Raw genomic sequence first — 118,071 nt, forward strand, 5'->3', positions numbered from 1 at the left:
TCCTTCCTTCTGGCTGAAGCATGAGCTTAATCAAATGGGTGTCCAAAGCAGGGTTAACTTGTATTTGTTGGCCATGAATTCCATAATCTCCCTTACTTCAACTGGAAACCTTTGGGCTGGAGTGTTTCCATGACTGTAAAAGGCAGTTGGGTGCAGAAGCTGCTCCAAGTGCTTGGGATGAGGTGATATACATGCCCCAACATGCTCAGGGAAGAAGAAAAAGCCCACCATCCTTAGTGGTCCTTTTTTAGGCTCCACAATGAATCCTGGGCATTCTCCTGGGCTCCCAGGAAAGAACTGCTACAGGTCTTGTACAATCAGTTCAGCAAAAGCCAGTGAGCCCTTGGTGCTCTGCTCCTTGCCCAGCTTGCACATCTCCTGCACATCACTTTGCAGTGACATGACAACAGCAAACACCAGCCCAGATGTTAAAAATTATTGCCAAAGACACTCAGGGTGGATCCACTTCAGTCAAAGTGATTCAACTGAGTCATACTGAAGAATTAGCAAGCAGCAAATCCTGTTTTGACATCACTGATTTTAATCTGAGTTTATATTTATTTCTGAGAGAGGATGAGTCTCAGACTCACCAGTTTATCTGCATCTGAACACAGCTCATTGCTATGGTTTCTCTCAGATAACAAGGAGAAAAGTGATGTGTGTTTAAGTAGTTCTACAGCTGATACCAATCAGAACTCTGAATTCATCCAGAATGTTTTCTGCTTAGGCTGTTTTAACTTCATCTTGCTAGTTTATGCCCCCTTGAACATCCATACAAATGCAATTAAAAGAAAATAGAAACAAAATTATGTTTTTAAGTGCTAAATTAAATTATTAAACATGAAGTTGAAAAGGTCTTTAGAATGCAGAAAAGCACCCAAGACAAAAAACCACAACAACATAGAACTGTTCTTGTTCAGGTACAGAATTGAGTCAATTGTTGAAATGAATAAGCAGCTGGGAACCAAAAACCTTCTCTGGGGACAAAGTCAAAACTTCTGAGATGTTGCAAGCTCAGAGAAGTCTTTCTTACTGACTTACTTCAGTTTGTCATTTGATTCTGAGGAGCCAGAGAGGCAAAGGGGAGAAAAATCTACTACATATTGGGCAAGATTAATTACTTTTCACAAAAAGCCTGAAGAACCACCCCTACATAAGCAATGCTGGTTGCTTATATTTTACAATACTCAAATATTTGCCATGCTTTCCATCCCTTCAGACTTTCAACAGATGCTCACAGCTCTGATATTTTTGTTGTAGAGCAAAGAAAGGGCTTAAATTGGACTTGATGATCTTCAGGGTCTTTTCCAACTGAAATGATTCTATGAAATATTTACTGACCTACAGGAATAAACTATACAGGAAAACTGGCACTTAAAGGTCCTTTTAACATTCTAGAAATTCCACCAGGGCAAGATGCACATGAACTGGCAATGAGTGCAGTGTCCCATGGGTGATTTAGGGGAGAAAGCAGCAATACCCTAGTCAGATTAAATCTGAAGTCTCTAAGCAGCAAGGAGGAGGTTAATAAGCAAAACTGCAATTAGGGGAAGTGTTTTCAAATAATTAAATAGAAACACACAAAACTACAGTTCTGGGGGAAAGAGGGGTCTCATTCCAGTGACCAGTTACCAGCTGAAGTGTGGAGTTACTCCAGTAACTGGAAGTGAAGTGCTGGTGGTTGAAGAGGGGGAGTCAATGCCATTCAGCATCACCGTGTGTGGCAAAGACAGTGAGAAATAACACACAGTCAGATCCCACATTTAAGAACTGCTGCACTGCAGAGGAGCAAGCAATGAGAGACACACTCCCAGGTAACTTTCCATTGCCACCAAGACACTGTAAGCAGCTCAGAGGATCTTCTCTGTGAGGAGGACAGGCAGCCACTGAGCTGTCTTGGATGCTTCCTGCCAAACATCTGCTGTTTAAGCACAACGGTGCTCCTTTAGTAGAAGCTTCCAAGACAGATGTGCCCCTTTAGTAGAAGCCTCCAAGTAAGACATGAGTAATTTAATCAACATTCTTGATATAAAGGAAGCGGATGCTGCTAAATCATCTTCACACAGACCTGCACAGGGTCTGTGTCTTACCAACTCACAAAGCATATTTTCACTTGAGGTTTGATTTCTCATTTTCTGGAAACTACAGAATAGTTTCTCTGGATAGGAGCCAAAGCAGCATAAAATTTCTTGCTGGCACTAACATGCACACAGCAATTTGTTAGGAGAAATATAATCTTTGTGACTTCAGTGCTAGAAGCAGCCATGAGCTCATCAGGCTCGCACTGCAGTGGCCTAGAGCAATTTACATAAATCACAACTGAACTGTGCAGAAGCTCATGGGGTAGAGCTGCTAATGGTGGCTTTGGCCCAGACAGCAAAGGTCAAGGAAGTGTTCATCACTAACAGAAATTTGATGCTGGCACTAAATCTCTCAACACAAAGAGGCCTAAAAGAGCAGGTAACTTTGCATCTTCTTGCAACTGTTCACTCAACCAGGTAACTTTTAGAAACATTTCTGGACAAATCTACTTGAAGATGTTCCTGCTTTTACAGGGCAGTTGAACTAGATGACCTTTAAAGAGCCCCTCCAACTCAAACTATTATATGAAATAAGAGTCTTTCATCAACATGAATTGTTAGTTTTCCCCTCCACAAGGTGTCTTGGGAGTTCATGGGAGCATTAAGTTGGATATCAGAAAAAAATTCTTTGCAGAGAGAGTGCTCAGGGATTGGAATGGGCTGCCCAGAGAGGGGGTGGATTCCCCATCCCTGGAGGTTTTTAAACTGAGCTTTGCCATGGCACTGAGTGCCATGATCTGGTAAAGGGACTGGAGTTGGACCAAGGGTTGGACTTGATGATCTTGGAGGTCTTTTCCAACCCAATTGATTCTATGATTCTATGGCAATTCTTTCCTGTGAACTACATGCATCTGAGTAATTGGTTCTATTGTTTTAGTTTTATTTAGTGTTTATTTTAGTTTAATGGCTTAAAAGCACATATTGATAAGGAAAAAATGCTGTCAGCCAGGGGAATATCAGCTGTCAAGCCCCCTCTAACCTCCCCTCCCCTCTAAAACCTCTTTGTCTGTAAGATCTTGGATGCTGAACTCAGACCCAGGGATCAGCACTACAATGGCTTTACTTCACTGTGGTTCTTCACACACAGCTGGAACCAGGAGTTTCCTTTCCAAGGAGTCTCCAAATGGCTCACACATTTTGGAGCTGTCCTCACAAAGCAGCACTTCAGGCAGTAAAAGTTCAGAAAGTGCCACGGAATCTTCACAGAGGAAAGCTGAAATGCAGAGAGGTCAGAGGCAGCTCAGATGACTGAGTTAGGTGATCATTTTGAATTGCAGAGACCTTTCTAAACATGTGACCACACTGTGGTTTTAGTAGAATTACAGCTGAGTACTCCTGTTCCTAATTTGGACATGGGTGAGACAGTAGGTGTTTGGCCAATCTGCACAGACAATAGGCAGGAAGTCAAAGCAAGATTATTTTCTCCAGTACTATCTTTCTACTTATTTTCCTGGGTGGATAATTCAGAGGGGATTCAACCACATTTAGCAGCTCCAGTTTAAAAGTAGGTTGTGGAGGAAAAGAAGGATTTTTGAGTTGAGAAAAGGGGTTTTTGGAACTGCAGGTAGATTCTAGGGCCTACTGGCAGGTACTAAATTAGTTCTGTAAGAAAGGCCAACAAGCCAGCCAAAACAAAGGAACATGAGAAGGTTTTAGATCAGCCTGCCCATGAGAAGGAATGTTAGGAGATAAGTTTTCTCACAGCAAAAGTGAACATCTGTCCAAAAGTGCCATCCAATTAAAAGCTGTAATGAGATTTATAGACACTGTGATTCTGGACTATGGGTGGGATTTAAGAGTATAATTGTGTCATTTGAAGTTGGAGCTTAGCTTTTATCTTTTACCTATTTTTTCCTTTCTTTATGGAGTGATTTCATAAACTATCTCTGTGTGTGACACCTGCGAGCTGTGCCCTCATTAATTATCAGTCACCACCATCTCCTGTGTACTCTCACATTAGGTAGGCAACAGAGGCACAATGTCATGCTATCAGTTCCAGCAGAGCATTTTTTCTGTTTCAAGCAGCATTTATACTAATTTTCATCAGTATTCTATGGTTCCAGACAGGAATTATCCCTGAAGTACTCAGTAAGTGCCAGCTCCACCCCCAGATAAAGTGTGTGCCAGCAATTCCCTTATGGCTCAATTAAACAGGGCTCTACCCACTCACCTGCATCCAAATTCCAGGGCAGCCACAAGAGACAAGCAGGAAAGCAAAAATCTCTCCAGGAATTACATTAGCCACATCCATTTCTGCCTCAGCACAGCACAGAGGCCTGTAGGAACCCAGGATTCAGCTTCATCCTTTTCAACTGTCTTCCACCACTGCCAGAAACCTGACTTGGAAGAACACTAGTTTAGTTCAGGGATTAGTCACTGTGGGAAGCAAAGGGCTGCTGAGCCAGCAGGTGCATCAGCTGCCCTCTGAGCTTTTACAGCTGCAAGCCTCACACTCTTGCTTACTCCACTTTGCCAGCAGGATTGGGAGATAAGGGCTCTTTTCTTTGCTCAACACTCAAGACAGTCTTAATTGCCACAACAGCAGCAGAAAGCAAGCCCTATGCAGCCAATATTGCAGGATTTGTAGTGATACAGTCTGAAAGCAGCAAGGAGACTGATGTAGCTTTAACAGTCTGCTGCAGTCCCCATAAAGTAAAGATCTCCTGAACAGCCATCATTGAAGCAAGTGGATTTCCACAGTACCACCTCAGCCTGATCTACCTTGGTGTTATTAGCACTATGCTCTAACCACCTGAGCTAATATCTTGTAAGGTATGGATTCCTCTCTGAATTTCCCCTGGCCTTCCTACAATGAGCACAGTTTAAGGCCTGGAGCAGGATGTTACTGCCAAAACTAAGCAATCACCTTCTTAGTAGCTGTGATGCACCCAAATAGAGCAGAATAAATAAGCCCTAAATCTGTGCCTTACACCAAAGGGAGGAGCGATTTAGATTCAAAGTGATCTCTGCTTCTTCTCCTTTCCTTTGCTAAATTCTGGTAAGATACTGATGCACTTCAAAACCTTCACCAAAAAGAAAGGTGAGGGGGGAGAACATCCCCATTTTAAACTGTCACTGCAGCTTACAAGTGCAGACAGAGACTGTTTAGGCATGACCTTGAGTAGCACCTGGTATACAGAAGCTCAGGGGCCACATCCAGACACAAACTACAAACCACAGCAAAGAGTAAAACCACTGGTGAGCTCAATCTTTGCTTCTCTCTGTACAACTGTATTCTGTCCTAGGGCTGGAAAGCTCTACTTTGCCCTGGGCAACACCATATACCTTGGAAACATGACAAAATCAAAAGGATCTTCCTGTCAGGAAGATAACCTGCCTTTTGTTCTTATAGTGTTACTGCTGAACTGCATAATGCAGTAATAGTGCTCTTCCACATCACTGCTCTCCAGAAAAACAATCCAGAAAACTGCTCCAGTCTCTCAGTATCTGAATGGTGCCAGAATTAGCTCCTCTCCAAACAAGCACCACAGTTCTGTTCTGTTCTGTTGCACATTTTACAGCAGGGTTTGGCCCCACCTACCCTGCTAAGTAAACTCTACCTTCAAGAAGAGCACTTAACACCCAGCTCTCAGGCTAACCACTGCTCCACAGCTCTGTTTATGCTAGGGAAGTACTACCACTTCTCTGGGCTCTCCAGGCTCAAGGTGCCTAAGCTACTTCTACAAATAATCACAGAATTATGGAATAGTTCAGGTTGGAAGGGACCTTAAAGGTCATCTCCTTCCAACCCCCCCCCCCCCCCCCCCCCCCCCCCCCCCCCCCCCGTCAGAGACTGAAACGGTTAATGATTTATGCATTCTAAGAGACTTTGCAGGCTTTTGACTTTTGCATTATACCCCTGATGGGCAGTTGGGCCCATCCCTCAAGCCCTGAAGAGGCAAGAAGAGCCGTTGCCCTGCCCTCCACAGGAACCCAGCGAATATTGGGGGTTCACAGCCCGGCTGGCGACACTACTTCATGGAAAACAACCCCCTGCCTCGGGGGAGGTGCAAAAGGCATGCTGAGAGTATAAAAATGGACTGGTGACTTTGGGAATTTGGGTTCTGTTCCTCTCCCCCACTGCCTGCAGGACCGCTGAGATGCAACGCTGGATCCCGGGGCAGTGACTGTGTAACATTCTCATCTTTTCTCATCTCTTCTTTTTCTTTGCTGTCCCGGACTCTTCTCCTGTCTTTCTTCGCCCTATGCATCTTTCTCCCCCTCCACTAAGGTTATTTTCTATGTCACATTATACGGAATTGTTAAATAAACACCGATTATATAGTGTTGTTTCACTTTAATCCACCCCAAAGGCAATGATTAATAACAACCCGGGTTACCCCTGTCCCCTTCCCAGGAGCGGGTCGTAACACCCCCCATCATGTCACACAGTGACTCCAAAGTTAAGATGCCAGACCTGACATCACCCAGCGACTCACTCACTTGGCAGATGTACCCTCTCTGTGCACAGTCAATGTTACCCTCCATGACACACTCCTCTCTCTGCTCTCTCTTCTCTCACCGTGCCTGAATTGCTAATATGGTACCCAGGGCAGTCAAGGCAGTTAATGCCTCCCTGACACCCGATCCCGTCAGATCTCGGAAGCTCAGCAGGGTCAGCCCCGGATTAGTACTTGGACGAGAGACCTCCTGGGAAATGCCGGGTGCTGTAGGTTCTAGTCCTGAGGACTTCACTGGCACTGTCCAAGCTCTCTCGGCCGTGGCAGATGAACCTCAGCACTCAAACGGTGGGGCCAGTTCTGCGCACGCTGAGCCTCACCTAAAATCCACTTGGCAGGCTGGAAGGGCTCACCCACGTGGGGACAGCCCTGCCCAAATCTGCGTTCTCGAAGCTGAGCCACACACACCCACACCCACACCCACACGGCAGTCAGAAGAACCTGAACCAGACGTGGCCTTGCCCATGCAGCAGGAAATGAGAGTCCCGGGGCAGATCCAGCACCCGCCCTGCACCTCAGCCAGCTGCTCCCTCCTTTGGAAGCGAGATCCCTGCTTTAAGGCTGAGTGAGCAGCTTTGCGTTCCTGGTTTTGAGCACCTCTTCATGCAGCAGCACGAAGGGCTGCAGGATCCACGCAGGGCAGGGAGGAGCAGCGAGGGGGTTGGCAGGACTGGCGCTGCCGTGTGCCCACAAGGAGCTGGGGCTGCAAGGCGCTGTTGCCACCTGCTGGCACCAACACGGAGCAAACCACTGCGGTGATGCCGAAGGGGGTTTTGATTTTTGATTTTTTTTTCATTTTATAGATTTTAGGAACACAGTAACTGTAGCAAATGTAGAGTTTTAATATGCTAGTATTCTGGCAGCCTAAGTTCATTGTTTATATATCCTAACCCCTCCCACAGAGTAGTAGATCAAATTCTTTTAGCTGTTCAGGCTCTCTTCAAGGCAGAAAAGCTGAAGACTGTCAGAAAGGCCTGCAGAACAAGAACAAACATAAACCAACAACCTCGAGTCTAAGAACACTGGAAGAACTCCAGAAGCCCGAGGAAGAGGAGAATGATGAAGACAGAGGGTCTCAATGACCCCAGCCCCAAATCCTGGGGGTGGAACAGGGGTGGGACTGGGGCTGGACCGAGAAATGTGTAAAGTGATGATTGGAGGGATCATATTATAAAAACCATGGAAATCAGTGTTCAGGAAAAAGATGTCATCATGTATTCCTAAAAGCCCTAAGCTTGGACATTAAAGAATGTATCTTTTTATCTCAACTTGGCTCGGAGTCCTGTTTTTGGGTTTCCTGACGGCATCAGCAGCATCTGAAAACTTACCTGCCCCAGAGCCACCAGTGCTCCCTCTCAGCGTGGTCAGCATGGCAAGGGTGCTGGAAGGGCTCTCCAGACCTCCTGCACGGGAAAACAGCAGGGGAAAGCCCTGAGCTGCTGCAGGCTGAGCAGCCTCAGGACCCATACAACAGTGCCAGGCTCATGTCCTCATCTCAAACACTGTCCAGCAGCCTCAAAACCCAAGGGACTGGGTGACATCTCACACTGCTCTGCCCAGCTCTCCCAGGGATGCCTGTACAGCCTCTCTGTCAGCAGTGTCATGACGAGTTTCTCAAGAGGGACAGAACAACATAAGAAGAGGAGAAGAGGCTCAGAGGTGACCTCAGCACTGTCTGGAACTCCCTGAAGGGAAGTTCTGGCCAGGTGGGGGTTGGTCTCTTCTCCCAGGCACTCAGCAATAGGACAAGGGGGCACGATGGGCTCAAGCTCTGCTGGGGGAAATTGAAGTTGGAGATGAGAAAAAAATTCTTTGCAGAGAGAGTGCTCAGGCATTGGAATGGGCTGCCCAGAGAAGGGGTGGATTCCCCATCCCTGGAGATTTTTCAGCTGAGCTTGGCCGTGGCACTGAGTGCCATGATCTGGTAAAGGGACTGGTGTTGGACCAAGGGTTGGACTCGATGATCTCGGAGGTCTTTTCCAACCCAATCCATTCTGTGATTCTATGATAAATCCGGGTGTTTTGAGCAACTCATACAGAAAAATCTATCAGTGCTTGAACCAACAACAAACATGCTTCCTTGGGAGATTTCACAATCCAGAGCAGGTAGTATGTAAAGCAGTTGCTCTTGAGATCCTTTCCTCTCAGTTTGTCTTGGCCAACGGAGGGTGGGAAACTGGGGCGTTTTTTCCTTTCAAAACGCGAATCAGTCACTGACACTGAAGCACGTGGAGGAAAACCCAACCTCGCAGATGCAGCGCTGGGAGAGGGGCCATGAGGGAGCCCCCGTGCTCTGCTCTCTCCTCTGCTGCTCCCGCACGGCCCGGGGCTGTGCCGGCTCCCTCGGGGGCCTGGCCTGGCCCCGCGCAGGGGTGTGGGGGAAACGGCATCCCCGGGGAAAACGCGGCCCTCGTCCTGGCGGGGAGTAGCGGGCAGGAGAGGAGCCGAGGGCGGGCCAGCCCAGTGTCACCCGCCGGGCTCCCGGAACAGCCCCGGGAAGGCCAAAAGGACCCGTCAGGCGGGGCCGGGAGGACAAAAGCGGCTCCTCCCCACAGGGTGCCGGGCCCGCCCCTCCGCGAGGGCCGCTGGGCCGGGCAGCGCCCGCCCCGCCGAGCGCGCTGCATGCTGGGTGCTGTAGTCCAAAGAGGCGCGTTTACCACTGAGCGACGCGGCGTGAAGACTACACCTCCCGGCATGCAGCGCGCGCGCGGGGCCTCCCCTCCACCACCGCGCCGTGTTGCCGAGCCCGGCCCGGCGCTGCCGCCCCGCCTCGCCTAGCGCGCTGCATGCTGGGTGTTGTAGTCCGAAGAGGCGCTCTCACCATTGAGTGGCGCTGGGCGTAGACTACACCTCCCGGCATGCAGCGCGTACGCGGCCTCCCTCCCCAACCCCTCCCGCCGCCGCGCCGTGTTGTCGCGCCCGGCCCGGCGCTGCCGCCCCGCCCCGCCCGCCGCGCTCGGTGTCCCGGGGCAGCCCCGGGCCGCGGCTCCCCAGCCAGGGCCCGGCATGGCGCTCCCCGCGGCCGCACGACCCTGCACGTAGGTGCGGCGGCGCTCGGGGCCGTGAGGGCCGGACGGGGTGGGGAGGGGATGCGCCACAGAGGGACTCTGAGGGGGCTCGGGGGCCGCGCTGAGCACCCCGTGATGGCGCGGAGGGCGCGGGAGGAGGGGAGCTCTGAGGTGTGGGGTGCGGCGGGATGTCCCTGAGGAGAGTGGGGGTGAGGGGCAGCCGTGGGGCCGCGTCGTGCCTGGGGTCGGGGGTTCTGGGAGGGCATGGGCCGGGGGTGCCCCGAGGGGTCGGGCCAGCTCGGCTGGTGCCGGGGTGCAGGGCAGGGTCGCTGGGACAGAACTGGGGGTACTGGGAGGGCTGGGCCGGGGGTGCCCTGAGGCGACTGGGCTGGTCCCGGGGTGCAGGGCAGGGTCGCTGAGACAGAACTAGGGACACTGGGAGGGCTAGGCCGGGGGTGCCCTGAGGTGGCTGGGCTGGTCCCGGGGTGCAGGGCAGGGCCACTGGGACAGAACTGGGGGCACTGGGAGGGCTGGGCCGGGGGTGCCCTGAGGCGGCTGGGCTGGTCCCGGGGTGCAGGGCAGGGTCGCTGGGACAGAACTGGGGGTGCTGGTGAGGGAGCAGGGATATGGTGTAGGGTTGGGGTTCCCTGAGGAGGAGGAGGAGGAGGTGTGCGGGGGACCTGAGCTTTGGTAGCGGGTGTGCTGGGCAGAATGGGAGCAGAGGGGGTGCCCTCAGCAAAAGGATTGCAGGGGAGCAGCAGAAGGAAAGGAGTGTCTGAAGACGATGCTGTGGGTTGTGCTGGGGAAGGGGCTGGAGATGATGTTGGGAGTGGTGCTGAGGGGTTGAAGCCATAAGACTAATTAACATGCTGAGGTAATGGTGGGGAAAATGGTGCCTGAGCCTTGGTCAGTGAATATCATGTATTTCATTAAGTGTAGTTCCTTGACACATCTGGAAGGCGTTTCTGTAAAGAATTGAGAAGTGGTGTTTGCAAGAAGGGGCTGGCATACTCAGGGGCTGGCAGGTTCCAGGAGAACTGCAAATCTAGGAGAGGAAAAAGATGCAGGTAACTCATCAGGGGAATGAGGCAGGCTCTGAGAACCTCACATGAGAGCTGTGGTGTTCTTGCTTGTCACAGCTAACCAGTGGATGAGAAATCATCACTTCCCTGCTGTGGTGTGACATCCCAACCCTCCCTGATTTTGCAGAAGTGAATGTCTGACTATCCTGTAGACATGGCTCACCTGAGAGAATTTGCCAGCCAGGTAAGTGGTGATTAAAAATTTGTTTTAAACTCATTTCAAGGGCAAACATAACAGTATTTGCTCTTGTTACGAGGGCCTCAAACAAATCATCAGAAAATCACTTTTTGCCTCTTTATCTCTTGCACATGTCTCAGCTTACTCCTGTTAGCTGATTGACTTGTGTCTCACTCTGTACTGGTGTTGACTGATAGTGTTGCATTTCCAGACATATAGAAAGGGAGTTCTTCACCCAGTCTGGGGCCTTTGTCTGAGGTTAACTTTGCTTTTCTTAGGGAGGCAGGAGCCGCTGGGAGACGGTGTGAGTATTTTTGGGAGGGGAAATGGCAGTAGGAAAACTGTGTGCCTGCTCTGCCAGATGTACCTTCCTGAACTGTTCATGGCTTTAGTCTCATGAGGCAGTGATATTTGATACTGAGCAGTAACTCTTCTGAGAGATCTCAGCCTCCATGGATGTGGTTAAAGGCTGCGTTGTGATGACATTTTCATAAGAGCAATGTGGAGGAATGGTGTCATGACTTTGGACTGAAAGCTAAACCACATTAATAGTATTGATTTGCATCTTCTTCCCTCTGAATTGGGTTGTGGGGTGTGTTTGATTATTGGCAGATGTTAATACCAAATGTAGGTCTTCTTAAATCATGTTTTGTGAGAATTGTGGGCATGTTTCTGTTCTTCTCACAGATGCAGAATTACTAAAAGCTGTAGTGGTTTAAGGTGATGCTTTCTCTGAACCTTTTCTGATTTAAAATTGATTTGCAATGCATCTTCTCTTGTGTGCTGTCTTTCCCATCCACTGTTTCCCCAAAGCGTGTATGGAATTAAATGCAAATGTAGTGCCTGAGTGAGTCACTGTACAGGGAGAGAAAAGGAGGGATACAGTCTGGTTAGGCCTGAGAACTGAGCTCTGTAGCTGCAGAGGAGGTTGTTATGAAGTTTCTTTGTACATAACATTCTCTCAAAGCTTATCAGAGTTTCAATGGTCTCTGCTCTGAATTTATTATGGAAATGTTAGGCATTCTCAGATCCTGTCATCCCATGACTCTCTGTCTGGTCTTAGAGTAGGAAACCAGCGTGTGTTGTCCATTCCTCCAGTCTTTTCAGGATTCCTTTGTGGGACCTTGAAATCTGTCTAACTGAGGCTTGCTGGGAGGGCAGTAGGAACTGGCCTGAAGTTCTGTTCACCAGGATTTAGGTAGTAGTGGGGGGCACTCTGAAAACTGAGAGACTAAGACTTGGATTGAGATGTCAGAGGCTTGACTTTGATTCCCAGTTCTGGTGCTGATGGGCAGGGTTTCCTTAGGCTGATCCCTAGGTGGTTCTCCATCTGTGCCTCCATTTCCCTGGCTCAGGAGGCTGTTTCTCTCTTTCCTTGGGTCACCTTTGCGAGTACATACAGCACTGTAGGTCTGTCTGCTGGGTGATGTATTTGCATTACCCTATTTGAAGCTCTTATCTGAGCTGTTTCTACTTTTGTTCTTCCTTGTGTGACCTTGAAGAAGCCATTCAGGTTCTTTAGCTAAGTAATGCTTTACTCCCTGAAGCATAAGAATACTGTCTGTGAATCAGGCTGGGAGTCTCAGACATATTAGTGTGTCTCACAGCCTTGGGCACAAACTTCCTTCTTGTCTATAGTCCAAAAATTCAAAACTCTCTCAGGTTTTGACAGTTGCAAAGAGCTGTGTGCAGATTTCATACAGAAGGGGGGCTTTCAGATAGTTCTAGATACAAGTCTGGTTCAAGTGGTGTTTGCTTCTGTTCCCAGTGAGGCAGATACTGTAGGCTTTCTCTAGTCTCCTCTCAGAGACTATGGATACCATGTCTGCAGCTGGAGGTGGCAAAGATGCCAAACCCATTCTTTCCCCATGAAGCAGCTGGTGTTACTGCCAGGCTTGTCTCATAGCACTGCAGTTCCTAATTCCTGATGGCTGCAGTGAGTTGCTCCGTTTTAAAACATGGCAGCATCAGTCAGGATGGCAAACACCCCCACACCTGTCAGGACAGAGCATCCTTCTTTCCTGTGCTGTGCAATCAGATCCCAGAGAGCAGAAGTGGAGCACGTTATTAGGAGATTGTCATCATCCCTCTCGTAATTAATCCTTTCCTGCACTTACAGCAGAGATAGTGCATTGTGTGCTCTCCCTCCAAAGTCTGCCCAGGCCTGCCTGAGCCATCTCTAGTGCCTGACTGCTCTCAGTGGGGAGGAACAGCATGAGGCTTCTTGCTCCAGAACTGCTGTGTAATAAACATTCAGTCAAGGAAAAAAGTACGACGCCGTTATCAACCCTTAGTGGTTTCACATTAGTAAGAGAATGAGGAGCAGCGGCTGCTGGTCTGGAGCTGCATGTGGCAGTCCTGGTGGGTTCTGTGAATGTGAAAGAAAATGGAAAGAACCCTCCTGGTGAGCAGTTGCAAAGGTAACAGGTGCTAATAAGCTTCTTTGTGTTACCTGGATTCATTTAAGCAGGTGTAAAGCATTTCCTCTGGATTCTGTTTCTTCCTACTAATGAAGTTTCCCAGGTGTGTTTTTAGCAGTGCAGTTTCAGACCACGGATTTTTAGCCAGGATAAGACAGTTGCCACTGAGATAATTCATATTGAGGAGAAGGACCTTACAAGCTTGTTACAGCCCTCACTGTGATGCTGTGCAGGTGCAGATGTATTGGGGTAGGGGAGAGTCAGGCTCATGGTGTGCATTTCTCTCCTCCCCTGTCCCCCCAGGTGTGACTGTGCTTCTCTTCTGACGGAACAGTGCAGTTCCTTGGCTCTCCATTCCTGGCAGAACTGCATTTGTGCTGTTTTCTGATGACTGCTGAGACTTTTATGCCTATGGATCTGAGCATTTCTTTGTCAGCAGCGAGTTAGTTACCATGTGGCAGCTTAAACCAGATGGTTTTTAATGGACAAGGGCTTTTGAGCAGATGTCCTGCAGGCTAGCATCATTTTATCTATCTTGGTTTGTCATGGGAATTTGGGATTGCTGAAAATGCCAGCTGGTAATGTCTTCTGTGGTTTCCACAGTGCTGGTTCACAAGGTGTTCCCCTGGGCAGACACTGACCTGCTTAAATCAGGGATGGGCCTGTTTCCTCCTCTCTGTTTACAGAAAGTGAAGAAATTTGGCAGCAGCATCCAGAGACCGTAATCGTGGCTGGAATGACTCTCTACCTCTTGGCCCTATCCTGTTTCCCTGGGTTCTGGCTGTTGCTGGCTCTGACTTGTGTGGGTTTGGCCACTGTGTCAGGGGATACATGCCCTCTGTAGAGTCAGACTGCTGCCCTGTCACCTGTGAGATCTGAAGCATTTCCAGGTCAGTTCTGAAGTGGCAGGTACTGGGAAGGTAAATCCAGTACCTAAAAATGAAATTTACTGTTCCACCCTAATGTGGGCTCATCTGCTCATCAGAGTTGTGTTGTTTTCCCTAGTCCCTTGAACAAAATTTCTGTCTGCTTGTCAAAAAGCTTTGTCTCCTTCACCACCCCTACCTCAACTGCTTTGTCCCACCGAAAACAGGGTAAACCAACATCCAAGTCTGGAAGTTTGTTTACGAAGCTCTCTGTGATTACAGAGCCTGCCACATAAAGTGGTGGCTGTCCCAAAAGCCACCAGCCATAGCCGGTGCTCTTATGTTTGATGTCCTGTTCTTGAGGAATCAGTCCTGATTCCCTGATGTGCCATGCTAAGCTGAGGAGAGGAGCAATCACTTCCACCTTGCTGTTTCTTACCTCATGGAAAAGTTAGTTACATGAGAGGGGAGGAAGGTTTTTTTGCAGGGTTGCTTCCCTACAAGATATAGGTAGTGTTTCCTTTATGAGCTGAGCAGGTGCTTGTAGGAAATGATCATCTTTCTCTCCCTTCTCCTTGATATGTGGGAGTGGCATTTTCAGGGTGCTGTAGGTGACTGTGCAAAGTAACATCTGGGACACTTAGTTGCCCCTTCCTCCAAGTTAGTCAAGAGATGGAAGTTGCTCCTGGTCTGTGGTGAGCCTGGACTAGCCAGACTGTTTTCTCTGCCTGCAGTCATCAATCTCATATTGTCTCCTGGCATTTCTCAAGCTGAAATCCTCTTCCTTTACACCACCTCTCTCTCTCCAGTCCCTGTTATGTATCTCCAGTTCTTTTCATGTCTGCACATCCCCTCCCAGTCTGTTTCCAGTGGATTAGTTCAGTACAGTGTGTTTGGGTGTTGCTATGGATGCAAAAGGATATTGGTTATCCCTCTGTGCCTTGGACTGGAGTTTGTCTGGCAATCCTGTTGGGTGAGCTGACTGTAAACCTCACCTAGGTCTGGCTTACAGCAATGCACTGGGCACAGAAGGCAAACAGCCTGTGATGATGGGCTGACTTACTTATTAAGCAGCACTTTGGGCTGCTCTGTGATGGTCTGTTGCTGGAACCTGGTATGAGATGGAAAAATGCAGCTTCCCTCTTCTCTTATAAAATCTGCCAGCTCAAGGTCCTTGCAAGGGACTGGTCTCGTGTTGGAGGTGAGACTGAGAAGTTCTGGGTGTGGAAAACTCCCTGCAATGGCTTGGCTGCCTCCTGTAGGTCAGACCAGCTTATTTTTGTTTTAACTATTAAAAAAAAGGCAGAAAAATAATCACAAAAAGCATTTTAGTAGCATGAAGCAGGGCAGGGCCTCCTGGTGTGCAGCTGGACTGAATGAAATAGTGTTAGAAAGTGATTGTGGTTTGTCCACTTTGTCATCCATACTCATCTTAATAAAGAGTTAATTGTGCAGCTGCTGTTAGATCTGTTAGTAACTTCCCAGTTGATGTGCTTATCTAATGAAGGAAATGCTATTTGCCTTTGCATCTGGGTGTGCCAACAATGAGAGGCTATTCCAGAAAAGCAGGTCAGGCAGATGGAGTGTCCATTCCACTCTCCTGCCTCCTCCTTGCTGCTGACCTTCCAAATGATGTGAGGATCTTCTCTCTATTTTATCTACATTAATGTTATTCTTTCTTCCATTTTAGGCATCAGTTCCCTCTGCAAACATCTGAGGAGAGCTGGGCTGGGTGCTGCCTGGAAATCAGACAGCTGATGTGAATGGATATCAGTACAACTATTGATTTCACCCTCCAGACAAGTAGAGAAGGGTGCACATCTTTCAGAACATTTTAGTCTTTGAGTGCAGGAAGGCTGACTAGGAAACCATTCATATAGCCCCTTGCTTGTGCCCATGTTCATTGCTGAAAGAAGGCTGATTCTGGTACACCTTCCTGGTCTCCACTGAAGTGTGGGCAGGGCTTGCTTATGGAGCTGCTTTGGCACCAGTTGGTGCCTGCAGTTGAGCAGTTGTGTCCCAGAGGGGTCGACACTTTCCATAAAGATGCTTGCTGACATTCTCTTGCTGGAATTCCCTCTGCCTGCTCTCCCACTATGGTCTGCAGGAGCAGAAAGCCAATGGAAAAGGTCACTTCAGTTCTAATCTTGGATATATTCTATGTTAAGTTTCTCAGACTCTTTAGGATGTGTGAGTTTCGGAAGACTTTACCAACGCAGTAGGTGCACAGATATGGAGACGAGCCGTATGGGTATGTGTGGTGCTCTGCAGCCCTGGGGCTTAATGGAATTTGCCATCTCTGCTTTCTGGTTTAGCACTCCAGAGTGGATCCTGAGGAGCTGTTCACCAAGCTGGAGCGGATTGGCAAGGGGTCATTTGGTGAAGTGTATAAAGGGATCGACAACCGCAGCAAGGAGGTGGTTGCCATCAAGATCATTGACCTGGAGGAGGCTGAAGATGAGATTGAGGACATTCAGCAGGAGATCACAGTGCTCAGCCAGTGTGACAGTCCCTACATCACCCGGTACTATGGCTCATACTTGAAGGTAGGAAAAACCACGGCAGTTCCTTGCCAGGCATTTGGGGATGGTGTGGGCTCCTCTGTGGGTACTGCAGTGGATGGTGCCACACAGCACTGGGAAGTGCCCAGTGTGTGAGTGTCTGTGGCAACAGGAACAGCACTTGGTCTGCTCACTGCATTGGTGTGCTCTTAATAGCAGACTAGACTTTAGGATGCTTGCTAAGCACATGGAAAGGAGGTGCCTGGTACAGTGTGGTACCAAGAGCACGACACTTCACTGGAGAGAAAATTGTTTATTCAGGACTGACCTCTCCCTGGTCTGACCATTCCTGAAAGGAAGTTTGTGGAATACTTTTCAGAATAGTGCAGTCTTAAGGTAGTACCACCAAGGTGTTTATGCCTCTGGAAAGAAGAGGAGCTTGAAACTGTACTTTATGAGCAGCCTTTCATCAGAAATGGTGAAAAGAATATGAACTGTGAGTCTATGGAGGAGTGCTGATACTGCTTCCACTGAGAACAGGTTTAGGAATCCCCAATGAAAGCTACTAGTAGTGAGGATCAGACGTGGCCTCTGCATGCTGTCTGCTGGAGGTGAATGTAACTGGGACTGCAGCAAGCAGTTCCTGAGCTCCTGGGATCCTCAATATTCCTTACATATTTTTCAAAGGCCAGAATACATTGTCTCAGCCTTCTGCTGTAGTTTCATGGACTTGCAGCTTATTTCCTACCAGGATCTTGTGAAATTCTGTGTGGAAATATTTTCTCTGAGGAGTAAGAGTCTTGCTAATTGTACCTTTCAAGACGGCAGCCCTGTTAATGAGACCAAAGGCTGCAAAGCACCTCTGCCATGGCCAAGAAGGAGTTATGCTGGATGTGCTGTTGAAGAGATGCTAAATGACTTCAACCTGAGAATAAGCTTCTCTCTGTGGGATGGGCAGTCTGGTACCTGTAGGGGCACTTGCTCAGGTAGAGCAGACTGCGAGTTAGAATTGTAAGGGAGCCAGACCCACCTATATAATACTGTGTCAGCAGAAAAGAGGGAGCTGGGAGCTCCTTCCTTAAGGCTCTGAGAGCTGTGGTCTGCAGCATCTCTTGGATTGTGTACAGGACTACTCCTGTGTCTTGCTGCCTCCCAGGTGTTTCACTTTTCTACCTGCTTCTATTACTGTCTTTGCTCTTGATTTGTGCTCTTGCTTGCAGGGCACTAAGCTGTGGATAATCATGGAGTACCTGGGAGGAGGTTCAGCCCTGGATTTGGTAAGTACATGGCAAGCCCTGGACTATGAAAAACATTGTCTGGAGCCTTGGTTTGTGAAATGTCCACAAAGCCAGGCACTTACTTGCCACATACTGTCTTTTTGGCAGCCCTGAGGGGTGCACAGTGCAGGACAGACATGCTTGTTATGTTTATTCTAGGACAGAGGAAATGTTTGCATGGGGCTCAGCTGTCCTAGCACTGTCCTCCAGCATGCTGTGTTGCTGTATGATGGGAAGAGCCATTGAACTGAAAAGTGACAGGAGGCTGTTGGTTTTGAGCAGTGTGGATCTGTATTTCCTCTAGACAGAATTAGGGTATTGTTCAGTGCTTGCATGGCGCAGCAGGGACATGGTTTGTGGTCAAGTTACCCCAAATTTTAAGAGAATACAAATGCAGGATGTGGCCATAGGCAAAGTTCTGCTGTGCTGTGTTCTGTCACAGGATTTTTCTCTTCTCTTTAATGCCCATTTTTCCAGAGCAGCAACTAGTCATGTAGGGAGGAACGCTGAGCCTGCAGTGACTTGGAGGAGGGTGCAGGGCTGTCATCAGCAGAAGTCATATGGGTGTCAGAACCTTGGTTATTGCACTGCGAAGGCAGGACTTGGGCAGAGAACTGATAGAAAGGAGAGCTTTCATACAATGCTCCAAAACCTGAAGGTTGATGTTGTCTCTGTGCTGTTGCAGAGGCTGAAATTCACTTCTTACATGCAAGCAGAGAGACCTAAACAAGAGAAACTGTTAAAATGTTCTGTTCACCCATATATTTCCAGACCAAAACAAGAGATGAGCATCCTGCTGTTTGCTTGGGAAGCTTTTAATAGATTGATAGACTAGTAGAAAATCCCCTGAAGTTTTTCCACTTAATGCTGCCAGGTGCAAAGTGCAGCATTCTGCTTACAGAATGTGCACCAGGCATGCAAGTAGGTACTTCCTGCTGAGTATGACCTTCTTGGCCAAGGTTTCCAAGTAACAAACCAAGAGCCTGAAAAATCCAAGGCATCAGTCACCCTGTTTTAAGTAATTTTTCTGCCCTTTATCAGCTGAAGCCAGGACCACTGGAGGAGACTTACATAGCTACTATCCTGAGAGAAATCCTGAAGGGTTTGGATTATTTACACTCAGAGAGGAAGATCCACAGGGACATCAAAGGTAAGATTGGAGAGCTCAGCCCCCTTTCTTGTCAGGGATGTGAATAACATAAAATTCAGAAGTATTATACAGCAATAGTCTGCAAGGTTTCAAAGACTTTCTCATTTCTGCTTTTCCTCTTGGGTTTGTGTTTTCTGAATCTGATGCTTCTCACTGTATCACAACTCATGCTTTTCATGTCTTTAGGTGTTTAGAGTAACATTAAGGATCTGTAGCTTCCTCTGGCACTTGGAGTTTGGACAGGCAGGGAGCTACAGCCAAGGAGTCAATGAAAGGCATGCTCAGATATTAGCTGACTCATGTCTGGACATTTGCTTTGCTGCTGGACACCAAGGGGGTATTTGCTCGTTATCATGGTTATGGCTAACTGTGTAGGTGAGCTGTCCTCATGCAGGGTTCACAGCCCTAGAAAAGGAGGGCAGCTGGCATCAGCTTATCCTGCCACTGGCTTTTCTAGTCACTGGCTGCATGCAGTGTAGAGAGAGCTGGCATCTGCCTCCTGAAGAGCAGCGTCACAGCCAGCCCAGAGCAGCAAAAGACAGTGGGAGGATGGAGGGACAGTGCTGTGGAGCCACGGCCAAGGCTGGATCCTCACTCCTCTGACCCACTGCAGGAGGGGATGTGAGCAGGCAGAGCACAGAAACCTCATGCAGGGAGATAAGGAGAAAAGATTCTGCTGTGTATGTGAGACTGCATATTTCTAGTGCTGCAAGATGTGCAGGGCTGTTGGCTGCCAGCAGTGGGAAAATGTGCAAAGTGTGTAGGTAGGGTCTCTCTCATGATGGAAAGTCCTACAGAAAACCCCCATTCTCAAACCTGCACAATGTTACTGTCTTATGAGTGAGTGGGAAGAAGTACAAGAGGGGGACTTGAGCTCTTCAGAAGGATCTGCAATTTAACCTGTGCTGAATGCTACCCCCCCCCCAAAAAAAAGTTAAGACCATTAGAGCCCATGTTACCCTCCCTTCTTCATGTGACCAGGAATCACATCTAGTTGATTGTGTGGCCCTTCACATCTACTCCTTGCTCCTACCCTAGCAATATTCCACTTTTCATCCAGCCAAGTGCATGAACTTGTTCCATGTTACCCAGTGGAGTTCAGAGCATGATAATGGGTCTGAGGCTGGAAATCCAAGCTGAGGGTTATCACTGGGGTGAAGGAGGATGGCACAGGAGGGCCCTTGTCAGTGTTGAGTTGTGTGTGGGCTGGAGATTCAGAAGCTAATGGACTTAATGGTTTGTGTGTGAAAGCTGCCAACGTGCTGCTCTCGGAACAAGGAGATGTGAAACTGGCTGACTTCGGGGTGGCTGGACAGTTGACGGACACCCAAATCAAGAGAAATACCTTTGTGGGGACTCCATTCTGGATGGCACCAGAGGTCATCAAACAGTCTGCTTATGACTTCAAGGTGAGCTTGGAAGCAGGAGGGTTGCTACTTGGAGCTACTATACATGAGGTGGTGCTAGGGCTGGGACAGGGGTTTGGAAGTGCTGCTTACTACAGGAATGAGCCTTCTGTTATGATTCAGGGTCTGCTGGAGAAGTCTGTGTATTAGACATGAAATGTTCCATCTGATTTTATGTGATTAGCCTTTTGACTGTCCTAAAACTGTGTGCTTTCATGTTGTAGAATTGCTCCTTGCTCTTCTGCTCTTGTTCTTCTACTTTCAGGCAGACATCTGGTCTCTTGGGATTACAGCCATTGAACTAGCAAAGGGTGAGCCTCCAAATTCTGACTTGCATCCTATGAGGGTTCTCTTCTTGATCCCCAAAAACAATCCTCCAACACTTGAGGGTCACCACAGCAAGCCCTTCAAGGAGTTTGTGGAAGCCTGTCTCAATAAGGATCCTAGATTTGTAAGTATTGCTGCCCACCTATGGACTCGATGACCCTTGTGGGTCGCTTCTAGCTCAGGATATTCTGTGATTCCAGTTGCATGTTCAGTGTGCAGAGATGGTTTGATGTGACAGGCTTTCCTTATCTGCTCCAGAGGCCCACAGCTAAGGAATTGCTAAAGCACAAGTTCATCACACGCTACACCAAGAAAACCTCATTCCTGATGGAGCTGATTGATCGGTTCAAGCGCTGGAAGTCCGAGGGCCACGGGGAAGATTCCAGTTCTGGTGATTCCGATATGTACGTACATGTTCTGCACAGAGGAGTGCCTGCTGCAAACAGCTCAGGGCCTTTTCCCACCAGGGCTGGAGAACTTAGGGTAGCTCAGGGAGACCTGTGAGCATCTGTCTGTGGGAGCAGGGCACTGCTGCCTGAAGAACCAGGCTGTTACCTCCTGTTCAGTGGCACCTGGTTCTCTGCTCTGGTTTTAACCTGGAGGGCCTTTATGCTGAGTGTAAGGAGTTTGAGTACTGGCAAAAACACTTAGACTGTGTGTAAATAGTAAAACAAGCCTGTTGTTGCCTGCATTTTATGCCCATTCTGTTAAGTACAAGAGCCACAGGCTTTAGTAACCTTGGCAAGGGCTGTGTTTGTGTGCTCATGGGTAGAGCTTTGCTGCTGCTGTGCAGGACAGTCAAGTTATGGGCCTTGGGTGGTGAAAGGACACTTTATTGCCAGAATGGTGTCACAGAGCTGCTCTTTAACTGTCGTGGCAGTGACTCAAGTTTCTAAGGACTCTGAGAAATTGGCTTATAACATCTAAACCTGGTCCCCTCAAATTCTGAACTTGAATTGTCTTGAAAATCTCCTAAATTTAATTAGTACTAGAAACTTCTTCAAGCTGCCTAGAGCAGAGAGGTGATTGTGGTGATTTGGAAACAGGATGTAGAACATAGCTCAGATCTCTCTGGTGCTGTAGAGACTGAAGTGGTTTCCCTTTAAGATTTTTTCTGGGATTGGGAAGTGCCTGATGCCCTGCAATCAGGTGGGGCAGAGCTTGTGACCCTGGGAATGCATGGGCAAACCTCTGGTGAGGAGCTGAGGCTTTGTCTTGACCTTCCCCTTTTCATTTGCAGTGATGGTGATGCAGAGGATGGAGACCAGGGTCCAATCTGGACATTCCCACCAACCATTCGCCCCAATTCCTTGAGCAAGCTGCACAAAGGAATGGCTCTTCATGGTTCCCAGAAGGTCTGTGGGCTGTCTGGTCTTTCTGAAGTGGACTGAACTAACACAAGCTTTTGAGTGCCTTAGGGAAGCCACCAGGCACTTGTGTTCTGTCTAAAATTTACTTCAGTCTGGCTCCAAGGGCTGGTGTTCCAGAATTGCCTCTTCCACATCAACAGAGTACTGTGATGTGTGACTTTCCTAAGAGCTGGTGAGGGGCCTGCCATGGAAGTGCTGAGAATTCACCAAAGGCTTAGTACTTCACATGCCCTGGGAGCTTTTGCCTGTTCTTGTAACTTCTTTTCCAATTGCTTTCCAGCCTACTGAGCCCATCAAGAGGCAACCACGGTCACAGTGTCTCTCCACACTTGTTCACCCAGTTTTTGGGGAGGTGAGTAGAATCTTCTTGGTGTCTGTGCTGGTTGGAGGTGAAGAGATACCTGACATGGATAAGTAAATGGAAAGGATTTGGAGAAGAGAGGTGCAGTGAGGTGTCTAGTAGGGTTAGGGGATTCTGAAGAATTTGTGGCTCTGTTGAGAGGGCTGGACTGTATGTGGGAAAAGTGACTGTGTCCCTGGTGAGTCCCTCCCCAAAACACTTGTGTTTGGAAACAAAGCATTACCCTGTTGTCCTCCAGTGAGGATTGGATAGAGGAGTCTGATTCTCACCTGTCTCTTACCTATGTCTTAGGCTTGCTGCTGCCTAGGCAGCTCTGAACTGGTGTCTGTGGCTAAAGTGCAGCTTCTGTTAGGGCAGAAGGGTACTTGGACTGGCCTGTCACTGTGCATGTCCCCTGCACTCCTGATGTGCTGCTGTCCACAGCAGAGTCACAGAGGGAAGGGTGGGTGGGTTAGAGCAAGAGTTGGCTTTGCTGGTTACTAGGGCATTTCTTGATCTGTACAGCCCTTTGTTGGTAGCATGCCAAGGCCAAGGTGTTCCCTGCCATGTGTCCTCTGAAAGGCAGGCAGAGAAAATGTGTTTGGAAAACCCACCCTGTATCCTGCCTTGTGTTCTGTGGAGTCGAAGTAAAAGCTGCTGTTAGTGATAGGATGGTGTCTGTGTCAATAGAGAGGTGATTTGTCTTTCCAGCTGGGTGATATTCTCAGGGAAAAGAAGAGGAGGATAATCATAAGGAGGGGCTGGCTGTGGGCTGCAGCTGCTGTTTCCAGCAGGAATGTAGGAAAGGAGGTTCTGCTTCAGAAGTCACTTAGACACTGCATGTCAGGGTTCTCTTCTTCGGGTGTTGCTCACAGTTGACCCTGTCTTTGGTCCTGAGGACTTACTCTTTTCTGGATCCGATGGGGTGGCCCAGCAGAGAGCTGTGCTTTTTCAAGTATAGTCTGGACTTAACTCCCTTTTCTCAGGTCTAGTGCTATGTGGAAAGAGGGTTTGCTGCATGACAGGAACCAGAGGTCATTCTGAAAAGCCGAGTCTTGAGAGAGCTCCACTTTGGAAATTGGGAGTTTATGTATCTGAGCTCTTCTGTACCCCACTGGGCTTAACTTCCAGAGGTCAGAGCATGAAGCCAGTGGTCTGGGTCTTGTAGGCCTAGACCTGTGAGATGAAACCAAATTAAAAATGTGTTGGTTCCTGATGCAGGCAGTTTGTGCAGCACAATCACAGACATCTGGGTCTCTGCCTGGTTTAGGAGCCTCCTGGCACAGAGTCCTCAGGGCTGTGAGCATGAGTGCCTTTTTGTGCTTCTCCTTACCAGCCTTGTTGTATCAGTTCCAGGTGGGAAGTGGCTTCTTGGATATTTCATTTCTGCTAGTTTGACTCCCTTTCCTGTTTGTTGATCCTCCTTTCCTTTGTTTAGACTTCCCTGCCAGCTCTGTGTATCCCCCTGAGCAAAGTTACATGCAGGGAAGGTTCTGGGCAGTCTCTGAAATAAGCTTTTGTGTGCAGTAGAGGGGGCTTGGAAGAAAACTACTTCTCCAAGTCAGAAGTCTGCTTCACTGCTGGTTACACGTGGTGTTCTTTTCAGTTCTAATTTCCTACCAACAGCTGAATTCCTCCTCTTTGCTGTTGTGTGATTGCATCTTAGAGCAGCTACGTTTGATCCCTTCTATCCAAAACAGGGCTGGAATGGAAATCTGACTGAGATGCTGTTTGTAATCTTTTATATACCTTCCCTGCATGTGTATTATTGGGTGCTAATATTGATGATGGCCCATGGGGAGTCATTAACAGATGTGGGCAATTGCAAATCTGGCAACTTTTTGGGGCAGAGAGACAAAATGATGTTTGGGCTTGAAGGACCAAGCAGTGAGTTAGAGGCATCCTGTAAGGGCAAGCCCAGCTCTAATTCCCTGCTGCCCTCCAGAGAGCTCTTCTGCAGTAGGAGAAGACAGGCCAGCACAGATTGCTCCCATCACAGGCAGCTGGGCAAGCTGAAGTTCAGGGGTGTGGCATCAAAGGCTGATAGTAAACTGTCACCTTACCTGCAGGACAGGCCCTGTGTTTGCTCTGAGGCAGGCAGCCTTTGGTAGGGAGACATCAAATCCTTGGCTTTAGCATCACAGCTAGTTTTGGCCTGAGAAATCTGTATCCTTGATGTGTGACTGAGTTGCCCTCCATGCCCCTGCCACTTCTAACTGAGCAGAGGTGCGTGTGGGTTCCTGCCACAGCTCTGTGTTAGGCAGCAGGTGCCCCAGTGAGGAGGCAGCAGCCCTTTTTGACTGGGAACTGTTTGTTCACAGTGGGGGACTCGGAGCACAGGCACGGCTGCAGCCGCGGATTAGCGTTCACATTTGTCCTGCTTTCCGCAGCATGGAGAAAAGGTGAGCTCCAGCAGCAGGAAAGGCTGAGCCTAGAATTGCAGGCAGAGAACTGTGAGGCTTATGTAAAGCCCTTTAATCAGCATGGCCTAGTGGGAGCTTAATTGAACTGGACAGTGGTAGGGCTGGCAGACGTTGCTGGTTCAGCAGGAGGTGTGACTATTGTTCAGCTCCTTGTGTGATGGTGCACTGGGGAAGGGGATGTCATATCAGTGGCTTTTGGGAAGGAGGTGGGGAACTGCTGCAGGGGGTGGGAATGTGGGGTTTCCAACAACAGAGTCCTTCAGGGTCAGCACCAGTGTCCTGTCAGGAGTTCCTTCTCAACAGAGGTATAGCTATTGCAAATTAACAGCTGAAAACATGTGCAAGTAGAGGCCTCATTGGAGTGTGCTGACGATGAGAGATGTGAACTGAGGCAGGTGCTGCATGTGGAGGTCTTGGTGCATGAGCTTCCTTCCCCTACTCCCTGGGTAAAGCTCTCTTGGAGAGGGGTATTGGAGGCCAAGGGGCTCAGGCTCCCTGGTGTGGCCTCTCAGTCACCAGAATCAACTGAGACTTTTGGGGGGTTATTAGAAGTGGTGGTGACCAACTCCTGGTGTTGGATATTTTCTGCCCTACCTGCCTGTGAACCTGTGTGTGTGTCTGGGCACTGGGCTGTCATTAGCAGCAGAGGTGACTGAAGTGCTTCAGATACATCTGGAGTTCTTTGTGCTGTTACTACTCTACGAGTTTTCAGGGCTGTTGATCCATTTTTTATATCATTTAATTTGTTTAAGAATACATCCTGGTTTGGTAAGGACTTCAATTGCCATTAGTACCTAGAGGAATATCTGAACTCCAGACACTGAATTTCCACCTTCCTGATCTATAAAAAGAGCCCTTTTTGGTTTGTTTAAGTAGAATGTGAGTGCCCTTCTGCACCCTGATGGAGTCACACTAAAAGGGAAAGGGCCTTAATGTCAGTGCTGGACTGCCTGATCAGCACTTTCTGCAACAAAATAAGGACCAAATGCACTGTTTCTGGGTTGCAGCTCAAAGATAAGCACAAGCAGACTGGAGGCAATGTGGGAGCCATGGAGGAGCTGGAGAATGCATTCAGCTTGGCTGAGGAGTCCTGCCCAGGCATTTCTGACAAACTGATAGCACACATGGTGGAGCGGGTACAAAGGTGAGTGTCCTGGGTGTGAGCTGGCAGTTGTTTCCATAGGGAAGGGTTGGTGCCAAGCAGGCAGGACAGACAGAAGTGAATACTGCTGACAGCTTCCTGAATAGTCTGTACATCACTTCTTTTAACTGCTTTCATTTAAGGGAGCAGTTCTTCATGCCCCAGAGGTCCTTCCCTCACAGTACACAGATTTCTGTAGTGTAGATGTTGCAGAGCACAGAAAGATGCTGCTGTTCACTTTGATTTAGCACATATACCCATATACACATCACATCCTGCTGCTCCTGTCACCCAGGTAACAAGGGCTATGTGAAATCTCATCGGAATCACTTCTAGAATAGTAAGTTTCTGTTAATATGTCTCTCTTTCATTGCAGGGAATGTGCTTTACAGCACTTTGTGCAGCCAGTCACTGCTTGCCCAGCTTCAGGTATACAGGAAATATACAGGAAAGTGTATTTTTCCTGAAGGGAATTACTTATTAAACCAGTGAAGAAGTGTAGTCTGGTAGAATTTAGTTCTTTGCTGCATCAAACTTGCCTCCACTGCTGGCACCAACTTCAGTCACATTCATGTGTTGCAGGCAGTAATGTCAGACCTTGATCACAGGTTTATCAGGCTTTATTTAACATTAATTTGGCTTTTCTCCCTTCCAGAGAAGGCTCTCCTAAATCTCATCCCTGTCTTACCAACAGAGAAACTTCCTGCTTGGCCCTCCCTGGTTAGCAGGCTGGAAGTGTTTTGCTATACATGTGACCAAAGGAGCCATCCCAAGCTGTGTCTGCCCCTGTAGACCCAAACTTTGCAGTCCTTACATCCTTGAACTTGGTCTTCCTGAGCATTTATTTCTGATGGGTTTAAGTTTGTGCCTCCTAGCTTGAGTACCCAAATAGAACAGAATCATTAAGGTTGGAAAAGACCTTCAAGGTTGAGTTCAACCTTGGACCAATCACCACCTTGTCAACTACACCAGTACACTGAGTGCCATGTCCAGTTGTTCCTTGGATATCTCCAGGGATGGGGACTCCACCACCTCCCTGGACAGCCTGTTCCAATGCCTGAAAACTGTTTCTTGTGAAGAATTTCTTCCTGATGTGCAACCTGAACCTCCCATAGTGCAGCTTGAGGCTGTTTCCTCTTGTCCTGTCACTTGTTGCTTGAGAGCAGAGTCTGGCCCCCACCTTGCTACAACCTCCTGCCAGGAACTTGTAGAATGCAAGAAAGTCCCCCCTGAGCTTCCTTTTCTCCAGACTCAGCCCCACCAGCTCCCTCAGCCACTCCTCATCTGACTTCTGCCCCAGAACCTTCCCCAGCTCTGTTGCTCTTCTCTGGATGTGCTCCAGCAATGTCCTTCTTGTGGGGAAGGGCCCAGAACTGGACACAAGACTCGAGGTGGGGCCTCAGCAGTGCCCAGCACAGGGGGATGGTCAGTGCCCTGGTCCTGCTAGCCACACTATTGCTGACACAAGCCAGGATGCCACTGGCCTTCTTGGCCACCTGGGCACATGCCAGCTCATCTTCAGCCACTGTTGGCCAGCACCCCTAAGTCCTCTCCCACTGAACAGCTTTCCTGCCACTCTGCCCCAGACCTGTAGCACTGCAGGGGGTTGTTGTCACCCACATACAGGACTTGGCACTTTGCCTTGTTGAATTTCCCACCACTGGCCTCAGCCCATTGATCCAGCCTGTCCTGATCCTTCTGCAGAGCCTTCCTGTTCTCCAGCAGATTGACACTCCCACCCAACTTGGTGTCACCCGTGAGCATACTGAGGGTACACTCAATCCCCTCATCCAGATCACTGATAAAGATGTTAAACAGGACCAGCCCCAGCACTGAGCCCTGGGAAACCCCACTGACCCCAGCTGGGTGTAACTCCATTCCCCATCACTCCCTGGACCCAGCCACTCCAGCAGGTGTTTAAACCAGTGAAGAGTGCACCTGTCTGAGCCATGGGCTGCAGCTGTTGCAGAATGCTGTAGGAGACAGCAGACTACATTCACAGCCTTTTCCTCATCCTCTAGGTGGGTCACCTGGTCAGAGGAGATCAGGTTGGTCAGGCAGGACTCACCTTTCCTGAACATGCACTGGCTGGGCCTGACCCCCTGATTGTTCTGTACATGCTGCTGCCAAGCAAAGAGCTGTAGATACTAAAGACCAAATGTACTGCCCATCCTGGAAAGCTTCTGTTTCTATGTCATTCAAGCTTTCAAGCAACTATGCCATGGGTCTGTGTAGATCCCTCACCTAATAATCACTTGATGCTGTGAAGAGAACACTCATTGGTCTGGCTCACCCACAGAGGTCAGAGAAGGTGCCCTGGTGATACCTGGAAAACCTGAGTGTCTGGCTGAGGAAGAGGTGCTCACAAATGTGCATGGATGACTGCATGGCAGATGTTTCAGCATCAGTGACTTCTGTCAGGCTAGGATTGACACTGCTGACAGGGCAGAAGCACAAGAGACTTTCTGTTGTGGGCTTGCAAAACCTTAGAGACCCTGTTGCTTTCTTACTGTAAAACACTAGTGCTGAAAATTTCTTACTAGGTTAAAACCATCTTGACAGCCTGAAAGAAGTTCCACCTTGGCTTTTTGTTGAATTGCTGGGGTTTGCTTTCAAGCTTTTTTATCCAGGAAAAGCTGCAGTGGCAATTGGAGTGGGGACAGACCTACCCGGAGTGACCCCTTCCCCTGCAGACCTGCTGGGACCTCTCCCAGGTGAGACCCTCAAACAGCCAGAAGGGACCAGTTTCCCCATTCTCCATTATTCTTCCTTGCAGGTTTTCACACAGTCGGAACCACCTGACCTCTGCCCGCTGACAGCCACATTCCCTGCTGCTGCTGTGAGGGGGGAAGGATTTTTTCCAGCTTCATAAGAACTACATCTTTAATCCAGACCACCATCTGCCGTTGGATGTGACATTGTGTGACGGACTCCAGGACATTTCAGAGCCTTCATGTTATCTGTATTTTCATGATAACCCAGGGTGGGGTTTGCGATGCAAGTACAATTTAGACCTTTTGCAGAACCCAGGATGGGTGGTCTAATTGTTTTTACAGTGTAATCAATGCAGTTTTTAATTGTTTCCCTATGGATGTGTCCATTTTGGCTTGGTTTGATTCACACCTTGTTTCTGGTAAATGCCTGGCTGCTGGAAAAAAGGGAGATTCTCTTCCACTGAGATGTGTTTCACAGGCGAGTCTGATGGGTTTAGCCTCCTGTCCTTCCTAAAGAAGTGTTTGTGAGCAGTCATGTGTGAGTGCAGGGATGCTGGGAAGCTCTCCAGGCACTGGGGCCTCTGGGAGAGCCAGAGCAGCTCTCCAGTTGTTCTGAAGGATCATCAACCCCTTCACACACAAACAAAACGCTTCCCAGAGCAGCAGCAGCTGAGCTGACACACTGCTGCTCTTTCCCAGCCTGTTGATTCACAGGAGGGTGGGTTTGCTGACTGTACATTTTTTGGCTCTGGGACATCATTTTGTATTAGGCCTTGGTTCATTTACTTCAGGCAATAGCAGAACTTGCCATCAGCCTCTGGGAACCGTAAGGCAAAGTGGGTACATTTGCTGTGGTAGCTGGTAGGGCTCCTGTCCTTGGTGCTTGCAGCAGCAGAGGCAACCAGACAGGCTGGGCAGTGCTGGGCTCTGAGTTGAGCAGACATGCACTGTGCAGGCCCAGCTGGGGCAGAGGGGTTAAAAGGGGGCAGTGGGAACACAGCAGCCAAAGGCACTGGCAGAGCTTTGGTCCACAAGGCAGAGGGACACTGCATAGCATTTCTTGAGGCAAGAACCTGTCCTCTACAGGAGGGCATAAACTGGATGGCTCACAGCAGTGTGGTGGGGCTGGAGGTTCCCCAAAGCTATCTAGGAATCCTTCCCCTTCTCAGCCTTTCTTTCTGGCTCCTCCTTCACCTGGGATCTAAACTTGCTGCAGCCAGGGCTCTGCTTCAGCTGACACGTTGGGGTGCTGTTTGTCAGCAGAGCAATTAAAGCACCTCCTGCTGTGTTGGTTGTTTAAGGTATTCCAGCAGAGCCACCCCCAAGGAGCTTTGCTTTCTGTATCATAGAAGTTTATAAAGCAAATCTTTAATTCAGGTAAGCACACAGACCTTAAATTACACTTTAAAGGTCTAGAAAAACAAACTTGGGAAAATAACCCCTGATAGCTGGTTGCCTAGAGAGCTGCCCTCTAATTGTAAAGAGATTCCCATGAAGTCAGCAAGACCTCAGTTATCCAGATCTTTCTGTCTGGGTGTGTGGATGATGTGGCTCACCCCGGAGCTGCTGAGAACAGAGGCTGGAGCTGTTCAGTTTTGGGTTTTTTTAAAGACAGGCCACTTGGTTACAAACAGGGCTTGATTTTTTTGGTACTTGGATTCAGACGTGCAGATTTTAAGTGCTCAGGATGCCACGTTCCCTCATCCTGGTGTGCAGTGTTCACTTTAGCTTATGACTATCCTTTATTCTTCCTGATGAATAAATCCAGGCTCAGCAACACTATGAACTTGTCCCTTAGAGAAGAGGTGCTGCTGTTGGGTTTTGCTGGATCTCTGCTGCAGAGTGTTGCTCTGCTGTGGTGAGAGCCAGCTCGGAGCCTGCAGTTAGGAAGAGTAGAACAAACCCATTTTTCCCTCAGGAGAAGTTAATGTATAGACAGGAAACTTGGAGAGGGGGAAGGCAGAGGCTGCAGGCCAGCAGATGGGCTCCTGCTGCTTTTAAAGTTGCTGTTCATGACGGTAGCAGTCTGTGTTGATAAGGTACCTGTATCGTTACTCACACTCTCTGCAGTGTAATGAGTAAACTTTTTAAAGGAAACAATCCCCACAACCTTTGTCCAGTATTCAAAGCAACAATGGGTTTAGTTTTTAAAAACGTTGAAAGGGATCTGCCACTTTCAATAAAGTAACAAAACAAATGAGACTGGTGTAACTTTGTGTTATTAGGGGAAAAGGATTGGGTCCAGCTGCTTTTCTCTGCATCCTTCTTGCTCTTCCCCTGCATCTCCCTGCCTCATGTGCATCTAACTGGTTCAGGAGACAGACCTGAGTATTTTGTGTGTGAGGAGGGACTACAGCTGAAGGCACATCCCACTTTTCTCCTGGTGCTCCAGGAAGCACACACTGCTTTGCAAAGGTGAGTCTTTGTGGTGGAGAACATGGGGCACAGTTTTTGCTTGAGTCTGTTCATTATCTGCACTATTTAGGCTCGGGCACAACTGCAAAAGTTGACAACAGGGTATCTCTGCCTTCCTCTGTCTCCCTCTGCAGCTGGGAGGGGTCGAAGTGCTGGCACAGGATCACCCAGGGAGATGGTGGAGTCTTTGTCTTTGGTGATAATCTGCTGCCCAGACACAACTCTGCTTGAGCAGGGGTTGGACCAGATGCCCCAAGAGAGTGACCTCAGGGACAGGATGAACACTTTGGAGACGCCACTTTTAAGTGTGTTTAAACCCTTGTGTGTGACCATCCTTCTCTGAGCAGGAACAGAGGAGAAGGGCACAGCTAGGGCTGTGACCAAGCAAACAGTGCTACCTCACCTTTCCCCCCTGCGGCCAAGAAGAGGGACAAATGTGCTTCTGACTGTGCTTTTTTTGAGGAATTTTGCTAAATGCCACATGCCTGTGCTCAGGCTGAGCTGGGACAGTGATGATGGTGCAGCTGAGCAGGGAAGGGCAGGTTCAGTGCCCCAGGAGAGGACGCAGAGCTGTGCAGGTGGGTGCAGCTTGTATTTTGGGTGGTGAGTGATGGTCTGCCTTATAAAATGAAAGTCTGACAATTAATGCTCCTCCAACAGTCGGGCACTAACCCTGCCCAGCAGAGTACTTGACTCCTGGCATGCCAGCCTTGCTTCAGTGGCACCTCAGGGGTGTGAGTGCTGCTGGGCATGAAACACCTGTGCCAATATGTAGCCAATATGAAAGAGGGAGGTGACTTCTCTGGTGTAAGAGAGTCACTCCTGGGTCTGGGGTGGAGAAGGGAACAGTCACCAGAGCAGATCCAGTCTGTTACATTAAACATGTGGTAGGAGCTACTGCACAAACTCAGTTCTGGTTTCTGAAGCAATGCAACAAGACTGGATCAAGGACCAGCGTGAGGCAAATTGGTAGTGTTGGGGTTGTTCAGCCTGGAGAGAGAATGCTCCAGGGTGACAAGGAGGGAATGGCTTCATAGAGACAGAGGGCAGGGTTAGATTGGATATTAGGAAGAAATTCTCTATGAGGGTGGCACAGGTTGGCAGAGAAGCTGTGGCTGCCCCATCCCTGGAAGTGTCCAAGGTTGGACTGGATGGGTCTTGTAGCAACTTGGGACAGTGGAAGGTGTCCCTGCCCATGGCAGAGGGTGTGGGTGGTGATGGGGAGTGGAACTGGATTGTCTTTGAAATAGTGAGACCATGGATTCTAAGCCATGCAGTCCCAAGTGCATCTCCCCCTTTCCATACACCCTGTCAGCAAGAAACTAATGAGTGAGGACCCATTGTAATCTGTTCTTGCCTAATGGTCCTGTTAAGGAAATGGCTCACGCTTGTAGCAAAGTCAAAAAATACTCCTGCAGAGTTCTGGAGAAGTAAAATATTTCACAGAGCTGATAGGCCACTGAAATCCTCACCATTCTGAAAGCTCATCAAGGTGAAGGGTCTGCAGTTTTGCCAGGAATAGCAAAGTTTCTGGCTTTTCTAGCCTGAACTCCTCTGCTTAAATGCAGAGATGTTTGAGCTCAGTATTCCTTGTCTGAGAAGGGACTTCTGCTGTCTGCTGTCCTTCCAGAGGCTTCTGTTTGGGGGAGCCCCACCTCAGCACATGCATCTTCAAGACAGAACCAACTAAAGGATCATCCACTGACAGGCCACAGATCTTGAGGACTTGCTCACTGCATCTCTGCTGCAACAGGAATGGGGACAGTACTGTCTGCTGCAAAGAGGTGACAGGAAGATAGAGCATAAGTGTTCCAACAGCCTGTGGATTAGCCATCTGAGTCCCTACCAGTAGTGTTCCAACACCTTCAGGGTGTGTCCTTCCCGTGTCCTTTGATCATTTCTCTACATGTCAGAAAGTGTTTCCTGGAGTTACAGCCTAAGGCCGTGTTCCCTACATTATGAGCTGGAAAGATAAGTGGGAAGGGGTGGGAAAGGGGAAGAAACTCCACTGGATTCTCCACAAGAGCATCCAAAAGCCCAGTCTACCCCCTGCACAGCTTCCACAGCTCCTTCTGTCTCCTGTAACACCCAGTGTGTGTGAGTTAGGATCTGTGCTGCCTCCTGCTAGAGACTGACAGCTGATTTCTGGCAGTAATTTAACCAAAGTCTGGCTGACACTGAGAGCAAACAAGCTCTGTCAGCTGGTTAAAAACAACGCAGTCCAGTGGCACTCACAGGCAGCTCACAAAGATGACTCTTCCACCTCCTCCACTCCATCCTGGTTGTGGATGGAGCAGCACTTGGTGCAGGCTGAGTCAAGAACCAGTCTTGGAAAACTTGAAGTAACTTGGCCAGGGGATGGTGGGCTCAGGAATAAGAGGCTGAGAGAGTTTTATATCAAGATGCTATTTACTTTGAACAGTCATATTCAGCCACAGTATAACATGTCTAATCGATCCACATGAAAACACCTAAAACAGGTAATTAAAAAAACAATAAATGAAGATGCTAATAAATTAAGTACATTTAACTTAGATGGGACAATGGTCTTTGTGACAGCGGTGGCAAAGGCTGGATCTGCAGTCACTCCAGAATGCAAATGCCAAGTGAGAAAAATCCCTGTGGATTCCCCCTCCCTGCAGTGCTCATCCCACACAGGTTTGAGACCATACCTGAATGCCTGTGCTGGCCTCTGTCGCTCCTGGTGTCACAGGGACCTCCACCTTCCTCATCCTCACAACATGCAACACTTTCCTTTGGCTTTCACTGCACCACTGCCTCGTTCCTTCTGCTAATACACAAGCACTTTTCTATCTAATAATACAAAGCAGAGTCCCCAGAGTCCATCAAAGCCACATCCAACAGCATCTCGTGGCACTTGGCATGTATCAGTCCTTGCATGGAGGCACCCAAAGGTGACAGCTTTGCAAAAACAGAACAAGCTGCGAACATTTCAGATTTAATAGATTTAATAAGAGTCCACAGACACTAAAGCTCCACCTGGAATCCAGTGACTTTTACACCTTCATGAGAAACAGAAGATGGATCCCACCCCAAAGTGAAAGGTAAGAAGTCTTTGCATGACAAAAGCACAAGCAACGGTGACTTTCAGAGAGACTTGTTCTGTAGTGCTTAAATGCCTTGAAAACATCACCTACACCAGAGTGGAGTGTTTGCCATCCTGTGCCTTACATAATTCCTACTACAGGATAAAGAAATGGGAGCTGTGATACGAGAGTAGCAATTGAGTTCAGAGGAAAAACCACGCACCGACCCACAATATACCAACACCTCAGAGGTTTGGTTCTCCTGCTTTCCTGGACAACTGCTGCTGTTCCATGAGAGCTGCAGTCACTGTTTAGAAAGAACTGTGAGCAAAGTTAACACACCTGTGGGTGCCCACTGGTCTGAGACGGCTGTGCCAGCAGGGTGACACTGACGGCAGCAGGACAGGGGCTGTGCAGCCAGAGACACCAAGCACGTGGGGCAGGTGATGTCTGGGGGCCAGGGAGCCCTGGCACCCACTGCTGTGAGCCAACTGCACCATTGGCAGCTGCTGGTTTTCTCCCATGTATGCTGATCATCCAGTCCAAACGTGAAAATAAGGTGGCACCTGCCTTCAGGGCAGGTGAAGGTGTTACTGTACAGGTACAACAGAACAAGAACCCTCCCATGATGTGTGCACACCAGAGCACTGCTGTTGTTGGGTTCTCTCTAAGTAGGTTCAACTGGAACAGATTTGACCCTCTTCCATGGGGAAGGGATGTGATCCCCCTCTGCAGCCCCCTCACTCCCACCTTCCACACCGGGGCAAACGAGCCTCCTTGAGTCTTTGCTCCATCAGCTCCAGAGACTCCTGTTCCCACCTGCCCCTTTGGCTGGTGTTGCCAGCAGAGATCCAGCTCTGCCCCTGCATCAGTCTGTGTGACTGTCCTTCTCCTCCTTGGAAAGCAGCAGGCTCGACCTGGCTGGAGAGCTGGTGGCTCTCTTGATCACTTCCATCCACCTGCCAAGAAAGGATGTGAGAAATGCTCAGCCCCTCACTCACAGGTAATCTCATCCTTTGGTTATGAGCTGTACCCCTTTACCCAAAACTCCCAAAAGACATTTTCTTTCTTTCACAAATCTTCTAGGAAATTAACTCTTCAAATGGACAGCTTGGGATGTGGTAAATACCCTGCAGAATAAGGTTGCCATAGTCCAAGTAACAGCTCTACAGTGCCCGGAGCTCCAGAGAACTCCCACAGAAGCTCACCATGTTCTCTCCTCAGTGTTTTTCAAGGACAACAAGCTGATAATAATTGTTGCTTTTCTTACAATAAATTAGGAATTAGGTAACAGCCCTACTCATGTGGAAGAAAGCACAGCAACAGTGAAAAAAGCAAGACAAGCCCATTGTGAATTAGGCATATTTCCCCTGAAATCACTACATGAGCTCAGTGGATTTAAGAACTCAGTTAGGTGATACCTAAGGTACTCACAAGGGTGTGACTGTCCCAAGGAAGGGGGACATCTGTGACACCTCAGTGAAACCACATTCCAGAAGAACCAATAGGACCCTGCATGGCAGGACTCAGTGCAAGGGTTTTCAACAGCAAGTTTTTTGTCATACATTTGACACACAGTTTGGGCCCTGCATGGAAGACCCTAAGAGCAATTAATTGCAATTACAGAGAATAATAATAAAATGTAATTACAGAGAAAGCAGCCAAGTGAAAGGCAGCCCTGCACTTGTTACTCTCAGCCTTGTGTTACAAGTCCTGCTTTCAGAGATTGAAGAGTTAAAAAAATCTATCTTTGCAGAAACTGGAAATCTGAGTCCCAGAGAGATGGTGTGGCTGAGCATCCCACAGCCCTTCCTCCCTTGTACCTCCCTGGCTCCAAGGAAGCCCCAGACCCCTGGCACAAAGCACAGCTCACAGCCCTAAGTGCACACCCAGCTCTCCCACACACAGAGTTGGGCCCTGGCAGAGGACAGACCTCCAAATATCATTGGTGGGAAGAGGAAGGGAATGTTATTCCTGAGAATGTGCTGGAAGGTCTCTACTAGGAGGAAAGAGAGTTCTTGGGATGGCCAGCCACTGAGTTAACAGCAAGTTATACACCAGGACAGAGAAAACAAAAAATTACCTCTCAAAGGTGTATTTGCTCTCAGCCCTGAAGAAATACACGTGGGACTTGAACTGAAGCTTGAAGACATAATCCTTCTGAATCCCATCTGCCTCCACGGGGGAGCTGACCATGTAGCCAAGCAGGGGGAGGCTGGCCAGGGGATAATCATCCTGGAAGAGTCCAAAAGGCCACCCTCAGTGGCTGCCACACCGCTCAGCCCAATGCACAGGCACTTCTGTTAGGAGAGGATGGGAGGAGGAGCAGCCTGCCTCCTGTGCAAGGCCACCAACAGCTTGTCATGGAACCTTCCCCCAAATCCTTTCTCTGTTTGTAACACCTTCTGTTCCCCTGCCCGTTGCTACTCCCTGGGCTTCCTCTTCCCTCTCTGCACCTTTTCTGTGGAACTCCAAGCAGAGATCTGACAGAAAAGGTAAAATAACCCTCCCAAATGAAATGTGCCCTCAAGGCAAGAAGCCAGACTAACCCAGTTGTTGGGCTAATAACATGAAAAGGTTGAGCTGCAACACGGTTTGTTATGAAGCAGGTGCTGAATGCACCATGGGCAGGAATCCCTGGAAGTCTGTTGAGCTGAGCTGAAGCCCAGAAGGGAGAGAAATGGGCCAATACTGCCCAAATGCTGCCAAGTTCATCACCTCCCTCAGCCACTGCATTAGGAGACCCACAGAAGGTCAGTACCATCAAAACTGGAAATGCTGATTAAATTCCACAGGAAGGGCCCACAGCCTTTCAGAGATCAGCTTTGTTATGAATTACCTCCTCTTCCACTTGTCCTTCAAACAGCAGTGAGCTGCCCCTGGAGCTGAAAGCCAAGGACCTCCAAGTGATGCTAAACACCATCCCCTTACCTACACCTGCTCACCTGGTGTGTTTTGTAGAAGAACAGACAGAAGTTGGTGAAGACAACCCACAGTTTCTGCCAGCCATTGCTGTTCTTGAACTTCCTCAGCAAATATCCAGAGAGCTGGTTCTAGCACAGAAGGAAAAAAGAACTCCTGTGAGACAGACCACAGGCTGCCCTCCTGCTGCAGGTAAACAACCCAGGGCTGCCTGCACCAATCACTCCTGTGCTTGCTCTGCAGTGTAAAAGGCCCCTCAGGTTGGTGACAGTCACCAAGGTCCAGCCCCTCAGCCACCCTTTCTTACTGCACAGAACCCACTGCGTGAAAAGGGAAAGAAAGCAGGAGAGGAAACAGAGGGTGGCAGGGCTGGGGATAAGCAACATGTGGCAGCTACATAAAGCCAAGCTGGTGTGGAAATGGGCTGCAGGGAGGGGAACACCACTGCCTTGGCTCCAGTCAGGAGGAAAAGGAAACCTATGGCATGGAAAGACAGTGCAGATTCTGTATTTTGAAAAAACAGACTGGATACGTGGCAGATTTAAACAGAGAACCATTCTGTGAGAAATAAACAGAAGGTAATCCTGTCTCAACAAGGCAATAGTACAACTCTGCCACTGAGGATGAGCATCTGCACACCAGCAGTTAGGAGGCAGGACATTTTTCTGGGCATCCCATGGCTCCTCCCCACCAGCACAGAACGTGAGAGGCATCTTTACCTGGATCATGCACAGGTAATCAGACAGGGATAGGCTCTGGTTCCGGTACCAACAAACATGGGTGATTGTGTTGGGTCGTTGGGCCTGGCCCAGCAAATAGCGAGGAGGAAGCTCTGGAGAAACAGCAAGAGAGCAGAAAACTGAGCAGAGAAAGGGGGAGAGAAAGAGAAAAACAGAATGTTAGGGTGAGAGAAGTGATGCAAGAAAGGTGGCTGTTAAAGAAAAAAGGACTGCGAAAAAAAGGACGTTGTTAGAACACGGAACAGATCAGAGCAAGAGAAGTGCAGCAACTCACAGGTTCAATCCCAAAACCTGCAGCAGGGTGGGCTCCTTACCCAGGCCAGAACTGCCAGATGGTGCCTTTCCCAAGGGCATCAGCAGGGAAAGACAAGCCTTTCCTCTCCTACAGAAACCAGCTCAAGTGCCCAACTGCTGGACCCCAAGCCCAGGTCACATCTACAGCATTTCCCTTACCCAGCAGACCCACGTGCTCTTTGTATCAGGAAAATCCAGGACCTCCAGTGGCCAAACTTTTATCTCCTCCTATTGAACAAGTTTCTCAAGAGCAGGGCAGACAGGCAGGGCAGACAGCAGCACCACAGCCTGCTGCCCCATTGCTTCTGTCCACTTAGTGACCTCCTTTTTCTCTCCACAATATTTATGGTCCTTCTCACTACTGGAAGCCTTCCAAACATGCCAGCCTCTGGGAAGGTGTCCTACCCTGCCAAACTGCTGCCTAAAGTGAAACCACAGAGGCAGAGCAAGCAGTGTGTGCAGTGCTGAACTGACCTGGCTGGAAAACTGCAGGATTCAGTGCCCAAATGTCCCACCAGTGCCACACTGGGCCATGGCAAGAGCCAAAGAATCAGAGAATCACAGAATGGTAGGGGTTGGAAGGAACTTTAAAGCTTATCTTGTTCTACCCCCCTGCCATGGGCAGGACCACATTCCACTAGCCCAGGTTGCTCAGAGCTCCATCCAGCCTGGCCTTGGACACCTCAGCAGAGACATAATAAACAACTCTGCTCAGCCTAACATGATGATGCCATGAAAAGGCACTTGGCTGTTCAGCCCTGACAGCAAAGGAAGGACAGCAAAGGTTTATTCCTTCTGAACTGAACACCCTCTTCTTAATTCTGGGTGCAGCACAGCAGCCAACCAGAGCTCAGCACAGCAGAGCCAATCTCCAAAGGAAAATATCATGGATAGGTAACTTACAGAATCATAGAACCCCTAAGGTTGGAAAATACCTTCAAGATCAAGTCCAACCTTTGACCAAATCCCACTAAACCATATAATGAAGTGCCACATCCACACATTTTTTGAACACTTCAAGGGATGGTGACCTCAACACTGCCTGAGCACACTGCTCCCATGCTTAACCACTCTTTCAGTGAAGAAATTTCCCCTGATATCCAATCTAAACCTGCCCTGGCACAGCTTGAGGTCATTTCTTCTTGTCCTGTTACTTGTTCCCTGGGAGCAGAGTCCAACCCCCACCTGGCTCCATCTTCCTGTAAGGGAGTTGGAGAGGCTGAGAAGGTCTCTCCTGGGCCTCCTTCTCTCCAGGCTGAGCCTGAATTGCTCCTCATCAGACCTGTGCTCCAGACCCTTCCCCAGCTCCATTGCCCTTCTCTGGACATGCTCCAGCCCCTCAATGTCTTTCTTGTCATAAGGGGCCCAAAACTTAGCCCAGGATTAGAGATGTCTCACCAGGGCTCAGTGTAGGGAGATGGTCAGTCCTCCAGCAAGGAGGACACAACCCAAAGGAACAGCTCAGTCCCAGGATAATCCTGGGTGTTGGGGAATGGTCAGTCCTCCAGCAAGGAGGACACAACCCAAAGGAACGGCTCAGTCCCAGGATAATCCTGGGTGTCAGGGGATGGTCAGTCCTCCAGCAAGGAGGACACAATCCAAAGGAACAGCTCAGTCCCAGGATAATCCTCAGTGTCAGAGGATGGTCAGTCCTCCAGCAAGGAGGACACAATCCAAAGCAACAGCTCAGTCCCAGGATAATCCTGGGTGTTGGGAAATGGTCAGTCCTTCAGCAAGGAGGACACAACCCAAAGGAACAGGTCAGTCCCAGGATAATCCTGGGTGTGTCAGGGGACGGTCAGTCCTCCAGCAAGGAGGAGAAAACCCAAAAGAAGAGCTCAGACCCAGGATAATCCTGGGTGTCCTTTAACCTTTCCCTGCTTTGGTGCCCCTGCCGACACAAAGCCCTGCGGCACAGAGAGCGCAGTGTGAGCACAGACACACAGACATGCAGAGAGGGGACGAGCATGCAGTGAGTGGTGCTGGATGATCTGTGCTCCCCCTGCACACAGAGACGCTGCCCAGGAGGGGTGGGGGGCGGAGGAGGCCCCGGCAGGATGGGCAGAGCGGGGCGGGCGCTGCCCTGCGGTACCTCGACGGCCACACTGTGGTCGGCCATGGAGACGCTGGTGTTGCGGTACCAGCACACGTGCATGGTGGTGTTGGCACGGTGGTGGCTCTGCCTGTCCAGGGAGCTACGAGAGGAGTGTATGTCATCTTCGGACTCCTGTTCTAGAGAGACCTCATCAGAGGATCCTGGGGGAGGAGAACGGGGCAGTGGTTTAAGAAAACTGTGCAATACAAAGAGCAAGAGAAGCTGTGAGTCCTGAGAGAGGCTGTTCTCTCTTGCCATGGTCCAGATTTAAATATGCCAAGTTGAACGGGTTACACAGCTCCTACAACCACTCTGAGCAGATCAATCTGACTTTGTCACTCAACTCTGCCTGGGGCAGCTGATTCATAGGATCATAGGATGGTTTGGGTTGGAAGGGACTTAGCTCTTACCTCATTCCAAACCCCTTATCTCATTCCAACACCTTCCACTAGAATAAAATCACAGAATGGTTTGACTCAGTGCTGTGTCAAACCAAAAAAATGACCACACTTCATCTTGAGTTGGAGGAACAGCAGAGTGCTCCAAGAAGAAGGGATACTCCATGTTTCAGCACAGCCATAACACCACCAGACAGGCACAGGAATACTGGGCTGTAAGAGCTGACCTCCAAAGGCATCACAGTTTGGACAGAAAAAATCACTACATGGTTAAATTGAGAATAAGAGATAAATAAGGACCTTATAAAATTAACAGTTCTGCAATGGGAGGATCTCTGCTGCATTTAAAGCTACCTCAAACATCAGTCTAGGAAGACAAGCATATTTCTCTTGATTAAAACCAAAGCCCCATTAACTCTCCATTACAGTATGAATTATAAAAATACTTCATTTATGTCACCAAATTCCCAGCAGGAAAGGTGAAGAGGACAGGACAACTGCTGCTTTCCAAGGAGGCAGGAAACACCACTTACTGTTGGAGCGGTTGCACACAGAGTTTTCCAGAAGCATCTCGGATTTCTCAGTAGATTTCTTGGCCATTTCAATTGCCACATTCAGGTCTTCCATCCACTTGCCCATCTCCAGGCGTGTGCTGCAAGAGAATCAGTGGGAATGGGGATGCACCAGCCTGGAGCTGTGACTGGGTGCCCCTGTGCTGAAGGGAGGCACAGCTCACTGCCCACAACAAGGGGCAGGCCCTTTCCATTAGACAAAAAACCCCCAAATTAGAGTTCCTCCAAAGCAGGAGCTTTCCACAGAGGAAACTGAACTCATACAGCCTTCACCTCTATACTCAACCTTCAAAATAAGACTAAAATAACCATTAAAAACTTGGATTTACAGCAAAGAGAATGAGCAGACAGCTAGAGGGGCACAGAATATCCCTTCTGGAGCTTTTGGTCTCAAGGAGAGGAATCAAACATTTAAGGGATGAAGGGGTATGAGCAATGATTTTTTTTTGAAGGATAAAAGGTAACCTGAAAGACAACCCATCTTCTAGAGGGGATCTCACATCTCACAGGAGTAAAACCCACAGTGCAGGAAGAAGAGGCTTCCTTCACCCCTCACAGGTTCCATGACAGGATGAGAGATCCACAGCTCCTCAGTGTCTCTGTATCCACAGGTATGCAACAGTGGGAGGTGCCTTTAGACAGGGCCACATTTCTTTTTTAGGTTTTTTTTTTGGTAACCATCTCTTTTTTCTGAAAGTTTTTAATTTAGATTGAAAATTCCACACATGGTCAGTCTAAGCCCAGCAGCAATTTCTATTTTTGACAGGTAACCTTTGAGCTATTTCAAAGCTATGACAAGGTAAAAGCTGTATTTGTTTTTCCAAATTTAAGAATCTTTCAAGCACCTTTTGATGTGCATCTGCTGAGAAAAGGTTGATCTTAAAAAAAAAGGATATTTTCAGTTGTTATGCTGGAATTAAAAAAAACACATCTGCATATCAAAAGTATTGGTTCCTGTGCCACTTCACACCTGATCTGTAAATATTCTGTGTGGGTTATTTTTCAAGAACAGGTCATAAAGAAGTAAAAAACCCTACATAAAGGCTGAGATTTAGTGTTCCCACCCTGCATCCTCAGCATTCCCAACTCCATCTGCCTTTCCAGCAGACCTGCAGAAGGACAAAACCTCCTAAAGCTGATCCTGAGACCAGCTACAGGAGACACCCTAAGTACAATTCAGATAGAAAGCAACAAAAAGGCACCAAACTCACTGCCCAAGGGTTTGACTGAAAAGGGATTGTTTTAATCTCCAAGTCAGCTTTTAATTTTTTCTCTCCCTTTCCAGCTTCCTCCATCAGATCCTGCAGGACTAATTTGCATGTTCTGGAGTTTAATTCTTTTGGGTCTCTAAAATATTTGTATGTTTAGATTTCATTTTGTGCTCTGCAGTGGTTTGAAGGACAGCACTGGCAACTCCCAAGTAAACCAACACAATGGCAATGTTATGGCTGCTGTTATTTGGTAGTTATTATTGTTATTTTGGTAGTTTGGGGTGAGATAGAATCCCAGAACAGTCTGGGTTGGAAGGGACCTCAAAGCTCATCCCATGCCACCCCCTGCCATGGGCAGGGACACCTCCCACTGTCCCAGGTTGCTCCAAGCCCCGTCCAACCTGGCCTTGGACACTCCCAGGGATGGGGCAGCCACAGCTTCTCTGCCCAACCTGTGCTGGGGCATCACCACCTTCAGAGCCAAGAATTCCTTCCTAATATCCACCTTAAATCTAAAAGAAAACCTCTGTGTTCTGTTGCTCCTTCCCCCATCACCTCAGCCAGCTCAGGGACCTGCCCCGCTGTTACAGGAAATGCCACCTTAGATCAGACACCAGTTCAAGGTGCACATTATTCACCTCAGAGGTTCCTCCAGAAAAGTGAAGTTGCTTTATGAGATGAAGGAGGGAAGGGACTTCAAGTGGAGAAGAATGGAAGAAGTTCATAGAATCAAATCCCAGGATGGTTTGGCTTGGAAAGGACCTTGAAGTCCACCCAGTGCCACCCCTGCCGTGGGCAGGGACACCTCCCACCAGCCCAGGGTGCTCCAAGCCTTGTCCAACCTGGCCTGCAACACTTCCAGGGATAGAGCAGCCACAGCTTCTCTGCCCAACCTGTGCCAGGGCCTGCCCACCCTTATACCCTTTCTAATCCTGCCTTTTGTCAGCTTGAAGCAACTCCCCCTTGTCCTGTCACTCCAGGGCCTTGTAAATAGTCTCTCTCCATCTTCCCTGCAGGATCCCTTCAGGTACATGAAGGCCACAATTAGGTTGCCCCAAAGTCTTTCCTTCTCCAGGCTGAACAATCCCAATTCTCTCACCTTTCCTCATAACAGAGGTCCCATCCCTCTGATCATCTTGGTGGCCTACTCTGGACTCACTCCAACAAGTCTGTGTCCTTCCTGTGCTGGGGACCCCAGAGCTGGAGCTGCAGGTGGAGTCTCACCTGAGTGGGGGCAGAGGCCCCTCCTCACCTGCTGTCCATGCTGTGGGGATCTGTCCAGGAAAAACTATTCTTTCCCAAAACTCAACACTAAAAAAGGAGTTGTGAAGAGTCCTGGGCTTATTTTGAAGCCTAGAGGATGCAGGAAACACCCCCCTGGCACTGCACCAGTCAAGCAGTAACTTTCTGGAGAAGGAAACCATCAAAGCCATAGGCAACTGAGGAGAACCTGGTTATTGAGGTTACCTGGCTGCCACCACTATGGTCTTCTGTGCAGAATAGATGGTGAAGCAGTGTGGGACAGCCCATTCATTCTCACTCTCCTCCACCTGCAGAAAAAGAAAAGATTTTTCTCATCACTGCTCAGTAAACACCAATAAACACTGAAACTGTCCTCCTTTGCTGGCTGGGAATGCAGTAAAACAGATTCCAACCCGGCTGGGGAAGTGCAGAACAGCTACTGTTTGATGAAAACCACCTATTTCCATGTTTATTTTGGCTCTACATGAAAATCTACTGTGTGGTTCTACTGCAGGGACACAACAGCACATCCAGCAGGGCAGGGAAAGTGGTCAGAGTAGATGTGACTCGTTACTCACCGGAGGGTCGAGCACTATCAGCTGCAAACCAAAGACAGAAAGAACAATCCTGTCAGAACAGGGATGGGGAGGCAGGAGGGCTGGTTATATGCCTAGGTGTGTGCAGGGGGGCAAAACACCAGGGCAAATACATTCCTATTTCCAGATCAGTCTCCCACAGCAGTGTGAAAATGAATGGACAAGAAGGTGTGGTGTTTTGCTAATGTGGAAGAACAGGCTCATCACCTGCAGAACAGGCTCTGTTTGACACACATGAAGGTCCAGCTGCTGCTGAGACTGGCCTTGGGAGCTGTTTGTGGCTTTGGTCCTTTTGCCCTGAAGGAATTCCTCAACATACCTTAGGCAAAGCCATTTCCTTAACCCTGTGGTGCAACTTGGAACCACTTACCAACATGCCATGCAGGGAGAGGTGTCCGTGGATTTTGAACTGGTTTGTCCCTGTGACCCCTTTGCTTGTGTACAACAACATATCTGAGAACTGCAAAGGCAGGAAGAGGACAATCAGTGTTCTGAAAGCAGCAGGCAGGACCAAGGATTTTTTCTGACATCTCCTTAACAATCTGTTTCAAGGCCAGAGTAGATGCATGAAAAATGCCATTTCTCAGTCAGGTTGGCCAACTTTCCTTAAAACCACTTGATTATTTACAAGGAAATTTTAAAATTGTGTTAAAACTCTGTGCCATTAAGGAACCAAGCTGACTAGACAGTAGTTCCACAGTCACTTTCCCAACAAATTAAAGTTGAAGACTTTGAGTTTATGAAAGCCAAAAGCAACACCCACCAGGAAGAACATCCTCTGCTGCAAACCCTTCTTAGTGAGCTTGTACAAACAACCTTCCCGGATAAACTCCTGCAGTGGAAAGAGAAAGTCACACAAAGCTTGATCCTTCCCAGCTCAAAAGATTTTTATTTTCATCCCAGAACACACAGATGTTGATTGGTGCCCAGCAATGATCACTAATAGATTTGTTAAAGGCCAGATGACACTTTTCCTCCTGTTTTGTGACATGAATCAACTCCTTGCTGCAGCCAGCATTTAAATCAGTGAAGGAAGAGAAGGGAAAGAAGCAGAATTTCTGTTGGACAGCAGCATTCCACCTATCACACTTACATCCCACTGCAGTGACTGCCATAGCATCCCCAAAGCACGTGTGATGCTCCTGTACTTATGCCCAATACATCTATCAAAAACAAAGAAACAAAAAACCAGGCAGGAACTACACAAATCCCTGTAAAACAGAGACACCAGTACAGCCCAGTGCTGTGGCTCTTGCCATCCCTATGTTCTCCCAGGCTGCACCAGGCTGACACAAGCAGGTCTGGGAGTGGATTTGCTATCCAGTGGGACACACCAGCACACAGAGCACCACACCCCAGTGTACCCAGTATCTGTACTGGAAACACAGAACTGCAGGTAGAGTCTGAGCAGAAGCATTTTTGATCTATTCCTCAGGACATCACTAAGGTGATGGTCACATCATCCATGGGATTTACTATGAGGCAGCTACACGAGGACTCCACAGTCATCCCATAAACCAGAGGGCCAGTGATGGCAAATCCATGGTCCAAAGGCATTTCCTTGACAATAAAACCAACAAAGGCTCTCAGAATTAAGCAGAGGCACTTACCCTGCCAGGTGCTGTGAGATTGTCTATCCCAATCAGGTCGTGCTGCAGCTCTGTCAGCTTCTGGAAGTTTTCCAGGCGGACGAGGCTGTGCTGCAGCTGAGATGTCATTTCTGTGACCTCCTTCAGTGCATCTGCACAGAACCAGCAAAGACAGGATCAGAGCAGAGCACAGAAACCCAGGCCACCCACTTCACCCCTGGAAAATTCAATCTGAAATTGAGATGTGAAATTTATAACCAGCTTTGGAACAGAACAGTGCAGTGGGAAGGGACCTACAATCACCACCCAGTCCAACTGCCAAGTTGTTAAAGTGTATTTCAGAGCTAGCCAGTGGGTAAACAGAGATTAGCAAGCAACTTCATAGCACTTCCTGTGCTTCTGGAGATCATTGTGTATCTCAGATATTGTTCATATAAAAAAGTATTTACCATGTAGCCAGAAGCAAATTAAAAAATCAAAGCCAATTATTTCTGCCAAAGATTACTTGGTCATGAGTGGAATTTACCATGTATGTTTTTGATACTACAAAACAAGAATTTTTTGCCTTATTTTTACTTCTAAATGACAAAGAGTTCATAACAAACTACTTTTTTCCCTGCTGAAAAAGGAGATAAGAACAGGACCAATTTGAACCACTGGGATCCATTACCATGAAAAAATCACTTCCTGGAATGCCAGAAAAAAACCCATTTACATTGAATTTGTGGACATAATTGAACATAAGTGTTCAAGGCCAGGCTGGATAGGACTCTGAGCATTCTGGTCTAGTGGAAGGTGTCCCCACCCACAGCAGAAGAGTGCAAGAAGATGAGCTTTAATGCCCCTTCCAACCCCAACCATTCCATGATTCTGTGATTAATTCTTGTCTCCCCAGGGCACAGACAAACAGTTGGATGTGCCTGGAAGGCAGAGCTGGGCTCACTCACTCCGGCAGTCGGCAAAGTCCCGGTGCTCCGCCGTGTAGTGCTTGCACAGCCTGCCCAGGATCAGCTTGTAGTGCATCAGTCTCTGGATGGGTTTGAGCAGAAAGGTGTTGAGGGGCAGGTAGCAAACCTTCTGCAGCTCAAACTCCTTATAAACCATCTCCAGCTTCTTGAGGCGCTTGGTTGCTTTTTCCAGTTCTGTCAGGACCTCATCGTGTTTCTGCAGGTAACTGGTGAACTCCTGTGGAATCAGACAACAAATTGCTTGGATCAAGGAAAAGAGTCTTTCATAATTAAAGGAATTGGCAGGCAGCTCCCATCCCAGGTGGCACTGTGCCTGTGCCTGCTGGGAATACCAAATGCTGGCAGTTGAAACAGCAGCCCCACAGTCCTGCACTCCCATCCAAGCCACTCCTCTACTTCAGCACAAGTGTAGTTGTTCCACAGAGGCACTCTCTCAAAGTAAAGGTGATTTCCTTTCAGAAGAAACTAATCTGCTTTTAAAAAAATGTGTATTTTTGAATTAAATAACCTTATGAATCAGGGTCTCAACAGGGGAGCTGAAGAAATCATTTTCCTTTCTTTTCTGCTGAATAAGCAACAAACACCTTTTGTCAAGGTAAATGTAGGTGGCTAAATAAGCAACAGAGATACAAAGCCTTCATGCAATTATTGTATTATGTTTTCTTTCTAAATTGTTTATCAACAATAATTGTTTGCAAGTTACTTCAAGATTGACTGAAATAGAGTAGGTTTAGATGGGATATTAAGAAGAAATTCTTCTCTGTGAGGGTGGGCAGGCCCTGGCACAGGTTGGGCAGAGAAGCTGTGGCTGCCCCATCCCTGGGAGTGTCCAAGGCCAGGCTGGACAGGGCTTGGAGCACCCTGGGCTGGTGGAAAGTGTCCCTGCCTGTTGGGATGGATTCACAATATATGGCATGGAGAAAGAAGAGAATATATGGCATGGTGAAGAGAATCAACAGTCACTGATAATGCTTTAACAACTGATGTTTTTAATGTTGTTTAAATGCACAGAAGGTCAAGTGAAATGTCTTTTTTGCTAAGTCATTGTTTCTTCTTCCCAGAATACCCCTGTAAGCTCAGGGGGTTGGGGGAAGATTGTGACATTATGTTACCTGAAACCCTCTCCTACTGAATGTAAATCCCCTTACCCCTATTGGCCCAAAGCCAGACTCCCCTCTTGTCCCTTATTGGTGAGTTTGAATCCCTCCAAAGTCCATATAAACCCTTGAACACGAATAAACTTCCTCTTTGTTCCTCTCCCTCTCCAGTGGTCTCTGTGTGTCCTTTCTCTGGAGCTCCCAGTGACCTCGTGGTAGGGGAAAGCAGGGAGCACATTTTCTCCCAGGTTATGGACTAACAGCTCCAGGACCAGGAGAATTACCATATCATTGCAGAAATCATAAAACACACAGCACCAACGAGGCACAAAGAAATCCTACTGGATCACCTGCCCACAGCAAGGGTGGAATGGGTGAGCTTAAGGTCCCTTCCAACCCAAACCATCCTGTGATTCTGTGACTAGTGGGAATACTAACCCTTGAACTCTCATCCTTGACAAAACGAAGACTCAACAACCCCAAAATTTCCTTTCTTCAGTCCTGTATTTACCTTGAGAAGGCGCATGTTCCTGAGCATGACGTCTCCAATGCGCTGGTAATCTCCTTTCACATGGGCATTCGTTCTGCCTTCCCTGGAACACACACAGGGGAAAATAAGAAGGCAACCTACATGGGGGATCAAGAAATTTCTATTTCCTCCCTCCACCTTCCTCTGTAATTCAAGACACATCTTTAGCCATTTGAGATTCCCATTTCACTGCTCAGATTGGAAACTTGGTACATTAAAGTGGAAGCTGTATAAAATAACAAACACAAAGCCATGCTTAGAATACTGAGAGAGGACTAGAAATTAATTTGTGTGAAAGTCTATTGGGGAGTTTAACCACTCAAAACGTCTGAATAAATGTAATAACACGATCCCACATGAATTTTTGAATTTATTTTTGTTCACACTCCTTTTGAATGGTAATTATATTGTAATATAATACATTAAGTCAGGAGAAAGTAATGCCAAGGTTAAGAGACTAAAAACATGCTCTGTGAAATAAACAGTCCTGCAAGAACTGAACTCTCATCTTAATTACAAAAACTGTTTTCTGTATTTTCACCTGGAGATTCATTAATTGGAAGGTGTGGGAAAACCACAAAGATTTTTTGACCTTGTGTCCTTCTCTTTTCTAAAGCCTGAGAGACACTGCCAGGTTATATTAACAATTGGACTTGACAATCTCAAGGGTCTCTTCCAACCTAAATGGTTCTGTGAGTACAAAACCCTTGCTCTGATGCACAATTCATACGACTACAGGATATGATACACAAGGCAGAGCTTGGAAAATGGGCTTTGCACAATGTGTTTAATATTTTTTTTATAACATATAGTAAAAGACTTTTCCTTGATTTTATTGATACAGAAATACCAGATCAAAGAGCGATTAAGTCTGGGTTTGACATGAGGATGTAGAAAAAGGCCCTTACCAGAGTGACAGCCTTTGTTCAATCTCCTTCAGAAAGCCTCGATGGAACTCATAGATGGGGTCTATGTTGGAGAAGAGCAGTGTCATCAGGCCCTCTGGCATGGCATTCTCCTTGATAACTGCACTGCGGAACCACTGCGGGAAAACCAGGAATTCTCGTCAATGTCTCTGTTTCACAACTTCATCGTTAGCATAAAAATTCCTGCTCCTGCAGCAATGGGAGAGGAGAAAGTATGCACAGGGAAACAGCAGAAAGGAAGGAGAAACATTTAGGGAAGATGTAATTTGTGAAAAATGGAAAGATGGGATTTGTTTCCTTGCGAAACTTTAGGAAGATGAGACACATGTCTGGCTCTGGGCATGAGTGTGTTTCTGAAGGCAATGATGGGATGGTTGGTGACAGCTGAGTGACAGTCAGTTACCCAGTGGCTGCCCCATGCAGATACAACTGCTCTCATACACCTTGGAGCCCTGTGCAAGTTACTCAGCAGCTGCAGACATCTCGTTGCAGGTCACACTCTGCCCTTTATCGCTTTCGGTTCCCCACTCTCTGGCAGGGACAGGACACTACAAAAATCCTCTGAGGTGCCAGGTGTTCCCCCATCTTTTAGGAGAAGTGCTGGGAAGCCTGTAGGAGGAATTGGAGTGAGATGGTGCTTGCTGAAGTTGCAGAGAACACCTCAACTGAAGATGAATAGCATTAAGGGACTTTCAGAAACAAATCTGGAAACTCACACTGTCCCCCAAACCAGGACTCACTTGTCTGCTCTGGGTAAAAGGAAGAGGAAAAAAATGAAACTGTAAAACAAGACAAAATTTCCCAAACCCCCATGGGTCCTTGATGCTCTTTGCAACTGCCATCTGCTCTCACATCCAAAGGAACAAGGATAAAAGTTTCCCAAGGAAAACCACTGAGATGATGGCCAGGTCATAAGCAGAGCTGGCAGCTATCACTGAAAGTGAATGCAAAACACTTCTTGTCTCTGTTCACTGTTTTCAGAGCAGAACTTTGTCTAAGTCATCAGGATGGCACAGGGTGGAGCTGCTGAAGCAATGATAGTAGTCCAGAGAAGGTACCTGTTCTCCCACAGGAGGAGCTCTGGAACAAGGGACAGCTACTTGGCTAATGGATTATGCTACATATTAGGAAGAAATTCCAAGTTTTTCCAAACTAACAGCTACAAATCTGTCAAGAAAAGCAAAAAAAAAGGAATGAAAGTCAAACATCCTTACCACTGTGATAACTTCCAGGTCTTTTAAGTAGGTCCTTTCCGTGGCAAGAATCTCCTTGGCTATGAAGTAGGCCTTGTCCGTGGGGTAACGCTGGAAGGACACACAGCCATCAACAAGCAGCAAAATACAAATGCTCTATTTATTACTGAGCATCAGCTCAAGCCTTACCCCCATTTCCTCTTGCTGTGTGCAAAGGGAGCAGCCCATGTCAAACAGGGCATCTCTGTATTCAGTATCACACTCCCAACAATGACTTTACTATAAAATACTTATATCATGATTATTACAAAGTAATGTCAGTTATATGGCACTTATCATAGAATCACAAAATGGTTTGGGTTGCAAGGGCCTTAAAGCCCATGTTGTTCCACCCTCTGCCATGGGCAGGGACACCTTCCACTGTCCCAGGTTGCTCCAAGGCCCATCCAACCTGCCCTTGGACATTTCCATTACATGAACTTCCATTTCAAATCAAGACAGCACTTTACAAAGCTATGGGAACAGTTATTCCAGGGTTCCCAGGTTTTAAACACTTCTCTGACCAAACACAGCACAGCAGATCTGCAACACAGTCCTTTTCCAAAACTGTTATATTCCACCTGCAACTTTTACTCAAGTCCTTTGCAGATTGTATTAATTAGCTAAGAAAACACCAAAATCAAACTGCAGCAGTTGTTGACTATGGGTGCTCCAGGGCTGCTATTTAAAGGGAAGGCAGAATGGACATGGAAGCACAAAGGAATGAAGTGATGCTAAGGGATGTTCTGCAGCTGCAATGACCCAAAATCAGAGTTAACCTGAAAATAGATATTACTGAAAAACACATAATATTAAGGACCTAATCCCATTGCAAGCTAAGATACTGTTCTGTCTCCTTAGCTCACTATGCTGTGGCACAGTTTTGTGCCAAATCCATGCCTGGTCAAAATCTGTGTAATGAAGAAATCTACCAGTGAAACAAAAGAAAACCACAGTGACTTTAAAAGCCAGAAAAAACTCATCTTTCTCAAGGTTTCAGTACAGCACCAGCAGCATCGTGGCAGCACAGAGCAGAGAGCACACATTGCAAGGGCTGGAGAGTTTGCAGAACATGCTCTGATTATCCAAGTGGAATTACAGCAGCATCAGCTGTGGAAAAACTCCTGTGGAATCTAACCTGGTTGAATTTAAATGATTTGTTTCATCCTGGGTCTGTTTCACTTAAAATAACATCTCTGAATGGACATGGAAGCCTTGAAAAGCTCAGGAGTTGATCAAGCTGGAGATCAATACAATATAAAAAAGTTCCCTTCTGGGATCTCACTTTTATAAATTAGTTTCAGCCTGAATGAGAACACAAGCTGGCAAAACACCAAATTTTGCAAAATGAGGCAGAAAGGGTTGGGTTCAGCCCTTAATGCAGCTAATGAGTTCACTGCTCATTTTCAGGGTAAAGGATAAATGAGATTGGAAGTATTTTTAAATTAACTATGGAAACTAGTTGGAGTGATCTGCCAAAGCTGCAAACTCTACCTTAAAAAGTCTAAAAGAGACAGAGAAGCTGCCAGCTGGGTGAGTTGTCTCCAGTTCAGCTCCCACTTACTGGGTAAACCTTCCTCTTCCTGGGAAACACTTGCTCACACCACACCCACACCATGGGTGTTTCTCAAAGCATCCTGCAATCTGCCCCTGTTATCTGGGGTCTCCAGGAGAGGAGTGTCTGGAGATGCCCAAGGACATGGCACAGACACCCAAGAGTAAGGGCCCATGACCTTGCCTGAGGATCCTGATCCTGCCAGAGCTAAGACAACCAGGACACTGGATGGGGCACACAGAAGAGCAGGAGTTAACAGCACACGAGGTGGATTCTTCTTTGAAGCTGCATGGAAAACTGAAGATCCCAGTGTGGCCACTGGCTCCATATGGAACTGAGTCTGGACAGTGGAGCTTTCCCTGCACTGTAATGGAAGGTCAGGATCCTTCTCAAGTACAGAAGAATTAACAAACCTCCCTGCCTGCCAGCAAGGCAAGGCAAGCAAAGAGCCTTCCAGAAAAAGCCATGGAACTCTACTGTTAGGCAGACTTTTCTATCCTACTGGAAGAAAAGCAGCAAACCCGGAGTTGTACATGGGGGTGAGGAAAACCCCACACCATGTGGGGGACTGCCCAGTTAAAGCAGCCAGTGCTGCTGGTGGGCAGAAAGGGAAGCAGCCCAGGTACAGAGCACACCCTGAAGACTCAAAGCTGTTCCTGCTTTGAGACTCACCACACCTGCAAAAGCCAGGGCAATTTTTGCCTCCTTCCCAGAGAGCAAGCCTCAAACATCAGCAAGGCCAGAGCACTGTCCACCTCTCTCCAGACAGAAGGGTCAGTCATGGAGAGGAAGCTTCAACAACACAGCCAGTCCTGCTGACCAAGCCCATGAGGGACTGGCTGTGAGAGAGTTCACTGTGATGCCTGCTTGTTGTGAAAGCTGAAGCAGAGCTCAGGCCCTCTACAGCTTGATAGGACACCTCAGGATGCCTCTAAAGATCCTGTTATGATCAGAAAGTATGGCCTGGAGGACCAACATAGGGTGAGATCAACCCATGAGACTGCATGGGAAGGAAGGAACTTAGGAGGATCACTGTGTCCAACTCCCTGCTTCTTGAAGGTCCAGCTGAAAATAAACCATATGACTAAGAGCATCATTCAGATGCTCCCTGATTTCAGGCAGGCTTGGTGCTCTGACCACTTCCCTGGGGAACCTGTTCCAGCAACCAACCACCCTCTGAGTGAAGAACCTTTCCCTAATGTCCAATCTGAACTCATTTCCATTCTGGGGTACAAAAGGTAGATTTTCAGCACAGATCTCTGCCACACTGTTCCAGCCAAAATAGGGAGAGGGGGTCCCAGTGGTGATGCCAAGAAGACACAAGAAGATGCCAGGAGGGCAGTGGGGACTCCTGACACAGCTGTGAGACACACTCAACTAAACCTTCAGTTTTTAACACAGTCACCAAACCAATCTGCTCAATCACAAAATAAAACACAATGAGCATTCAGCAGCAAGCACAGCTCCTCACCTGACCTCAGCAGTGCCAGCACAGCTCCTCACCTGACACCATCATTCCCAGCTGCACCGTGGTCTTACCTTCCGCTTCAGTTCATCATCATCTTCTATCCGGGCCCCGCCAGCGTCGCTGAGGACAGGACTCAGCAGAGGGGATGAGCCCTGGGCAGCTGTGCTCAAGTTCACCTGAAAGGCCGGGGTCAAGCCCAGAGGACTCTTCAGCACAAGGGAGGAGAGCTGGGAATGGTCCACGGGGAGGCCTGGGTGGGAAGAGAACAAGAAAATGGAGTGGAAAAGGAGAGAAAGTTATTTCAAAGACAGCACAACTAAGGTGATTAATCACTGTTATGGCAAACCAGAACTGCAATCTCATAGTATTTTAAAAAAGGCAAAAGAAAAAGAGCAAAAAGGCATATAGATCCCAAGATATCAGTGTATACCACAAAGCAAAGGAGGTGTTTCCTGCATCCCATGGGTTATGTGGCAGCACAGTAAGGACAGACACTGCTACAACTGGAGTTAAGGGAAGGATAAATTGCTTCATGTCAAGGAAAAAGTGCTGCTGAACAGCAGCACAGCTCACAACATGGGGTTATACTGCAGGACAAGAACACAGCTTTCATTTTTCCTTCTCAATATGGGAGTTACTTTTCAACCCAGGGAAAAGCAAGGACAACTCCTTCCACAACTCACCCCTCCAGAGGACAAAGTATGTTAAAAATACATTCAGAAATGAGGGAATCTCCAAAATTGGTCCAATGGGAGATAAAAACCTCTTGCTCTACATAGAGGGAGCATGCAAGAGAGTTCTCTGGTTCTTCTAATATACAAATAGAATAATCTCAAGAAAACTAATTTTGCAGCACTGGGTATTAACCGGATGAACACAATCCACAGCTAAACCTGTTACAAGCAGGAGCAACATGTACTGCTTTGCTTTAGATTGTTGTCTTTTTTTAAAATATTGTTTCATTTGTGGATCCTCTAGAGATTTCTGCCACATAAGGCACCACCCCAGTGAATTCAAGCCTCCCCTTTTCAGCAGTGCAGACCCCAGCTCGGGGGTTCACCCTTCCAGATTGGCTTTTTGGGATCAAACAAAGCTGACAGACATTGCAATGACTCTACACACAGAGAATTCCTCCTAACCTCACGTATCATTTTTTCTGATCCTCCCTGTGATAAACAGATGAGTGTCCTCAGATGAGGCAACTAAACAGGCACCAGCAGTTCAGTATCTCCAGCCCCAAAACTCGGCTCCCCAGCAGGATCTGTCAAGTCACAAGTGCTAAAACCACCTGCCCGAAGGCAAACAGGGAAATCAGGAGCCAAGCCCAAACTGCCAACTCATCATTCCCAGACTACTTAGAAATCATCACGAAAGGCTTTAAAACCCCCAGTCCCCACGGATACACAGCATTTCCTGACACAGCCCCGAGGTGCGGGTGCCGGGGAAGGAGTCGCGAGGTTTCGATTCGCAGCTGCTCAGGCTCAGGAAGCACACCCAGGGCGAGGCAGCCCCAGCCTGGAATTCCACATGGACAAACGCAGGAAGCTAAACAGTGCTGCACTCGGTCACCTGGAAGAGATTCAGATCATCCAGGCTGTGCAGTTAACTATTCATACACTAGGCCAGCACCAGCTCTGGAGCAGAGTTTTGTTTCTGCCTGAGCATTTTCTCCATTCCCACCGCTTTTAACAACATCCCAGGAAAGCAACACTTCCTGGCATTTGTTTTACCTATCCAAACATTTCCAAGTTTATTGGAAGTTTGCTTTTACATGCCAGGAATGCTGAAACAGCAGCTTTCAAACCAGTGAGCTTGCAGGGGAGAGGAGCTTCTTTTAATTCTTGGAATTCAACATGAAGTAGCAGCAAATTCCAGAATCTGTAACTTGAATTGCTCCCAGACAGCCCAAAAGCTCAGATACAGGGAGAGCAAATGGGATGTGCCTTGCTCTAAACTCCACTGCTTGCCTATTTCAGGTTGTTCTTTTATCTCTTCCAAGAGAAGCTGGCTGGTAAATTCATTTCAAATACTGCATCCAAAAGCAAGAACCCCACTGCCCAAAGCCAGAGTGAGTGATGGAAATGAGAAGCATGTTCACAGAATTCCAGAATGGATTGGGCTGGAAGGGACCTTAAAGACCATCCTGTTCCACCCCCTGCCATGGGCAGGAACACCTTCTGCTGTCCCAGGGTGCTCCAAGCCCTGTCCAACCTGGCCTTGGACATTCCCAGGGCTGGGACAGCCACAGCTGCTCTGCCCAACCTGTGCCAGGGCCTGCCCACCCTCACAGGGCAGAATTTACTCCTAATATCCCATCTAAAACCACACTCCTTCAGCTTAAGGCTATTCCCTCGTCCTGCCACTTCCCAAACTTGTCTTTCCTAGAAAAGACTGTAAAATGTCACAAAGCAGCTTGGGTTAGCTTTTTGGCTAACATTTGTTTAATTAAATGTTTGATGTAAGCCCAGTATGATGGTGTGTCTTGGCAGCTGACATTACAAGACTGAAATTTTAATTCTTGTAATCCAAGTCTTCTTCACCAGAGCAGCACAGGGGGACTTCAGGCAAGCAGGTAGGATGTACAGCAATTCCTTATTCTCCCAAGGAAGGATGGTAAAGGGGGAAGCCATTCCAACAGCTGTTCAATGTAGAAAACTCCTAACTAGATAGAAATGCTGATGTGAAGATCAGGACACGTGACTGATTCCCTCTGACATCAAACTGGTGTTCTGAGTCCTCCCTTCCCCGCAGGCAGCATCCTCCAGACACATTAAAAGGGATTATTCTTTCAGAGGAATGTCTCCATGTTTCAGTGTTCTGCATGAAGTGGAAAGTTGTTCTCTACAAGTCACACAACACCCCAAACTGGTGTTGGTAAGTGCTGCAAGCAGGAGCCAGGGCTGCTGTACAATTACATGGGGATTCAACGCTGCAGACCAGACCCTCAGGCACAGCTGAGCACAACAAATTCCTGCTCCCACATCACACACAGAAACACTTAAGGCAATATCCAAAACTGCATCAGGTTGGTGTAATGTTCATACTCAAAGATCTTAAAGAATACTAATACTTCTTAGTTGTACTCTGTAGTTAGAAACATGTATCCTTAAGGTAACAAACTCACATTGATAAAACGACCAACATAACTGAAATAAAAACTAAAAACTGATCAATAAAACATTGCCAAAGCACTGTAGCTTGCATGGGCACAGCTACAGACTTCAGTGAGGATGCTGGCCTACCCTCCACAGCTATTGGGTAATACTGGTTAGGTAGAAATAGTAATACTGGTTATGTAGGCCCCATTTGGTTTCCACTAAGGTAACAAGCAGAATGGTAACAAGCTTTTGGAATCACTCCCCAGTTATTTTTTCAGAGGGTATTTCCACTCTTCAACCTAAATTCAATTCCCACACACAGAAAGCCAGATTTGAGCACACAGGTTGGCCAAAATAAAATTTAAGTACAGATTCTGTAAGCTTTACACCTGCATGCTTCAAGTAATTCAAAGACAGACAACTAAAACAGTATCCCGGTACCACAGAGCATTATGGGATGGACAAAAGCTATGTGAGGGTCAAATGGCACCAATATTTCTTTATCTAATGGAGTGCCTCTTGCATTTAAAGATATAACTTTATTATTATATCATTTTTATTACTACTACTTCAAACAGGTGAGATTGCTTTTAGGCTACCCCTCTGCAGAGGCTGACTGAAGCTGATGGGAACCCACTCAGACCCCTCCTTCTGCCCAGTGCACTGCTGAAGCCATCACATGCACAGACAAAGCATTATTTCTAGAGGGAAGTCATTAGCAAGCCAATGTACTACAAGTGAAATCCTGGAAACACTCTTATCTTCCTTATTCCAAAATATCAGAACTAAGAGATTTCCCCCCTGCAAATATTTCCTTTAAAAAGAAGAGGAGTAATTGGGAGATAAAGAATCTTGAATATCTAAGAACCTAAAAAACTACTTTAAATCCAAAGATCTCTTTCTTATCCTCAAACAGGTACAGATTTATGTACCTCAAACAGATAAATTTAACTTAAATGTTTAAGTTATTTATAGCACTTGGCACATGTCCCAGTGCAACCACATGTACCTGTGGAGTCACATCTACACATGGTACAGATGGAGAGTCCAAAGGTTGCTCCTGGTTTTATGATCACATCCAGGATCTGAAACAATCACCCTTCTTTTGCCACCTTCCCTTCCCTGTAAAGGTCATGCTCTTTGCAGGGAATTTACCTAAACACTGGCCTCTGATTCCTGCAGGAGCACTTTCCACTTAGAAAACATGCAGTTGTCTCCACGTGCTATGTTTGCAGGGAAGGACAAACTTCCAATAGAAACAGATACACAGAACAGAGTTCCAGGGACATACCCAGTTTAAAAGGTCTCCACAAGAAATGTAATTCCTACAAAGAAATCTGAACTTCTAGTCCCATTTGTATCCCAAGCAAAAGGTCTGCACAAACCAGGAATTTGAAATCCACATATCAGTGTTTGCCCCAGCTGTGCTCTATTTTCAGTGAAGGGGTTTGGGGGGGGAAACTGTCTGGAGAAAGCTGGGAATAAAACTCTAAGATGCCTTGGCTAGGAGAATAAATATTTATTCTATTTCAAAGACAAAGGTAACAAAAAAAAAGCTAAAAAGCCCATGTTGTCATTTATATCAAAGTTTTCCTTGTTTTATTGCATAAACAATTAAAATTATGAATTAGTACAAATCTGTAGTTTCATAATTGGCAATCTGAACAGACACAAAGATACTCAAACCCCCAACATATAATTCAATAAACATTGACCGTATAAAAGATAAAGTTCAAGAGATCAATTAAGAAATTCCAGCTCTGTTTGTTTTAATGTAATCCTTTCCTGGCAAGAGTAGCACCTATGGAACTGGGGAGTCCCTCTAACCAAGGCACACCTACCCCTGTATGGATCAATAAAGGGGAATTGTGTTTCAAGCAACAGCAGGATATTGTGGCTTTGGAAATCACACAGCAACTCCTTCCCACAGACCAATTAACCACACTCCAAATTTGCCTCTCAAGAGCTCCAGCTCAGCTGCTGGACCAATCCTATGAGAGCCCAAGAGCAGGTAATAAATTAAGTGGATTTTATGATGTGTTTGGAAGTGTAAACCCTCCCCATGTTCATAAGGAGGATGTACATGTACAGCCATACATATACACACAGTGCTGGTGATCAGTGAGGTGTGAGAGCTCCTGAGAACGACAGGCAAGGACAGCTAAAGGACTACACTGAGGACTGGGATGATACTCATTCATTCCATCAGTACTGAGTAATTATGGCTTAGAACATTTTCCAAAATGACAATAATGGGAATGACTTATCGACAGGTTTGCACCAAAAAGCATAAAATTATAATGACTTTTATTAGTGTCTTCGCAAAAATCTTCCCCTTACCAAGACTTGCAACTAAGCAAAAACTACCACCAGAAAAAAAAAACCCCAAATAAAAACATCCAATACCAAACCATAACCAAGCCACCAACAAAACAAAAAAATCCTTTAAACAAAACCACCTATGACCACAATACAAATAAACACAGGAAAAAAGGAGATCAATACTTGGTATTATTCAGATTATCCAGCAACTTTGGAATTTGCTGGAAAATAAAGTGAAAGTTGAGAGTAGATCAATACATCACCCTATTCCATCCTAAGATAAAATATGGCAAGTCCTGGGAATACACAGCATGTATTTACTAATGAATACTTTAAAATTACAAAGTCTACACACAATAGATAACACAGGTTAGTAATTTTACCAAAGCTTAACCAGGCAATGGATAGGTCAGAGAACATTCCATGACCCATGTTTTGTGCAAATTTAGTTTCACTAACTGCATAGATGATGATCAAAAATGCTCTGATGTAGTGCTTTGCATTTAATAAATGTATTTAAGCATAGAAGGGTTGTAGGTGTACACACAGAGCAGATTAAACTACTCACTCAGGACACACATTTTGGTGTCTTTTAGTCACACTGCAACGTGCAGTTGAGCACTGCAGAGAGCCAAACCCAGCAGCCTCACTCACTGGGAAAAGCCACTGATTTTGACATGCTTCCTGTGGCTCAGTGTTTGCTAAAACAGAACAGAGAGATGTGGAAGGATGGAAAACAGCCCTGCTGAAGCAGGAGGAGTGATGGCTCCAGCACCCTCCTTTTTGTGAGTCACCACTGCAATAGCTGCTGGGTGCACTGTGTGCAACGAGCCTGGAACCCCCTGTGGTTCTCCTGCTGCAGAAACACAGCACTAAAACCTGTGCATTGACCAGAAATGTAGTACCTGTGTATGTCCAAACCAGCCTCCTGCAGAGGGGGCTGGAATGTGACAGAACGTACCTGCAGAGGTGAGTGCTCACTGCCCATGGACTCACCAGGCTTACACCTAGGCTTTATCTGCTCTGCCACAGCTCCTCACATGCTTTCTTCTTGCATGGGACACTTGACAAAGATCTTCTCCTTTTTCCTAAGCCCTCTTTTCCATGCCATGTGGTTCCTGCAGCAGCAGTGGCTGCTCAGGGTCTGCAAGGCCTCCGGCTCTCGGTGAGGTGGTTGGTACCAACACCACACCTGCCAGAGAACTACTCACCTTCATGAAAAGAAAACTTGTGTGCTCAGGAAATAAACACAAATCAGCAGCAGGAACTAGATTTTAGTATCAACACTGCAAAAAGAAAACCAAACAAACCACAGGGAGTAATGCTGAAAGCTCAGCAGCACTGGCTGGACTCAGGACACACCACACTGCCCCACAGCTCACCAGTTCCCTCACATTCCCCAGAGACAGAGCAGGAGAAGCCATTCCTTCCCTCACCTTCCCCAGAGACAGAGCAGGAGAAGCCATTCCTTCCCTCACCTTCCCCAGAGACAGAGCAGGAGAAGCCATTCCTTCCCTCACCTTCCCCTGTGACAGCAGGAGACAGCTAGCAGAGAAGAGGATGCCTGGCATGGCTCCACTGCATTGAAATAACCCACACATGGTATCTGAGCTCCCTGTGAAGACCTGAACCATCCCATTCCCTTGAGGGCAGCTGGTTTTCTCTCCACTTCTACTGGAAAGTGAATCTAAACTTACCCTTCTGAAGGAAATGATATAGAACCTTTCCTCACAGCTTTCTTGCAATAATAAAACCTCTATTCACAAACTACATTTTCTAGTCTTTTGTGCCTGCCTGGGAAACCATGAACAAAACAACACAGCTCAGTATGCAAAGATATCCTCAGGAGCCACATGGCTTTGGAAATCAAGAGAAGCACAGAAGAAAGCCACGACAGCTCTGTGCTGTCAGCCAGGACACAGACAGAACTAGCAGGGGCACAGCAGCAGCTCTGAACTCTTAACTAAAACCTTCATCTAAAAATATCTGTACCAAGGGCAAAGCTCCCCTCACTGTCCTCACCTGTGAGCCCACACACCTGCCCTAAGCTAAAGGACTGAGATCCTCCTCACCCCCAACTCTTTAGAAAACAGAAGGGGCACTACACTAAGACTCTTACTACTTTCTTTTAAAAAACAAATCCCTGAGATTTAAAATGGCCAATGAAATATCTGCACAATTGCAACATACAGTAATGAAACACTGAAGATGTTTCAAACTGTGATGCAAGAAAGTGAATTGGGGAGTCTGCCCACTGAAATTACAGGCAGCTGTTTCCTAAGATCATTTGAAAACTAATTAGTTGGATTTATTCCCATATTAAGCAAGTCGAACACATTTAGAGGGAATACTTTTGACTGGGGCATAGAACATGAAACAGAGGCAGAGACAGTTATATGTAATAGCTGAATCCTGATTCTTTTTTTGAAAGATCCAAGAAATTTACAGCCTTTTTCTATATCTTCATCTACATATTTGCCCCTGATGCCACCCCCCAGGCAGAACTCTTCTTTCTGGTTTTCTTTTTCTTCCTTAGGTTACAATAATGTAGTTTGCTGTGAGAGGAAATCAGACAAACCACCTAAAAACACAGTCAAAGGCCCCAGGTTTGGACACCACTGCTAGAGCTCCTCCAAGCTCTGTTTTGAACTGTCACACCACACCCCCATGACATCATCTCCACAGGCCTGAATAAAGTCACATGAAGAGCCAGAACACACATTCAAGAGGAGAGAAATAAAAACATGAGTAACATACAGCACTCACAAACAAAAAAAAAGAGCAAACTGTTATACATTTCTGGAGGTCTGAGTTCTAAAAGTGCTTTGGCTTTCTGTACCACTGGCAAATTTGGGACAGGTTTCTCATCAGGCAACAGAGATTTCACTCAAACAGATACAAGAGCAAGTGAGATAAAAGCAAGTGCTGTGCAGAATAATCAAACATTGATAAAAATAAGTTGGAAGAAATGGGTGACCAAAGGAGGTTTTACCTCCTTGTGTTCTGCCTCATGTTGAGAAAAATTCCACTGAAGTTTTAAGTTACCAGAATTTTGAGAAATGAGAGTATTTTTTAAATGTTTGAGTAAACAATTAAGGTCTTGAATGATATATCAAGACCACATTTAAACTGGTATCAACAATACTGAGCATAAAGTTATGGTTGTAACTAAGTTGCTTATTCTGGAGGCATTGACTGTATTGGTCCTGCACTCCCTGCAAAGGACTGAAAACTGGGCAGCAGGAAAGCCCAGAACCAAACAGCTGAAGGAGATGATGCTTTCCATCACAAGATTTGGGTCAGGTGTAATGGATTTCACATTCTTGCTTGTACAAAAGCAAAATACTCTAAAAACTGCTATTAAAAGCTGAGACTCAGATCTAACTCGATGATCTCAGAGGTCTTTTCCAGCCTACCTGACCCTGTGAGATGCTGCAACTCCACCCCCCCAACCCACAGCAGTCAGGAAGGACATTTCATGACTTTTGCTGTTGCACCTCAATAAACGTTGCTAACTCAGATGTGACCAGTTCAGTAACTGTCTTTCCAATTACACTTCCAAACTTGCAGCTCAAGCCTCACATCAGTCACCTGTCTAACAGAATTTATAAACGCCCTGAAACTCTGTTGTCTGCACTATTCACCCCTCCTAACAACTCAATTTCTCAGAAAATTCCGTGATATTTTTCTGAATGCTGCCCGTATTTTAAATCAAAACTTAAAGCTGTCACCAGGTTTACCACCTGCTGTGCCCCACAGATCCAAATCAGTTCAGAAAAACATCCTGTAAGTATTTTTATGCAGAGTGACTAAATAACGAGAAAGAAGGTGAGATAAACACGATGGGGATTAAGTGCTTTTATAGTCTCTGTATGTCTCCAAACTCCTGCAAAACATGTTTGCTGCTGGACTTCTGAAGGCACTTGGAAGTCAGCAAATAGGATTGTCTTCACAAGAAGTTTGGTGACTCCTGCTTCCATTTGGTTGTGTACACATTCCCTCTTCCAAAGTACCACACAGGCTGTTTATTCCTTAAGGCATAGCACAGACACGTTGCATAGGTTGGTATTTTAAAACTGTCCTTCAGAGATGATTTAAAGAGTTCATTTTCTTTCATAGTGGAAACAAAAATAAAAATAAAATTAGTATCTTGCTAAAGCACCAAAAAACAAGCAATTTAGTGGATGCAGCTGGTAGTTAACAGGCATGTGCAAAAGTGGTTGTTTCATTCAGGTGTTGCAGGAATAGAATATCATATCAGACTTTACAGATATGTTTATAGCCAAAGAAATCCTTCAGTAGACTGCAAGTCTGCATGAGCCAGTTGGGACTTAACTTCTCTGAAATCAGTGGGTTTTCTCAAATGCAGTATTTTCCAACATTGTAGCCTGTTATAACCCATTCTTGATGCAGTGTGATGCACAGCAATGCAGCACCAAAGCTTGGATGCTCTGAGGAAAACTGAAGAGGTATATGAAAAAAAGAAAAAAAAATTTTAAAAATCAACTATGTGATTTAAAATCCAGCCACTGGATTGAGGTTTTCTTTCCTAAAGCAACTGACATCACACCCTTTTGACTTCCAAGCCTGAACAGCATAGAGGGATCCATCCCAAAAATCAAGACTCAATCAATTGACATGTGATGACTTCTCTGTCCAGTCTTCCTGTGTGAGATTTTTTATATTATTCTGAAAGTCGAAAGCAAAGTTATCCCCAGTGGCTTGAGCAAAAGGGTTACTGAAGAAAAGATTTATGCCCAGAGGTGCAGCAGTTTCAGAGTCCCAGGAGTCGGTGTCTGTGCTGCTGGAGTCCTCGGTGGCCGTGGGGGGACAGCTCAGCTGCTCCAGCTGGTCAATAATGTCTGTGAACTGGAAGGCTGAGCTGGACTCGGAGCGCACCGAGTAGGCAGGGAAGTTCACCATGGAGCTGGCCCCAGAGTGGTTGGCAGAGCCATAGGCATGCAGGGAGGAGGTGCCATTCAGGGGCAGGTTATTGAGGGAGCTGCTCTCGGAGCGGTTGTTGATGAGGGAACTGGTTTCAGAGGGGCTCAGGAGGCTCTGCATTCTGCTCGCTTGGGCCTTCACCTCGAACAGCTCCGAGGTGTCCGATGGCCCCTCGTTGTCGTTGAAATGACTCCCTTCTTCAAATTCAAATTCCTCTTCCATGTTCATATCCACAGCTTCAGTGGAGTACCTGTCAGGGCTCGACCCAGCAGAGACTGTGCTTTGCTGGAGGGCCTCTGTAGTTAAACGAGGCGACTCCGACATGCACTTGGAAAACTCAGAACCCTTTAACTCTAACCCCCTGTACACATAGGAAAAGGCCTCAGAGCCCCCAGCAAAAAAGGACATTTCTGCTGGGTCATCATCAATAAACTCCTCTGACACCTGTAACTGTGAATTGGTCAGTGTGAAAGGAGGGGCACCCCGGCTGCCACGCTGCTGCTGTCTGTCAGCAGGGAACACACCTGTGGCAAAGTCATCCTCATCATTGTCATTTTTACAACCAGCAACCTTGCTCTCCTTTCTACTCCTCTCTACATCTACATCTACACCACAATCACTCTCAACAACGGGACAAGACAGGTTACAGTTTCCTTTAACACTACCAAACCCAACACCTTGGAGCACGGGAGATCCATGTTGCTGCATCAGATTCCTCCCCGTTTCTTCTGCTGGTGCTGCAGTGGTTTTGTCTGGAATCCTCGTGTAGGGAGCTCGGGGGTCCAAGGAGGAAGGGCTGGGATCAGCAAAGATGGGCAGGACAGAAGCAGGACTGGCTGAGGAGCGAGCCGAGTACAAGGGGGCAGCTGTTGAGGCAGGAGACCCTGGGGTTTTCAAGCCCTCAGTGAATGGGACACTCTAAGAGGGGAAAAAAAACAGAAACACAACAGATAAAAAGTTTTTTGTAACACATAAAAACAAATGCAACATCTAGTTACACCCAGATGCAGGAGGAGCTCACTTCACAGCAAACAAAACACAAAAGCTGATCCAGCAGCCACTGTGAGAGACATGGCCTTTTTCCTTTAATTCTGATAAATGGATGGAAAATTAAATCCATGTATTTTACTGCCTCTGCTGAACAAGCATCCACAAAGAGAAACAACAGAATGACAGTGAAATTCCATGATGCTTCCTTAACCCCTCCCATGTGACATAAGTGCACTCAGTGAAATGCTTGTTTCCTGCCATGGCCTGCAGAAGGCACCTCTACAATGAACTGGAGACTGCCAGAGAGTACCTGGAGATGAACTAATCCTTTGAAATAATAACATACTAGAAAGTCTGACATTTCCCTTTCACTTCAGCTGAACTTTGAAAAGGAACATGTTACTTTTACACTCCATTGGCTACAACTATCAAACCAGCAACACCCACAAAAAGAGCTGTGAAGCAGGAGCAGAGACCAAACAGTGACAGCAATTCTGGAGAGCTGACTCCTTCACCATCATCTTGGAGAGCTGCTTGTCAGTGCCTGTGACCCCAACCCCAAGAGCACAGCAGAACTGACCTGTTTTGGCACATCAGTGTTGGAGGTGCGAGTGGATGCTCTGACCTTGCTGTGCCTCCTGCAGAAAGAACAGAGCAGCCAGTGAGCAACCAAGGCATGAACCAACCTCCTCCTCTCCTCCCTTCCCCAGGCACCCCCTGCCATCCCACCAGCCAACAGAAGCATCTCAAGCTCTGTTTTATCCTGTCTTGTTAATAACTAGTTCAAGATTTAAAAGGTCAAGAGTTCTAAATTAAATGATGCAGGAGTCAGAAACATACACAAAACGGATTAAAGCAAGACCCAGATCATTCATAGAATCACAGAATCATTCAGGTTGGAAAAGACCTCTAAGATCAGAGTCCAATTGTTCCCTCAGCTCTGCCAAGCCCAGCACTAACATGACCCCAAGGGCCACAACTCCACGTTTTCTGAACATCTCCAGGGATGGTGACTCCACCACTGCCCTGGGCAGCCTGTGCCAGTGTCTGACCACCCTTTCAGTGAAGAAATTTTCCCTAATATCCAACTTAAACCTCCCCAGGCCGTGTCCTCTCATCCTCTCACTTGGTTCCTGGGAAAAGGGACAGACTCCCACTTGGCTACACCCTCCTGCCAGGGAGTTGTTGACAGGTGGGGGTCTTTTGTTACCATTTCCTTTGCCATCAGAATAAACATCTACAAACAAATGGCTTCAGAACCAGAATGAGTTAATCTGCAATGATTTCATAAATTTTTACAAATTCAGTCAACCATAAGAAATCCTGTCTGTTAGACCCCAGGAATTGGTATCTTGCATTACACTCATGCTTAAATTCACTCTATGTCAATAATTAAATAGGAAATCAATTTTTCATATGTAAAGGGAGCTCAACTGGAGTCTGAGACATTAAAAATATTTATTAATAGTTGATTATTGCAAACTTTAAAAAATTAAGTTCCTGTAATCTTTCAGATGAGAGACCTGGAGGAGTTTTCCACATGTAGACAGAACAGCTTCAGAGTCTAGTATGGAAATGACAATTTTATAATAAAAATGCACATTCTTAATTTATATATTTATATGTTCAGAAACAAATGAGTATTTAAGGCCACAGTTTCAGACCTGCAGATCCCAAGTTCAGTTAGGAGCTCTGTCACTGGCTGCTTGCAAAGCTACAGTGGCATAAAAACAGATCCTCAGTGACATCAAGGAATCTTTAATACGTGCTGAACTTTCAGATGGTTAAGCCACACATTGTCCAGAGACATCAAAGTATGACACTGAAACTTTCCTAAGCTTCTTAAATCATCACAAAATAATATTTTTTTTTACATTTGGTTCAGCTACCTTGAGGGAAATGTTAGTAACTGAGAACGGCCATGCCCCCAGCCAGCATTTAAACACTGAAACTCAGGCAAAAAAGGCACTGTGGAAGTCTCAGCTACATTTCACCATACAAAGCTCTCTGATCTTACCTTTCATATGGGGTTCTTTTCATCCCACTGTCCTTAATATAATCCACAAGTTGCTTCTGTGTCCGTCCACTGTGAACCCACAAAAGTACAAATGTTACCAAACACAGGGGATGGGCAGGAAACATGGAGTAACTCAGAACACTTCTTCCTTTTGATCTCATTTTCTAAGACATAATGAGTTCAGCTTTAATGAATCTGTTCTGTTTCTCCCTACCTGTATCTGAAGGATGACCCTCTGGTGAAGAACACAGCTTTAGCCTTTGGCTTTGGCTGATCAAACAGCCTAAAGAACGTGTGATACTCAACACAGATTTTCCAGAAGTTTTTACACTCATCCCTACTTCCCAAAAGAAACTCCAACGTATCTTGATATGGGCCCTGGGGAAAAAAACACAGAAGTTCAGCAGCACATAAAATGGCAATGAGGAGTAAAGGAAAGCACAAATGGGTACCAGAAAGGCTGAACTCCAGTGAGAGGCACAATTTTTCTAAGTCACTTCTCATATACCTTAAAGATTTGGAGTGATTCTGAATGCAGTAAAAAATCATTTAATAGCCTTCAAAAATGTTTACCTTGAAACTGTAAAAGTGTTTCAAATGGCTTTAGAAACACGCTCAATATAACCCACTTTTGGAAATTCCAAATAAATTAAAATATTTAAGTGAAATAGTAGCAATTGTAAAATACTACTGCTTTTTTAGGAGTTTTGATAATTCTTCCACCTGAGATTTTTCTAAGACTGGAAAATACTGCATATATCAGAGGACAGTTACCACATGAAATTTCTGAGGGTCTCTATGTGAGACACATTCCTGCAGAGGCAGACAGTGTGTCCTGTTTCAGGTGTCCTTGACACATGTTATTATAGTATGTCCAAAGGTGTTTGACCTCCTATTTTAATATGAATTAATCTCATCCTCGAGTGTATGTGGAAGTAACAACAACTTCCAGTGGAAGCAACAACAACTTTGATGACATCTGCAGTCAAAAACATCTCCTGTAAATCAGCCAGGCATGAAAAATAACACTTCTGCTATACAGATGCACAGAAAAGATAAAGCAAGAGCAATCACACTATACTTAAAATTAAGCTCCAACAATATAATCTCAGGCCCCTATTCCTTTCTGAGGTGTATCAAGTTATTCTCATTTGAATCAAGAAACTGGATGTAACTTTTTCAGAGTAGAAATACTGAGATAGGATGCACCAAATACTTAGGTTTAGGAATTCTTTTTGATCTTACATTTATACTTGTGTATGTCAAGGGTAAACTGAGGCTGAAACAAAACCTAAAGAACTAAGGTGACAGTTGTGGGTGAGAAAGGAAAGATTTATCCTTGAGTGATGAAGCCAAGTCTGCCCTGCTGAGGCTGTTTTATTAAATCACCAACTCTAGAAATGTTCATAATAAAATGAAGCAGAGGTATTTTTTCCAATTGTCCAGTCTGTATTACAGTAAAACTTGCACAAACCTCTGGATGGAGCTTAATAAGGAATCTTTTCCTCTTGAAGCTCAGTTTTCGGACCTTGGACCAGTTGAAGGTGTTGATTTTCGTGTTACCCTGAATTAAAATGTTGAAAAGTTAAAAGCTGAGAAAAGTTTGAGAAGAGCAGAGTAACAAACAGAATTCTGTTGCAGTTATATAGACATGTGCACATGGACACCTTCCCCACCCCAACACATTCTGCTGTATTTTTAGTTCTGGTGACAACATTCCCTTAAACAAGGAAGAGGCCACAGGGAATTGCAGGATTGCAGTGGCTGATGCACCTCCAAAAAGAAGCTGCCCCACAATAACCAAAGAGGTAAAACACAAAGTGAATGGAAAATGAGTGCCCAAATGGAAGTACTTTAGTAGGTCAGCTCTCTCTGTGTTTTGGCAAGAGGAAAACAACACAAACACATTCATAAACAGGACTCTGAGCACTGAGTCACTTATTTAACACAACAAGCACAGTAAGACTAGTGGGTCCAATTGCTTCAATCAATAGACTAAGAGCAATGGTATCCTACCCAAATACACTGAACATTGAAAGAAGGGAAACAGAACTAAAATATCAGATGACAAACCTGTCCCAGGGCTGTACCAAATGAACTGATATTTTCTGATCACACACCTAACTTCAAACAAAGCCCCTCTACTTCACTGTCGCTGTTGGTTTTGGTGCTTTCCACTCTGCATCAATATAATCTGCACCAAACAATATTTTGGGAACTTAAATGACACTCCTTGACCATAAAATGTGCTAAATTTTAAAGCCATCAGAGACACCTGATGTTAAAATGAGAGACTTTTTCAAAGACATGCCCATGGAGAGCCAGCCAGCCCTCCCTGCCATACCTGGAACACCAGCACGCCCATGTGTGAGACTGCCAGGTTGATTTTGGTGCCCTCGCGGTCGGAAGCGAGGTGGAATCTGATGCCATACATCTCCAGTTTCCGGGCAATTTCAAGCACTTGGAAGTCAGATTCAGCAGGAGTTTGACCCCTACAAAGAGGAAGAAAAATAAAGTTTGAAGAGAATCTGATTCTACAATACTGCCAACACAGCTAATGCACTTAAGCACTTGGAACTCCGGCACTAAGTGAGAATTTTCTGTCTCATTTATTTGGGCAGTTTCACTCCAAGTTAAGTATTACACTGACAGTGCTGTAAGAGGAGCAGTGTGACACAGCTGATGACCAACCTCAAATGCATCCCAAGAAAGATGCTAAAACAGATGTTAACTAGCTCAGAACATTTTCATTTTAGAAACCATAAAGCTGAACAAATCCAAATTCAATCCACTATGCTCCTTCTTCTGCTTGCCTGCTTGCTAATTAGCATTAACCAGATAAGAAGTGAGAGCTGGCAGAGCTGGACAGTCAGCACAACAGAAACAAAGCAAATATTGCAACAGAATGACCCATTTCAGATCAGCTTTTGGGACCACAAAACTTTTACTCTAATACTACGAGGCACAGCACATTCCCCCAGTCTGTGGCTGGATAATTACCTCCATGCCAAGGAATCCAGAGAAGGATCTTTAAAATGAAAACTCATCTGCTGTCGAGATTACACTGAAAACTGGAGGAAGCTGTACAGAGAAGGGAGTAACTGCTCTATGAGGGGGCACAACAGCCAAAACAGCAACACAGAGACTGTTCAAGGCTCTGGCACACACCCCTCACTGACTGTCCCCAAGTTAGCTGATGTCACTGACATTTTGTTCTCCTGCATGAAAACAGTCCCTTTTTTTTCCCTCACCCACCCCAGTTTCTCTCCATGACAGGGAGTGTATTGTATTACTGTCCATTTTTCAGCTGGTAAAAGACTTTTTCCCTGTAAGTCAAACACTCTCTATCAGTTCAGGGGTCCTGACATGGGGCTTAGGATGCTCCAAGAGCACATGCTGCCATGGAAATGAAGGAGTTCTTAGAATGACAGAGTCATAAAATCATTACATCTGGAAAATACCTCAAAGATGATCAAGTCTAACCATTGCTACTGATCATGGCCCAGTTACAAAGCAAACAAGTCCTTATCACAAACACAAGCGTGTCAGCCAAGGTGGTGTCTGAAACATCCTCCAAGACAACACCACTACCCAGTTATAGTCATAAATAAATACAGGCCAGGAGAACCAGGCAAGGCAGGAGACCATTCTTCTGTGCCAACCCCATGGACACCCCACCTGCAGTGCTGCATCCACCCCTGGGGCCCCCCAGCATCAGCAGGACATGATGCTGCTGGACTGAGACCAGAGGGGACCAGGGAGATGCTCCAAGGGCTGAAGCCCCTCTGCTATGAACACACGCTGTGGGTGTTCAGAAGAGAAAGCTCTGAGGAGACCTCACTGCAGCCTTTCTGTATTTAAAAGGGGCTTATAGAAAAGAGGGAGGGGGACTTTCTACATGGGCAGATAGTGACAGCACAAGGGGAAACGGCTTTAAACTAAAAGAGAGGAGACTAGAGTAGATGTTAGCAGAAATTCTTTACTCAGGGGGTCATGAGGCCCTGGCACAGGTTGGGCAGAGAAGCTGTGGCTGCCCCATCCCTGGAAGTGCCCAAGGCCAGGCTGGACAGGGCTTGGAGTGACTTGGGACACTGAAAGGTGTCCCTGCCCATGGCAGGGGGTAGGATGAGATGATGTTTAAGGTCCCTTCCAGCCCAAACCAGTCTGTGGTTCTATGAAGCACCAGCAGCACAGGACCTGCAGAGGCACTCAGGGCAGCCACAGCTGGATAAAGTGACTGATAATCATTGTTAACAATGATTAGAAATAATAAATATCAAATTACTTCCAAGGGAGTGCTGCATGAGTCATGTGCAAGTTCACTGGGATAAATGTAATGACAGAAGGAAGACACAAGAGATAAACATTTATTACTATTCTATTTACAACCCAGCAGTGCTGAAAGCAGATTAGATTCCTGCACACACAGACTAAGCCAAATTTCAAAACCCTGTTTTCCAAGAAATTACCTTCCTTCCATAAATCTGCATTTCATTAAAACAAACGATAAACTACTTTTAGCATTATCTATTTTTGTGTACTGCAGAGTGCCAACCACAACATCACTACTAAATAAACTCTCCTGCACTCCTAACTTGCCTTCCTAGTCATGCTCCTTAAAAATACCTCCTTCTATTTACCTAATGTGTTAAATTAAACAACAGTTTAGCTCAATATAGATATTTTTAAAATACAGAGAATATTGAAGGGAATCATTATTGTATTTGAATTTATCAGAAACAGGGATGATGACAATATGTAATCACTCCATGCAGGAATCCTCTCTACAATTCAGAGTTCAATTATGAAACTTATTTAGTATGCTAGTGTTTTAAAAATGGAAGTTATTAGAAAAAGCACTGCTTCTTTGATACTCAGTATAATGTTCCTTAGAGTAAAACACACACAAAATGCCCTGAGAAAGTAAGCCTGAATGCACACACATCTGACAACAGATTTCAGCAGTATTCTGTTGCCTTATTTATTCAAGAGAGGGAAAAAAAGCATCTAAAACTCTGCAGCAGGAAATCCCAGATTTATTTGCCAACTGCAGCAGGAGTGATTCAGTGACATTCCTAACTTTACAAGCTCAGTCCATAATCCACCCTTATCCAAATATCAATATTTGTGACCGTGTATGTACAAAGGGACTGTAAAAACACACACAAAGGAACAAAAAACTGATTTCAAATAGAACAAGAAATGCCAAACTACAGGGAGAGTCTTGGAGCTGCATTTCTAGCAGTGTCACTGCTACATGTGCTAGTTGTGTCTAAGAACTCCCAACTGGTAAAGCAGATTTGCCCTCGCTGAAAGGAGCAATGCTGGAGTAAGTGCTTTTAATAGTAGCTTTAAATGTTGCTTCCATTTCCACCACAGACTCCTTCACTGCATCATAAAAGCAGGAGTCCCATGGTTCCTGTTTATTAAACACACACAGGACAAAGAGGTGCAGCATAAATCCTACTTTTGACTGCAGCTTCCTTACACTCTGAGAGCACTGTGTGTAACTCCCACCCACACTAATTCCTGCTGTAATTCTGCTGAACACAATGACATTAGGAATGAAAGTGGGGCTTTGTCTTTTAAAGAGGGTGCTGAGGTTGGCAGGGAGGGGTGGAAGGGAAGTGAGACAAAAATTAAATGGCAACTAGAAAATTAGAGCTATAAATTCTTCATGAACAGGCTAGTGTAACTGATGCAGAATCAGTGATGGTTATTTCATGTACCACTAGACATGATCCAAAGCAAAGCACACCTCAGAAAAAATAAAAATAAGGTAACAACCAATTTAAAGAGTATTCTCTTGCCTACACCTACCAAAGAAGGCAGAGCCTGGTGTGGTGAAGCTCCTACAGACAGGTACAGAGAGAAGCAGTTTCAGTAATTGCCCTCAGATGATTGTTGCAGGCTTAGCCCAGCCCCAAAACAATCTGCTCTAATTTTGTTCAGCCATTAAGCAGATAAATCTACTTAATCTTCCCCAGGCCAATGCACAACAGACTATCTATTGCCAGTATTTCCAGCAAAAACTGCTGCCAGTGCAGTAGGTTTTAGCATAAAGGTTCCTTACACCAATGTAGACAAATACTGGTAGTGTGTTACAATATTCCTGTTGCAATGAATTCAAAACAAATGCTGTCAAGTGTTAGGGGATTTACAGAACATTTAAACCCAGGGATCAATAGAGAACATTAAAGATGAAGTGTCAAGTTAGAATTTTTCTAATTTACACACAATGGAAAGAATTTAACTAGGCTAAGTTGTGAAAGGATGGAAGGGAAAACAATAAATGTAAATATAAATCTATCAAATCATAGAATCATAGAATGGATTGGGTTGGAAAAGACCTCCGAGATCATCAAGTCCAACCCTTGGTCCAACTCCAGTCCCTTTACCAGATCATGGCACTCAGTGCCACGGCCAAGCTCAGCTGAAAAACCTCCAGGGATGGGGAATCCACCCCCTCTCTGGGCAGCCCATTCCAATCCCTGAGCACTCTCTCTGCAAAGAATTTCTTTCTGCTCTCCAACTTCAATTTCCCCTGGCAGAGCTTGAGCCCATTGTGCCCCCTTGTCCTATTGCTGAGTGCCTGGGAGAAGAGACCAACCCCCACCTGGCCAGAACTTCCCTTCAGGCAGTTCCAGACAGTGCTGAGGTCACCTCTGAGCCTCCTCTTCTCCAGGCTGAACACCCCCAGCTCCCTCAGCCTCTCCCCACAGCACTTGTGCTCCAGTCCCTTCTCCAGCCTCCTTGCTCTTCTCTGGCCCCGCTCCAGCCCCTCAATCTCTTGCCTCAACTGAGGGGCCCAGAACTGAACACAACACTCAAGGTGTGGCCTCCCCAAGGCAGAGTCCAGGGGAAGGGTCACTGCCCTGGGCCTGCTGGCCACGCTAGTTTGGATCCAGGCCAGGATCCCCTTGGCCTTCTTGGCCACCTGGGCACACTGGTGGCTCCTGTTGAGCTTCCTGTCCCTCAGTCCCCCCAGGTCCCTCTGCCTGGCTGCTCTCCAGCCACTCTGTGCCCAGCCTGGAGCGCTGCAGGGCTTGGGGTGGCCAAAGGGCAGGACCTGCACTTGGCCTTGTTGAACTCCATCCCATTGCAATCAGCCCATCTCTCCAGTCTCTCCAGATCCCTCTGCAGAGCCCTCCTGCCTTCCAGCAGGTCGACACTCCCTCCCACCTTGGTGTCATCAGCAAATTTGCTGATGATGGACTCAAATCTTCTACCTCTTTCCTGACAAAGAAATCACAGCCATGTGAACACAGGCAAAGTGTGTAATGTTGAATCCCGGACTGCTCTCACCTCACAGCAAGAGTCCTACTATTTGTGGGAAGACAGCAAACACTGTATTTTGAGTATCTGGGTGTCAGAATTGAACTGCACCACCACCTTAATCATTTCACTTGCACTTTAAAGGTTCAAAAGCAACAAAAAGTATCAAACACCTAAGCTCCTGAAGAATCAACAAAGCTGACATTCCATCATTGCCAGTAATTTCAGTACAACTGAAAATGAATAATCATAAACAGAAAATAGTTAATTATTGACATTCTCAGGAAGTAATTTTGCAATACTACAGGATGTGACCTGGCCTCAAACACAGATGCTGGCCTGAAAAACCTCCTTGTTCTGTCTTAAAAGTCAGTCAGCAATCATCCATGATTTTATCCACATAGAGGAAAAGGAACATTTCAATTTCTAACACAGTATTTGGATTAAAAAAACACAACCATGCATGTGGATACCCACAGTTAGTAAACGCACTTCAAGTTGCTCAATCCTAGTATGCAAGGTCTCAAAAATTACAGAAAAATAAGTTTCTGCAGTTCCTGTGTGTTGGAACTAGTTTTATATCTGTGGCAAAGAGCTTCTTTGTCACCAATAATCTTTCACTATTTCAAAGATACCCCGACTGTAAGATAAGGTATTGCATGAATTCTGATGAAAGTCTTTTCTCCCCCACTCCCTCCACCCTTCTCCTTCCCTCTTGTGCTTAATGAGTACAGAATGAGTATAATTATCTAGACAAAAGCAAGACCTGTGCATTTGCTGGCAAGCTGACCCTCAACTTTGTAGAGTGGAAATTCTTTAGAATTATTTTGTCTAAATCCATTACTGTATGATGGCTTTCTTCAGCATGTTAATAAAGGTACACTGCAAAAATCCCTGGGGAAAACTTCTGCCCAACAACTCCATCCTAACTATGAACTATTGCTGCATCCAACTTTCCTTGCTCCGTGTAAATGGTGTTTAATTTACACTCTCTTAACATCATCCTGTCATGCACAATGTTCAACCTTCACCAAGCAAACCCCTTCTCCCCAGAGCTTCCCATTAGTCCTCACTTACACATGCTTCTTGTGGAACTCCAGGATTTTTCCTTCAATTCTTTCCTGGTTTGGCAAATACTGGTTTGTTTTAAGGTGTTCTCGATCCTCCAATTCATCAAAATCTCCTATTTCAGCTATGACAGAAAATAAGACAGTTTTAGAATAAAAAGAAAACAAAAAAATGTTAGAATAAGGAGAAACAATGGAAAAGGAACAATGGCAGAAAATATTTGGTAAGGAATTACAGAGTCTGAGAGCCATAAATGCTTCAAATTTCTGCATCACTCCTTCCATCCAGCTTCATTTTACCAAACTCTCCCATTTATCCCAAGCAGAGTTCCTGGGAATTAGAGCAGTATCTGAATATAATTTGGAAAATTTAGACTTAATGGCTCAAGATGTGAGACTTGTAGAAGACCCATGAGGTGGTCCGAATATTTCTTACTGACACTTCATACCAACCAGTATATTTCAATTTATTTTTTCTAAATATATGTAAAATAGTAATGGACAAGGCTACTTGGGAAGATGGCAAATCACAGCTGGAGTTTTGGTGTTTGTTCCCCTCACATATCCATGTCTTTCAGATGCAACACTGTGGATTCAGGAGGAGATTTACAGAAGGAAAAAAGCATGATTAGAAAGTGCAGAACAGCTTCCATCTAAGACATGAAGCAATCAGAAGTCTTTGGCTTGGAAAAGAAAAGCACAAGGCAGGCAGAACATATTGTAGATGTATATTAAAAATACAAGTTGAATAAATACACTTTAAGAAGTCATTTACTTTCTCTGATAGTAAAATATGAAGTGACAAAAATAAATTAAGGCACAAAAGTTTTTAAAAGACAAAATGATATATATGTTATCCTAAAAACCTCCCAAAAACTAAGCTGTGAAGCTCATTTCCCTGAAAGGATGCAAAAAATATAAGTGTATTCAAATATTAGACAAATATAAGGGCAACTAAACACACAGATGCTGCCAATCTGTGACTTAAAAAGGCCACATGCAGAAATTATGGGATGGATGCAGCAAAGGAGGAGTGACCATATGCCTGTCCTGTGTCTGAGGGCTGTGTCCTGTGTCAGTTCTGGGCCCCTCAGTTCAGGCAAGAGATTGAGGGGCTGGAGCGGGGCCAGAGAAGAGCAACGAGGCTGGAGAAGGGACTGGATGTGGCACTGAGTGTCCTCTGAAACACCTCCAGGGACAGAGAATCCAACATGTCTTGATCCAACCCCACTGTGATCACCAGCCCATGGCACAGAGTGCCCTGGGCTGGTGATCACAGTGGGGTTGGATCAAGGGTTGGACTTGGTGATCTCAGAGGTCTCTTCCAACCCAACTGAGAAGAGCAACGAGGCTGGAGAAGGGACTGGAGCACAAGTGCTGTGGGGAGAGGCTGAGGGAGCTGGGGGTGTTTAGCCTGGAGAAGAGGAGGCTCAGAGGTGACCTCAGCACTGTCTGGAACTGCCTGAAGGGAAGTTCTGGCCAGCTGGGGGTTGGTCTCTTCTCCCAGGCACTCAGCAATAGGACAAGGGGACACGATGGGCTCAAACTCTGCCAGGGGAAATTGAAGTTGGAGATCAGAAGGAAATTCATTGCAGAGAGAGTGCCCAGGCATTGGAATGGGCTGCCCAGAGAGGGGGTGGATGCCCCATCCCTGGAGGTTTTTCAACTGAGATTGGCCATGGCACTGAGTGCCATGATCTGGTGATCAAAGTGGGGTTGGATCAAGGGTTGGACTTGATGATCTCGGAGGTCTCTTTCAACCCAACTGATTCTGTGATTCCATGACTCTCAGATTCTATCTGTCTGGAAGCTGTGGCGTGCTGGGAACATGGCTTGCTGAGCCAGGCAAACAGGCAGCACACAAGGTTTTGTACAACCTCCACAAGGCCAAAGTTCTCTCACACGTAAGCACCAGCTGTTCCTCCCCACAGCCAGCCCAGCTGACCACCCCAGGGTTGAAAATCAACGTGTTTAGAGAAGCAAATACCATGAGGCAGAGACTGCTTTTAGCTACCAAAAGCTTCTGTGTGCTGTTTAACCTGGGTTGGCACTGCCAGGGGTGCCAGCCCAGCTGGGACACTCACACTGCAGCAGGTGGGAGATCAGCAGAGCCGCCGTGTTGTCGCTGCAGGTCAGTCGCTCCTCTGCCAGGTCTCTCTTGATTTGCAATGCAAACAGGTACCTGAGGGAGAGGCACAAGGACCAAACTGACAGATGAAATGACCACAGAACAACTGAGCAGGGGGTTATACAAACCAGCACCTCCTAATTCTTCCTCTCTTCAAGCCCAAGGTAGCAACGTAGCTACCAAGGACAGTCAAATCAAACAAAATAATCTGTGGCTTATCCAGTGCAATTTGTCAACACAGGACTGATCCAGCACAAGGAAAACCACATTTTAAGCAGGGTTTGTTTATGCAGGAGCAACAGCTGTCATTTTTAGCTGCAAAGAAACTTAAAGAACACTTCAAGTGATCTTCTGATCAGAAAGAAGATCACTAATTCTAGTATCTTATTAGGGAAACTGATGGGCATTCCTGCTAGCACTCAGCAGTTGTATATTCCAGAACTATATTAGTAGTAGCCTACAAAGACAGCAAGAAGTTACATTTCCTTTTCTTATACTGCTACATTCTTTCAAGAAAAGTATTTTTCAATCAGTTGTTAAAGAGCAATCATTTCTGTTTAACCATTTTGTATTCTGTTGTTTCTGCTTGAAAGATGCAGTAAGGACTCCAGTGAACAGGCAACAACTCATTACTATAAACCTTCAAACTGACAGGCTGATCCTTATTCTTTACTAAATTATACTCTGAAAGATAACAGTAATAGTTCTTTTTAAAGAATTTATTTTAAAACTTTATTCCTGAAGCAAAAGGATAATTAAAGTTACACATTTTGAATGGTGAGGTTTTTTAAAGTACTGTAAGAGTGTATTGGAGGCTTCTCTAAAGTATGCTCTGTTTTCTGCATGTCTGATTGAGCTCTCTTGGTTTCCTCAATACACTCACAATAAAGCATATCATTAAAAGCATCATTTAATACCCAGATAATCTAAGCACAGACCATAAACACTCAATAAATAGGCAAAAATACAGTTCCTGCTGTAAAAATCTGTATTCCTAATGAACTTCACACATAAAACAGCAATTAACATAGGAAATTTTGGAGCAAAGGAAATATTTAGATATTATTTCTCCTTATAAGAGACAATTACAGTAGTTATCATGCTGGTTTGCTCTTAGATATGTCTGAAGGATAACAAGGAACCTCTCTAAAAGGAATTCCCTTTACAAGTAATTAAACTGGGAGAAGCACTAAACGATCTCTTTAAAATCCTGGGTAATGTCCTTGTTAGAGGCACAGACTTCAAACCAGTGCCCAGGTGACAGCAGGTGGACAGACCTGCTAAAGTGACCCCAGATCAACCAGCAATCAGCAAAAGTGACCCATGACAAGCACAGGTGAAAAATGTGCACTCTAAAGTCCATTTGCTAGTCGTGGAATATTAAAGTGTGGGCTTCGGAACTTTAAATCCTAAATAACTTATTAAAGTATGCACTGATTATTATTTTATACAGGCACTGTTTATAAATTTTGCTGTTTTCTATATACTCTGACTCCTTTGACACCACGATTTTGGCAAGCCCTAATCTGTGCAGTTCTTTGTTTTGAAAAGTACTTTTTCTGGTAACATTCCTCTGCCAACACATTTCTGCTGAAACTGTGACACTCACTTTAAGTGCTCTTTGACTCATCTTCCATCTGAGTTCTGTTTGGAAGCAGCTGCACTGCCCTCCTACAGTTACCTCCTTATTAATTCATTAGGTAATGGAAATCTAGTAGTGCTAAAAATACTTTACCTAGTATATTCCTCTTGCAGCTGACCTGGGTCTGGAGGAAAAAACTTCACAGCCAGACGAAGCATTGTAGTCTTTGGTCCTAGAGGAGAAGTTGGTCATTTCACAAAAAAAAAAACCCAAACAAACCTGGCTTCTTTATAAGCACATGCATATTCTGTTTGCAAACAAGCAGAGAAGCACAACACACATGGAATGTGGCCAGATTTCAAATCCCAGCTAACCAGAGCAGGCTCTGGTGTACAGACTGCCCATAACTGAGATACAGCAGCTGGTTCCACAGGAACTCAGATGCCACCGCCAAGGGGACACTGTGGGCTCAGCACTGTAAAAAACCTCTGTGCAACATCAAATCTGTACCACCCCCAAAGCAATGACTGGGCTGCAGTGACCCAGTGAGAGGGTCTCAGAAGGGGAGGAGAGGGAGAGGAAGAGGGAGGGAGAGGGAGACACATCCCACAGGCTCCCAACACCAACCACCAGAACAGAACCCACAAGCCCAGCCAGACCCAGCTGGCTCCCTGCAGAGTACAGAGGGTGTTTGCAGCCTGCTAATACCCATTGCATCCCATTTTCAACACTGTTCTTGTCCATCCCCACAAGAGGCAGAAAACTAATTTAATATTCACAATCAAACAGAATCCTCAGTCACTGTTGGGAATAGCCCACAATGCTCTGCATAACATTTTACAACAAACCCCAACCACGACTGGACCACATTAACAGCTCCAGCACCACCACTCAGCCTGCTGAACCACAATCCCTGTTTCACCTGGGGTTTTGAAGGAATTACTCCAGGGAACCACACTGTTAGGGAACATATGCCTTTCCAAGGATGAATTTGCAGGTGCAGCTTCTGAGATAAGAATGGAATGTTTTTGGAGACCTTGGGCCCACAGAGGGGCTGGAAATGAAGCCTGCAGAAAACTCCACCGAGTAACACTAATAGAGCTCTTTTATAAAGTTAAAAGAAGTTGCATTAAGACTGTCTAGATCTAGCAATTTTGAGGAAATATGTATTACTAAATAATTAGCTATAGCTGTGTGATGTTAGATAGTTTGCATGGAGTGTGTAGGTTAAGATTGTGTGTAACTGTGTGAAAAAGTAGCTCTCAATATAGTCCCTCCTGAAACTTAAATATCATTGTGCAAGAATAGTTTAAATATTGTTAATGTAAACATAGTTGTCCCTTCTTCTGCTCCTCTTTCCTTCTCTCCATAACTACCCAGTAACTGTAACCCATGACAAAGAGGACTGAGAAATAAAAAAGCAAAAAAGAAAAACCCATAAAATTAGATGCAGTCAAGTGAAGGGACTGGAGCACAAGTCCTATGGGGAGAGGCTGAGGGAGCTGGGGGTGTTCAGCCTGGAGAAGAGGAGGCTCAGAAGTGACCTCAGCACTGTCTGGAACTGCCTGAAGGGAAGTTCTGGCCAGGTGGGGGTTGGTCTCTTCTCCCAGGCACTCAGCAATAGGACAAGGGGGCACGATGGGCTCAAGCTCTGCCAGAGGAGATTGAAGTTGGAGAGCTGAAACAAATTCTTTGCAGAGAGAGTGCTCAGGCATTGGAATGGGCTGCCCAGAGAGGGGGTGGATTCCACATCCCTGGAGGTTTTTCAACTGAGCTTGGCCGTGGCACTGAGTGCCATGATCTGGTAAAGGGACTGGAGTTGGACCAAGGGTTGGACTTGATGATCTCGGAGGTCTTTTCCAACCCAATCCATTCTGTGATTCTATTTAATCACAGGGGATGAAGCCCCTGAAAAGCCCCTGAAAGGCTCAACTGAGAACTGTGTCTGTGGAGATCAGGCATCATCACACCCCACCTGCTCCCCATGCCAGGACTGGGCAGCACCATTTTCCTGCTGGTTTTCCTGCCTTAGACCAGACAAAGCTGAGCATTCCACAGGCAGGCAGAGGACTGGCCAGACTGTCCTTAGAGGAGCCTGCTGAGCACCCACCTGACACCTGCAGGAACCCTCCATGCCAGAGCCAGGCCAGCACTCTGTGCCACTCCCGATTCAAAGCAAGCTCAGCCAAATTGAAATTTTTAAAAAAATCAAGATTTTTGATGCAGCTGGTAAGCACAAGTCAAGTCTGCCTTAATTTAATTTAAGCATCAAGATTTCTTAAAGCTTGACAAAGTCCATTTAACCCCATCAGCCTTAATGTGCACTGATTTCTGCTGTCTGAAATACCCAATTCCCACATGCCAAATGTTTCTCCACTCACTCTCTCTTTTGCTAATGAGGGAATTGCAAACTTTGCTTTTGGACAAGTAGCTGGGAGAACTTTGTCACAGCTGCCACAAGAGCAGGTTCCTGCCTCCAACCCCAGAATTACCAAAGCTTTGGTGAACAAAATAAACTAAAATACACAGCCCAATTACAGTGTAAAATCTAGAAATAAAAGAAGGCTGGAAACAACACCCTGTAATGACACAGAGAGCTCACATTTGGCAGAGACTAAGGATTTTATAGTTCTTGAGATGTACCAAGTGAGGAAAATTAATAGTTTCAATGATTCCAGTAAAAAAATCAAAACTCCACATCAAATTTCTGAAAATACTCTGAGCCTTCGAAAGACTTTCCCAAGGTCAAGAATATTGACCTGCATATTATTGACACCAATTAATTGGAAACTATTACTGTGGGAGCAATTCTGGAAGTGCTTCAAGCATCACTTACAGCAAATGGCAATAAATACAAAAAATTAAAAACATAATACTGCAAATTTGCCTCTGCTCAACCCTCCTCTTTCTGTTTAGTCAATCTTGCCTCTATAATTATGTCCCATTCAAATCAAGAAAGAAAACACTTGTCCAGTGTCAACCAAGACACAGAATTTATTTCAAGAAGCCAAATCTGAGTAAAAACAACAACAACAAAAGAGATGTGAAGGAAAACTACCCAGGCAGGAATGGTGAACACAACACTCTATAAACTGGCAGCACCTCAGGGAAGGTACCCAAATGCCAACCTGTCACGGAGCTGAAAATCTGGATCCAAACTCCTCGCCCTCTGGAGTGGTTCAGCAGTAAAAGTGATTGCATTAATTTGAAATAAATGAAAATAAAATCCCTACCACACACCACAAAGTTCAGTGTGTCTCAGAACAGGTCATTAGCCAAGGCTAATTTGAAGTAAATCAAGAACTGTTGTGTTTAGAAGGATGTCAAAGACTCAGAAGTAGCTGCAGCTACACAGCAATCACCAGCAGGTTTGAGCTGGAACACCTTAAAGCCCATGAAAACATCCACATTCCTCTGCTGCTGGACTGGAAGTTCAAATCATTAAATTCTAAAAAAAACCAATCCTCAAACAAACATAAAAACAATATATAGGAAACTGGAAATTTCAATCAATTTCAGCTTGTTTTCAGAATGTGAACATCTGCCAGACAAGTGACTGGTATCTCTTGCAGATTATGATTTTAAAAATTTTAAAATAAATCTTTTAGTTTCACTGGTAACATAACATGGGTGGTGGACCACAAAGTAGCCATAAATTTTAGCACTTCCCCATGATTTTAGACCATTTTAGAACAGTATTGGTCCCATCAGGGAACACTCTGAGGTCTAGGGACAAGTTTCCACAATTTATATGGTATAGAAGAGGATACAGAAGGAAAATTCAGGCAGTACTGCAGACCTGTGGTCCACCAGATCTTTTAACTAAGGTTGTAATTCCTTCCAGCCAGGAGTATACAAAAATATGACACTCCAACATCTTTCTAGCAGAGAAAAGAGAGAGAGAAAATACTGTGTACCCTCCTAGGGAAGCCTCCTTTTATAGCTGGTTTGGCTCTTCTGCTTAAAAAAGTGTTGGCAAAAGCCAAAATCCTGACTAAAATTAGCTAGATGCACTGATTTCATATTTTCTGGCAATCAATTTTAAGCAGAAGAGTAAGTAAAAACTACTCCCCAGTACTAATTTTCAATATATTCCAATTAAAATTTGGAAGGGAGTAGGAATCCACCACACCCTTCTAATTTCCACAAAGCCTCTGCACTCAGAACCAGAGAACAAACGGCTTAACTCTGCTCTAAAGAAAAAAAAAAGAGTTGGATCTGATCTTTCAACATCTGGAGAACAACCTACATGCTGCATTCTTCCATCAGAGTGCAGGGTGGTACAAAGACAAGACAGCCTCTCTATTGCAGCATCCTCCTGGCAGGGAGCAGGACCACATTTCACAGCCACAGCAGAGGCCCTGAAGCTGCAGGTGGGATTTTCCTACCACTGCTCTCCCAGCAAAGCTGCTCCTGAGCACATGGGAAGAGCTGGCATGGGAATCAGCCAAAATATTCCCTTTTCTTCCCACGGTGTGACAACACAACTCACAAAAGCTTCCAACAACAAGTGTTGTATTTCACTTCAATATAAGACCAGCTGACCCAATTTATCTGGGTATTTATCAGAGAAAGAATCCTACCTGCAGTTAAGTTTCCATTCCACCCACCATATACTACCTATTAAAAACATCACCTTGGCATGTCCCAACAGGAACCACGATCACCCCTACCCTGTGTAATTAGCAGGGAAGCATAACCAGTAAACCAAGTAGTAATTGTGAAAGCAACCCACATAAAGCAGATGCAAATTAAGGAAAACTTCCTTTTTCAGAACTACTTACTCCGTACTTGCTTAATAACAGGTTTCATGGGTTCCAGCCAAATCTGAAATGGCAGAGAAAAAATTACAAACTGACATTTGAATATAATACAAAAAAACATCCAAAGTAAATTTAAATTAAGCAGTAATTTATGAGTAGCATTTCTTCCTCAAAGCAGTAATTCCTTTGCTTTACAAAAAGTGTATTTATCTATTTGAGTTGATATTTCTCATGCAGCAGTAGAAAAAACACTGATCTGGGTTTAAAGCTCCTCTGGACAGAAAAAGAGGCATGTCATCAACAGCACAGCCCCACTGCCAAGAAGGCAAGAGTCATGCCAAAACCCATGGCCTGACAGGAGCCAGGCTGCAGAACTTCAGGAAGTCTGGAGAACTAGAAAGGGTCCAACTTTTTTTCCCTTCCATGCTTTTCCTGGCACTTGTACCGACCCACATAAGGGTTTTTACTCAGTATTAATTTCCCACCATTTTTTCTCTTTTGACAAGCACATTTTAAAAGAAAAGCTGTGGCTGTTCTAGTAAAAGGAGTACCCATAAAACTAATGCAAAATATTCTGGATGCTCAACTGTTTATTTTCCCCACCCCTCCAAAGAGAAAACTGTTACAACACAATTATGTTTGGTCCTTATTAGTTACTGCTCTGTCTGAGAGACAGATGAGGATTTTAAGAACCTTATCAGCTGCAGAAACACCGTGCAGCAGGAATGGAAACTAAACAAGTTGTGCTGTATTTCCTCAGCTCAAGAGCACCATGGGTTAGTGCCATTAGCATTCCCTGTGTTCTCACTCAGATTTTCCACATGTGAGTCCCAAAACTAGAAAAAATAATAGCAAAAAAAAAAAAAGAAAAAAGAGAGTTTGGGGAACATTTTCTAGTTTAGAAGCCACAGTGTCCTCTCTGCAAGATGCAGGATAAGAGAGTAGGAGGCTTAAAGGTGTCAGCACTGATCAGGATCAATGGTAAAAGCCTGCAGGCCTGTGTGGCTGCTGAGGGTTGTGTTAGAAAGAGGTTCGTAATGGCCCTTCAGGGATATCGACTGAAGACTGAATTAACTGAGGATAAATCTGATCACTACCAGAATTACACTGTAATATGATTTTACAGGTACTCCACTTGGAGTTGATGTTACCCCTTTCAGAGGAAAGGAGGATTTTCTTGCTGTCCCTGAAAGTGGGAGTATCAGCAGCTACTTAACTGCTTTATACATTTTCTGATATTTAAGAAGAAACAGAATCTGATTCCTCCCTTCTGCTTTTAGTTGTCATCGTTCTGGTGAGCAAAGCAGATTTACAGGAATCCAAGAGATGAACCCACAGGAGACTCAGAAATTTTTGACCCTTAAAGACCTGTATTCACCCAAGCTTTTTTATCATACCCAATTTTTCAGGGAACTGTACGTACCCAATATGACTGGATGTTCTGGAACTCAATTCCAAAGTAGTCTGATTCAATCAAGTTCAGATGCTTGTAAACTTCTGTCAGTAATGTCTGGCCGTAATATTTGGACTAAGGAAGTAATAAAAGAAGTAACAGTGAGGTTAATATGAATAAGTTTACAGCAAACTAAAAAACAAATCACAGCATCTTTAGAAACTATAAAAATACCACAGAGATTTTTCACATTATTCTTGTCACTCTAACACACAAACACAGGCATGGATCCATATAAAAACTTCCACAGAACCAGAGGAACTGAAGCTGGAAGGGGCCACTGGAGGTCACATGTCCAGCCTCCTGCTCACAGCAGGGTCAGCCACAAGGCCCAGGGAGAGCAGCTGCAGACTCTTTGCAGCTCCTTCAATAATAATTTAACCAAAATACATTTGGTTGTGCAGCTGGAATCCCTGCTCCATGCAGGCTCCTGGCTCTTCCCAACACAGGGACCCCACGTGCAGACCAGAGGAACCCAACCAACCTTCCTCACACTCTGTTTGCTGTGGAGTCACTTACATGGATCCCTCCCTTGATGCCGTGAGAGAACCCAAAAACAGGACTCCAAGCCAAGCTAATATGGGATAAGATAAAGAGATACATTCTTTAATGTCCAGGCTTAGGGCTTTTAGGAATACATGATGACATGCACGTGCTCCCCAGTTCTACTTTCCATGACTGTTATAATATGATCCCTCCAATCATCACTTTACACATTTCTCGGTCCAGCCCCAGTCCCACTCCCCAGGATTTGGGGCTGGGGTCATTGAGACCCTCTGTCTTCATCAGCTCCTCTTCCTTGGGCTTCTGGAGTTCTTCCAGTGTTCTTAGACTCAAGGTTGTTGGTTTATGTTTGGTCTTGTTCTGCAGGCCTTTCTGACAGTCTTCAGCTATTCTGCCTTGAAGAGAGCCTGAACAGCTAAAAGAATTTGAGCTACTACTCTGTGGGAGGGGTTAGGATATATAAACAATGAATTTAGGCTGCCAGAATACTAGCACATTAAAAATCTACTTTGCTGCAGCTACAAATACTTCTAAAATCTATAAAAAATCAAAAATCAAAAACTCCTTTGGCATCACCCTCAAGAAACCCACTCACTGATCCTTTCTGACAGTCAGGCTAGGGGGAAAACCCAAACCAAACAAGGCAGCTGTGGCAGCATGGGAGAAAACAGGAAATTTCCACAGAACATCCAAACCAGCTCCCCTTGGGGCTGCTTGTTCAACCATCCCAGCTTGTTCTCAGTACCTCTTATACTACATGACTGCATCAGCCACCACAGGAAAGCAGCATTTATGAACCCACACTTCAGTCCACCCAGATCACTCAGAAAAGAATCCACAGGGCTGCTGCACCCCCAGATACCCATTCCAGCAACACAAAAAACCTGGCAGGGTGCAGAGGGAGGTTGCACGGCCACCAAGCTACATCTTGGAGCATGGAAGGGAGGCCACAGCTGCAGTGACAGGGCCTGGCATTGTTCTGGTCAGCCAGGGCATCTGCCAGAACACACTGGCAGCACTGATGCCACTGACCTCTTGTTCATTTGGAAAAGTGGAAGGGATGGAAGACTCTACAAGGCACAGAATTCTGTAATCAACTCTTTAAACTCAGAACACTGTATCTTTCAGAAGTATTAGACATTCTAATAAATTACCACAGAATCACAGAATGGTTTGGGTTGGAAAGGACCTTAAAGCCCATCCAGTTGCAGGGACACCTCCCACCAGCCCAGGTTGCTCCAAGCCCCATCCAACCTGGCCTTGGACACTCCCAGGGATGGGGCAGCCACAGCTTCTCTGGGCACCCTGTGCCAGGGCCTGCCCACCCTCACAGAGAAGAATTTCTTTCTTACATTTAACCTAAGTCTACCATTATTCATTTTAAAGCCAAAGTACTGTTAGAATTAGAATGATTTAATAAGATGCAAATGAAAATATCTGAAAGCATGGGCCACTTCATGCTTAAAAGGTAAAAAATATGGTAAAATTTGGGGTAACTGTTTCACATTACTGAGATGCATAAAAAATTCAGAAGCAACTGCTTCTTACAGAAAAAAGAGACTGTTGATGTTTTTAGAACTATGGGATTTAGCTAAATGTCTCCAGAAACAGGACAGAGAACAACATGAGACTGGTTCATCCCTCTCACTCACATTACCTGTAAGGGCAAGCATAGGGGTGAAGCTTTGGTCAGGTGAACTCATCTGGGACAAACACAAATAATTCAAAAAGTTTCTTGGTATCACACTGGCTCAGGCCACTCATGCTGAAACCCCCAAATAAAACTGCAGGTCAAGAGAGGTGATCCAGTTCTTGGTGACTGCAGAGGGCACAGAGACTCCTGGCTGAGTGGTGACACAGACATGAACAGAAGCACTCTCCTCTATTTCTGAACAAGTTGTGGAATGCCTAAAATGGCCCTTTCTTTGTCAGAACACAGCAATTTTTTTTGAGCCAAAGTCTGTTCTTACAGAAGACTCTGAGTATTTGCTTTTTAAATGGTGACAATGAAATAAGGAATGATACAAGTAATGGCAAGCCATAGCTCAGCAAGCTGCATTCTTGCTCTGCTGTCTCCAGACACGTTTCCCAGGCAGGTTATGGACTCTGCCACAGGAGACACATGTGCCTGGAGAAATGCATTTTCATGTCAAATGTTTAACTTCCAAATGAAATATATTTCTTTCTATGCACTTGTGAATAAAACTTCAAATAGTAACAGAAGGAAATATCCCTAAATATGATAGGACTCTTTTGGTAAGGTACTGATAAACACACACGTATGGGGGGATGCAGCAACACCCTGTGTGGTGGTTTTAGCCAGGCCTCAAATCAGCAGGCTCAGAGAATCTACGTAGATTAGGAGAGACAGGGATCACCTGACTGAGTAACCAAAGGGATATTTCATACCAGATGCCACAAACCTGAGACATGAATACAGAAGTGGGAGATGCCCACTCAGTTCCATCATGTCTGCAGTAGAGGCAGGACAGGTTGCAGCTGTCCTGCTGTCTGGGCCTTGCTGTGGCTGCCACTACTTTGCATTTTGTTTTGAGTTCAGGGAAGTAGAAACATTTTGTTGTTATACTTTCTGTTCTTTGCTGGGTGTTTTTTTGGGGCTCGTCCGGGATCCAGAGTGATGGAATCTGTTTTTGATGGGGAGTGGGGAGTTATTTCTTGTTATTTCTAACTTGTCTAAGTGTGTGTTATATTGTAGTTTCTCTTAATTTTCTCTTTTCTGTATAAATATATACAATTAGTTTGGGTTTAAACCTGTTCTGAGATTCTAGTTTTTTCCCCCTCTTCCCTTTCCTCAGCCAGAGGGAAGGAGGCTGACTCTGTACTGGGCAGTTGGCATCTTGCCAGCTCAACCCAAGACACCCTGACAACCTCCTATTCCCCCATGAGCAGAAGATGGGACATGCCACTTGCCTTTTTGTGGACAGATCTCCTAAACTCTAAAAGCCCCTGACCAGGAGATGTCCTGTGACCCAAATGTCATTTGTGAAACAAGCAGCAGTTCTGCTTCCAACCACCTTCTGTTAGAACTGATACACTTGAATTAACTTGTGATTAACTGCCAACAATCAGAAAAGTTCTACAGCCAAACTGCTGTGCTGATTAAGGAATTGTGTCCTGTCCATGGCTGGTTGCACACAGGAATTAAGAGCCATCCCAACCAATCATAATGCACAGGTTTCTGCCATTTAAACTGAGTTAGGTCTCTGTGGCTCCATCAAGCTCCATGACAGAAGACAGTCCAGATACCTTCATCTCTCAAAAATAAAATAAAAGAGCCTGCAATGGCACCTCTCCTTCCACTGTCAAGAGGAGACTCTTGACAAGAGAAGAGACATCACTCCTTCAAGAGAAAAAAACTGGAGATGAAGAAATCAAGATGGTTGAAGTTGGAGCACTTGGCAACTGATTAAATTATAAAGGTGCCATCCAAATGTTAAAAGCACACAATAATTCTGCCTTGGCTAACAACTATAATTTTGGGTGTCAAGTTAAGAAAAATCCCAGTCTAAGCTGAGTATCATTTCATGTCCTTCAAAGGATAAATGCCACATTTTGAAAGAACAGTATTAATTTTATTTTAAAATAAAAATGGGTTTCAAAAGCTTGAGACAGAACACAATCTTTTACTATTATACCTCAAATGCTGTGGGAAAACTCTCCTTAGAGCTATTTAGTTCCTCAACTTGTTTATTATTTTTGTAACCATCCTTTCCAAAAAGCTGAACATTTTGCAGTGGACAAAAAGGAAAGTGACATAGTGGGAGGCTTCATGTCATTGTTTAATTTGCATAAAAGCAGCACTAAGTAAAATATTTTAAGTAATTCCTTAATTACTGTGATTCTGCCATCAGCTGCATGAATGTGTTCTAGAAAGGTCCTGCTTTCCATACAAATTCATAACACAGCATATTTCCCATTCCAAACTTCTCAATTACTCTTTATTTTATGCCAAGACAACAACTACTGATATTACTGAATTATTTCACATAAAAAGAAAGAATGGGAAGGGAAAAATTAAATAGGAAGCTCACAGCTTTCCCCAGTGATCCAGTTCTAACCATACTGCAGATTATTTTAACAAGTCCTCATTAGAAGACTGTTCAGCACCATGGATCTATTTCAAACTGATCTGTATATTCAGATTAAATCTGAAAAGATCCCTCAGAGCTCTGACTGGTGCTGATGCCATGGAGGGCACTGTGTGGCAAGAGAAACAACCCCCTCAGACACCGCTCAGTGCTAAAACAGCAAAGACAGGGACAGAAATCCATAGGAACAAGCATTTTCAGATGAAGTTTCTTGCCTGAAGGAGATAACTGAATTCCTTGCTTTATCAGAAAAATAAATATATTCAATGTTAGCAATCTTTAGGACAAAGGAGTAAAATATAAATAATAAAAAAGGTTGTAAAACCAGTTATTTTTGTTTTACAGGATCCCAGAATCACAGGATGGTTTGGGTTGGAAGTGACCTCCAGGATTACCTCATTCCATGGGCAGGGACACCTCCCACCAGCCCAGGTTGCTCCAAGCCCTGTCCAACCTGGCCGTGGACACTCCCAGGGATGGGGCAGCCACAGCTTCTCTGCCCAACCTGTGCCAGGGCCTGCCCACCCTCACAGGGAAGAATTTCTTCCCAATATCCCATCTATCCCTGCCCTCTGGCAGTGGGAAGCCATTCCCTGTGTCCCTTGTTCCAAGTCCCTTTCCAGCTCTCCTGGAGCCCCTTCAGTCCCTGGCAGAGTCTCTCAGGTGTCCCTGGAGCCTTCTCTTCTCCAGATGACCCCCCCAGCTCTTCCAGCCTGTTTCCAGAGCAGAGGGATCCAGCCCTGGAGCATCTCCGTGGCCTCCTCTGGACTCACTCCAGTAGCAGCTCCACATCTGTCTTGTGGCACATCCAGCCTGGCCTTGGACACTCCCAGGGATGGAGCAGCCACAGCTTCTCTGCCCAACCTGTGCCAGGGCCTGCCCACCCTCACAGGGAGGAATTTCTTTCCAATATCCCATCTATCCCTGCCCTCTGGCACTGGGAAGCCATTCCCTGTGTCCTGTCCCTCCATCCATTGTCCCAAGTCCCTTTCCAGCTCTCCTGGAGCCCCTTCAGTCCCTGGCAGAGTCTCTCAGGTGTCCCTGGATCCTTCTCCTCTCCAGGTGAGCCCCCCCCAGCTCTCCCAGCCTGTTTCCAGAGCAGAGGGATCCAGCCCTGGAGCATCTCCGTGGCCTCCTCTGGACTCTCTCCAACAGCTCCACATCCTTGTGCTGTGACCCCAGAGGTGGAGGCAGCACCACAGGTGAGGTCCCACCAGAGCAGAGCAGAGGGGTAGAATCAACCCAAGCGTTATTCCCTATTTTCTCAAGTATCACAACCTACACAGCAGGTCCTCCCTCTGCCATAACATTTGAGCTCAGGGAGAAAAACCAAGTGGGAACACATAGCCTAGATTTTCAGTGGACCACAGCTCAGTATCATCAACATCCTTGTCCTTCTCTAACCCCAAAACTTGTCTTCCAGAACATCTTAACTTTCTGCTTTCACGTGTTATAATTTAAAAACACAAAACCTCCAGTACTTCCATAATGAGTAGTATTCTCATCTTCCAAAATGGACAAACTGCTCAAACTTTCCAATAAAGAAATCCACTTTGGCAGCAGTTAAGCTGGAAGGGGGAAAAAAACCCAAAATATCAGTGTAAAAGAGTTTGGAAAAAACTGAGAGTTATAAAACAGAGGTATAGAATGGAAACTTGGGCAGCCAGAGCCAGGGGAGTCACTAGTCCCCAACATCAGCAAACAGCTTGGATTTTGTGCTACAGAAATCTGCAACTGTCAGGAAACCAACCAAATCCTCCAATAAATAGTGGACCTGCATGAGAGGGAGAAGTTTGGATTTGACATCATCACTGACAAGCAGAGCCAACCTGGAGCCAACAGAACAGCCAGAGCAAACTGAACTGAGGTAAATAAAGGTCCCTTCAGCACTCATGGAATTTTTTTTTGCTTTTTCTTCTTTGGGGGACTTTAATGGTCTTCCTAAGGAAAAAGTGATTTCCCATCTTTTGGCAAATTAAAAAGAAAATTAAAAAAATGGCAACTAAACATAGACTTGTTATTTCCTTTCTTAATCAGAAATATGCAAACATTTCAGTGAGTTTATAGCACTGTTTATCTCCAGCCTTTCTGTAATCTGTTAGATGTCTGTCCAAATGCAGTGTAAGAAGGAAAAAACATCCTCAAAACTCCCTGTTAATAAATATCATTAATGCCACTCGTAAACAAAAACTGCATTTCCGAATGCAGGATGGACATTTAAACATTTATTGGAAAGAAGGAAACAATCCAAGATGGCAAGGAATACCATTCATTAACTTGGTGTTTTCATGGCAAAAACAAGAAGACCTTAGAGCTCCATATCCAGCACTTAATCTGCAGAGTGGAAAAGCAATAAATAACTGCCTTCCTTTTCAGTACTTTATTAATTTCTTCAATTTTGATGGGAACACATGACTCCAATGAAAGCACTCCCTGCCTCCCCACAAAAACAGGTACCTGGCCACAGCTGTGTCCAACTCTGGTTTCATGTGCTCAGCCAAGTTGCTTAAATACTATTTCATTTTGATCACCTGAACATCTCACGGTAACTTCAGGCTTGAATTCTCTCAACTTTTTTTAACTCTTTGTGAAGAGAACGGTGTTTTAAACACATTTGTTTTATTCACTCCTTACACTGACAGGTCTCAACTACAGGTGACTTTACTGAGACCACACCAAGAGTGGACTGCAGAGTTCACAGAACAGGCAATGCTGTGCCAGTGACACCAGGGGATGTCACCCTGGTACAAGGTCCTCATCCCCTGCACTCCCCAGATTTGCTTCTTTTTTAAAATACCTGATTACAGTATTTCCACACAGCATTGAAATCCAATTTACTCAAATATGGAAGCTGCAAACCCAAACACAAATTTCTGAGCTATTTTAAGTTTCATTATTGGGTGTAACTTTTTGTTTAAAAAATAATTCTGAGATTCTCTCCCCATGATTGTTTGTGCCCTAGGACTTCAGTAGTTGGTTTTCATGTGGGTTTGTCAGTGTTTTTTTAAGCAGAACCCACAGCCAGACAAATTATTCCAGAAATGGAAGCCTCTGGCTCATTTAATTAAGACTAGCTTTAAAACTGTGATCATTTAAAGGTTCAAGCAATGTTAAAGCACTTCACTGCCAAATGAACCAGCTCCACCCAACAAACATGCTTTTCCAGAGTGGTTAGACTTGCTGGATGCCTGAAAGTAGGAAAACAACAACTGGTTGACATGGGAAAAGATCCCCAAATAGGGAGGGAATTATGTGAACAAGACTGGGAAGTGTATACTTAGGTAGACAGCACATAGAAAATAAAAATGGTGCCAAGTTTTAAAAGTGGTGCCATGATGAAATACCTGCAGTACTTGGAATAAAACACATTGTGCTCAGAGAAGAACCAAATGGCACCACAGTTAAGGACTCAGTTCAACACATGGTTCCCAAGTGCTGGGTACACACAGCACATGGAAGAGCCACATAAAAAAATATTGGACATCAAGCAGAAATTCTCAGCTTTCATTACCTGGAGAGAGAAATACAGACAGGAACCTCCAGTATCTCTGCCATGCATGGCTGCAGAGTACTTGGGAAGAGGGAAGTCATGCAAATTAAAACCCTGGACCACATTCTTGGACTGCACTGCTTGATGATTTGGTACCTTGCTGATAATTAAACATTCCAGAGGCAGCAGCAACAGCATCACAGAGAGGAGCTGCTTTGGGGTGGCTGATCCCAAATTCAGGCTCATAACAGAAGGTCTAAGCACCCTGATATGAGCTCAGTTGGTTAAAACTTGGCTGTAATAATGCCAAGGTCATGGGTTCAATCCCCTGTGTGGGTCATTGACTGAAGGGTTGGACTTGATGATCCTGGTGGGTCCCTTCCAGCTCAGATAGTCTGTGATTCTGTGATTCTGCTTCACTCACACAAGCTGTAAACCAGCAGAATAAAGTGAAGGGAGTAGAAGTTGGGAGACTGATGTCAATTTTTGCCCCTTGAACTTTGCTACAAGCCCTACATACCCTGCACCTTTCCATACCTGCCCCCTGGGATGGGCCTGTCCCCTCCGTGCACTTACACTGCAGGTGCTCTGGAAACCTGCACAGCATTTCATAGGTATATGTGTTTATATAAATAAAACTCTGTACTTTTAAGGTATTTTAAACACAGACAATACTTTGTTTTTTCCTTTGTTCATAAAAAAAAGCTTATTAAAATTGCAAGTCTTTCTCCAATAATTATGTTTTTGCCTCAAAACCAACATCCATGCCCAGATGGACCAGTTTTGATCTGGGCTTTCATAGAACTCCAGAATGGTTTGGGTTGGAAGGGGCCTAAAAGACCATCCAGTTCCACCCACTGCCATGGGCAGGGACACCTTCCACTAATCCAGGTTTTTCCAAGCCCATCCAACCTGGCCCTGGATTGCTCCAAGCCCATCCAGGGATAGGATGGGAAGCCTCTGCCAGGGCCTTTCCATCCTCACAGGGAAGAATTTCTTCCCAGTATCCCAATATCTAACCCTGCCCTGTCAGTGGGAAGCCATTCCCCCTTGTCCTGTCACTGTAGGCTTTTGTCCAAAGTCCCTCCCCAGCTCTCTTGGAGCCTTTTTAGGTACACAGAGACCACAATAATGTCACCCTGGGCCCTTCTCTTCTCCAGACTGCACAACCCCAGCTCTCTCAGCCTTCTTACAGCACCAGGTACTGCACTTGCCCTGTGACTCCAGGCTGACACACAACTTGGAGGAAGCCTGCCCAAAGGAAATAGATTAAAACATAAGAAAATTAAGACAATCCCAAAAGACTCTTTCCACAAACAAGGTATTTTTACAGAAAAGGCCAAAACTCTCTTTTGTCTTATGCAAATCCAAACTTGTATCAGCTGTCCTAACATCGCTCCCCACTGTACTTTGAGCAGAGGTTTGATAACATGGTGATGGGTTAATAAATACCTACAGGCCAAATCAGACATGCCCAAGCTTTTCTAACTTCCCCCTCCTCAGCAGGAGCCTTTCCTACACCCCTGGCTTCAGGCTGCCTGCCTGAGAGGTGTGTGAGGGCACAGCAACACTCACCCTCCATGATCTCAGCTGAAGACAAGTCAGACAGCTCTTAACACAGTCTCTACAAAGCCTTCTTTCCCCTCCCTTTTTCTTTTCTAATTCTTGTTTTTATTAATGAACGACTGCCCTGTCAGATGGAGGAGTTTTCAACATCACAGCCTTGAAAAGCAGATCTCTCACACGAGGCACTGCCACCACAGCAGAGTTTTTTAAATATCCAGTGCCTCCTTCTTACCCAAGTAGGCAACACTGCTCTTGTCAGACAAGCATTTGGTTGCAGGGAGAAACAGCTGACACACAGCTGTGCTTGTGCAAGCCTGTTTGGCTGAATGCACATCCCCCAGGCTGTGCTGCCCTGAGCAATGGCCACACCACAGGACGTCACCCTCGCTCAGTCCACGTCCCTTTTTTCAGTAGGTACAACCCTCAATTTTCTCTGACCTGCCACACACTGCACTTCTGCAGCTGCCCTTAGCTGCCTGCACGTTGCTTCTTGGTTTGGTTTGAGGTTTTTTTCCCTTTTCAGGCTCTATATACTCCACAGATTTACCCATTTGTGGGTTCAGCCTTGAACGTTGCCCACAGTCAAAAAAGGTTTCCAGTGGACTATCTTTTTTTTTTTTTTAATACAGCATTTCCCACTTTTTTTGTAATTTTGATTGAATGGCACAGAACTGTGATAACACTCGGCAATTTTCCTAAATGGTTTATGTGTTTAAGTTACAACATGTGCACATAATCAACTTTTTGTCCAGCAATATTCAGATTGTCTCTCCTTTGCTTTTGCTGCAGTATAATTCAATTTTCTTTGCAATAATGGGACACTTAATGTCAAGAGAACTGAAAAATAATAAATTTGGTTTATTGCACAATTTAAGTTCACAGCTTCCTGGAAAAAAAACCCCAGCAATGAACAAAACACACATCCCAAATGTCTGTCAATAAAATGTCTGCAGTTTCACCTTTCCCCAACCTCTACACTGGACTTCTGGAGGGCAGATTTTGGCCTAGTCAAAAGACTAATTCAGAGCATACCCTGGGAAACAGCCCTTGGGAACAAGGGGGTCCAGGAAGGATGGACATGTTTCAAGCAGGAAGTTTTGAGTGCACAGGAACAGGCTGTCCCAGTGTGCCAAAAGGTTGGCCAGAGGGGAAGATGAGCAGCTTGGTTAAATAGGGAGATTCTGAAAGAAATCAGGGATAAAAAGAAAGTTTACAGACTGTGGAAAAAAGGGCTGGCTACTTATGAAGAATTTACGAAGAGAGCTGGCTCATGCAGAAAAAAATTAGGGAAAGAAAAGTGCAATTTGAACTTAATTTGGTTAATTCTGTTAGGGATAACAAAAAGTCCTTCTATAAATACATTAATAACAAAAGGAGGGACAAGGAAAACCTCCATTCTCTGTTGGACTTGGAGGGAAATATAGTTAAGGAAGATGAGGAGAAGGCTGAGGTACTTAACACCTACTTTGCCTCAGTTTTTACCAGTAGGACAGGTGGCCCTCAAGACAACTGGCCTCTGGAGCTGGTAGACAGAGAGCTGAATAGCCCCCCTGTATTCCAGGAGGAAATAGTGACCGACTTACTGAGCCAGCTGGATCCTCACAAGTCTATGGGACCAGATGGGATCCATCCCAGGGTGATGAGGGAGCTGGCAGAAGAGCTTGCCAAATGGCTCTCCATCATCTTCCAACAGTCCTGGCTCTCTGGGGAGGTCCCAGATGATTGGAGGTTGGCCAGTGTCACCCCAATCCACAAAAAGGGCTGCAAGCAGGACCCTGGCAACTACAGGCCTGTCAGCCTGACCTCCATGCCTGGCAGGGTTATGGAGCAGTTCATCCTGAGTGCAATCACACAGCACCTTCAGGGTGGACAAGGGATTGGACCCAGCCAGAATGGGTTTAGGAGGAGCAGGTCCTGTCTGAGCAACCTGATCTCTTTTTATGGTCAGGTGACCCACCTGGTGGATGAGGGGAAGGCTGTGGATGTGTCTATCTGGACTTCAGCAAGGCCTTTGACACTGTCTCTCATAACATACTCCTGGAAAAGCTGGTAGCCCATGGCCTGGACAAGTGTACCCTCTCCTGGATTAGGAGCTGACTGGAGAGCCTGGCCCAGAGAGTGCTGGTGAATGGAGCTGCATCCAGTGGTGTTCCCCAGGGGTCTGTGTTGGGTCCAGTCCTGTTTAACACCTTTAGTGATGATTGAGATGAGGGGATTGAGTCCATCAGCAGCAAATTTGCTGATGACACCAAGTTGGGAGGGAGTGTCGACCTGCTGGAAGGCAGGAGGGCTCTGCAGAGGGATCTGGAGAGACTTGAGGGATGGGCTGATTCCAATGGGATGAAGTTCAACAAGGCCAAGTGCAGGTCCTGCCCTTTGGCCACCCCAAGCCCTGCAGCGCTCCAGGCTGGGCACAGAGTGGCTGGAGAGCAGCCAGGCAAAGGGACCTGGGGGGACTGAGGGACAAGAAGCTCAACAGGAGCCACCAGTGTGCCCAGGTGGCCAAGAAGGCCAAGGGGATCCTGGCCTGGATCCAAACTAGCATGGCCAGCAGGCCCAGGGCAGTGACCCTTCCCCTGGACTCTGCCTTGGGGAGGCCACACCTTGAGTGTTGTGTTCAGTTCTGGGCCCCTGAGTTGAGGAAAGAGATTGAGGGGCTGGAGTGGGGCCAGAGAAGAGCAACGAGGCTGGTGAAGGGACTGGAGCACAAGTGCTGTGGGGAGAGGCTGAGGGAGCTGGGGGTGTTTAGCCTGGAGAAGAGGAGGCTCAGAGGTGACCTCAGCACTGTCTGCAACTCCCTGAAGGGAAGTTCTGGCCAGGTAGGGGTTGGTCTCTTCTCCCAGGCACTCAGTAATAGGACAAGGGGGCACGATGGGCTCAAGCTCTGCCAGGGGAAGTTGGAGATCAGAAAAAAATTCTTTGCAGAGAGAGTGCTCAGGCATTGGAATGGGCTGCCCAGAGAGGGGGTGGATTCCCCATCCCTGGAGGTTTTTCAGCTGAGCTTGGCCGTGGCACTGAGTGCCATGATCTGGTAAAGGGACTGGAGTTGGACCAAGGGTTGGACTCAATGATCTCGGAGGTCTTTTCCAACCCGATCCATTCTATGACTCTATGAACACCACATTCCTACAGAGCATCAAAAATGTCAATCCCACACACACAAAATAACAGGTCTAAAAAATACACAGTGGAATCAAATGGTACACAAACTGCAAAGTTTCAGTTACCTTCTTTTTAAACCCTATAATAACTTCAAATTTGAAATAGTGAATTACTAACTTTCTCTTCTGAGGTCAGGCAAAAATAAGTCCTAAGCAGCTTATTTGCCATATTTAGGAGCGTCAAACCAAAGCAATGACAAACATCTGGCTATGACTCTTTCTGGAATTTTGACTATTTCTCCCTGGCCAGGGAAGAAAAACACTGAGCTGACCAACAGCACCTCAGTCCCTCCAGCACAGCACTTAATAGGATTCAGCAGCAGCCTGTCCCTCTGCTCCCCACATATTTAAGCTGTTAATACTGTCACAGCACAGAGGGGAAAAGCTGCATGAAAGGAAGGTCTAAGTAGGCACAGGAAGAGCAGGGCAGAATGGGAGGGCAGCCCATGCCAGTGCCACTGGCAAAGCACTCAGGGTTCACCACAGCACACAGTGAGGCCTTTTCAGTGCCCACAACATGATCTCAGTTTTTAACACACACATATTTCTTACTTAAAACTGTTCAGTAACAGCTGTTTAAGTTGCACCATTTCTGCATCATCCTGACCAAAGTTCTTGGCGGCTCCAATGCTGCTGTGAGCAGTTACAGAGAGCAGCACTCTGCAGTGCAAACACGTGGAAAATGGACCCTCCAAAGCATGCAGAGAGCAGCACTTTGCAGTGTGAACACGTGGAAAATCACAGAATCATAGAATGGATTGGGTTGGAAAAGACCTCAGAGATCACCGAGTCCAACCATTGGTCCAACTCCAGTCCCTTTACCAGATCATGGCACTCAGTGCCACAGCCAAGCTCAGGTTAAAAAACTCCAGGGAGGAGGAACCCACCCCCTCTTTGGGCAGCCCATTCCAATGCCTGAGCACTCTCTCTGCAAAGAAGTTTTTTCTGATCTCCAATTTCCTCTGGCAGAGCTTGAGCCCATCGTGCCCCCTTGTCCTATTGCTGAGTGCCTGGGAGAAGAGACCAACCCCCAGCTGGCCAGAACTTCCCTTCAGGGAGTTCCAGACAGTGCTGAGGTCACCTCTGAGCCTCCTCTTCTCCAGGCTGAACACCCCCAGCTCCCTCAGCCTCTCCCCACAGCACTTGTGCTCCAGTCCCTTCTCCAGCCTCGTTGCTCTTCTCTGGCCCCACTCCAGCCCCTCAACCTCTTGCCTGAACTGAGGGGCCCAGAACTGAACACAACACTCAAGGTGTGGCCTCCCCAAGGCAGAGTCCAGGGGAAGGGTCACTGCCCTGGGCCTGCTGGCCACGCTAGTTTGGATCTAGGCCAGGATCCCCTTGGCCTTCTTGGCCACCTGGGCACACTGGTGGCTCCTGTTGAGCTTCCTGTCCCTCAGTCCCCCCAGGTCCCTCTGCCTGGCTGCTCTCCAGCCACTCTGTGCCCAGCCTGGAGCGCTGCAGGGGTTGGGGTGGCCAAAGGGCAGGACCTGCACTTGGCCTTGTTGAACTTCATCCCATTGGAATCAGCCCATCCCTCAAGTCTCTCCAGATCCCTCTGCAGAGCCCTCCTGCCTTCCAGCAGGTCGACACTCCCTCCCAACTTGGTGTCATCAGCAAATTTGCTGCTGATGGACTCAATCCCCTCATCTAAATCATCACTAAAGATGTTAAACAGGACTGGACCCAACACAGACCCCCGGGGAACACCACTGGTGACCAGCTGGACACAGCCCCATTCACCAGCACTCTCCAAGCTATGCAGTTACAGAGAGCAGCATTTTGCAGTGTCAACACGTGGAAAATGCACCCTCCAAACCATGGGAAGCAGATTGCAGTCAGATTACTTCCCCTGCCATCCCAAAAACCTCCTGCAGTCCCAGCCCAGCTCCTGATTTCAGGGTCTCCCATGGCTGGTCAGGAGCAACAGACACCCAAAGGGGAACCACTTTCATGGCACCTTTTCAATCACAGATAACTAACTGCAAACTGCACAGAAACCAGAATAACCAGAGTTATTCTATTCCATTATAAACATACCCATGGGTGGAAAGTAGCTTTGCACTTATAATAATGCAATTTATAAATTTAAATAAGCCAAGGAAGAGTAATGTAAGTGGCCAGCAAAGACCATACTAGTATCAGAGTAATCAGTAAGTCCCTGATTTCAGCTCAATATAGAATAAGCTCCTTTAGTATTGTAGTAAAGTTACAGTTTCATGGATAGGGTACATCAGTAAACACTGAAGTAAAGGTTAGCAGTGAGAGGACAATATTTAATAAGACAATAAAGAGGGGAATTAAAGTTTAATCTTATCTAACTAGCCTGTTCTCAAGAACAGCAGTGGAGTGGAACATCTCCCTGTCAGGAATCCACTGGTGTGACAGGTACACATCACACAGCACCACAGGGATATAGAACATCATTACTTCATTATATATATAAAAACACCCCAAACAAACAAAAACCAAAGACTTCAATGCTCAAAACCACCCAACAAAGATTATCACAAAAGAAAAAAACTCAAGTTTAAATTTTCCCCTTAAGCAGAGCAGGCAGGCAGACCTGCCTGGATCTGCTGAGTGCTAAGAACCATGCTATGATTTTATGATGGCTATTACAGTTCTACAGAATTCATTCCCCGATAGGCAAAGTAGAGGAAAAAATCTACTATAATAGAACAAAAAAGTGTTTTTCAGTCCCAAATTACATTTGACATTCAAGCAGGAGGAGGAAGTAAATGCCACTAAACAGGTGCCAAGTTCTCCCCAAGCAATTGTGCAAACTTGAAGCATAAAAATCTAAACTTCTTTTTCTGGGGCACTTCCTCATAGCTTAGAACATAATCCATGTAAGAGAATTTCCACTTAACAGGTATATCCTACATAAGGAACAACATACAGACCAACTATTAAACATCACATTATGGCAGCAATTTCATTAAATGTCATTTTGGTGAATTCAACCCACCCAGGCCCTTCTGCTTAAGAGTCTGCCACATTTTTGCACTGATCAAAGGCTTTCAAGCTTAATCTCTTCAGAAAATCTGGAAAGTTGGCAGAACTGCTATTGTACAAGTGTGATTGCTTTGAAGTGTGCACACAGTCAGAGCTAAATTGAGTTTCTGGATCGTTCATCTCACAGTCTGTGAAACCACCCTCAGACAGACTCAGTTTGGAGGGAAGAGACCAGACACCCTGTGACATGGCAAAGGCAAAATCTGAGCTGACTAAACCAGCTGGCTGTCAAAAGGGAAAAAAGCCCAAGCCCAAAAAATAATGAATATCGAAGTCTGGCTTTGGATGAATATGTTTCATTCTCTTTTCTGCTTTGGGAGGGAAAAGAGAAACCAGCCCATTTTCAGTTTTTTAAACTCTAGAAAACACTGAGCATTTCTCCACCCCCTAACATTCAAATCAGATTCCTTCAGAAAGAGCTCTGCTTCAGCATAGTTTAAAGAATAATTCTTCTTATTGATTAATAAAATTCCTAGCTAGAAAGAAACCCTTACAATGCAGAGGGGGAGAGCAGACTCCATGGATTTTAGACAAAAGGCAGTGGAACTGAACTTTTAATGCACTGTTATAGATACATTAATGACAGCACCCATCGAGCCCTGTCAGGGGAGAAGGAAGCATTTAAAACACACCTTGGAGAAAGGAGGGGATGACAAGGCAAAGCTGCATGGATTGAGTTGTTACCGAGGCTACTCTGTGTATCCTGCATGGTTAAAAATGCTGCTGTGGCTCATTTTAGGCAGCAAGGCAACAAAGAATGCTCCTGCACAGCTTCCCCACCACCCTGCACAGGGAAGGGCCCCCCAGGAGCTGACCCTGTGCACACTCAGTCTCTTCCACTGACACACCAATTTTCCCAGTAAAAAGTAATTTGCCATTTGTTCTTACAGAAGAGAAAGCTGTTTGAACAGGGATAAAAACCCAAAACTGCCTTTTGCCACCAGCTCCATCTCCCTGAGCAGGCAGTGCCAACAGTCCATGGCAAAGGCCTGAGTGCCACTGCTCTGACAAACTGCTGCTGACCTGAACCAAACACAAACCCCGTGACATCACCTCCTGTGTTCACACCCAGTGAGAAAAACTGCAGAAGCAAAGAGGAGAGGGCAAGTGGCACAGCAATGAGAACCTCAACCCCTCTAGGACAGTGCTTAACAACCATTTCTCTTATTATTTTTTTTAAATTACTGTGCCAGCTCACACCACCTACTCAGCAACGTGGTTGTCTTTTTTTTAATTCTTGCCCTCAATTCCCAAGTGAAAAATTCCCATTTTCCATTACAAACAGCAGGCACAGTTCCTGCTATCCCATCAGCTCTCCAAAGAAACTAGGAGGCAGAGGGTCACAGTGTAACACTCCATGACTGTTTGCTACCACTGCTGCCTCATTTAGACACAAATCAAAGGCAGTGGAGGCAGAGCATTGGCAGGTCTCTAATGCCACAGCTGCTGACTCTGGACTTTTCTGTGCTGGATGCTCTGGAGCTGCCCCAAGGCTGACCCCTTCTCCTCACCACTCTCAACAACACAGGTTGCTGCTCAAAGCCACATCCAGCCCAGCCTTGCACTGATTTTCAAAATTAGAGGGCTCAGGGTGTTGCTTGAGGTTTTGGTTTTTTGTTTTTTTAATCAAAACACCAGCTTGGAAGAATAAATAAAGCCATCGTTCTAAAAATTGAAGTCAGCAGATTTCCTAAAAAATATTCCAACATAATTTGAAGGATAAAAAAGAGGCTTCTGTGTCCTGGGCAGTACATGAGGGATGGGTGGGTTTGCAGCACCCTCTGTGTGCTCAGGTGGGAGGATACAGGCACAGCCTCACAAAAAAAAAAGCAGATTTCATGTTTTAGAGTTGAACAGCTGGACAGAATCTGTAGAACACACTCCCAAAAGCCACTATTTCTTCAGAACTCCACAGACACATTTTTCACATTCTGGAAAAATCTCTTTTGAGTCTGCACAACAAACTGTGGCTACATGTGCTAATTATAAATTACTGATTACAAATTTGATACTAACATATAACACCTGATACCTGAGTATCTTCACTAGAACACAGCTGTCTTTTGACAACAGATCTCAGGCAAGCTGGAATTAAACTGAGGTTAATGCTGAAAATGCAACAAGACTTGGAAGAATAAGAATCTGTTTAAAAGCAGAATCCTCCCACTCTGAGTATGGTTTGTATGTCTTATGGCAGATTTCCCCAAGCATACTTTTAAATGAAAATTTTCAGAAACACTGACACTGCTTTGGTGCCTCCCTTCCAAACTGTGGCAGCAAACAGAGACTTTCAAATAGGAGCAAGTTTACTTGAACAAAGCATTAAAATACTTAATATACATCAGTAACTAAGGCAAAGCTCTTCTGCTTTCCCAGCTGCCAAACTGACAAAGCTGCATGTGGCTCAGGAAGCAAGAACAGCTTGGCAGAGGACAGTTGTTCTCCCAGAGCAAACAACAGTTAAAGACTCTCCTTACAGTATGTGATTATATTTAAAGTCTGTTAAAAACATAAAACATCTGTTGTACTCTGAAGATTTTACAAAACTAGTTGTGCAGCTAATTTCACTAATTGTAAGTAGGTAAAATCCCGACAGGGATCTTTATTTAGGTATCACCTCAAAGCATCCCAGCTCTACAGAGGCACATCCCTGTGAGCTTTGCCTCATCAGAGGCTCCATGCACTTGAAATCAGGTTTAAATCTCCCTTACCTCAATATCAAGAACTTCCACCGTGTTGTCCAACATCTTGACTTTGATGGGGAGGTCGCGCTCGTGCGCTTTGGCAGGCAGAGAGGCCATGGCAGTGGAGAGGTTCTGTCCTGGCTCCAAGGTGCTCACTCCTGCAGCCTTCTGGGCACCCAAACGAGAGCCTGGTGTCTGCAGAACTCGGTATGTTCCCTCTATTTCTCCCATCTTCCAACAGGAAGCAGAGTCTGAATAAACGTGGAAGAAAACAGATGGTTGCAGCCGGAAAGATCTCCCACAGACATTCTGTATGAAAGTACTCCCCACTGAAGCATTACCACAAAATTCTTATTTAAGGCTCTTTATCCCACTACCAATAATAAGGTTAATGAAACTCTGGTCAAAAGCAGGCCCAGGGCAGTGACCCTTCCCCTGGACTCTGCCCTGGTGAGGCCACACCTTGAATGTTGTGTTCAGTTCTGGGCCCCTCAGTTCAGGCAAGAGCTTGAGGGGCTGGAGCGGGGCCAGAGAAGAGCAACGAGGCTGGAGAAGGGACTGGAGCACAAGTGCTGTGGGGAGAGGCTGAGGGAGCTGGGGGTGTTTAGCCTGGAGAAGAGGAGGCTCAGAGGTGACCTCAGCACTGTCTAGAACTCCCTGAAGGGAAGTTCTGGCCAGGTAGGGGTTGGTCTCTTCTCCCAGGTACTCAGCAATAGGACAAGGGGGCACGATGGGCTCAAGCTCTGCCAGGGGAAATTGAAGTTGGAGAGCAGAAAAAAATTCTTTGCAGAGAGAGTGCTCAGGCATTGGAATGGGCTGCCCAGAGAGGGGGTGGATTCCACATCCCTGGAGGTTTTTAAGGTGAGCTTGGCCGTGGCACTGAGTGCCATGATCTGGTAAAGGGACAGGAGTTGGACCAAGGGTTGGACTTGATGATCTCAGAGGTCTTTTTCAACCCAATCCATTCTATGATTCTATGAAAACAGAAGTGACAGGGCTTGAAGCAACCTGGTCTAGTGGAAGGTGTCCCTGCCCATAGCAGGCAGTAGAATGAGCTGAGCTTTAGGGTCCCTTCCAACCCAAACCATTCTATCATGGTTAAAATCCAGCTGCTGGGAAGAAAAAGTAGCAAGAAAAAAATAACCATTCAGAAACACAGGTAAGAAATAGAATACTGAAACCTGTGTCCTCCACCCTCCTGATAAACTATTTTAGTTTCTGATGAGTTTTCCTGTTGATTGGCTCCCTACCACCAGCAGCATGAGCACTGCAGACAGGCAACAAAGGGTAAGCAGAACTGTGCCTCTCACCGGTACCGAACCACCCCACTGTCTGCACCCCAAGATAACAGAACAATTAACTTTCTTCATCCCCAGAACGATGACTCATGCAAAATCTTTCCTGCTGGCAGCTCAGAGCCTTCCTCAGGCAGTGGCTGCAGATTGCAGTTCCTCACATCATTAGCAAACCTGCCCAGATTAAATCAGTGGGCAAAAATCTCAATTACAGACACCAACATTAGTACAAGTAGGCTGACTCCTACAGCATGAGTCTTGCTGTCATGGTTTGGTGGCAGTTGTGCAGAGCAAATTTTTAATTTCACACAGGGAACAAATCCCACATGGCTCTCCCCAGCTCTCCCACATCAGAGGTGATATTTGCATAGGGATCACAGCAGGGTCTACATGGAAGGCAAGGCATGTGAGCTCAGGATGCACCACAGCCCCTGCCCCACTCTCACCCCTGGCACAGAGTATTTGGCAGCAAGGTGCTCAGCAGAAACACACGGGGAGGCTCCTCCGTGCTTTTGGGAGCATTACCCAAATACCACACTGTGTCTGAACAATCCAAATTACGTGGGTATTGGAGCTGGGATGTGGCCACCCCACCACAGCAAATCCAAGGGAGTGTTAGGCTATTGTTTTGTAATGTGTTTTGTCTGAAAAGGAGAAACATTCCTTTATCCCTCTGTGCTGCAAATAGGTAGGCAGCCTGCTTCGAGGATTGAATGGAGCCAGCCTTACGTGTCCTTACAAATTAGTGGGGACTGGTTTAGGTTTAAATCCTTACAGACATCAAGTCTGGTCAAATGTCTCCCCAGCTTACACACCAGTGCATTTTAACATTAAGGGGTTTTTTTATTTTTATACTTGTAGACCACTGCGCAGATAAACTTGCAGACAAATGCCCCCCACCTCATCTCACTCACCACAAGGCTTGTTTGGTCTCTGAGCCCCTGCAAGAGCTGCAGAGCCCTGCCTGAGCAGCACAGTTGAGACACCTCCCACCTCCCAGCTGACAATACACGTGACAAGAAAGTGTGAGAATCACAGAATCATTAAAGCTGGAAAAAAATCCCTAAGATCATCAAGTCCAACCAGTAACACAGCACTGCCAACACTAAACCACATCCCTAAGTGTCCCTTCCACATGTTTTGGGTGGAGAAATGTGGTCTCCACCACTGCCCTGGGCAGCCTGTGCCAGGGCCTGAACCACCCTTTCAGTGAAGAAACTTTCCCTAATATCCAATCTAAACCTCTCATGGCACAGCTTGAGGCCGTTTTCCCTTGTCCTGTCACTTGTTACCTGAGAGAAGAGACCAACCCCCACCGGGTTCCACCCTCCTGTCAGAGAGTTGTACAGAGCCAGAAGGTCCCCCCTGAGCCTCCTTTTCTCCAGGCTGAGTCTCCCCAGCTCCCTCAGCCCCTCCTGCTGTTCCAGCCCCTTCCCCAGCTCTGCTGCCCTTCTCTGAACATGCTTCAGGGGTCCAAAACTGAACTCAGCATGAAGAATGACCTCAACAAAAAAGTGGGCACACACTGCCCAGGGCTCAACTTACCAACTGTGGATGATAAATAAGCAGAAATTTCTTTCTCAGTGTTTTGTGCATATTCTTTTGCTTTTTCTTGGTTTTATGTGGCCACACAGCCAAGGAGAAAAACTTTTAGGTCATCAATTTTAAAACCACCCTAAGAGCACGATTCAGCAGAGAGGTGCCCAGGTTACACCTAAGTGCTGATCTGAAGAGAAACCAGACTTCAGTGTCATCTGTATCCCCTTGCTACTGTGTTCCTTTCCATGTAACCACACGTGGAGATTTCTGCTGTCACCATTCAGCAGCCTATGAGCAACTGAAGCTGCCCAGGGTCAGTCATACTCCTCACAAGTGGAAAATGCACCCTCCAAACCATGGGAAGCAGATTGCAGTCAGATTACTTATCCTGCCATCCCAAAAACCTCCTGCAGTCCCAGCCCAGCTCCTGATTTCAGGGTTTCCCATGGCTGGTCTGGAGCAACAGACACCCAAAGGGAATCACTGATTATTAACCACCTGCTCTAAAGTTAGTGCTTCGTGAGCACATTCACCCCCTCCTGAAGAAATAAACAGCTCCTGGAATGGACAGACACTGCAGTTACTCAAAACTAAAGGAATGCAAGCAGTGACAGCCAAGGCAGAACACAGAGCAGCCTCATGGCAGAGGGCTCTGAACAGCTTCCCTCCAGCTGGAGTCAGCCACTTCCTGAAGGTAAGGCAGGCAGGCCACCCAAATCCACACTAAGGAGCAGCTCCTGGATATTCTCACCACCTCTGGGCACTCGCCAGGGGAGACCAAAGTCATATCAAACACAAACTGCAGATGTCAAAGTCCTTCCCCACAGGTGGTAACAGGAAAAGTGAACTAAACAGGGCTCGGCCTTGTGTCTTGCTGATGACATGTTCCTAAAAATATTTACCCTGGCCAGCACATTTCAGATTTTAAAGGCCTAACAAGCAGCTTCTAGGCAGAAAACACAACGTGCAGAAGCAACCACAACCCCCAGAAAAGCAGTGCCTTACCTGCTGAGGCAGCTGGGAGAATGTTTCCATGCCACATCCCATTCCCTGCTGGGACACCCTGCCAATGCTACCATAGCTATTAACAATCCCCAAACAGCCTCCCACCGCCTCCAAACCCCAGTGTGTGAGGAATGTTAACCAAGCCGAGCAGTGATTCCATTTTCACCACCAATTAGAGTTACCTATCATGTTTTATGTACTCTGACTACACATGACATTTCTTGACAAGAACCATTGTGCCATGGTTCGAGAAACACTTCAGTTTAAGGGGCTGACTACAGGAAAGGAAGAGAAAATGAACCAGTGAGGCCTGGGACATGCTGCAAGCACCAGGAAGGCCGAGAAGTTCTGCAGGTAGAGCAGACTGTCCCACAGCACTGAGAGCCTCCTGCCCCAGCTGAGCCGTAACACGGTCTCACCAATGAAAAACTAAAATGTAATGTTACCACAATATTAGTGGCTCTAAGATAAAAATCTTCCTTGTATTGCCCCTCCCTACATTTGTTCACACCTAGCGCTCTGTCCTGACAATTTGCTATAAACTAGGACCAGGCATCAAACCTGTATCAACTTCCTGAAGCACAGTGACAAAATGACTGTTAAGTCTCTCAGCCCTAAGTGAAGGAGCATATAAAACAAAACTTATTAAAATTTAGGCTGCTTTGTATAATTTTTTTTTTACTTCTTGTGTTTTGTATTTTTGTTGCCTTTTTTAAATAGCTTTGAAGTCACAGTGAGTTTCATCTTCTACTTGGATGGAATAAACTTACTCTTCAGAAGCAAGACAGTGTTTTCAACTAGCAGCAAACGTGGAAAGGCAGCTTACACCAGAGGACATGCAAGATCACAGAAACACAGAGAGGCTGAGGCTAGAAGGGACCTTAAAGCCCATCTTGTTCCAATCCCCTGCCATGGGCAGGGACACCTTCCACTAGATCAGGTGGCTCCAAGCCCCACACAACATGGCCTTGAACACTCCCAGGTAAGACACCAAGGGCCACTGTGATGCTCCATCCCTCACCTGTGCAGAGAATGGATCTGAAGCAAGGTAAGTGTCCCAACTGCCCAGTGAGAGCCGGGGGATCCCTGCCCACCCCACACAGGGATCCCACTGCCCGTGCACGGCCAGAGCACACACAGTGCAGCGAGGAAGTGCTCTTAGATCAAGTCCCTTCAGCCACCAGAAGCAAACTTTCCTCTTTTAACTTTCTCACTAAGCAACAGCCACCCCTTAACATCACAATGCTGAGCTGGCACTAACCAATCCACCACAAATCCAACCCCTGCAATGAAGAGGGATGAAGACTCCGAGTGCCCAGCTGTGACAGGAGGGACACATCTCCCTGCTACCCAGACCCCACACTCCCCTACGACCACCGCCCCTCCCCACAGCCGTGAAGGGTCTCAGGGCTCTCCCCTACAACCACCGTCCCTCCCCACGGCCGTGAGGGGTCTCAGGGCTCTCCCCTACGACCACGGTCCCTCCCCACGGCCGTGAGGGGTCTCAGGGCTCTCCCCTACGACCACCGTCCCTCCCCACGGCCGTGAAGGGTCTCAGACCTCAGCCCTACGACCATCGTCCCTCCCCACGGCCGTGAAGGGTCTCAGACCTCTGCCCTACGACCATCGTCCCTCCCCACGGCCGTGAAGGGTCTCAGGGCTCTCCCCTGCGGCGCTGCACAGCCACACGCCGGGCTGGAAGGAACTGGATGAGCATGGAGGAGGAGGACGGCAGACGGTGCCTGCGGGGTGAGCGAAGCTACACGGACACCTCTCTGGCCGCGCACCGGGATGAGCAGGGAGCTGCAGGCCCACCCGCACCCGGAGCCCCCAGGAGTGCTTAGCAAGGGTGCAGGGAGCAGGGGAGGGCTATGCCAGGGAAAAAATCTCTAAGATCACTCCCGCAGCCGCCCGAGCCAGGCCCGTCACCCCACCGGACGGCGCTCCCGAAGCAGCTCGTGTCCCCAGGGCTGGTGGACAGCAGCCCGCACACCCCACTCCCGTCCCGGCCGGGCTGTCCCGGCAGCGCCCCTGCCTGTGTCCGTGTCCGCGGGGCTGGCGGACAGCAGCCCGCACACCCCGCTCCCGTCCCGGCCGAGCCCCCACAGCAGCGCCCCTGCCCGTGTCCCCGGGGCCGCAGCGGCGGCGGAAGCGGCGGCGGCGCAGGCGGGGCCGAGCCGAGCCGAGCCACCGGCCTGGGGCGCCGCTCGCCGGCACCGCCGCTCCGCTCCCTCGGCCCCCGCCCGCGCCCGGCCCCCCCGTGCCGGGCCGGGTCGGGGGCATTCGGTTCGGTTCGAGCCGCCCCAGCCCCGCCGCCCCGCGACCCCCGCTCACCTCCGGGCCGGGCCCGTCCCGCCGCCACCACCGCCCGCGCGCGCCGCCACGCCCCGGCCACGCCCTGCGCTCCCATTGGCCAGCGGGGCGGGACCGGCCCCGCCCCCTGCGGGAGGGTAACGGGACCCGGGGGAGCGTCCCGGGGAGGATCCCGAGGGAGAATCCCAAGGGGTATCCCGGGGGAGAATCCTGGGAAACGTCTCTGGGAGCAGGCCGGGGGAGCAGCCCGCCGGGAAGCCTGCGGAGCATCCCGGGGGAGAATGCCGGGGAGCGTCTTTGGGAGCAGCCCGGGGGAGCAGCCCGCTGGGAAGCCTGCGGGGCATCCCGGGGCGGCATCCCGAGGAATATCGCGGGGGAACATCCCGGGGGAGCGTCCCTAGGAACATCCCGGGGGAAAATCCCGTGGAGCAACCCGGTGGGAAGCATCCCGGGGCGGCATCCCGGGGGAGCGTCCCAGGGAATATCTGGGAGGAACATCCCGGGCAGCATCCCGGGGGAGCGGCCTGGCGGAGCATCCCGGGGCGGCATTCCGGGGAAACAGCCCGGGGGCGGTATCCCGGGGAGACCAGGCCAGACCCCTCCTCCTGCCCCGCTGCCCTAACGGTTCCGCCGAGCCTAGAGCATTATTTTCAAGCCAAGTGAAACGCAAAACTTGGTTTTCCAGCACGAGGAAGGCTTTAAAAAGATATTTCCATGGGAAGCTGAAGGGCAGCCTGCCCACAGTTCAGTGCCTGATCCCCCCAAAAAGGCACACGGAACCCCCACCACTGCACACCCCAGAAACACATCCCCATTTGCACTGCCATGGGGGTGACACCACACCAGGTAACCAATCTCTACTGCTCAGGACAAAAATCTTACGTGTTCTGCTCTTAATGAATATTGTAGGTCTTCATTTAGTTCAATTTTTCACGTACAAATTTTAAGCAGGGACAGAAAGATCTTCAGCACTACAGAACAGGAGATGTGGGTGCTGCTGAGATCCAGAACAGAGGCATCTAGGCAGGGACTGGTGCCCAAGGACATGAGAAATGCAAGGCCACCTTGTTTCTGAGAACTTGACCATCTCACAACAATTTAAAAAACAAAATATTAACATAGCCTATTACTTTCATAATAACAAACACACAAACTGTGCAGAACAGCCCTTTCAACTTGAAGCAACTTCACCGCCCTCACCCACAGAAAAAGGCAACTCAGAAATTTAATGAGTAATTCCTGACAGCATTCTCATCTCTTCAAAAGAAGAAGAGGCACAAGGTTTTGAAAAATAAATCCCATCGTTTTTTTTTTCCCCTTAGAAAGTGAAATGGAGCTAAAGAATCTCATGATTAAAAAGTACAAAAAAATAGGAAAGTTGCAAAAGTAGACTCAGCATTTTCGATAACTCCATTCATAACATTGATTGTTATTTCAATCAAACGAAGTACTTTCATTACTGACATGGCCTTTTCAGTTACTGTATTTGCCTGCCATTTGCATGGCTTTTCCATGGGCAATGGAAACTGAGCAGGCAGGTTTATTTGCAACTTAAGTGCTAACACAGTTTCACATCTTTGGAAGTGCAGACACTTCAGAGTCATCTTCATTTCAATCACTTGCTTCTAGATCTAAAAAAAGCACTAAAATTTTCTTGTGCAGAAAACCAGCTGCTGTTAAGCGTGAGAACAAACCTGGTGTGATCACTTTAAAAGCCACAGGTGACCATACTCAGGTAGAGGAAGCAATAATTACAGATACACATAGTCCTTAGAAGAACCAATGCCCTGCTGCTGCTCTTTATGCTTCACTCTGCAGTCCTGACTTTTATTGCTCACCCAAAACACAAGTAATTCACCATGCTGAAACAATCCAGCAAGGAAAAGGCACAAAGGCTCAGCATGTTTAAGTGTCCACATCCTCAGCACCTCTGTTCCTACCCTCAGCTCATTTTGGCCTTTCTACCCACATAGGCAAAAAAGTTATTTTCCATCGTGGCACAGAATCACAGAATGGATTCGGCTGGAAGGGCCTAAAAGACCATCTGATTCCAACACATTGCCTTGGGCAGGGACACCTCCCACCAGCCCAGGGTGCTCCAAGCCCTGTCCAACCTGGCCTTGGACACTCCCAGGGATGGGGCAGCCACAGTTTCTCTGGGCACCTGTGCCAGGGCCTGCCCACCCTCACAGGGAAGAGTTTCTTCCCTACATCCCATTAAATCCTGGTATCTGGCAGTGTGAAGCCATTCACCTTGTCCTGTCACTCAGGCCCACGTACAAAGTCTCTCTCCAGCTCTCCTGGAGCCACTTCAGGTACTGAAAGGCCAAAATTAGGCCTTTCCTCTCCTCTTCCTGTGTATATATATATGTGTGTGTATATATATATATATATATATATGTACACACACACACATATATATATGTACACACACACATATATATATGTACACACACACACACATATATATATGTACACACACACACACACATATATATACACACATATATACATGTATGTCACCACCTATTTTCACACTTCTACCCACACATTTAGAACCAGGCTGCAAAGAGACACATGGCATCACCTGCCACCACAAGCAGGGGAAGGGACAAGATTCCAATTTACAGTCTAGAAGATGACAACTCTACCCTCTGCAATTCCTACCCCCAACCAAACATGGTACAAATAGTTAGTGCCCTATTAGGCTGAACCTCTGTTCTATACACTCAATCATTTAGTAAATCCTCAGCAACTCTAATAAAAAACTTGTCTAAGGTGTGATGTTTGGTGATTCTGAAACCTAAAAGAGGGAGTGGATGGTTATCTGACCCATTATACCCAAACTCAGCAGTATGTTCTTCATGGTTACCCACAAAGACCTCTGAGTTTCCACAACACCCATAAAGTCAAACTTTCCAACCATCCAGGCAGTGTTTGAAACCTTTACAGCAGGAATAGACATTTCAGTGAACAAAGCTAGAAGAAGAAGAGTGTCATTACACATGAAAGCCAACTGTTGCTGTTGGAAGGATGCAGTGTCAGGACAAAGCACAACTTTCTCCCTGAGAGATAGAAACTGATAATAAGCTGCAACTCACTCACTGAACTAGTATAACAGATAATCTATACCATATTCTCCTCTTGGCAGGACAATTAGAATTGCCCTTTCACTACACCATGATGTCATCTCTTTCTTGAATCACTCTTTGGATGAGGGTGGAGGAAGTCCTTCAAAGCAGACTTCTTATCCAACCAAGAAAAACAGCAGCTGGAAAATCTTCTTTCAGAAGGTTTCAGATCCCTCACCATTGCAAAGAGAAACTCTCCAGACTGAAAAATTACACCTATTTCTGATTTTATCAGCATATATTTTCCACATACACACTACAAAGCTCTGTCTCTCAGAGGTCTCCCATCTCAACAGCAAGGCAAGCAGCTTCAAAAGCTTACATTATGTCTCCCCTTCTGTCTACAGCATCATCATGTTGGCACAGCCAAGAGTGGAAATAGTTACAATCATTTAAGCCAGCACTTTATACCATGTACACCAGTCTAACTGGGCCACACATCACCAGTTCACTTCTCCAGTGTGTTGTACTGGGACTTTGCAATGGCAACACATGTGGGCAGGCCAAGGATGAAGATAAGAAGATGGATTGGTATGGATTTCATTACTGGTAGGTCACTGAAAGTACCAGAATCCTTTTGGGGGCAGCTCACAGAGCTCTGACTGCCACAGTTCACTGCTGTTGTCCTACTTTGGCCCAAGCCAGTGCCTTGTACAACTCTCCCATCCATTACCACTTGGAGATACTCAACAATTTGCTGCAGACATCGTTAACCTAAGCCTAAGCACAGTGTCACTTAGGACTATCTGCAAGGGCTGAGAGCTTTCTCCACAGGAGGATCCCTCTCTCCTGTCACTTTTGAGGACCTGGTGCTGCAGTACCAGCTGCAGAGCACCTCAGCACCAAGGAAAAAACTCACATTTCCACAAGTGTTCACATCTTAGATGGACCATCACAACAATTAGTGACCACTCTGGCCATATTCCTGGTCTGGAAGTGCTTCAGCCCTGAAGAGTTCAGCAAAGTGCTTTGCAGTCTGTGATGGTCTGTGCAGCAGCACCAGAGACTGGTTGTCTCATCTCACTGAGTCATATTCTGGATTGCCTTCCACATCACCTTAGCAGAGACTAGTCTACATGGATCAGCATATCATTCCTCAGCCTGTCTCATCACTGGTTAACAAGCTGTCTGCCAACAGTGACAAAGAGCACCAATTCATTGCTCAAATAGCAAAATTAAGCCAATTTCAGTGACTATAGTCTGGTGTTGTTCTGTACTCACAGCCCAACAGTACCACAGATGCTAGAAAAATATGGGAGGTGTGAAATCATAGAATTTGATCAATTGCCAACTCTCATTAGCAAATGGCAAAAATGTCAAGGTGAACAGGAATTGCTGGATAACAGGAGAGATGATCCACATGATCAGCACAAAGAAAGAACAACACAGCCATACCTGTACAAAGCACTTTCCAGAATTACACTCTTACTCCAGGCTCACACTGTTAAAGTTGACCTGCAGGCACAGGAGAAATACTGTTCTTCCACAGCAGTGAATGAAGAAACATCAAAAACAAGCAGGATGTACCTCATTCTGCTGGCAGAGATGGAATGGCAAAGGCACTCAGCATTAACAGTATTTGGCTAAACCAACTTGAGAAACTAGTACAGGTATTTGTAGATTCTGGTGGGAGCATTTTCCACTTCCAGTCTTAAATACAACCATCATGCCTTAGCACTTCTCACAGAAGGAAGTCTTTAGGCTTTTCAGATTGCTCTGCTTTTTTTCAGGAGCCCTTCTACACACATTGCAACTACCAATTATATTGGCCTTTATAAAGTGCAAAGTCCACCAGCCTCAGACTGTGGCCTACGATTAAACCCTCAGTATTAACCAATTCTTTAGAACAAGCCTGGTCACTTATAAACAGAAAAACTTTTTTCTAACAGAAAAAAATCTGAGGCTTCAATCCCTTTTTGCAATCACCTACTTGGACTTTCATAGTTGTATTTGTATTTTACCTTGGCTTTCATGGTGAAAGTGGCAACCAGAGCAAGCAAATGAAGCACAGCTTATGCTCATACCTGTGCACACACAGACGCACTCGCTCGGCAGCTTCTCCCATTCTGGTGAGTGAACTTGTCCAAACACATCCTCCCTACCAGCAGGTTCAGTCTGTAACCAGCAGTTCTGAAGCCACAGCATGAAAATCAAGGGCAAAGACAAGTTACAAGCTGTGAAGAAAAACGGCTGCTGAGCCACAACACTGGAACGAGAGTCCAGCACAATCTGACAACTGTGTCTCCTGTGTCCTTCATCCACAGGTAAAAGCTCAGACACAAACAACCCCTTTTTGTCCCCATGTGGTACATCAATCCTATTGCATAAGAGCACAAATATGCCCAGAATTCCACTGAATGTGTTTTAAATTGAATCCTCAGGTTTTTGATAGATGTAAGTTCTGTAACTGTAACAGCCATAACGTTAAGCCAATCCCAGTTTTTTCTACAACTGTGTGGTTTATTTCTGTGACATTTAATGAAGTCTGCACAGTGAGGGTAACCCAGCATGTCTGAAGCAACAAGGCCTAAAAAAACCCCATACAACTGGGAATGTCAGAAAGCTCCATCTCCCTTTTTTTATTTTTAAATCCCATTGAGACTCATCTCATTTCCTTGCCCATCAAATCATGCTGAGATTTGTTACCTCAGAACAGATCCACAGGGGTTCAATTCAGTCCCACCTTGCACTGGGACTCAAAGATCTACATCAAAAAATTCTGTAAGTGTCTGGGGGGTGAGGAACAAAACATCCCCAAACAGAAACCATCACTGCCCCAAAATCTCAAATCCTGACAAGAAAGGTCACCTCACTGTCATGATTAATTTTAGTCAAAACTACACAAAAGCCCAGTCAATGAGGATTTATGTTTAAAAGAAATAAATATAAAGGAAAAAAAGGCCTAGTTCTACTTCATGGACAGGACACTTCAGAAAAAAAATTAGACTCTCTAAACATAAGACACAGATAAGCCTGGCAAATATTTTACTGCCAAATAAACCCGAGTTGAGGCTGTCAGTAACACAGACTCTGCTGACTTCAGTTCATGTCAGAAATGAGGCAGCCAAACACAGACTGCTGACAAACCAAACTGGCAGATTCCCCACTCTGCTCCCAACCAAACAGATTGTGCCAACTGTTTGTGCTGGGACAGAGCACAGCAGTTCCACTGCTGCCAAGAGGCAGACCCCAAAGTGGGCCCAGCTGTTGGGCACATGGACAACTATCCCTGCCACACTGTGTTTCCGTGTTTCAAAGCAGCCTGAGACTATTTGCTGGGCAGGAAAGTAAGATTCACACCAGTTTTCTTGCTCTGGGAACAAACTTTGAGAGAGAGTGAAATACCCCTGGAGAGATAAATCCCATGTTCTTTGCAGAGGAGAAGCTCCAAACTCAGAGCAAACACCACTACAGGAACAGCCTGCCCTAGGTTTGAGGGTCTCCCTTATGGAAAAAGCTTTTTAAAAGTAAGTGTGAAACGAGAAAATTAAAACAGCAGAATTGCAAATTGCAAGGCACAGGAGTGGGCATGTTCTGAACAAAGCTTTTTACTGTCAGTGCCTTTCTCCTTTTTAATAAATATTCTGTTGATGAAGCACAAGATCTGTTTTAAGGAGTGTTTTGCATTAGATCTCAGAGTGTGTTTACCTATTCTATAGAATACACTGAGTTACCTTCACGTCACCTGGGAGCTCCTCTGCTTCCTACATGGGTTTTTCCTGTGAATTTTTGGCCTCTGCTTATAAAAATGAGGCAACTCCTTCTCATTGTCCCAGTAGCTTCAAATTGTTTCTCAATAAAACCCAGGACAGGCAGCCTGAGGCACTGCAAGCACGATGCCTCAACGTGGTGAAGTTGCCAACAGAAGCCATCCCTCATAGCTCAGATCTCCCTGACTTTTTTGCCGTGTCTTCCTTGATGTGACTTAGATGGTTGAGCAGAAATTCCACCTGGCAACGCGGATGCCTCTGGGAATGCAGCAGTGCCTTAAATCTGATACTGGTTACATCCCCACAAACGATATGTGCAAAGCTAAGAGCCAGGTAGGGCTGGTACAGAGCATAAACTGGCTGCTTCAGTCCTACAAACCTGCTTACACCAGGTTTAAAAGGGATCAGGGTACGTGCCAGGCTTGGGACAGAGGGTAGAGTTCCTTATTATTTTCCTTTCTGGGAGTTCAGTGTTTCCTGCAGCAATCAAAGGGCTTGCTCCATGGGTAGTTTGCCAAAACAATGTTGCTCTTCATCTAAGGCATCCAGATACCTCCTCTGCCTCGCTGGACTGACAGGCTCTCATTCCCGTGGGTGGGAGTGAAATTCATTTGTCTCCTGCATTTCAAGCACCGAAACTAAACTTGCAAACACACAGCTCCATCAGATCTTGCCTTGCTAAATGCTGCAGAAACTTCACAACGCACCTGAAACTCGGGCACGCCCTGCCATGGCTGTGGGCCAGGCCCAGGAGATCCCATCGTGCCTGGGATGCACTGCAGAATGTCTGGCCACCACACCACCTGAGACAACCTTCCTCCTCTTCATACTCACTCCATTCCTGGGCTTGACCCATAATGACATCACTGCATATGGTCACTGGTTTCAGCATCATTCAAATCTCCATATAAAAGGACTCATGAGTAGGTGAGAGCCACTCACATTTTTTGGATGATGAGGGGATTTGCTGGTAGATTAAAATCACAAGTGAGCAATTCAGATCTATAGAAGCCCCTGCTAGACTGAAGGCAGCCAAGAAAAAACAAGTCACAGCTGACTGGAGGAGTAGCTACTCCCCAGAGGTTTCTCATGGGAGCTCCTCAGGTTTCTCACAGCACATCAGAGAGGTTCTTGAAAACATCTAGGATAAGTTCTCCAAAACACTGGATTTGTGAGATATGGGTTTCTAACCAATTGAAGCTTCTAACATGGTGGTGTGTAACTCTTTTAGCCAATAAGCTGTAGTTCTAACCCTATATAAACCATGTGC

General features: G+C 46.4%; 2 protein-coding genes across 15 annotated transcripts; one reads left to right on the forward strand and one right to left on the reverse strand.

Moving 5' to 3' along the window:
- The first annotated feature begins 9,433 nt into the window (after positions 1-9,433).
- STK25 (serine/threonine kinase 25) lies at positions 9,434-30,946 on the forward strand. 5 transcript variants are annotated; one of them, XM_071566484.1, is made up of 12 exons: positions 9,434-9,583; positions 10,689-10,815; positions 16,411-16,641; positions 17,817-17,873; positions 18,915-19,023; positions 20,275-20,432; positions 20,695-20,880; positions 21,015-21,160; positions 21,997-22,111; positions 22,407-22,478; positions 25,897-26,033; positions 28,807-30,946. In XM_071566484.1, the coding sequence occupies exons 2-12, from the start codon at positions 10,765-10,767 to the stop codon at positions 28,844-28,846; spliced, it is 1,302 nt and encodes a 433-aa protein (XP_071422585.1). In that variant the 5' UTR covers positions 9,434-9,583; positions 10,689-10,764; the 3' UTR covers positions 28,847-30,946. The 5 variants fall into 5 exon arrangements, with proteins under 5 accessions (XP_071422585.1, XP_071422586.1, XP_071422583.1 ...); XM_071566485.1 differs by having other exon boundaries at positions 10,759-10,815; XM_071566482.1 differs by having other exon boundaries at positions 9,434-9,579.
- Positions 30,947-33,554: 2,608 nt separating this feature from the next.
- On the reverse strand, positions 33,555-115,342 carry FARP2 (FERM, ARH/RhoGEF and pleckstrin domain protein 2). 10 transcript variants are annotated; one of them, XM_071566647.1, is made up of 28 exons: positions 115,116-115,342; positions 103,836-104,059; positions 85,250-85,354; positions 83,848-83,890; positions 79,217-79,295; positions 77,438-77,535; positions 75,364-75,478; positions 69,356-69,503; positions 68,486-68,575; positions 67,226-67,389; positions 67,012-67,080; positions 65,575-65,632; positions 64,682-64,922; positions 53,712-53,890; positions 50,600-50,689; positions 49,368-49,501; positions 48,442-48,523; positions 46,813-47,050; positions 45,887-46,017; positions 45,040-45,108; positions 44,647-44,736; positions 44,259-44,279; positions 43,906-43,988; positions 41,189-41,307; positions 37,848-37,960; positions 37,152-37,259; positions 36,290-36,441; positions 33,555-35,165 (listed from the first exon to the last, which is right to left on the reverse strand). In XM_071566647.1, exons 1-28 carry the CDS (start codon positions 115,234-115,236, stop codon positions 35,075-35,077), a joined length of 3,255 nt encoding a protein of 1,084 aa, XP_071422748.1. In that variant the 5' UTR covers positions 115,237-115,342; the 3' UTR covers positions 33,555-35,074. The 10 variants fall into 10 exon arrangements, with proteins under 10 accessions (XP_071422748.1, XP_071422747.1, XP_071422744.1 ...); XM_071566646.1 differs by having other exon boundaries at positions 37,848-37,987; XM_071566643.1 differs by lacking the exon at positions 37,848-37,960 and adding an exon at positions 40,255-40,418.
- Between the last annotated feature and the right edge of the window lie 2,729 nt (positions 115,343-118,071).

The sequence above is a fragment of the Pithys albifrons genome, chromosome 11 (genome assembly GCF_047495875.1).
Source record: "Pithys albifrons albifrons isolate INPA30051 chromosome 11, PitAlb_v1, whole genome shotgun sequence".
Lineage (NCBI taxonomy): Eukaryota > Metazoa > Chordata > Aves > Passeriformes > Thamnophilidae > Pithys > Pithys albifrons.

Excerpts from the sequence above, each read along its gene's own strand:
- STK25 (XM_071566484.1), top strand. The coding sequence starts at position 10,765 with ATGTCTGACTATCCTGTAGACATGGCTCACCTGAGAGAATTTGCCAGC. Across the intron at positions 19,024-20,274 it reads GATCCACAGGGACATCAAAG|CTGCCAACGTGCTGCTCTCG; the intron begins GTAAGATTGGAG and ends TGTGTGTGAAAG. Across the intron at positions 20,433-20,694 it reads AGTCTGCTTATGACTTCAAG|GCAGACATCTGGTCTCTTGG; the intron begins GTGAGCTTGGAA and ends TTCTACTTTCAG.
- FARP2 (XM_071566643.1), bottom strand. The coding sequence starts at position 115,236 with ATGCTGTGGCTTCAGAACTGCTGGTTACAGACTGAACCTGCTGGTAGG. Across the intron at positions 48,524-49,367 it reads GAACAAAGGCTGTCACTCTG|GGAAGGCAGAACGAATGCCC; the intron begins GTAAGGGCCTTT and ends TGTGTGTTCCAG. Across the intron at positions 45,109-45,886 it reads ATCTCACAGCACCTGGCAGG|GAGTTTATCCGGGAAGGTTG; the intron begins GTAAGTGCCTCT and ends TTTCCACTGCAG.